We start from the raw sequence: 143,836 nt of genomic DNA on the forward strand, positions 1-143,836 counted from the left end.
GAGAGTGCAATCCGCATGGCGGATAATCCCGTTGAACATAGCCGCACTAAACACATAGCCATTCGGTATCATTTTCTTCGGGATCACCAACAAAAGGGGGATATCGAGATTTCATACATTAACACTAAAGATCAATTAGCCGATATCTTTACCAAGCCACTTGATGAACAAACTTTTACCAAACTTAGGCATGAGCTCAATATTCTTGATTCTAGGAATTTCTTTTGCTAATTTGCACACATAGCTTGTAAATATACCTTTGATCATGTCTCTTTTAGATACTATGACTAATGTGCTTTCAAGTATATGTCAAACCAAGTCATAGGTATATTGAAAGGGAATTGGAGTCTTCGGCGAAGACAAAGGCTTCCACTCCACTCTACTATTCATCCTTCACCGTCACTCCGCGCATCTCTCCAACTTTGGTATAATCTTCACTCATTTACTTTATGACCAAAGGAGAAGAAAGTACTTCGTTGGGCTCTAATGATTCCGTTTTTGGCGATTCATGCCAAAGGGGGAGAAAATATGAGCCCAAAGCAAAAGGACCGCACCACCACCTAATTTTTAAAATTTGGAGATTTTCAATTGGTCAATTTCAAATTGGTATCTTATTATGTTCTAAAGGGGGAGGAAGTAGTATTTCAAAAATGATAAATCAAAACCCTCTTGAACACTAAGAGGAGGATCTCATTTAGGGGGAGTTTTGTTTAGTCAAAGGAAAAGCATTTGGAACAAGGGGAGAAAATTTCAAATCTTGAAAATGCTTTGCAAACAAAATCTTATTCATTTACCTTTGACTTTCTTGCAAAAGGATTTTGAAAAAGAATTTACAAAAGGATTTGCAAAAACAAAACATGTGGTGCAAATGTGGTCCAATATGTTAAAAAAACAAAGAAACAATCCATGCACATCTTGTAAGTATTTACATTGGCTCAATTCCAAGCAACCTTTGCACTTACATTATGCAAACTAGTTCAATTATGCACTTCTATATTTGCTTTGGTTTGTGTTGGCATCAATCACCAAAAAGGAGGAGATTGAAAGGGAATTAGGCTTACACCTAGTTCCTAAATAATTTTGGTGGTTGAATTGCCCAACACAAATAATTGGACTAACTAGTTTGCTCTAGTGTTTAAGTTATACAGGTGTAAAAGGTTCTCACTTAGCCAATAAAAAGATCAAATATTGGATTCAACAAAGGAGCAAAGGAGCAACCGAAGGCACCTCTGGTCTGGGGCACCGGACTGTCCGGTGCACCAGAGGACTCCAACTCAAACTTGCCACCTTCGGGAATCTCCAGAGGCACTCGCGCTATAATTCACCGGACTGTCCGGTGTACACCGGACAGTGTCCGGTGCTCCAAGGAAGAGCCGCCTCCGGAACTCGCCAGCCTCGGGAATTCACTTCAGCCGCTCCGCTATAATTCACCGGACTGTCCGGTGTACACCGGACTGTCCGATGTAACAGCGGAGCAATGGCTATTTCGGCGCCAACGGCTACCTGCGACGCATTAAATGCGCGTGTTGCGTGCGCAGACGTCAGGCGTGCCCATACTGGCGCACCGGACAATGAACAGGACATGTCCGGTGTGCACCGGACATCCAGGCGGGCCCAGAAGTCAGAAGCTCCAACGGTCAGAATCCAACGGCATTGGTGACGTGGCTGGGGCACCGGACATGTCCGGTGTGCACCGGACATGTCCGGTGTGCACCGGACTGTCCGGTGCGCCATCAAACAGACAGCCTCCACCAACGGTCAAGTTTGGTGGTTGGGGCTATAAATACCCCAACCACCCCACCATTCATTGCATCCAAGTTTTCCACTTCCCAACTACTTACAAGAGCTCTAGCATTCAATTCTAGACACACCAAAGAGATCAAATCCTCTCCAAATTCCACACAACGCCCTAGTGATTAGAGAGAGAGATTTGCTTGTGTTCTTTCGAGCTCTTGCGCTTGGATTGCTTTCTTCTTTCTTGATTCTTTCATTGCGATCAAACTCACTTGTAATTGAGGCAAGAGACACCAAACTTGTGGTGGTCCTTGTGGGAACTTTGTGTTCCAAGTGATTGAGAAGAGAAAGCTCACTCGGTCCGAGGGACCGTTTGAGAGAGGGAAGGGTTGAAAGAGACCCGGCCTTTGTGGCCTCCTCAACGGGGAGTAGGTTTGCGAGAACCGAACCTCGGTAAAACAAATCCGCGTGTCACACTCCTTACTCTCTTGCGATTTGTTTTGCGCCCTCTCTCGCGGACTCGATTATATTTCTAACGCTAACCCGGCTTGTAGTTGTGATTATTTTTGAGAAATTCAGTTTCGCCCTATTCACCCCCCCCCCCCCTCTAGGCGACTTTCACCTACATCGACACGGTCCTTAATCGACTCAGACGGAGACACTACACCGAGACTCTCTTGTCGTGCAAGTCACCCGCCCGGTCTCAGCTTAATCATTAAACCCAAAAACTTGGTACCTGGCAGAGGTACATCTTTTCCGATGTTGAACCCATCACGGTCGTGATGGATTCACCATCAAGTTTTATTTTCAAAAACATCCCTCCCACTTTGCCAATCATCTTTTGTAAAACAAATCCTTTTGTTTTTCTAAAAGCAATACTAAGCATAGAAAAACCTTTTTGTAAAAACAGGGTTTCAAGGAAGGTAATCAAGTTCAAGGAAGGTAATGCAGGAATTGTTTAAGCATTCAACTCTTATCACCTAATGCAGCAATCAAGTGAGAAAGATTTTAAAAACATTAAGGAAGGTGGCAAATGCACCAGGGCTTGCCTTCGTTAATAGGTGAGTCAGGCTCGGACCCGCAGATATCGAAGTAGAAACAATTTCCGGCCTGAGATTCCGAAAGTGGTGGTGTCTTCTCTTCGGTCACTTCGATCTCTTCTTCGTTTTCTAAATATAACCATATAGGTATATATAAGAATGAATGCCATGTAATGCTCATGAGAGTGCAAAGATAATAAAGATTTATTATCTAAGTCTTGAATACAACTTTCCTTCACGGAACTCCGAGAACTTAGGGTTTCCGGAGTCAGTAAAGGAGTTCAAAGGGCAGGGGGGTTTTGGGTTCTAGTTATCAAACAAAGTCCAATTCAAACCATACCCTACCCAAGGCTTCTAAATAATGTGTAGAGCTCATATAAAAAGTTTGAGCAATTTTGGGATAACCATTTATTTTCTAAAAATCCAGAACTAATGTTTTAATCTACTTTAAATGCCTTAAAATTCCTTATTTTATCTAAAAATCAGTCAACTATTTTTATTAAATTCTATGGAAAATAAGAAGCCTAGGAAAATTGGTTTCACAATTTTAGGATTTTTCTACAATTTATAACAAATTTCCAAAGCTCTACTGAAAAAGAAAAAGAAAAAGATTGAAACAGTGATGGGCTGGTTTCAGCCCAGGCGGCCCAGGTCCAGGGAAAACGCGCCTGCGCCCGCGCGCGCTGGTGGCTTTGCAAAAACATCCTCGGGGTTCTAGCTAACTAGAAACGTGTTATTTTACTATTTCTATGTGTCGCTGACAGCTTGCAGAAATGTCCCCCGGTTTCTAATTCTTCACAGAGGAAGGTCCTCGACGGCGTTCGCGCACAGCCGAGCTCCGGCGAGCACGTAGACCGGCCAGAGGAGGCCAAGACGGGTGCTCAGCTTCGGCCTAACCCAAATTCACTACCTGGAGAACGTTTCCCCTAACTTAATTGCACGAATGGTGATCTATTCTCTTCTTCCCACGAGAACAGCGGAGACTACGGACATTTGATCGTGTTCCCGGCGATTGGTGGTCTCTCAGTTTGAATTGGTGACTCGGTAAGCATCACAGAGCTATAAGAATGCTCAAACGAGGGAGAGAAAGGGATGAACTGACCGGAAAGGGGGCTGGCCGCGATGAGGTTGGTTTCGGGTGGCGGAAGCTTGATTTGGGGCGAAACCAAAATTCTAGCTCTCGGATGCACGGTTGCTAGCGATTCTTGGTGGCGGGGTGGATGATGACCTTGCGGAGCTGGTGGGGGCTTCAATTTATAGGGAGAGCGAGCGGTGGCCGGGAATTTTAATGGCGACGCGCGGCGGTCGGAGGAAGAAGAAGGCACTGGCGCAGCGGCTTCGTGTCCTCAGTCGTGGCGAGCTCACCAGCGATGATTTAACGACTGTAAAGAGTCATGGTGACGCGACAGAGGTGCTCGGATACGTGGCGTAAGGCCGAGAGACGGCGATCACCGGCGTTCTTATCCAATTCCGTCGCGGTGAACGCTTGTACGGTGGCCGGAATATTTTATCGGTCGGAGTTATCCACGGCGATGATCTCCAAGCGTTATCCACTTACCCCGAGCACAAGTTGGGCCGGCGGCGGCACGAATCGCGGCGGAAATCGGTCGTCGGCGGTGGGTCTGTCGCGCTGTCGGTCTGATCTACAGAGAACACTGTACCATGGCGTTTCTTCAGTTAGTTGGCCTGACAGTCAACATTTGAACTCGATTTTTCTCTCAAATCTCTGTGGCATCTTGTCCAAAGATCTGCATCAAAGTTATAGAGCCACAATCCAGCTATAACTTTGCTACACAGGATTCCTACAAAAAGCCACTGGATCCTACATAGAATTAAGCTTGAAGTTAATGCCATCTATCTGTCAGTCTGAATTTCAGACTTAATCAGCCTGACACCCTGACTTTAGGCTTATTTATCTCCCATTTCTCCTTAACAACTATGCTTATGCTCTTAAGCAAAGTTGTTCTTCTATGTTAGGTCTATAACTTTGATGTGGTAGCCTAGGGCAAAAACCCTAGTATTTGAAAGTTACAAAGCTCAAAAGTTGAGCCCATAACACTGTTTTTCAGACTTAGAGTGGAATCACAATTGGGGTCCTTTTTGCAAATGAATCCAAAACTTAGGGTTTGGCTTGTAAATCTTCCGAAATGTGAACCAAAGGACTTAATATGCCTTAACATTGTAGTTTTTACACTTTAGTCCAAATGTGCACTATTTTTGCACATAGTCCCCTAGGGTTTGGATTTAGGGTTTTCCAGGGTTCCAATTAGGGTTTTTGGTATCTCAGGGGTATAAATGTAATTTAGATCTATCTTTAGTAATATTTTATGATTTTTTTACTTGAACCTTAGGGTTTTCTCAATTTGGGTTATGTTTTACCCCTTTAATCCCTATTTAGGGTTAAGTTCCCTATCTAGGGTTCTATCTGCAAAATGCTATAACAATACAACTTGTTTGAAATTTTTACCTAGTGAATGCACTCTAGGTGTGTCAAACATATGCAATGTCAATGTTATGATGCCATGCTCAAGTTTTAATTACAGTAACACCAGGGGTGTTACACAGAATTAGTCCAAAAATGCGAAGGCTGTCAAAAATGTGCAAGAGACCAGAAGCAACCTTCATCTCTCACTCAGTTAATACAGCCCACTTGGTCGTTGCAAAGGTGGGGCCTCGATTTGCTAGGCCCACTTCCACCAGCACAAGGAAATCTAAAATATGTTGTGGTGGTGGTAGAATACTTTTCCAAGTGGATTGAGGTGTAGCCTTTAGCCACAATAACTTCGGTCACTATCCAGAAATTTTTCTGGCAAAATATTGTTTGTCGCTTCGGAGTGCCGAAAGCTATTACTGTGGACAACGGGACACAATTCAATGCTGAAGCTTTCAAAGAATTCTGTGAACAAATTGGCACGAAGATTCATTTTGCATCAGTCAGACATCCGGAGTCAAATGGACTTGTTGAAAGAGCTAATGGCATTATAATGACGGGAATAATGAAGTTAATCTTCAATCAGCCCAGAGGAAAGTGGCCAGATGAATTGATCAAACTGGTGTGGAGCCACAATACAACAATATCAAGGTCAATAGGTTTTACACCGTTCAAACTATTATTTGGTGACGAAGCAATAACCCCAGAAGAAGCTAAGGCAGGATCAATAAGAATAGTGGCTTCGACAGAAAACGAAGCTGATTATTCTGTGGCAAAAGATGCTATAGAAGGCATCAAGCTTCAGGCCGTGGAGAATATCAATAAATACCAAGCCGAAACAATAAAATGGCGTGACAGAAAAGTTCGGCTAAAGAACATTAAGCCAGGGCACTTGGTACTTCGGAGAGTGGCCAACCCAGATACAGTAGGCAAGCTACAGCTGAAGTGGGAGGGACATTTTTTGGTAGTATCTTCGTCAAGACCTGGCTCTTGCAGACTAAAGGATATGGACGGCAATGACATTCCTAGATCTTGGAATGCGGATGAGCTTCGGCGATATTATGTTTAGCTTGATGTAATCTTTTTATTTTTCCTATGGCACCCTTTTCCTTTCCGAAGGGGGAGAAAGGTTTTTAATGGGGCCATAGCATGTAATTTCTCTTTTTCTTATTCATCTCTACGAGAGCAAAATCCCCCAAAAAATGTAAATGTAAAAACTAACCATGCACCATCGAGTGCAGGCAAAAAGGAAAAAAACAAGGAGAAGCTCGAAAGTCGTCCCTAAGGGGATGCAGTGCACGACAAAGCTACAAAAAGTCATTCCTAAGGGAGCGCAGCGTAAGTTTTCTGCTCAAAAGTCGTTCCCAAGGGAATGCAGAGCTTACAGCGAAAAGTCAACGCTGATACCGCCGAAATATAAGGCGAAGCGCGAAAAGTCAACGTGATACCGCCGAAATAGAAGGCGAAGAAGTTCAAAAGACGTTCCTAAGGGGATGCAGAACTTACAGCAAAAAGTCAGCGCTGATACACCAAAAAATAAGCGGTGAAGCCGAAAAATAAATGGCAAAGAGACTTCGGTCATTCCCTAGGGAATGAAGGCTATGGTTGTGGCTTCGTATGCGTATGTTTGGACATTCATTTGCACAACACATTACATGATACATTTGCATTCATAAACATTCATTTAGACATACATAGGGTCATCATCATAACATAGGCGGATGCTTCGGCTCTAAAGATAAGGCTTCGGCAAAAAGAAAAAGAAGCAGTTTCATGCTTCGTTGTGTACGAAAAGAAGGGAAGGTGTTTTTCGCCTTCGGCTCAAAAAATGCTAGTTTCGTTCACATCAAAGCACTTCATACATCGGTGCAAAGGTAAAAATATATTACAAGGTATGGACAAAATTTACAGAGTAAAATCTAATTCTTAAATTATAATATTCTTTACAAAAGTTATTACAAGAGTTCTTAGAGTTTTTTCCACAGCTATTTATTCAAGCTTCTATTGAGTTTCGGATCGTCTGTTAAGCTTCGGCTTTGTGCTCTTCAGCTTCGTCATCTTGCTCCTCAGCTTCGTCATCCTGTACATAATTAAGTATTGTAAGGAAAATTCAAGTTTAAAGGAAAAGGTAAGCACAAGGTATGATTTTGTTACTGGCTTAAGATGACTTCGAGCTTCGTCACCAGCTATGCTTCGTCCACCCTTCGTCCATACTAGTTTTATAAATCGGTTTCCTATGCTTCAGGCAAGACTGGGAATATCAACCAGATCTGCTGGTGATAAACTAAAGTTGGGTCTATTGACAACCTTTCCATGTGTGCAACCAGATTTTAGGAAGGCGACAGCTGTGCCCCGAGAAGCTACCAGGGCACAGAAATCACCATGTCCAGCTATAATTTCATCAAGGTCATCAATTTCACCCTCGATATGTTCGAAGGCCCCTGGCAAGTCTTCAGTCGAAGTACTACATTTTTTACAGCTGACTCCAACCGAATTGAAGATCTGCTTCAGTCGTTGTACACATCGGCTACTGAACTCTAGACATTTGTTTTGAAGCTCCGTCAATGATTTTTGCAAATTTGAACTTTTCTCGACCTCAGTCTTAAATTTGGCATTTAACTTCTGCTTTTCCTGTTCGAAGCTTTCTGACTTTGAGAGAAGCTCCGTATTTAACTTTGCAATTTTAGCTTCAGCTTCTGCCAATAAACCTTCTGTTGTCTGAAGCTCGAAATCCTTATTTTCAAGAGCAGCTGCTTGATCTTTTATTTTGCTTTCTAAACCCTCAATTATAACTTCATGTTTTTTATCTTCAAGATCTTGTTGCATTCTCAAAGCTTTACTCAATAGCATACTCTGTGCACAAGCAACCTTCGTTAGAAAACACCTTCGTTGTTAAAGACAATAAAAAGTTGAAGAAAAGTTTTTTACCTTGAAATTGGAATAGAATAAACTACCGATGATGTGCTGTTGTCGGTAGCGGCTAATGTCTATCTCAAGCTTCGGGAAACCAATACTCTTTGATAGAGTACCGATAACCTTCGCTCTGGTTTGATCTCGGACGCAGCCTAACTTTTCATCGTCAACACCACCGAAGAGAAGTGCCCCTGGTTGATATCCACAGGATATGGCATATTCTTTTAACTCTTCTTTCTCAGCCTTCGTCAACTCTTGTCCAACTAAGTTTTGAAAATTGAAAATTTCCTCTTCTGAAGCATCTTCAGCTATTTCCTTCTCCTTCTCAGGTACTGTAGCCATGGCTTCTTCAGCGGCTGCGGCAGCTTCTTCTGTGGTCATGTCCAGAAGTATCTTATCAATGTTAGAAAGTGTGCTTTCTAAGTGTACATCTTCGGTCGTGGCAGCTTCGGCAGCTGCAGCTTCAGTAAGTGCAGCTTCGGTAGCTGTTGCACTCTCAACAGCTGGTGCCTTTGAAGCCGAAGCTGACAGTGGTGTCCCTTCAATAACTTCTGTCACAGTAATAATTCTTCGTTTTTTCGGCCCAGCTGCCTTCTTCGTTATCGAGGGCTCCTTTTCCTTCTGAAAAAGCTTCGTCAGATGCGGCCCCAGTGGACTTAGCTTGATAGGCAAAGATTCAGTCATTACCTTTAAGATTTCCTCCACGTCGGTGGCAGAAGGTGTTGCAGCAGTTTCTTCTTCTATATCAGTTGCCTTCTGCTTCGGAGCTGCAACCTTTCTTTTCTTCGAAGCATCTGTCTTCAGCTCAGGCCTCAGCTTTCTCTTTTTCAGTTTTTCTTCATCATCTTTCACCAATTTAGCATCTTCTTTATTCAGGACGCTGGCAACTCTCTTTCTCTTCTATCCTTCGGCGCCTCGGTCTAGTCGCTCATAGTCAGGATACTCAAAGTTCAGAGCATCCATTACCCGGTTTAACCTTCACTTCGGACGAGTGCCGAAGGCTGCAGTCATTAGTTGATCTTCTTTTTTAGAATAATTGCCAAGAATGTCGTTGCACATAACTTCAATTGTGTCTAACCATTCTTGGCAAGGTACTTTGAAATGTTTCTTGAATTTATAATAGTAGGGCAACCGAACAAGTTCCCCTTTTTTCTTTTCTCCCTTGAGCTTCGGCATGTCCTACTCTTTCAAAGTTGGGAACACTCTAAAAGCCAAGAATTCTTGCACCAGATCCCTAGTGCCAATATGCTCCGCAATAACTCAAAATTCGCTCAATGCAATTTGGCTTGGACTCTTCGGTGTCATGTTGCACTGGCGCCTGGTTTCTCCGAAGATTAATTCTAGTGGACTTTGGACTAGCTTCTCCTTTTCTTCATCAACTTTGATGTAAAACCATTTAGTCTTCCAGCCAGCTGGCCACTTGGTACAATAGCTGATAACTGGAAACTTTGTATTTTTGCGATAAGCAAAATTGTAGCAGCCGAAGTTTTCATGCAGCCCATCTTCTCTAGCTTTTGTTTGATAATGAAGCTCATGTACTCAGTAGAAGCCTTCGACAAATGGTTCTACCCCCTGGCTTCGGAGGGCCCCAATGTAGACACTAAGCCTAACGATGGCATTAGGAGTTAGCTGATGAAGATAAATCCCAAACTTCTTCAAAACATCAGCAATCATCCCATTCAAAGGAAATCTTAATCCTGCTTTAAAGAAGCTTTTGAAGACTACCACCTCATCCTTTTCCGGCTTCGGATAATTTCCTCTCCGCCAAAACAAACCAGCTCCTTCTTTGCTTCACTGAAATAGCCTAACTTTGTCAGCTTAGACATATCACCTTCGGTAATGGTGGATTTCCCAAACTCCAAGTGGCTGGGTTTAGATGGCACGGTGTTGTAATCATCTTCAGATTCAATTTCCTCAGCATCAACCTGCTCAGCTTCACCGGTAGGTGCATCCTCTGATACTACCAGCCCTGACCGTTGCATCACTTTAGAGATTGGAGCGGTTTCGGCACCTTCGGCTTCCTCTCCGTCGCGAGTAACCCTAGCTGTTGAGCGTACCCTAGCCATCCGATGATTGAATTTCTTGTTTTTTGACTGTTGGGGACTTGTTCTCAAATGCTAAGAGTTAAGAACAAGGCAACATGAAAAGTGTTAAATGTTAAAGTCCTTCGTCCTTCGAAGCATTATCTCCCTTCGGATATAATGGATTCCGGACGAAGGTTATGAAGGATGAACCTTCATAAACACAATGAATGATGAAGAAGGATTCATACACAAGAAATGAAAAATAATATAAACACTTTAATCATTATTATTAACTCATTTTTATTTGCGTTACTTTATCAATAATAACAAATTACAAATGTACCTTCGGCTCGAAGGAAAGCAGGGGTACAAGCGTGACGCAAAAGTAAATGTCCAGTCCGCGTGAACAGTACGGGAATACTGTTCACCTATTTATAGGCACGGGTCGCAGCCCATGCAAAATTACATCCAGGCCCTTTGCTTTTGACAATAACTCTATAGTAATCTATCTGGGTCTAGATAGTCTTTTCCTCTTTAAGTCGGTTCCCTCTTTTCTGCCATCATGCCGAAGCTCCCTTGCGCACAGCTTCGGCTCTGCTCCATCCTTCGTATTGTTTCCGTGCTTCTTCATACCGTGGGCTCTTATTCGAAGATCCCTGTCCACACATTATACTCCAGAGGCATTGTTAAATCATGTTTTTGAGGACCTTCGGAGGCCGAAGGCCCCCAACAGTAGCCCTTCGCAATATTAATTTATTAGAATGATAAATTTAGATTGCGACATGGACGAAGGCCTTAAGTCGAAGGTCCAAAAAAACGCCTTCCCTTTGCTAGAATAGCAACAGTCATTGACAAGCGGGACCCTCCAGTTTTCAACGTACTAGGCGTATAAATAGGAGCTCACCGCGAGTTCACTTGGCACGTTTTCTTGCCATCTGCTCTTGCTTACTCAATTTTTAGCTCTTGCGCACCAACACCTGCTTGGCTTTTTTAAATTTTTAAGCTTCGGTTCTGAGAGAAGTTTCTCAGCATCTTCGAAGATGTCTGAAGACAAGAAATCTGTCGCTGAAACGAAGCTGAGCCTTTCTGAAGAGAAGAATCTTGGTTTTCTTGAATTAATGGCAAAAACAAATACAGAGAAGATTACCAGGGAGATTTTGGAAGGCTTGTCTGAAGATACTGGTGATAGCGACAGTTATGATGTGGAAAGTGGTGGAGAAGACTCCGAAGATCGACCCTGGCGACCAAGCCATACAGTTTTTGGAAAATCAACTATTAAACAGAGTCATCTTGATAATACGAGGGGAAGATATTTTCGGGACATGTCTATTGTAAGGGTTGATGACGGAGAGAGGACCGTGCCTACTCCCGAAGAGAATGAAGTTGTGATCTTCCGAAGCTTTTTTAAGGCTGAGCTTCGGTTTCCATTAAGCAAATTTGTGGTTGAGGTTTTGAAGATTTATCAAGTCTACCTACATCAAATTACACCCGAAGCAGTCATAAGAATGGGAATCTTTGTCTGGGCCGTGAGGAGCCAGGGCTTGGAGCCAAATGCAAAAAGCTTTTGTAATTTACATGAGCTAGTATATGAGACGAAACCCTGGGGTAAAGAGCAATATCATAACAATTTTGGCTGTTATAGCTTTGGGGCCCGCTCTGGGTCAAGCTGTCGCGTGCCAACTTTTCGGAAGAGATGGCCCGGGGACTGGATAAAGGAATGGTTCTATGTAAAAAACGATTTGAAGGTACGAGAAGATATTAAAGATATCATCATGCGTCCTATTTGGCAACGCTTCGGCCTCCAGAAGCCGAAGGTGGAAATGGATGAAGCAGCCGAAGAATGCCAGAGGGCCTTCGGCGTAGTTTGCTCTTTCATTGGGACGAGGGATTTGATCCAGGAACACATTGCCTTCAGAGTATGGCCACTTGTAGAAAAGTGGGAAATGCCAAAGGAAACCATCAGCAAACCTGACGAAGGTGGACTAGTTAGGTTAAAATACACCTTCAGATATGGAGATAAGTTTGTCGAGCCAGATGATGACTGGTTGAAATGTATTGAGGCCACAAGCGATGAACTGCTTGGACCATACTCGAAGGCAGAAGATAATGCACTGTCTGTGGCCTTCGGAGGCCGGAAGAAGAAAAGACTCAATCGAGTATTTGATGCCATTGGGTTCGTCTATCCTGACTATCGTTACCCAACACGGGGTCAAAAAAGGAAAGACACAGCTTCTGTGAAGGAAGCTGCTTCAGCCGCTCCTAGCGAGCCGTCGCCGAAGAGGAAAAGGATGAAGGTTCTTACACACCGACCATGCTATATTGAACCGGCCACAGTGCCTGAGTTTGTCGGTGAGACCTCTTCGGCCATCGAAGCCAAGGAGCCGACTCCCCTGCCGAGTATTGAAGAGCCGGCCATAGTGCCGGAGATGGAGAAAATAGAAGAACCGAGGGCTGAAGAAACAAAGACATCGGAAATTTTAAGTCCCTCAGCAAAAGTTGAGGTGCCAACACCAATGCCAAGGGCACAAAAAGACCTTTTAACAACTCCCAAGAGGAAAAGAATGGTTAACGTGCTAAATGTGTTGGAAACGATAAAATCTTCAAGCTCTACTTCGAAGATAGCTGCCGAAGCTCCAAAGACACAAATTGAGGCCGAAGCTGCCAAAAGTCAAGCGGAAACTGAAACTGGGCTTTCAGAGCCTACCAAGAGGGAATTCTTGGAAATTGAAAAGGAAACGGAAAAAGAATCTGCAGAAGAGACTTTATTTGAGAAAATCGCCACACCTATTCCCGAAGCATCTTCTGAAGCTTCTGACTATGTACTACGTCATGCTTCGGGTAAAAATCTGAGTGAAAAGGAAAAAAGAGAAGCTCAATTTTATGCGCAAAAATTGAAATATCCAAAAGGAGCGCTGATATTCAACGGCAGCGGAGAAGAAGACTTCTTGTATTGTCTCTCTGACAGCAAGGAGATTTCTGTCTGTCGGGAGATAAGCAGAAGCTTCGGATTCCCAACATTAGAAGACGGGCTCTCGGTATTGTCAAAGAACGAGCTGGCCGATAGCTTAGCGTACAATAGTTTAAAGTGAAAAAATGAGATCTTTAAATTATTCCTTGAAACCAAAAATTTTCATTTGCTTAAACTTATTAACGCATTTTTTCAGGGCCTTATACTTAGCAATGCCCTCAGGGCACAAAAAGATGCCGAAGACGAAGGGTGTACCATAGCCTTGAGCAACCTTCGTTCCGAAGTAATTGAACTAAGGAACGAAGGTCTCGAAAAAGATAAAATATTACATTCTTTGGTGAATAAAATAAAAGAAGACGAAGGTGCTTTCAAAGCTCAAGTTGAGGCTCAGAAGCGCGAAATTGAGGATCTTCGGAAACAACTAGCCAGAGCTAAGGAAGAATGCACAGTTGAAGAAACAAAACGAGAAATTAGTGAACAATGGGCAAATCATTTGGAAAAAAACGTTGAAGAGCTTCGTGCATCCAAGAAAAGGTGTTATGAAAAATCCATAGAATGTGTTAAAAAAATAAGAACCAGCTTCGCCAGCATTAGCGCGTTCTCAAGTGAAGAAAATTTCATGAGGGGCGACCCTGAAGGCCCAATTGGATGGATCAGCCACGAAGCTGAAGCTTTTGAAGAAGTTTTGAATAGCCGCGGAGACATATGTGCCTTCTCGGGTGCTAGGGGGATTGCCACTATTTTGGAGAAAAAAGGCTGCAATCATGTGACATCCTTGGCACAGACCGAAACCGATTTATCTTCTGAAGACATAAAAGACCCTTCGACCGAGGCAAGTTTGGTTGGTGGAAAAATTTTCACCAACATCTGGGAAAATGGTGGCCGGGAGATGGCTCAAGAAATTATACGAAGAAGCGAAAAAGGTATTCATGACGCTAGAAAAGTAGCAGAGGCTGCTGAGAAAAGTGCGGATCTCGAAGGGCGAATAGGTATTAACTACTAGTTTTTGGCTTTTTGTTGTAACTTTTTGATTTTGAACTTGTTTATACTTTGTAACATAGCCGCACCTTCTCCTCCCTCAGAGCCCGCCGAGCCATTAGCGGACTCCAACGTAAAGGGGGATGACGAGATTAGGAAAATGACTGAAGCTATCATGGACAAAGTTGTTGATCAACTACTAAACGAAGCTGCAGAAGTAGTTCTAAGGGAAGATTAGATGTTATTGTAAAAACATTTGGAATGTAATATTTGTTGAACAATATGTGTAATATTTTGTAACTTTGAATGTAATATATAAGCTATTTATGGTTCAATTCTTTACGATGCATGAAACTTGACATACATACCGTTTTTGAGCCTTCGGCGAAAAAACACCTTCCCTTCTTTTCATGCTTCGTAAATAATATCCGTATTTTCATAAAAACTTCCAATCTTCGTAAAATCAGTAACCAATAGATCTTTTCATTTCAGAGTTTGACGAAGGCATGTTTCTTCAATAATTTTTTTTGTGCCTTGGCACTGTTTCTTCGAAACAATCTCTGAATATCAACATTGAAACCCCCTTCTTGCGTCATTGATGCAATATGATGTATGATGTTATGCTATGCAAATGATGTGATGATGTGATGTTATGCAAAATGATATTTGCTGAAGATCAACGTTTATTTTTCACTGCAAGCCTCCCTTAGGAGTTTCTTCGCCTTTTACTTCAGCGGAATCAGCGTTTATTTTTCGCTGTAAGCCTCCCTTAGGAGCTTCTTCGCCTTTTACTTTCAGCGGAATCAGCGTTTATTTTTCGCTGTAAGCCTCCCTTAGGAGCTTCTTCGCCTTTTAATTTCAGCGGAATCAGCGTTTATTTTTCGCTGTAAGCTCTGCATTCCCTTCGGAACGACTTTTGAGCAGAAAACTTACACTGCGCTCCCTTAGGAACGACTTTTTGTTATTTCGGAGGTTCTCCCTATAACCATAAATTCTTATGCTTCGACAACTTTTTGGACTCCGTTATTCTGTGGAGAAAGTATATTTGTACTATGGCAAAGGCGAAGCTATTACAAGAAATTGAAAACGACAAAAAACACTTAGGCTTTTAATAATTGTTCCTTATTAAGAAAGAAAATGATACTGAATGGAAAAACTACTGCCGAGGTAGGATATTTGTTAGTAAATGTGCTTCGATTCTGACACAGTACTATTGACTGTGCGAGCTTCGGACTCTTCTTTGAAGTCTCGTTGGTGTTGAGTATGCTGACTCCCTTCTGGCTGCTGGCCTCGTTGCATTGGTGGTGGAGGTGGGGGCTGTTGCTAAGATGCCTGAGATTGACTTGCCGAAGCAACAGAAGCTGCAAGGTGGTTGCCCACATACTCTGGGATATAAGGCGAGTGGTACGAAGCAGTATGCATAACTTGCTTCGGCTGAGTCTGTTGGGCTGCAGCTTCTGCTATTTCCTTTTGTTTCTGGATGGTGACATGGCACATCCTGGTGGTGTGGCCCTTGTCCTCACCACAGAATAGGCAATACATCTTCCTGGGCTGATCCCCAAATCTTCCTCCGAAGCCCCTGGCACCTCTGCCCCTTGTAGCTGGAGGCCGAGGATAGCTCTGCTGCTGCCCCGAAGCCAGGAGGAATACTGCGGCCTCGGCTGCTGGCTTCCCCTGTCATCATTCTGAGTGTTATGAATCGATCTGACATGTCTAGGATGAATTCTCCCTCCGAAGCCCCTGGCTATTTCGGAGAACCTGTAAGCTTCCTCCCTTCTCTGTCGAAAGTCATTGTCAGCGTGGATATATTCATCCATCTTCTGAAGCAGTTTCTCCAGAGTCTGAGGGGGCTTCCTGGCAAAGTATTGGGCTGAAGGTCCCGGCCGGAGCCCCTTAATCATGGCCTCAATGACAATTTCATTGGGCACTGTTGGCGCTTGTGCCCTCAGGCGTAAGAACCTTCGGACATACGCTTGAAGATATTCTTCGTGATCTTGGGTGCACTGGAACAAAGCTTGAGCGGTGACCGGCTTCGTTTGAAACCCTTGGAAACTGGTGATCAGCATATCCTTCAGCTTCTGCCATGATGTGATTGTTCCTGGCCGAAGGGAGGAGTACCAGGTTTGTGCAACATTCTTGACGGCCATGACGAAAGACTTCGCCATGACTGCAGTATTGCCACCATAGGAAGATATCGTTGCTTCATAGCTCATCAGAAACTGCTTCGGATCTGAGTGTCCGTCGTACATGGGGAGTTGAGGTGGCTTGTAGGACGGAGGCCAAGGTGTAGCCTACAGTTCTGCTGACAGAGGAGAAGCATCATCAAAAGCAAAATTTCCATGATGGAAATCCTCATACCAGTCATCCTCGTTGAAGAAGCCCTCCTGATGAAGCTCTCTGTGCTGAGGCCTTCGGTTCTACTCATCTTGAGTAAGATGGCGAACTTCTTCAGAGGCTTCGTCTATCTGCCTCTGCAAGTCAGCTAGCCTAGCCATCTTTTCCTTCTTCCTTTGGACCTGCTGATGGGGCATCTCCATATTTCTGATCTCTTGATCCAAGTCGTCCTCCTGAGGTGTTGGACTGGTGGCCTTCCTCTTCTGGCTTCGGGTCTCCTGGTTGGGGTCCAGCGGCTGCAGAGCGGCAGCTCCTGTTGCTGAAGCTTTCTTCGGCGGCATGCCGAAGGTCTATGCTTGCCGAAGGTGTTCAAAACTCAAAAGGTGGAAGTGAGTTCACCAGAGGTGGGTGCCAATGTTGGGGACTTGTTCTCAAATGCTAAGAGTTAAGAACAAGGCAACATGAAAAGAGTTAAATGTTAAAGTCCTTCGTCCTTCGAAGCATTATCTCCCTTCGGATATAATGGATTCCGGACGAAGGTTATGAAGGATGAACCTTCATAAACACAATGAATGATGAAGAAGGATTCATACACAAGAAATGAAAAATAATATAACACTTTAATCATTATTATTAACTCATTTTTATTTGTGTTACTGTATCAATAATAACAAATCAAAAATGTACCTTCAGCTCGAAGGAAAGCAGGGGTACAAGCGTGACGCAAAAGTAAATGTCCAGTCCGTGTGAACAGTACGGGAATACTGTTCACCTATTTATAGGCACGGGTCGCAGCCCATGCAAAATTACATCCATGCCCTTTGCTTTTGACAATAACTCTATAGTAATCTATCTGGGTCTAGATAGTCTTTTCCTCTTTAAGTCGGTTCCCTCTTTTCTGCCATCATGTCGAAGCTCCCTTGCGCACAGCTTCAGCTCTGCTCCATCCTTCGTATTGTTTCTGTGCTTCTTCATACCGTGGGCTCTTATTCGAAGATCCCTGTCCACACATTATACTCCAGAGGCATTGTTAAATCATGTTTTTGAGGACCTTCGGAGGCCGAAGGCCCCCAACATTGACGAAGTTGAAATTTTTTAAACTTTGCCGAAGCTCTTTCTTGTTATGAAGCTTGAGCAAAATGAATAGCTTCGGTTGACGATGCAGTAAGCAAGCTTCGGCTATGGTCAAATTTTTGGCAGTGAAACAATGCAATAGCAATGAATGATGTGGTAACTTCACACCTACCCGTCTGTTTATATAGTGCCGCAGGTGGGAAGGTAAATCGTCAAGTCTTCCGCACCAGACAAATAGCCGCTCGCACCCACTAAACGGTGGGCCACAGAGCCCGAGAAGGTGAATCGCCAGGACGCACGTAACAGCTGTATGGCGGGGCCACCTTGCGCTCGGATTATTTTAATCGTTTCTCGACAACGAGCTCAGGGAAGGTGTTTTTCGGATCTTCGGCATCCCGAAGTCTAAGAGACTTTTTCACGGATCAAGCTCGTTATGAAAAATGATCTAACACCGCGAAGGGGCTACTGTTGGGGGTATGCTTCGTAGCCGAAGATCCTGAAGAAAGAAACACCTTCAGCAGATCCTCTCAAAAGCAATGTCGAAGCTATCACTTATAAAGCTTCGGCATAATGACATGTCTTAAGAAGAAGGAGTGAACCGACTTAAAGATGAAATGACCAATAAACCCATGATAGTTTGTGTCATGATTGTGATCGATTGTAAAGGGCATAAATGTAATTTCACACAGGTTGCGCCCTGTGCCTATAAATAGATGAACAGTACTCTCGTAATGTTCACGCAATCTTGTAATCACTTGCACACGATACTTGGATTATTGCCTTCTGTCAGGACGAAGGTATAAATGTGATTAAATGTTATGTTTTAATAGTTAAATTTGTATAATGAAATGCATGAATAAGTTTTTGCATTGTGATATATTATTCCTTCATGTTTTATATTTTATATTCCATCTTTCATTATTTCACAACTTTATTCACGAAGGTATGACCTTCGTGACTTTTGTTCATGACCTTCGTCCAAAGTTCATTATACCCTTGGGGAAATAGTGCTTCAATGGACGAAGGCATTAGCATTTAACATTTTATGTTGCCTTGTTCTTAATACGAAACATTTGAGAACAAGTCTCCAACAGCTGCTTACAATCTTCTCGATAGCACTCCGGCAGAGTAACAATGCGCTCAAGATTTTGCTCTAGCTCTCAGCAGCACTTCCCCTCTCTCTAAAGGCTTATAACTTCGCCTCTACACAAACTACAGAGATACACAAGAGTGGGAGAGAGAGAATTGATCCAAATGATGTATGCACTTGTTGGCTGCTCTTGTGTACTTGTTTGAGTCGCCTAGGGGTCCCTTTTATAGCCCCAAAGGGCCTAGGAGCCGTTGGAGCTTCATTTGGAAGCTCCCAGCCTTCCCTGGTTGCGGGTGCACCGGACTGTCCGGTGGCGCACCGGACAGTGAACAGTAACGGATCTGATTGACAATTTCCTTCTCTAGAACAGCTAGCCGTTGGTGCACCGGACATGTTACTATTCACTGGCCTGTGCACCGGACATGTCACTATTCACTGTTCTTTGCACCGGACACAACCCTATTCATTGTCCTGTGCACCGGACACAGCTACTATTCACTGTCCTGTGCACCGGACAGGTCACTATTCACTGTCTTGTGTACCGGACAGAGTTACTATTCACTGTCCTGTGCACCGGACAACTACTATTCACTGTCTTGTGCACCAGCCAACAGCACACTAAGTGATATTTCCTCTGTTCTTTCTTCGTTTGACTTCAACTTTTGGGAGGATTTTCCTGAGACTTAAACAAACACATTTAGAGTATAATCCAATTGATTTAATCCTAGAAACTTACATCTTTCTTGATCTTCTCCTAGCTTTTCTGTTTCTCCTCCAGCAGAGCTCAGAATGGTACTTTCTCTACAGAAAGAGTTAGAGAGCAAACCAAAGCACCAAACTTGTAGTAAGAGGTGTATGCAACATGGTTGAACACTCAAACCTTACATACTTAACCTTTTTCATCGTTTTACCCAATTTGGCATGTTTGAGGTCGATGTTGGACTCTAAACCATTAAGTCAACTTGACTTGATTTAGATTGACATATCTGAGCTCCAACTCCCTTGTTCATTTCTCGAGCTTGATCTTGAGCATTATGACTTACACCACATAACTGTAGATGTTGCCTCATTGGTTGTAAGTCATGTCCTTATGTTATGATCCTTGATGCACCATAACTCTTCTTAACTCAATCAACCTTGACTTTGCAAGTCTTCTTCTTCACCCCTGGCGTTGGGTTCCTGGTCTCCTTGACCTTCTCCCGTGCACTAGGTACCTCGAAGCTCTTCTTGCCTCCATCTTTGGCTTGATCGGTTGTCTCTGAGTTATGCACATCAAGTCTCACTTAAGCAATGTCCATCTTACTTGTGATGTCCATTATCTATAGATGATCTAGTCTTTGGACCATCACACTTGTTCACTTGTGTTGAACCCTGTTAGCTTTGCATTAAGCACCTGTTCAACACTTAGCACACTTGTTAGTCCTTTAATTGGGTTGTCATCTAAACACCAAAACCCACAAGAGAGCTTTCAATCTCCCCCTTTTTGGTGATTGATGGCAACACAATTAAAGCTTACACAAGAATAAGATTTAAAGCACAAATTTTGAATACTAAGTTTATAGAATGCTCCCCCTAAATATGTGCTTACATTAAAATCTCAACTTTGGCCTTATATGCCAAATTGAACATACTTAGGCTAATTCGAAGCATAACTACACCTTAGCACCTGTGGGATGCATTGTGTAAAGAATTAAACTGTGATGCATATAACACACAAATGCACAGGATAAGAGTTAAACACCAATTAAATGGATATACCATAGGAATATCAACCTACCACTATTCACCATCAAGATACCAATTTAAAGCACCAGAACCACATGAATATCTATTACAGGACAAACACAATAGATACCAATTGATTCATATCAACGGAAGCACTAATTATGCATTATCACCATATAATACAACAAGAAGCATATGATAAGTATTATCAACAAAACTAACACATTCTTCCTTAAGATCAAAGGAACTCAAGGAAACCCCTTTGAGTCCTTTAGCACACAAAAAATAAATCTTCACCCTCTTCACACTTAAGATAAGCTTTCCTCTCAGGTCGAGGTAAGCTTTAATGCACAAATTCTCCCCCTTTGACATCAAACACCAAAACCATATTCAAGCAAGAACATAGGATGATGTCAAGGGACAACATGGTATTAAGCAGGTAAAATGCAACACACTAACATTACTCCCTCTTACACATTAAACATATGCAACACAAGCATTGGAGGAAAATTAAGATACAAATACTCAAAAGGTCAATACCTCCTTTTGTACCTTTACCATGTTATGGTGTACTTTCCATCTAAGTTGGCGGAGTTCCTTTTGCCATCAATTTAAGATTTCCATCTTGAAAGTTTTATCACTAGGGAGCTCCTTCACACTTGTGCATGATCATTTATCCTGACCTTTTCTTGTTGCTAAGACACCAAACTTAGAACAAGTTATATTATTGTGGCATAAGATGAAGCTTCTATTCTAGTGATTACCAAAAGATACCAATTGAAGCACACTACCAAGGCTACTAATTGAAAGATCATCACTATCATAGCTCCATGATATTTAAAGATAAGCATCTAGGATCACCAACTATTATAGAGCATGAGCAATCTTTAAATACACAATTACTCACAACTTTAGATACCAATTACTCACAACTTTAGATACCAATTACTCGACTTGTGGAGATACCCAAGTCCTGATTGCTCCATTTCTTGCTCATCTTCCCTTTTCCACCTTGAGACTATATAGGATCACTCAAGAAACAATTAGTCTCAAAAGACACAAGCTATGTGTGCTCCCCCTAAAGTTGTGCATCAAGTATTTGAATGACTCGCACCTTGCACATTCTAGCATCCTCAGAACTAGAGGGGATCACAACATACCTTGATCTAGGCATAATATATCAATTGCATCACAAAAAGATACCAATTGGATAGATGACATAATACAACTTATGACTAGTGGAAACAATGCATGCCTCAAGATATATAACATTTTAAATGCAACCTAGGCACGCTTCACACATGATGATCATTGCAACACATATACCAATTGAAAAACGACAAGATCATGCATATAAAGCACAATGTCTAAGCATACCATGATTAAGAAGTATTTTCTTAGGTACACCAAAGGAAACAACATTTTAAAACATAAAGCACCTAAGCCAAGATACTACCAATTGAAAAGCAAGAGCATAGTTATGATCACAATCAACAGAACTTCAAGATATTCAATGAAATTGCATAGTTCCATTCTCCATACCTTTGCCTTTTACCTGAATGCCATGAGATTCATTCTTTTAGGTAGTGTGGAGTGAGAGCACCTTTTGTCACCAATTTAGGGCTCCTTTTGCTCATGCACCTCATAGCTCGAGAGGGTGCATTAGAGACACAACATGGATTTCTTGTTTTGGTATACACACAGTACCAAGACAAAGAATCTTGTGAACATGGACTAAACAAAACTATCATGCTTGCACATAGGTTAATCATTAAAAACCATATAGCATGACTTATAAAAAGATACATGTTTATCCACATACACCAAGAGAGTTAATCATGGTGGATATATCAAATGAAAAGCTACCCATTGAATGATTCAAGAGATATAACCTATAAAGCACACAGTCACGATTAAGCAATCATGATTATGATCTTGGAAATCATGGATCATTAATTGAAAGATATTCAACACAAGCAATCTCAAAAGCATAACTACTCCAAGGATAGGTATAGCACGACAATCCAACTTAAAAGCAATGCTGATTAGAAATAATGCACTTAAGATACACGGGTACCGTCCTTTGGAGAGAAAGTTGCAGATTCTCATCCAAGTCCTTTGCTTGATTCACCAATAATGATTAAGGACCTCTACAACTTATTTAACTCGAGATGAACATGGGATTAGTATTGCACAATAATTCAACCTTGGGTCAATAAATAGACAATAAAATTGACAGCTTAAGCATAGAGTTTGAATTAACCATCTTAAGCTCTCCCAGGGTCTCCAGTCCATCTCGAGGCACCTGCATGGTCTAGTTGGCACGGTTTGGTACCCATCTCGAGATGGGTCCATAACGTTCATCTAAAAGAGCCTTTGGTACCCAAATAGCAGTTGTGCTAGTTCTAGGTGATCTCATTACTGGTCTAGCACAAGTGTATGATTTGGGTCTCCTAAGCAAATAAGATTGAGATAAATTTACTTGTTTAGGAACCTTACCCTTCTTACATACCTTAGGTAGATGACCATGCTCACCACACATGTAGCAGAAACGTCGCTCAACCTGACATGACACTTGCTGTTTGTCTTTTTTCTTAGTGAGGGTCATCTTGGAGGGTGCACGACTTTGATTCTTCATGAGCGGACATGAAGTGATCATATGGTCCTTATCGTTGCATCCAAAACATCTCCTCATTCCTCCATCCTTGTCTTTGTGTGGACAAGACACAATAAAGTGACCTAATTCCTTGCACTTGAAGCACCTCCTTTTTCCTCTTCCCTTTTTGCTCTTGGATGACATAGAGAGATGATCAGTGCAAACAACATGACTAATTGAATTTTTACCTTTTTCCTTGTTCATGTTGATTTCTTCATTTATTGCTTTAGGAACATCCTTCTTATGGAGTTTAACACTTGTTGCGGTTTCTCCCATCTCAAGCTTCTTCACCACGCGTCTGTGGATATCTTGAGGAGGTTGAGCAATGCGTCTTCTCCTTAGTTGCTTTGCTTTCTTGTTCCTTTCTTTATTGATGAGCAACTTTTCTTTTGATCCTGCAGCTTGATGCTCATTCAAAAATTTGCTTTCTTTTGAGCAACAGGGGTTAGCACATGGTGATATATTATCTAAATGCGCACGTGTGCAAGAATGAGGTTCACATGAATTTAAGTTCGCAGTTACAACCTCATGAGCAACATCAAGCATGATATGGTCATCAACTAATTCATTATGAGAATAAGATAGCATATCATATTTTTCACTTAGAGCAAGTTTTTCTAAATTTATCATTTCTACTTGACTCTTAAGCATAGAATTCTCAGTTTTAAGTTGAGCAACTTCAGATAATACATCATGATTATTTCTTTGCTCAAATAAAACAGATTCATATTGTTGGACCAAATTATCATGAGAGCACTTTAGCTCCTCATGTTCTTTGGTCATCTTCTCCAGGTTGTCGTTGGTTTTGATGAGAGTCTCCTCTAGCCTGAGAAGCGTCTCGCCTTGTTCCTTGTTCCTCCTCAACAACTTAACCAAGAGCACTTTGTCTTCTTTATTGAGATGGGTGTAGAACCGGCGAATCTCCTCTTCTTCCACATCGCCGGTCTCATTTTCCCTGTCATTATTATCAGTGGAAGCAATACAGGAAAATGTACCTTGTGGTGATGAAGACTCATCCTCACTATCATTCTCATATTCCTCCTCATCATCGCTTTCGTCTCCACTATCATTGTTAGCAATAAGACATTTATAACTAGTGGAAGACAAACATGTCGGTGAGGTGGATTCATCGTTTGGTTGCCATCGATTTTCTTCTCCCTTTGAAAGGTTAGTACCACAAGCAACATAGGGAGTAGAAGTAGTACAATTGGACTCAGAATATTTTATTTTAATTCTAGTCCATAGATCATGAGCATCAACAAATAAATCACTATCACTACTCATGATGGCAAAATAAGCACCTCTAGAAAGAGAGTCAACTAAGATGTTGCAAGCATGGTGATTGAGAGATAGACATCTTAGTTAGAGATGGCAACGGGTACAAACCCGCCGGGTTTTGCTATCCCAAACACGTACCCGTGAAAAATATTTACACCCATTAAAAAACCCGTACCCATGACGGGTTTGAAATTTTGCCCAAACCCGTACCCATCGGGTTTGCGGGTACCCACGGGTTACCCGCGAGTTTTTATCTCCAATATGCTTATTCTTTTTATAATCAATAAGTATTGTAATGATTAATGAGATCATGGTCCAAAATTTATGTAATGAACAACGAGTTCATGATTTGGTATAACTAATATTAGTAGAGAGAATTAAATACAAATAATAAGTTGTATAATCAAGTTACCTTGCACTAAGTTATACATCATATATAACGCTAGTAATAACTATAATAGCAAGCAATCAACACTATCACCAACTACTTATACATTCACTATTTGATAAAAATTAGGAAGTAAATAGGTAGATAACAAGTTTGTTGTTCGTTTATAAAATAAAATGACAATATGCACTAGGTTTGGTCGGGTTTAAAAAACCCACGGGTTCACGAGTTTGGGTACTATAGGAACAAACCCGTACCCATGAACCCGTCGGGTATACATTTATGCCCATTAACAAACCCATGGGTATGAAAATTAACCCAAACTCGTACCCTAATGGGGTAAAGACCCATCGGGTTTCGGGTTTCGGGTACCCATTGCCATCTCTAATCTTAGTTCAGCATTAGAAGGTTTTTTTACTAATATTAGAGGGAAAAATACTTCTACTAAAGATCTGTCTCAAATTAGGATCAATATGTATGAAAGCATTATAAATAGAGACATACCAAGATTTATAATTAGAACCATCGCCAAGAAGTTCTAGAGTTACCTCTTGTGACGACATCGTCATTTTCGGACGGCTAAGCCCACACTAGAGAGGCCTAGCTCTGATACCAATTGAAAGTTCCCTATGCCCAGGAATAGGATCTGGACGTCGCCTAGAGGGGGGTGAATAGGCGAATAATAATTATCACTTTAAAACTGGAAATTCTTACTCTACTCGAAGGCTGTATGGCAGTGGAATGAAAGACCCTTCGAGTAGGTTGCAGAGGAATAGAAGTTCCTGTCTTAAAATACCACAGGGATTTATCGCAAGGTTCGGCCAATCCTGAAATGCTTGCCTAGTCCTCGTTGGAGTTAGCCACACCTTGGCTTGGAGTCTATTTCAACTCCTTCATCCGTTTGCTCAGATCTGTCAGTGCGACAGATAGAGCCTTCCACTATGTTGATGTCAGTTACAACGATGCCGTGGATGCTTACAATCTTCTCGACAGCACTCCGGCAGAGTAACAATGCGCTCAAGATTTTGCTCTATCTCTCAGCGGCACTTCCCCTCTCTCTAAAGGCTTATAACTTCGCCTTTACACAAACTAGAGAGATACACAAGAGAGGGAGAGAGAATTGATCCAAATGATGTATGCACTTGTTGGCTGCTCTTGTGTACTTGTTTGAGGCGCCTAGGGGTCCCTTTTATAGCCCTAAAGGGCCTAAGAGCCATTAGAGCTTCATTTGGAAGCTCCCAGCCTTCCCTGGTTGCGGGTGCACCGAACTGTCCGGTGGCGCACCGGACAGTGAACAGTAACAGATCTGATTGGCAGTTTCCTTCTCTAGAACAACTAGCCGTTGGTGCACCGGACAGGTTACTATTCACTAGCCTGTGCACCGGACAGGTCACTATTCATTGTCCTGTGCACCGGACACAACCACTCTTCACTGTCCTGTGCACCGGACACAGCTACTATTCACTGTCATATGCACCGGACAGGTCACTATTCACTGTCCTGTGCACCGGACAGCTACTATTCATTGTCCTGTGCACCAGCCAACAGCACACTAAGTGATATTTCCTCCGTTCTTTCTTCGTTTGACATCAACTTTTGGGAGGATTTTCCTGAGACTTAAACAAACACATTTAGAGTATAATCCAATTGATTTAGTCCTAGAAACTTACATATTTCTTGTTCTTCTCCTAGCTTTTCTGTTTCTCCTCCAGCAGAGCTCAGAATGGTACTTTCTCTACAGAAAGAGTTAGAGAGCAAACCAAAGCACCAAACTTGTAGTAAGAGGTGTATGCAACATGGTTGAACACTCAAACCTTACATACTTAACCTTTTTCATCGTTTTACCCAATTTGGCATGTTTGAGGTCGATGTTGGACTCTAAACCATTAAGTCAACTTGACTTGATCTAGATTGACATATCTGGGCTCCAACTCCCTTGTTCATTTCTCGAGCTTGATCTTGAGCATTATGACTTACACCACATAACTGTAGATGTTGCCTCATTGGTTGTAAGTCATGTCCTTATGTAGTGATCCTTGATGCACCATAACTCTTCTTAACTTGATCAACCTTGACTTTGCAAGTCTTCTTCTTCACCCCTGGCTTTGGGTTCCTAGTCTCCTTGACCTTCTCCCGTGCACTCGGTACCTCGAAGCTCTTCTTGCCTCCATCCTTGGCTTGATCGGTTGTCTCTGAGTTACGCACATCGAGTCTCACTTAAGCAATGTCCATCTTACTTGTGATGTCCATTATCTATAGATGATCTAGTCTTTGGACCATCACACTTGTTTACTTGTGTTGAACCCTGTTAGCTTTGCATTAAGCACCTGTTCAACACTTAGCACACTTGTTAGTCCTTTAATTGGGTTGTCATCTAAACACCAAAACCCACAAGAGAGCTTTCATAACTTGGATTGATCTATAGCATACATGTGTTTTATGCCTTTGATCATGTTACTTTATGCAATTTGTTGCTTATTTATGGTGCTCAAGTTGTACAAGGGATCCCCAGACCTCTCAAGTCCATGTGTGAATGATGCACATATTTAGGGGGAGATGTGCTACAACTTGACCCTTTGAGACTAATCTATTTGTTGAGTACACATGATGTAGTCTCAAAGGTGCATTGAAAGGGACAATGGACTTGGACGATGCAAAGACTTCCACTGCACTCCAGTATTAGTGTACTCACTTCCAAGTTCATATTTTTTTCTCTCATTGCCTTTGTGCTCTGAATTGACATTTTTGGTGAGGCAATGGGATTAAAGGGCCAATAATGATCCTGTTTTGGTGCTTAATGCCAAAGGGGGAAAATTAAGGCCAAAGCAAATGGATCAGCTATCACTTGTGAATTTCGAAAACAATAGAGTTAGAACTTTTGACTTGTCCAAAATACTCTTATTGCAAAATTTTGTCTCTTGTGGGGGAGAATTTTGATTATGGGAAAAAGGGGGAGTGTTTGGCACCTGATCAATTTTTCTCTTGGAATATCTCTCTATGTGCCCAAACAAGTATGTTTGACTTAGAGGTAGGAAAAATAATTTGATTTGCAAAAACAATTTGGTCCTCGTTTGCATTGATATTGCACTTATTTTGGTTGCCTTTTGAGGTGTTGGCATAAATCACCAAAAAGGGGGAGATTGAAAGGGAAATGTGCCTTTGGGCCATTTCTATAATGTTTTGGTGATTAAGTGCCCAACACATATTCTTGAAGTTCTAAATGTGCCAAAGATTGAAAAAGTGCAAATCAAGACATGAGGTATGTTTCTAGACTTAGTACATTTGTTTTTGAATACTAATGAAGTTATCTAAGTGCTAGAAACAGGAAAAGAAAGAATTACAAAAGACTTGGCTGTGTGAAGCCAAAGTCCAGCTCGGCCTGGCACACCGGATTGTCCGGTGGTGCACCGGACTGTCCGGTGCACCAGGCTGGTCTCCGGTGAAAAGGCTGCTCTAGGGAAAAGTTTGGCGGCGTATGGCTATAATTCACCGGACTGTCCGGTGGTGCACCGGACTATCCGGTGAGCCAACGGTCGCCAGCGCAACGATCGGCCGCGCAATCCGCGAGCGACACATGGCCCGCACCAACGGTCGGCAGGGGGCACCGGATTGTCCGGCGTGCACCGGACAGTGTCCGGTGCGCCAACTGGCCTGGAGGTGTAATGGTCGTCTACGCCAGAAAAGGAAGGAGATCAGCACCAGACCGTCTATAGTGACTGTTCGGTGCGCCACTCGACAGAAGACAAGAATGGCCTTCCTTGTTGGCCTCCAACGGCTCCTAGCTGCCTTGGGGCTATAAAAGGGACCCCTAGGCGCATGGAGGAGCTACCCAAGCTTACAAGCCACATTCTAAGACTCCAAGACTCCAACTTCACGTATTTGATTCTTTGAGATAGTGACTTGAGCTCCATTTGGGTTGTGAACTCCGTGCACTGTGTTTTGAGCTCAAGTTGTGACTTGTGTGCGTGATTGTGCTGTGGATTTGAGTCTTGTGTGTGTTGCTCTCCCCTCCCTTACTTCTGTGCTTCTTTTGTGATCATCATTGTAAGGGCGAGAGGCTCCAAGTTGTGGAGATTCCTCGCAAACAGGGGAAAGACTAAGAAAGAAAAAAATTGTGGTATTCAAGTTGATCATCGGATCACTTGAAAGGGGTTGAGTGCAACCCTCGTTGAAGCGTCCCGATCCTTTGGGACTCAAATATGATACAATTACTAGTCCCAGGAGGCTAGTAACCACATTCATTACTTCAAATAGTTACAGAGTCTGAGTAAGGTTATTACAATACCGGGGAATACAAGCTCGAGAGTGAGCCGAAATTCATAAAGCACAGTGGAAAATAAATTAGCCCAGGCCACAGGCAGAACTGGGTGAAGACACAGCCCCCTTCAATCAAGCATAGCAGAAAAGAAGTCTTTAGCTGCTGAAAAACATAAATAAATCTGGGTGAATACACTAGGTATTCCGCAAGCCCACCCGGCTCTCGTAAAGAGAAAGTGACCTATATTGTACATGCTTCATATGGTGGAGTTGAAGTCACTCATACTTTTTCAGAGAAAGGCAGTATTCGTTGTTTATGGTTTTCCCAAGACAATAGAAATGGCACTTGCTTGACCACCACTGAGCTTCCTGCTCCCGTGGCACTACTTTCTTTCCAGAAACACACACACATTTCCCTGTTCCCGGTTGTAGTAGAAACACTAATTGTCATACCATACCAGACTCGTCCATACCAGTGGACACATACTATTCGAATAGGTTTAGACTCTGCGCAGAGGGGTACACTTTACCCACTAGTCCGGCTCTGCGATATCATGGCCAATGAGATCCGAATCCGAAACTCTTTCCTTCCTTGAACATCCTAACCTTAATGGTTATACCAGAAGGAGTCAGGCCACCGCCATGTCCAAACCGGACAAATCATTCCCCCTCCTTATCCTCCCGGTGCTCCCCAGCCTTCATAACCCTGGGGTTGGACCGTACAAGTTCAGATCGAGTGGCTGCCCACACAGCCTCGAGTGGTTGTACTTTTTACGAGTACAGGTAATGAAAGATGACAAATTGGTCCTTATACGAGAGGACAATCTTTCTGCTCACGCCTAAACCAGCTGAGCCATCACCTTAGGCCCTCCCCTAAACCAGGGAGTCCCTGATCATCCTACTCACCAGGTGATGAGGGTGAATACCCTTCATCGCACACTTTTTGGAAAACATATTACTTGCACCCTTTTACTTATCCCATATCTTGTAATCAAAGGTGATTGTTAATGCGGGCTCTCTCATGCTCACCATGCAATTCGATTCCCATCCCATATTCCAGGCTTAGGCAGTGGTAGAGAGAAATAGGTAAATAATGCATCAAGGGAAGGACGGACTTGCCTTCGTCGAAGCTTTCCTAGCACAAGAGGTTTATCTCGGAGGGGTTGGGTTCTTGCCCTTCTTCCGGAGCTATAAATTCCGGGGGATCGGATCCCTCTTCCGCTAATCAAACACAGATAATAACAATACATCAATCATGGTGACTTTAGTGGGGGTGTGCCATTTCTTATATCTCATTATTTTGGTGCCCTATAATTTATTTGGACTATTTTTGGTACATAAAATATTAGCATACAGTTCTATATGAGAAAATGGGAAAAGAAAAGGGAAAAATAAAAAGAAAAGGAATTTCCTGCCTTGCTGGGCTGGGGGGGGGGGGTTCGGCCCACTTGGGCGCGGGCGCGCTTGCGGCCCGGTTGGCCCAGCAGCGAGGGGGAGACGGCGCCGTGGCGCGGGGCCCACACGCCAGTGAGGGGGGGTTAACGGCGTGGACGGCCACAGAAGGAGAAGGGGGGTTCGACCGGAGTCCGGCCGACGGTGAAATCCCGCGGCGGTTCTCTGTCGTTGGTCCGGTTCTACGGCGAGGAGGCGATGGTGAGGCACGGGCGGTTGCAGGGGATCACAGGGGTGGGGTTAATTTGACCGGCAGGGGCCTATGGCGGCCGGTCCGCCGCACGGTGGCGGATGTCCGCGGCGGTGATGCCGCCGGTGCGGTTGCTGGGCACAATAGGAGGGGGAAAGTGGTGCCTTGTGACCGTGAGAGTGTGGCGGAGCTTCGAGCACAGTTTAATTGGACCAAGGATCACTAGAAAGGGCGAAAGGAGCTCACCGGAGCGACGGGGGAAGCACGGCGACGCTAGCTCGATTGGCTCGGGGGAAGGCGGAGGAGATGGCCGGAGCTGGTGTGGTGAAGACGGGGCTCGGGCGGGTCCTTTTATAGGCGCCCGGGGGAGGGAGAGGGATGGAGGGGACGGCGAGCACTGACGAGCTCGCCATGATGGCGGGAATGGCGATAACGTCGATTGAGACGGCTCGGGTAGGCGGGGGTGAGGGGACAGCTCGGGTACAGTGGCGGGGTGGTCGCTGAGGTTGGGCGAGCCTTAATGGCGAGGCGACGGGGCGAGAGGGGCTCGGCGGCGGACGCGTCGGTGAGGCATGGGCGAGAACGACGAAGCTGACAGGTGGGCCTGAGCTGCCAGGGAGAGGGAGCGGCGCGAGAGGGAGGGAGGCGAGTCGCTGACGGGCGGGGCCAGGCTGTCAGCGAGGCGCGCGGAGCTGGGCCGCCTGGGCCGGGGAGGGGGATGGGAAGCGCGGGCGTGCGGAGCTGGTTGGGCCGGATTCGGCCCAGCCGAGGGGGGGATTTTCTCTTTTTCTTTTCTTTTTCTGATTTCTACTTCCTTTCTTTTCCTTTTTCTATTTTTGTTTCTTTTTGTTTCTTTTTCCTTTGAATCAAAAATTCTCTAAATGATCTAAATATAGTCTATGTGAGGTGCTCGAATTATATCAAGTGTATGCACATGATGAGGGGTTCTAAGGGTAGAGTTAAGGGAGAAAAATAAAATAAGGGGGGGGAATTAGAAGGTTAGGGTTTCAAACCTTGGTTGGGATTTTTGGGATGTTACAAACCTACCCCACTTAAAGGAATCTCGCCCTCGAGATTTAGACTGGATTTGAGAAAAGATAAGGGTATTCCCTCCTCAAGGAGTCCTCAATCTCCCATGTAGCTTCCTCTTCTCCTTCTCTGCTCCACTGAACTTTACAGAGCTTCACCTCTGAGGTGCGGGTCTTTCTGACTGCTGAATCAAGAATCTTCACTGGCTTCTCATGGTACTGAAGGTCTTTCTGAATCTGCACTGCCTCTTCTTCGATGTGACTTTCTGGTGCTTGCAGGCATTTGTGAAGCTGGGATACGTGAAACACATTGTGGATGTCGGACATGGATTCCGGTAATTCCAGACGGTATGCTGCGGGTCCTACCCTGCCAATGATGGGATAGGGACCGACGAATCGCGGTGCTAGTTTTCCTTTTACTTGGAACCTCCTGACACCACGCATTGGAGAAACCTTGAGGTAGACGAAGTCTCCTTCCTCAAATATGAGTTCCCTCCGCCTGTTGTCCGCATAACTCTTCTGCCGACTCTGAGCTTCAAGTAACCTTCTGCGGATCAGAGCAACTTTCTCTTCCGCCTCTTTGACAAAGGCAGGTCCTTCTAGTGCTTTTTCACCTACGTTGGACCACATGAGAGGGGTCTGGCATTTCCATCCATACAATGCTTCGAACGGTGACATCTTGATGCTGGCCTGATAGCTGTTGTTGTATGAGAACTCTGCGTAGGGTAGACTAGATTCCCAACTTCTATCAAATGCTAGCACACATGCTCTTAATAGATCTTCGAGGACTTTGTTAACTCTTTCTGTTTGTCCGTCTGTCTGAGGGTGATAAGCGATGCTGAAATCTAGCTTGGTGCCCATAGCCTTCTGAAGGCTTGTCCAGAACTTGGAGGTGAACTGGGTTCCCCTGTCTGACACTATCTTTCTTGGGGTGCCATGGAGTCTGACTATCTCCTTGAGATAAATCCGGGCAAGGGTGGCTCCTCCAAAGGTAGTTTTTACTGGGATGAAATGGGCTACCTTGGTGAGGCGATCTATTATTACCCAGATGGAATCATTCCCTTTTTGCGTCCGGGGTAGTCCGGTTACAAAGTCCATGCCTATTTCTTCCCACTTCCATTCAGGTATCGGGAGGGGTTGCAATAGGCCTGCAGGTTTTTGGTGCTCGGCCTTCGTTCGTTGGCAGATGTCACACCGGGCCACATACTGAGCTATTTCTTTCTTCATCCCTTTCCACCAATATCTGGTTTTGAGGTCTAGGTACATCTTGGTAGTCCCTGGGTGGATGGAGTAGGCTGAGTTGTGAGCTTCTTTGAGCAGGACTTCTCGGGCTTCCCTTTTCGGTACACACAGATGATTTTTGAACCAAAGGGCTCCTTGTTCATCTGTCCTGAGGTCCGGGAGTTGTTCCCTGCAGGCCCTTTCCGCAAGTTTTGTTGTCTTTGGGTCTAGGCATTGAGATTTGCATATGAGGTCTTCCAGCATTGGTTTGACTTCGAGACTGTCGCTGTTTCCCAGACATGTATTCAGTTGAGCCGATTCTTTCTTCCGATCTTCTAAAAAGTTGGTCCCCTTTATTCCGAATGGTTTTCGACTGAGGGCGTCCGCTACCACGTTGGCCTTCCCGGGGTGATAATGAATCTCCAGGTCATAATCCTTTATTAGCTCCAACCATCTTCGCTGACGGAGGTTGAGATCTGGTTGAGTGAAGATATACCTCAGACTCTTGTGATCGATGAAAATGTGACATTTGTTCCCGATTAGGTAATGCCTCCATATCTTTAAAGCGTGCACTATGGCCGCCAATTCCAAATCGTGAGTGGGGTAATTTTGCTCATGCGGCTTAAGTAGGCGTGATGCATAAGCAATGACTTTCTCGTTTTGCATCAGCACACACCCTAAGCCTTGCCTCGAGGCATCACAGAAGACGACAAAATCCTGATGGATATCTGGTAGTGTCAGAACGGGTGTTGTTGTGAGTTTCTCCTTTATGATCTGGAAACTTCCTTCACATTTTGGGGTCCACACAAATTTATGGTCTTTCTTGAGAAGCTCGGCCATAGGTCTTGCTATGCTGGAGAATCCTTTGAAGAAGCGGCGGTAATACCCTGCCATTCCCAGGAAGCTTCGAACTTCACTGACATTTGAGGGCTGCCTCCATTTGGATACTGCTTCTACCTTGGAAGGGTCCACTTCTATTCCTTCTGCGGTCAAGATATGCCCAAGGAAGGCTATCTTTTTCAACCAGAATTCACATTTACTGAGTTTGGCATAAAGTTGGTGTGCCCTGAGTTTTCCGAGGACAATCCGAAGGTGACGCTTATGGTCTTCGCGGTTCTTGGAGTAGATAAGGATGTCGTCAATGAAGACTACAACAAACTTATCCAGCTCTTCCATGAACACTTTGTTCATGAGGTTCATGAAAAAGGCGGGTGCGTTTGTCAGTCCGAACGACGTCACTGTGAATTCATATTGCCCGTACCGGGTGACAAATGCAGTCTTCTGGATGTCTGCTTCCTTGATCCTCAATTGGTGATAACCAGACCTTAGGTCTATCTTGCAGAAGTACTTGGCCCCTTGAAGCTGATCGAAGAGGTCGTCGATCCGAGGAAGTGGATACTTGTTCTTGATGGTGACTTCATTTAACGATCGGTAATCAATACACATTCTCATGCTTCCATCCTTCTTAGAGACGAACAGGACTGGTGCTCCCCAAGGGGATGAGCTGGGACGAATGTATCCCTTTTGCTGAAGATATGTGATTTGAAGCTTTAGTTCTGCCAACTCGGTAGGAGCCATGCGGTATGGTCTCTTCGCGATGGGTGTCGTCCTAGGGATCAGATCTATGTAGAACTCCACTTCTCTTTCTGGTGGCATTCCTGGTAACTCTTCTGGAAACACATCCATGGATTCCTCTACCACTGATACACTTCCTGTTGCTAGACTGAACATCATTGGATCATTGGCGGGTGGCTGGGCCTGACAAGAGACTGACTTTCCCTGATGGTCGGTGAGGAGGACTGTCTTGTCTGCGCAACTGATGATGCCTTTGTGTTTAGTTAACCAATACATCCCTAAGATCACATCAATTCCTTTGGATGGCAAGACGGTTAGGTCTGCCAAGAATACTACCCCACTTAAAAGGATTCTGACTTGGGAACATTTGAGCTGGCATAGAAGGTCTGACCCTGGGGTTCGGGTGACCAAGGGAATCTCCAGAGGAGTAGAGGGAATGCCATGCTTTTCCACAAAACTAGTGGCTATGAAAGAGTGGGATGCTCCAGAATTGAAAAGTACGGTAGCAGGAGTAAATTCAACAGGGAACTCACCGAGCACTACTCCCGGAGCTTGCTGAGCCTTCTGGGCATCGACGTGATTCACTCGTGCCCTTCCTTGATATTGGGTCTTGTTCTGCTGGCTGACGGAGGAGGGCGCCTTGGGGGCGGATGCCGAGGTATTCTTGGGGCCATTCACCGAGTTGGAGTAGGCGGGTCCTGGTGGCTTCAGCTGTGGACAGTTGTTCTTGAAGTGACTGGGATCACTGCAGTGCCAACATGCATTCGCCGGGGGTTGGTTGCTTGCCACTGAGGGGGCATGGAAAGAGCTCTGACTCTGCTGGCTGAACCGTGACGGGGTGGGTCCAGCTGGTCTACTGAAGTTTGGTCCCTTGGGTGGAAATCCAAATGATCGAGTCTTCTGGTGCCGGTCTTGCTGCTGAGCCCGGAGAACCTGGAACTTTCTTTTGAGATGCCCTTTTTCCTCCTCCTTTGCCCTTTCAACTTGCATGGCCTTGTTGGAAAGGTGAGAGAAACTGAGGAAGTCTTGGCTAGCCAGAATTGTCTTCAGTTCTGGCCTGAGTCCCTTCAGGAAGCGGGCCATCTTCTTGCCCTCGGTACTGACGTCATCTGGCGCGTAGCGGGCTAACTCTGTGAACTTGTGCACATATTCGCTGACAGATCTTCTGTCTTGAGTCAGTTCTCGGAACTCGTCCTCCTTAAGCTGAACGAGCCCTTAGGGCACATGGTGCTCCCGGAAAGCTGCTTCGAACTCCGCCCAGGTAGCATCTCTGATGGTGACGTTGAAGGTATCTGAAAGGGAATTAGGCTTACACCTATTTCCTAAATGATTTTGGTGGTTGAATTGCCCAACACAAATAATCGGACTAACTAGTTTGCTCTAGTCTATAAGTTATACAGGTGTCAAAGGTTCACAAAAAGCCAATAAAAAAACAAAGAAAAGGGTTCAACAAAAAGAGCGAGGGATAACCGAAGTGTGCCTTGGTCTAGCACACCGGACTGTCCGGTGTGCCACCGGATAGTGTCCGGTGCACCACCAGACAGTGTCCGGTGCACCAGGGGACTCCAAGCTCAACTTCGCACCTTCGGGAATTCTCAGAGGTGCTTCGCTATAATTCACCGGACTGTCCGGTGTACCACCGGACAGTGTCTGGTGCCCCAGGGGAGAGCGACTCTGAACTCGCCAGCTTCGGGAATCCGCTCCGCTAAAATTCACCGGACATGTCCGGTGCACACCGGACTGTCCGGTGAGCTAGCGGAGCAACGGCTACTTCGCGCGCAACGGTCGACTGCAACGCATTAAATGTGCGCCTGCGCGTGCAGAGGAGTAGTGCACGCGCGGGTGGCACACCGGATAGTCTACAGGACTTGTCCGGTGCACCACCGGACAGCCAGGTGGGCCCACAAGACAGAGCTCCAACAGTTGAACCCCAACGGTCTGCTGACGTGGCTGGCGCACCGGACTGTCCGGTGCGCCATGCGACTGCAGCCCTCCAACGGCCACTTTGTGGTGGTTGGGGCTATAAATACCCCAACCACCCCACATTCATTGGCATCCAAGTTTTCCACCTTCTAACTACTTACAAGAGCTAGGCATTCAATACAAGACACACCAAGTGATCAAATCCTCTCCTAATTCCACACAAGGCTTTAGTGATTAGTGAGAGAGATTTGTTGTGTTCTTTTGAGCTCTTGCACTTGGATTGCTTCTTTTTCTCATTCTTTTTTGTGATCATCTCAATTGTAATCAAGGCAAGAGACACCAATTGTGTGGTGGTCCTTGCGGGAAGTTTGGTTCCCAATTGATTGAGAAGAGAAGCTCACTCGGTTCGAGGGACCGTTTGAGAGAAGGAAAGGGTTGAAAGAGACCCGGTCTTCGTGACCACCTCAACGGGGAGTAGGTTTGCAAGAACCGAACCTCGGTAAAACAAATCATCGTGTCTCGCTCTTTATTAGCTCACGATTTGTTTTGCACCCTCTCTCTCGGACTTGCTTATATTTCTAACGCTAACCGGCCTTGTAGTTGTGATTAATTTTGTAAATTTCACTTTCGCCCTATTCACCCCCCTCTAGGCGACTTTCAATTGGTATCAAAGCCTGGTGCTTCATTAGAGCCTAACCGCTCGAAGTGATGTCGGGAGATCACGCCAAGAAGGAGATGGAGACCGGCGACAAGCCCACTACAAGCCACGGGAATGCTTCATCGGAAGAGTCCCACAACAAAAAGAAAGGGAAGGAGAAGAAATCCTCTTCCCACAAGTCGCATCGGAGTGGCAACAAGAAAAAGAAGATGACGAAGGTGGTCTACTACGAGACCGATACTTCATCACCTTCCACCTCCGGCTCCGATGCGTCGTCCGTTACTTCTAAGCGCCATGAGCGCAAGAAGTTTAGTAAGATCCCCCTACGCTATCCTCGCATTCCTAAACATACGTCTTTACTTTCCGTCCCATTAGGCAAACCACCAACATTTGATGGTGAAGATTATGCTAGGTGGAGTGATATGATGCGATATCACCTAACCTCACTCCACAAGAGTATATGGGATGCTGTTGAGTTTGGTGTACAGGTACCATCTGTAGGGGATGAAGACTATGATGAGAACGAAGTGGCCCAAATCCAACACTTCAACTCCCAAGCCACAACTATACTCCTCGCCTCTCTAAGTCGAGAGGAGTATAATAAGGTGCAAGGGTTGAAGAGTGCTAAGGAGATTTGGGACGTGCTAAAGACCGCGCACGAAGGAGACGAGGTGACCAAGATCACCAAGCGGAAAACGATCGAGGGGGAGCTCGGTCGCTTCCGTCTTCGCCAAGGAGAGGATCCACAAGACATGTACAACCGGCTCAAAACCTTGGTGAACCAAGTGCGCAACCTCGGGAGCAAAAAATGGGATGACCACGAAGTGGTTAAGGTTATTCTTAGATCACTTGTTTTCCTTAACCCTACTCAAGTTCAATTAATTCGTGGCAATCCTAGATATACACTAATGACTCCCGAGGAAGTAATCGGGAATTTTGTGAGCTTTGAATTGATGATCAAAGGCTCAAAGAAGATCAACGAGCTTGATGGCCCCTCCACGCCCAAAGCACAATCGGTAGCATTCAAGGCAACGGAGGAGAAGAAGGAGGAGTCTACATCAAGTAGACAACCCATCGACGCCTCCAAGCTCGACAACGAGGAAATGGCGCTCATCATCAAGAGTTTCCGCCAAATCCTCAAGCAAAGGAGGGGGAAGGATTACAAGCCCCGCTCCAAGAAGGTTTGCTACAAGTGTGGTAAGCCCGATCACTTTATTGCCAAATGTCCTATTTCTAGTGACAGTGACAGGGGCGACGACAAGAAGGGGAGAAGAAAGGAAAAGAAGAGGTACCACAAGAAGAAGGGCGGCGATGCCCATGTGTGCCGCGAGTGGGACTCCGATGAGAGCTCCACCGACTCCTCCTCCGACGAGGACGCCGCCAACATCGCCGTCACCAAGGGACTTCTCTTCCCCAACGTCGGCCACAAGTGCCTCATGGCAAAGGACGGCAAAAAGAAGAAGGTTAAATCCAAATCCTCCACTAAATATGAGTCCTCTAGTGATGATAATGCTAGTGATAAGGAGGATAATTTGCGTACCCTTTTTGCCAACCTAAACATGCAACAAAAAGAAAAATTAAATAAGTTAATTAGTGCCATCCATGAAAAGGATGAACTCTTGGACACCCAAGAGGACTTCCTAATCAAGGAAAACAAAAAGCATGTTAAGGTTAAAAATGCTTATGCACTAGAAGTAGAAAAATGTGAAAAATTATCTAGTGAACTAAGCACTTGCCATGAGACTATTGACAACCTTAGAAATGAGAATGCAAAATTAATTGCTAAGGTTGATTTAAATGCTTGTGATGTTTCAATTCCCAATCTTAGAAATGATAATGATGATTTGCTTGCTAAGATTGAAGAATTAAACCTTGCTCTTGCTAGCCTTAGGATTGAAAATGAAAAATTGCTTGCTAAGGCTAAAGATCTTGATGTCTGCAATGTTACTATTTCTAACCTTAGAAGTGAAAATGATATATTACATGCTAAGGTTGTAGAATTAAAATCTTGCAAACCCTCTACATCTACCGTTGAGCATGTTTCTATTTGCACTAGATGTAGAGATGTTGATATTGATGCTATTCATGATCATATGGTATTAATTAAGCAACAAAATGATCATATTGCAAAATTAGATGCTAAAATTGCCGAGCATGAACTTGAAAATGAAAAATTTAAATTTGCTCGTAGTATGCTTTATAGTGGGAGACGCCCTGGCATTAAGGATGGCATTGGCTTCCAAAGGGAAGACAATGTCAAACTTAATGCCCCTCCTAAGAAATTGTCCAACTTTGTTAAGGGCAAGGCTCCCATGCCTCAGGATAACGAGGGTTACATTTTTTACCCTGCCAGTTATCCCGAGAGCAAAATTAGGAGAATTCATTCTAGGAAGTCTCACTCTGGCTCTAACCATACTTTTATGTATAAGGGTGAGACATCTAGTTCTAGGCAACCAACCCGTGCTAAGTTGCCTAAGAAGAAAACTCCTAGTGCATCAAATGACGATAGCATTTCATTTAAAACTTTTGATGCTTCTTATGTGTTAACTAACAAATTCGACAAGGTAGTTGCCAAGTATGTTGGGGGCAAACACAAGGGATCAAAGACTTGTGTTTGGGTACCCAAAGTTCTTGTGTCTAATGTCAAAGGACCCAAAACCATTTGGGTACCTAAAGTCAAGAACTAAAATTGATTTGTAGGTTAATGCATCCGGGGGCTCAAGTTGGATCATCGATAGCGGGTGCACAAACCATATGACTGGGGAGAAGAAGATGTTCTCCTCCTATGAGAAAAACCAAGATCCTCAAAGAGCGATCACATTCGGGGATGGAAACCAAGGTTTGGTCAAAGGATTGGGTAAAATTGCTATATCTCCTGACCATTCCATTTCCAATGTTTTTCTTGTAGACTCTTTAGATTACAATTTGCTTTCCGTATCTCAATTATGTCAAATGGGCTACAACTGTCTTTTTACGGATATAGGTGTCACTGTCTTTAGAAGAAGTGATGATTCAATAGCATTTAAGGGAGTGTTAGAGGGTCAGCTATACTTGGTAGATTTTGATAGAGCTGAACTCGACACTTGCTTAATTGCTAAGACTAACATGGGTTGGCTCTAGCACCGCCGACTTGCCCATGTTGGGATGAAGAATCTTCATAAACTTCTAAAGGGAGAGCACATTTTAGGACTAACAAATGTTCATTTTGAGAAAGACAGGATTTGTAGTGCATGTCAGGCAGGGAAGCAAGTTGGTGCTCATCATCCACATAAGAACATTATGACGACTGACAGGCCACTGGAGCTCCTACACATGGACCTATTCGGCCCGATAGCTTACATAAGCATCGGCGGGAGTAAGTACTGTCTAGTTATTGTGGATGATTATTCTCGCTTCACTTGGGTGTTCTTTTGCAGGAAAAATCTCATACCCAAGAAACTTTAAAGGGATTCTTGAGACGGGCTCAAAATGAGTTCGGCTTAAGGATCAAGAAAATAAGAAGCGACAACGGGACGGAGTTCAAGAACTCACAAATCGAAGGCTTCCTTGAGGAGGAGGGCATCAAGCATGAGTTCTCTTCTCCCTACACGCCACAACAAAATGGTGTAGTGGAGAGGAAGAATAGAACTCTATTGGACATGGCAAGAACCATGCTTGATGAATACAAGACTTCGGATCGGTTTTGGGCCGAGGCGGTCAACACCGCCTGCTACGCCATCAACTGGTTGTATCTAGACCGAATCCTCAAGAAGACATCATACGAACTCCTAACCGGTAAAAAGCCCAATATTTCATATTTTAGAGTCTTTGGTAGCAAATGCTTTATTCTTGTTAAAAGAGGTAGAAAATCTAAATTTGCTCCTAAGACTGTAGAAGGCTTTTTACTAGGATATGATTCAAACACAAGGGCATATAGAGTCTTTAACAAGTCCTCAGGACTAGTTGAAGTGTCTTGTGACGTTGTGTTTGATGAAACTAACGGCTCTCAAGTAGAGCAAGTTGATCTTGATGAGATAGGTGATCGAGAGGCTCCATGCATCGCGCTAAGGAACATGTCCATTGGGGATGTGTGTCCTAAGGAATCCGAAGAGCCTCCAAATGTACAAGATCAACCATCCTCCTCAACGCAAGCATCTCCACCAACTCAAAATGAGGATGAGACTCAAGTTGATGAAGGAGAAGATCAACAAGATGATCCACCTCAAGATGACGGCAATGATCAAGGGGGAGATGCAAAGGATCAAGACAAGGAGGATGAAGAACCAAGGCCGCCACACCCAAGAGTCCACCAAGCAATCCAACGAGATCACCCCGTCGACACCATCCTCGGCGACATTCATAAGGGAGTAACCACTAGATCTCATGTTGCACATTTTTGTGAGCATTACTCGTTTGTTTCCTCTATTGAGCCACACAGGGTAGAGGAAACACTTCAAGATTCAGATTGGGTGGTGGCGATGCAAGAGGAGCTCAACAACTTCACTAGGAATGATGTATGGCATTTAGTTCCACGTCCTAATCAAAATGTTGTAGGAACCAAATGGGTCTTCCGCAACAAGCAAGATGAGCATGGTGTGGTGACAAGGAACAAAGCTCGACTTGTGGCCAAGGGATACTCCCAAGTCGAAGGTTTGGATTTTGATGAAACCTATGCACCCGTAGCTAGGCTTGAGTCAATTCGTATATTATTAGCCTATGCTACTTACCATGGCTTTAAGCTTTATCAAATGGACGTGAAAAGTGCCTTCTTCAATGGACCAATCAAGTAAGAGGTCTATGTTGAGCAACCTCTCGGCTTTGAAGATAGTGAGTATCCTAACCATGTCTATAGGCTCTCTAAGGCGCTTTATGGGCTCAAGCAAGCCCCAAGAGCATGGTATGAATGCCTAAGAGATTTCCTTATTGCTAATGGCTTCAAAGTCGGAAAAGCCGATCCTACTTTATTTACTAAAACTCTTGACAATGATTTGTTTGTATGCCAAATTTATGTTGATGATATCATATTTGGGTCTACTAACGAATCTACATGTGAGGAATTTAGTAGGATCATGACACAAAAATTCGAGATGTCAATGATGGGGGAGTTGAAGTACTTCTTAGGATTTCAAGTGAAGCAACTCCAAGAGGACACCTTCATCAGCCAAACGAAGTATACTCAAGACATTCTAAACAAGTTTGGGATGAAGGATGCCAAGCCCATCAAGACACCCATGGGAACCAATGGGCATCTCGACCTCGACACGGGAGGTAAATCCGTCGATCAAAAGGTATACCGGTCGATGATAGGCTCTTTACTCTATTTATGTGCATCTCGACCGGATATTATGCTTTCAGTATGAATGTGTGCAAGATTCCAAGCCAACCCTAAGGAAGCTCACCTTACGGCCGTAAAACGAATCTTGAGATATTTGGCTTATACTCCTAAGTTTGGACTTTGGTATCCTAAGGGATCCACATTTGATTTAATTGGTTATTCCGATGCCGATTGGGCGGGGTGTAAGATTAATAGAAAGAGCACATCGGGGACTTGCCAGTTCTTGGGAAGATCCTTGGTGTCTTGGGCTTCAAAGAAGCAAAATTCCGTAGCTCTTTCTACCGTCGAGGCCGAGTACATTGCCGCAGGCCATTGTTGCGTGCAATTGCTTTGGATGAGGCAAACCCTTAGGGACTACGGTTACAAATTAACCAAAGTTCCTCTTCTTTGTGATAATGAGAGTGCAATCCGCATGGCGGATAATCCCGTTGAACATAGCCGCACTAAACACATAGTCATTCGGTATCATTTTCTAAGGGATCACCAACAAAAGGGAGATATCGAGATTGCTTATATTAACACTAAAATCAATTAGCCAATATCTTTACCAAGCCACTAGATGAACAAACCTTTAACAAACTTAGGCATGAGCTAAATATTCTTGATTCTAGGAATTTCTTTTGATGTCTTGCATACATAGCTCATAAATATACCTTTGATCATATCTCTTTTATATGCTATGACTAATGTGTATTCAAGTGAATTTCAAACTGAGTCATAGGTGTATTGAAAGGGAATTGAAGTCTTCGGCGAAGACAAAGGCTTCCACTCCACTCCATAACTCATCCTTCGCCATCGCTCCAAGCATCTCTCCATTTTTTGTATAATCTTCACTCGTATTTTATTTGCCAAAGGGGAGAAAGTATTTATAAGGGCTTATATTTCACTCAAAGTATCTGTTTTTGGCGATTCATGCCAAAGGGGGAGAAAGTATTAGCCCAAAGCAAAAGGACCGCACCACCACCTAATTTTAAACTAATGATTTTCACATTGGTATCTTATTGTGTATCTTCAAAAATTGATATCTTAAAACCCTCTTGAACACTAAGAGGAGAATTTCATTGAGGGGGAGTTTTGTTAAGTCAAAGGAAAAAGCATCTGAAACAAGGGGAGAAAATTTCAAATCTCGAAAATGCTTCTCAAACTTTTATTAATTTACCTTTGACTATTTGCAAAAAGAACTTTCAAAAGGATTTACAAAAGAATTTGCAAAAACAAAACAAGTGGTGCAAGCGTGGTCCAAAATGTTAAAATTAAAGAAACAATCCATGTGTATCTTATAAGTATTTATATTGGCTCAATTCTAAGTAATCTTTGCACTTACATTATGCAAACTAGTTCAATTATGCACTTCTATATTTGCTTTGGTTTGTGTTGGCATCAATCACCAAAAAGGGGGAGATTGAAAGGGAATTAGGCTTACACCTATTTCCTAAATGATTTTGGTGGTTGAATTGCCCAACACAAATAATCGGACTAACTAGTTTGCTCTAGTCTATAAGTTATACAGGTACCAAAGGTTCACAAAAAGCCAATAAAAAGACAAAGAAAAGGGTTCAACAAAAAGAGCAAGGGATAACCGAAGTGTGCCCTGGTCTGGCGCACCGGACTGTCCGGTGTGCCACCGGACAGTGTCGGGTGCACCAGGGGACTCCAAGCTCAACTTCGCACCTTCGGGAATTCTCAGAGGCGCTTTGCTATAATTCACCGGACTGTCTGGTGTACCACCGGACAGTGTCCGGTGCCACAGGGGAGAGCGACTCTGAACTTGCCAGCTTCGGGAATCCGCTCCGCTAAAATTCACCGGACATGTCCGGTGCACACCAGACTGTCCGGTGAGCCAGCGGAGCAACGGCTACTTCGCGTGCAACGGTCGACTGCAACGCATTAAATGCGCGCCTATGCGCGCAGAGGAGCAGTGCACGCGTGGGTGGCACACCGGGCAGTCTACAGGACTTGTCCGGTGCACCACCGGACAGTCAGGCGGGCCCACAAGACAGAGCTCCAACGGTCGAACCCCAACGGTCTGCTGACGTGGCTGGCGCACCGGACAGTGTCCGGTGGCGCACCGGACTGTCCGGTGCGCCATGCGACTGGAGCCCTCCAACGACCACTTTATGGTGGTTGGGGCTATAAATACCCCAACCACCCCACATTCATTGGCATCCAAGTTTTCCACCTTCCAACTACTTACAAGAGCTAGGCATTCAATACAAGACACACCAAGTGATCAAATCCTCTCCCAATTCCACACAAAGGCTTTAGTGATTAGTGAGAGAGATTTATTGTGTTCTTTTGAGCTCTTGCGCTTGGATTGCTTCTTTTTCTCATTCTTTCTTGTGATCATCTCAATTGTAATCAAGGCAAGATACACCAATTGTGTGGTGGTCCTTGCGGGAAGTTTGGTTCCCAATTGATTGAGAAGAGAAGCTCACTCGGTCCGAGGGACCGTTTGAGAGAGGGAAAGGGTTGAAACAGACCCGGTCTTCGTGACCACTTCAACGGAGAGTATGTTTGCAAGAACCGAACCTCGGTAAAACAAATCATTGTGTCTCGCTCTTTATTCGCTCACGATTTGTTTTGCACCCTCTCTCTCGGACTTGCTTATATTTCTAACGCTAACCCGCATTGTAGTTGTGATTAATTTTGTAAATTTCAGTTTCACCCTATTCACCCCCCCCTCTAGGCGACTTTCAGTATCCCACCAAGCTAAGGCCATCCCGGAAAGTTGGTGGGAAGCCAGTTGAACACGCTGATTTTCCGGGCAACCAATGGCTTCCAGCTTTCTTTTAATCGTGCGCATCCAATCGTCTGCATCGAGGGGGTTGCTAGACCCGGCGAACGTGGGAGGCTTGAGCCTCAGGAAATCCCCCATTCTGTCTTGCGGTCTTCCACCATTTGGTCGTTGATTCTCCAGACTTCGAGTGAGGACCTCGATGAGTCGGGTTTGATTGGCTAGAACTTGGGCTAGGTCTAAAGGTAGTTGCGGAGGTGCGGGGAGGTGGGTTTCACTTTCCTCTCTAATGGCTTCCCCTTCAGCTCTCAGGGGAAACCCTGCTCCAATCCCGGAGGTGGTAGGCGTGGTTTTATCCGAAGCCATCTACCAGGGAAGAGAGTCATTATCATGCACATGCAAATTGTTTTCAACCAAGTTATTTTATTCATTACACCAATTCATTACAAGCACATGACTACTACAGGCTGAACTACACGAGAGTGTTCCCTGAGGTACTACCGAACTCCTTCTCTAAAGTATCCCCAAATTCCTTGAGAAGATCATCAAGGCTTGCTAGGGATATATCCTCGGCGTCGGACCAATCATCTATCCTGGGGGAGGCGGGGCTGGAGGGGTCTTCTTCTTCTCCGTTTGGCATCCTCGGTTGGTGGTCTTCTTCTAGATTTTCTTCTTGGGAACGAGCTTCCTTAGCTTCTTGTCGTAGTCCATTTTTAAGGTTCGATAGGCCTCACGGGTGTTGGCCTCCTCGCCTTCTGCTATGTCGAGACACTCCTGGAGAGATGCCTTCTCTTGCTTAAGCTCTTTGACTTGCTGCTCTAGGCTTTCCACCCGGGAGTTTAGGTGGGTGCAGTGGGAGGAGAGATCATCGTAGTGGTTGTCGAGGGTGTGGAGGTATCCGGCCATGTAGACGATGGTGGGGTCATCTTCTGTGGGGTCTCCTCCTGACAGAGCCTGGAGTCTTTTCCTCCAGGTGGGGGTATTTTTGTTGCTGGGTGGAAAATATCGAAGAGGGGTCTCAGAGATCTCTCGGCTGTAGTTTTGGCACAGCTGTTTAAGGGCTTTTCGGGCAACACTCTGGCAAGTGTCTGGGAAGCGGTGCCCGATGAAGGTGACTTGGAAGGGAGGGTGGTTTGGGTAGTTTCGGCTTTCTCCCAGGTAGACTGCCATAGAGCACTTTTCTATTCCATTTTCGCGGTATTCCTTCCAGACATATTCGGGCTTCTTGCGGATCCCCATGCGTAGCGCGCAACTTCGTAGAAGGTGAGGAAAGCCTTCCTCCTCTGAGCAGTAGGATGTCCTAATAACCCAGGGGCCTTCCATCTCGTAGAAGAAAAGAAGGATCTGTTAATATCGGGGAAAGGAGGGAGAGTGTTTCTTGGGGGTAAGAGGTGTTTTCTTGTTAAGGCAACTTTTAAGGTCAGGGCTGCGGTCTACGGCCAGTCCTATAGGCTCTGATACCACCTGAAGCTTCTCGATCCTTTGGGACTCAAATGTGATACAATTACTAGTCCCAGGAGGCTAGTAACCACATTCATTACTTCAAATAGTTACAGAGTCTGAGTAAGGTTATTACAATACCGGGGAATACAAGCTCGAGAGTGAGCCGAAATTCATAAAGCGAAGTGGATAATAAATTAGCCCAGGCCACAGGCAGAACTGGGTGAAGACACAGCCCCCTTCAATCAAGCATAGCAGAAAAGAAGTCTTCAGCTGTTGAAAAACATAAATAAATCTGGGTGAATACACTAGGTATTCCGCAAGCCCACCCGACTCCCGTAAAGAGAAAGTGACCTATATTGTACATGCTTCATATGGTGGAGTTGAAGTCACTCATACTTTTTCAGAGAAAGGCAGTATTCGTTGTTTATGGTTTTCCCAAGACAATAGAAATGGCACTTGCTTGACCACCACTGAGCTTCCTGCTCCCGTGGCACTACTTTCTTTCCAGAAACACACACACATTTCCCTGTTCCCGGTTGTAGTAGAAACATTAATTGTCATACCATACCAGACTCGTCCATACCAGTGGACACGGACTATTCGAATAGGTTTAGACTCTGCGCAGAGGGGTACACTTTACCCACTAGTCCGGCTCTACGATCTCATGGCCAATGAGATCCAAATCCGAAACTCTTTCCTTCCTTGCACGTCCTAACCTTAATGGTTATACCGGAAGGAGTCAGGCCACTGCCATGTCCAAACCGGACAAATCATTCCCCCTCCTTATCCTCCCGGTGCTCCCCAGCCTTCATAACCCTGGGGTTGGATCGTACGAGTTCAGATCGAGTGGCTGCCCACACAGCCTCGAGTGGTTGTACTTTTTACGAGTACAGGTAATGAAAGATGACAAACCGGTCCTTATACGAGAGGACAATCCTTCTGCTCGCGCCTAAACCAGTTGAGCCATCACCTTAGGCCCTCCCCTAAACCAGGGAGTCCCTGATCATCCTACTCACCAGGTGATGAGGGTGAATACCCTTCATCGCACACTTTTTGGAAAACATATTACTTGCACCCTTTTACTTATCCCATATCTTGTAATCAAAGGTGATTGTTAATGCGGGCTCTCTCATGCTCACCATGCAATTCGATTCCCATCCCATATTCCAGGCTTAGGCAGTGGTAGAGAGAAATAGGTAAATAATGCATCAAGGGAAGGATGGACTTGCCTTCGTCGAAGCTTTCCTGGCACAAGGGGTTTATCTCGGAGAGGTCGGGTTCTTGCCCTTCTTCCGGAGCTATAAATTCCGGGGGATCGGATCCCTCTTCCGCTAATCAAACACAGATAATAACAATACATCAATCATGGTGACTTTAGTGGGGGTGTGCCATTTCTTATATCTCATTATGTTGGTGCCCTATAATTTATTTGGACTATTTTTGGTACATAAAATATTAGCATACAGTTCTATATGAGAAAATGGGAAAAGAAAAGGGAAAAATAAAAAGAAAAGGAATTTCCTGCCTTGCTGGGCCGGGGGGGATTTTCGGCCCGGTTGGCCCAGCAGCGAGGGGGAGATGGCGGGGGACGGCGCCGTGGCGCGGGGCCCACACGCCAGCGAGGGGGGGGGTTAACGGCGTGGACGGCCACAGAAGGAGAACGGGGGGGGGGGGGGGGTTCGACCGGAGTCCGGCCGACGGTGAAATCCCGCGGCGGTTCTCCGCCGTTGGTCCGGTTCTACGACGGGGAGGCGGTGGCGAGGCACGAGCGGTTGCAGGGGATCACGGGGGTGGGGTTAATTTGACTGGCATGGGCCTATGGCGGCCGGTCCGCGGCACGGTGGCGGATGTCCGCGGCGGTGATGGCGTCGGTGCGGTTGCCGGTCACAATAGGAGGGGGGGAAGTGGTGCCTTGTGACCGTGAGAGTGTGGCGGAGCTTCGAGCACGGTTTAATTGGACCGAGGATCACTAGAAAGGGGGAAAGGAGCTCACCGGAGCGACGGGGGAAGCACAGCGGCGCTAGCTCGATTGGCTCGGGGGAAGGCGGAGGAGATGGCCGGAGCTGGTGTGGTGAAGACGGGGCTCGGGCGGGTCCTTTTATAGGCGCCCGGGGGAGGGAGAGGGATGGAGGGGACGGCGAGCACCGACGAGCTCGCCATGATGGCGGGAATGGCGCTAACGTCGATTGAGACGGCTCGGGTAGGCGGGGGGGTGAGGGGACGGCTCGGGTACAGTGGCGGGGTGGTCGCTGAGGTTGGGCGAGCCTTAATGACGAGGCGACAGGGCGAGAGGGGCTCGGCGGCGGACGCGCCGGTGAGGCATGGGCGAGAACGACGAAGCTGACAGGTGGGCCCGAGCTGCCAGGGAGAGGGAGCGGCGCGAGAGGGAGGGAGGCGAGTCGCTGACGGGCGGGGCCAGGCTGTCAGCGAGGCGCGCGGCGCGCGGAGCTGGGCCGCCTGGGCCGGGGAGGGGGGGAAGGGAAGTGCGGGCGTGCGGAGGGGGGGATTTTCTCTTTTTCTTTTCTTTTTCTGATTTCTACTTCTTTTCTTTTCCTTTTTCTAATTTTGTTTCTTTTTGTTTCTTTTTCCTTTGAATCAAAAATTCTCTAAATGATCTGGAGTGATAAATATAGTCTATGTGAGGTGCTCAAATTATTTCAAGTGTATGCACATGATGAGGGGTTCTAAGGGTAGAGTTAAGGGAGAAAAATAAAATAAGGGGGGAATTAGAAGGTTAGGGTTTCAAACCTTGGTTGGGATTTTTGGGATGTTACACTCGTCCATTATGACGCCACAACGTGAAAGTAGGCAAGTTTTACTTGGCCGAACCACGGGATAAAATCGCGTGTCTCTTGTGTGCTTTCTCTTTGATTGTCTGTGTTCACAAGAGCTCGTTTCAAGCTACTTAGCCGTTCTAACTTTCATAACTAAGTTTTGTGGCTATTAGTGTTGAATTTTACAGTATCACCTATTCACTCCCCCTCTAGGTGCTCTTAAAATGTATTGAGAACAAGAATGGAGGAAGAAGAAAGCACGATTGCAAACACCAAGCAACAAGAGCGACAAATAACACACGGACCACTCTCTCTCTCAAGCCACTAATCACTAATGATCACTTGTCTCAATTGTGGAACTTGGAGAGATTGGAAGCTTTGATTGTGTCTTTGAATGGAGTGCTAGCTCTTGTATTGAATGTGAAGGATTGGAGTGCTTTGGTGACTTGAATGGAGGTGGTTGGGGTTGTATTTATAGCCCCCAACCACTTCCTAGCCGTTGCTCCTTTTCTATCGACTGCGGACGGTCCGCGCCCCTAGTCCGGACGGTCCGCCCCTGCACATCAACGGCTACAATCAGAACGATCAGCAGTAACGACTACTATGCATTAAATGCATCGTCAGATGTCAGATAAAGGTAGTCGCGGACGGTCCGGTCGTGCACCCCGGACGGTTCGCGAGGACGCTATAATTCATTTTACCGAACCCGTCACCTTCGGGTTTTTCAGTTCTGCGCTGACCGGACGGTCCGCGCCTGAGACCGGACGGTCCGCGCTTGGTCTCGGACGGTGCTTGCTTTTCCATCGGACGGTCCGTAGTGTAGACTTGTATTCTTGCATTGGTTCTGTCCGAGGCTCACCCTAGTGTCGCGGACGGTCCGCCGCAAGGGCCCGGACGGTCCGCGCTTAGGTGATTTTCCAAAAAGCTTCTCCTGTCCGGAATATAGAATAGTTGTAGATGAACTTATGCACCTGTGGAATGATCAACTAGACAAACTGGTTAGTCCACAAGGTTTGTGATGGTCGTCAAACACCAAATCGATTATAGGAAATGTTGAGACTATTTCCCTTTCATTCCATATGGCGTTTGGGTGCCTGCCACGATCATTAGGCCCAGCCACGTGCAAGATGTTCCGGTCGTATGATGAGGCTTTAACCGTAGTGGTTCGGAGCCTGCTCGGTGTGGATAAAGCGGGATTTCTAGAGGCCATTGGATCTTTGTGCCACCAAGGTACGGATCCGATGCGAGCCCAGGGAGAACGATCAACTCTTTATGGCCGATATGACCTGGGTAGCCAAACACGGCTCGGACTGATATTTACGTGTGTTTGTCCATGTAGAGAACCACTCGGAGCACCTCGACACCTTCCTGATTAGGTATAGGTCAGGTGGCACACCAGACGAACCTTGGAGCTTGACCGTACGCTAGGATCTAGGCCGTTGATCGAGGGACCGGGGCCCACCAGAAGTCCCAGGAGGGAAACCATGTGTAGACGTTGCTGATTTTAAAGAATTTTTGGCCAATTTTGATTAATTTTTAAGGTTTTAGTGCACACTTTTATTTCTAGGGTCTGGCTTTTGATGTGAATCGTGCATGAAAATCTTGCTATGCTAAGGCTATCTCCAGCAGATCTCATATCATATCTCTCGTATCATCCTCTATTTTCAAATAGTGTCATCTACAGTCCCACGTCCCTATTTTTACCATATCTACGGGAGACAGTATAGCTGGCACGAATTATTTTCATGTAATTTTAAATTCTATTTAATAATTTTCAGTCAACTTTGATAAAATTTTAAGCCGTGAATTTGAGCTTTTATTTATAGGGTCCAACTTTAATATGTGGCTCACATACTGATCTAACAGTGCCGATTGATATGAAGTAACTTTTTGTTACATTACATCATTTATAGTAAATCCTCCATAAAATTTATAATGTGAATGGAATATTTTAAATACAGAGAGTTCGACTTTTAATACAAACCTATATATATCATGCAAAACCTATGTATACAGTTTATGCAAATTCATGGATTTTTATAACCATTTACGGATTTTATTAGTTTATGAATTAAAATAAATTAGGTTTAAACTATAAAAATAATAGGAGACAGAGTGGGTTGAAGAAGAAAGTTAATCCCATTAGCAGTCTCATGAGCCTGTGGGAAGGGGGAAGGCGGCGGAAAGGCAAGGGACTCCTGATATGTGGGCCAATGAGAAGGGGGAAAGCAGCCCATTCCGTCGCATCCATACGAAAGCCCAGGAAAATGCTTGTCCTCCACTTTAGATCGACGTCCTTCCACCCGATCCATGGGAAAACCCTAGAGCTAGAGCTTGACGCGCACCTAATTTTGCGCGCCAAATGCTCGAACACCTTCGCGCCATAGCTACCCGCTGGCATTGGCAATATCCGAAGCGAACAGGGCTCCCGCACCCCAACACCTAATTTGTGCGCGCGCCCGTGTCACAAAGAGAGTGAAGAGAGAGCATGGAAGGCTCACCCGCCGATGCCGCCGGCTCCGGCCGCCGCACGCGCACCCGGGGCGCGGAGGCGTCGGGGCGTGCCGCCGTGCTCCAACAACTCCGCGCCGTTCGCAGTGGTCAAATTCGTGCCTCCGACGCCATCCAGGTGAAGGTTGACGCCCCGATTTACGACACCGTCCCGGAGGAGGAGTACAACGTGCTCGTCGCTCGCCGCCGCAAGGAAGCAGGCGAGTTCATCATCGACGACGACGGGCTCGGTTACGTCGAGGACGGCCGCGAGGAGGACTGGAGCCACCGCGCTCTCCCTTCCTCCTCCGACGAGGGATCTGAAGGCGAGGACGGCGCCCCCCGCAAGCGGAAGCAGACGCGCCCTCCCCAGGCGAAGCGCCAGCCGCAGCAGTCCGCCAAGGTGGCCTCTCTCTCCGCCGCTGCCGCAAAGACGGGCCAGCAGATCTCCTCTATGTTCACATCCTCGGTATTTAAGGGACGCGGCAGCGACCGCGCCAAGAACTTGGCACTGGCCGCCGACAGCATCGTGGACGACGTCATCGCCGAGTTTGCACCTGACGAGAACGACCGTGAGGAGAGGCGGCGACGGGTTGCTAGGGTTTGTGCGCCGCAGCCTGTCCCAACAGTTTCCTACATCAAGCCTCAAAAGGTAATTCTCGATGCTGAAATGGTCAGATCGGAGAATGAAAATGATATGGTGGTGGAATTGAAGAACGATACTGAGATGGAAACCAATTTGGAAGAAATTCCTGGTTCTAGTGCTGAATTGGTGGTTAATAAGAGTTTGGAGGAGCCGAAGCAGGAGGATAATGGGGAAGTAAAGATAGAAAAGGCACACCGCCTCAATGCAAAGATTAAGGCGGAGGAGTGCAGAAATAATGATGTGACGAGTGCAACAGAAGGATGGATGAAGATATGTGGGAATGGGGAGAATGCAGTAGGTGAAGAAGGGGTGGCTGTTGATGGTAACACCAATGTGGATGAAAGTTCAGAGTTTGAGCTGAAAGATGGAGCACTGCCCTTCTACATACTGGATGCATACGAGGAACCATTTGGTGCTAATTCAGGCACAGTGTATTTGTTTGGGAAGGTAAATATCACTTCTACACTGAAATTTCAAGTACAATTCTGGTAAATTATCCCTAAGGACACAGTTATACTTTCTGATGTCTGACATACACCTTTTTCTTTAATTGATTATTAGACATTGTAAAACCTGGGGCCAATTCATAGCACCACTGTATGTATTATTTAACTATGTAGGATAATTCGTACACCATATATGTTATGGTCCTTGACATGTTTAAGTATTAATTGCATAACCCTGATAGTATCCAATAATGATATCGAGCATTACAGTGATACTCCCTCAGTCCACAAATGTTTGTCGCTATGGTATTCGTGCCATAAGTTTGACTAGATTTATAGAATATATTAGCAACATTTGTATATTCAAATAAATTTACTACAAAATAGATTCAAAGATCTATCTAATGATACTAATTATGAACTATAAATATCATTTTTTTCTTATATAAATGTGGCCAAAGTTAAAAATGGTTGACTCCTCGAAAAATGAGAATGACCAACATTTGTGGATAGAGGGAGTAATTGCTATCATAAACTAACCAGTAATCAATGTCTCAAAGAAAGTTTATGTGGGTTTTTCCAAAGGATTCTAAATCGAAATAAAAACTTCCTGTGCTTGAAAGATGTTTCACTAAGTACTAGGGATTCAGTGGATTGGTGTGTAAATCCTAGGTTGTGCCTAATTTGTTGGTGATGGATCTCTGTAGATAGTGTGTCCGAGTCATACTTTTATCACTAGACACATTCATTTTCCTGACAAGCTGCTTTCCTGTTATAGGTTGAAGTTGGCAAGCAATTCCATAGTTGTTGCGTCATTGTAAAAAATATTCAAAGATGCATATATGCTATTCCAAACCGGTCAGTGTTTCCAATGGACTCCATATCAGGGATAGAAAGAAACCCCACTGCTGACCTTTTGCCATCACTTCGAGCAACTCTACATGTGAGAATGATTTTGTTTTTATGCTTAGCACATAGCACTGCAATGAAATATGCATAACACATTCTCTATTACCAGGAGTTGGCATCAGGATTAAAGAGTGAAATAGCTGACAAATTGTCAGACCTCAATGTGTCAAATTTCATAATGACTCCAGTCAAGGTTAGTAGTTGCACATGCACACAAATACAAATATGCTCCCCCATCTACTGGGCTAAATGGTTTATTTGTCATGCTTTAGAGGAATTATGCATTTGAGAGGACTGATCTACCAAATGGAGAGCAGTATGTCCTAAAAATCAATTATCCTTACAAGGTATTTGTCTTGTCAATACATTTTTATCGCTATTTTACCTTCGTAGTTTATAACAGCCTTTGAGGGGTGTAGGTACTTTTTTTGTCTAAATGTTATTGTGGTTGCATATTTGGTTGCCATGGACATGGAATACAATTTAATGTAATGATAAGATTTGAGAAACTGAAGTGTGTCTAGTATCTAGCATATCTGGTTTATCAGTCCCTTATTATTTGGGAACTGATGCTATATGTTGAATTGATAACTAATGGCATAAATGATTTAATATGTTACCTAGTATAAAAGGCACTGGATATTTCTATCCTAGAAGTTTTTGAAGTATAAAAAACAATATTTTCTAATTTGTATTGAACTCGATCCAAGTCATCTTTATATTTCATCTTGTACGCTCAACGGAGGAACCTAGGAAATTAAAAATAAGAACCCACAACCCACAAGGTATTATGAGTCATTTCTTAAGTGTGCCTGCTAATCTGGGAATTCTAGAGTTGTATGCCGATTTGATATTTGTCAGCTATACTCATCATCTAACTTGAACTGTGAGAATTCTTGATGTTTGTAGGCTTGTAGCACAGAAAAAGCAACCTCATAATCATTGGCTTATTCTCTACCATTAGCTTTTGAATATTCATTTTCATGTCATGATCACTTTGTTTAAATACCATAATCATTTTAAACGAAAATAGTTTGTGTGCTAATATACTCAAGTCTTACTTGGGTTGGGAGCTGCTGAAGGGTAGGATTGATCTTGGAATATTCATGATTTAATTATGAAGGAAATACCCCATGTAGTTGTTGAAGTGTATAAGTGAATTGACTGCCTTCTTCTATTAGTTTAAGCTTTTGGGTTGAACTGGTTAGTGCGTCCACTCTAACATGGTATCAAAGTCAGAGGTCTTGATTTTGAATCATGATAGAGGCTTTATTTGTGTCTCCACCCATTTATTTCCACGTTTGCGCCTTTCTCTCTGGCTGTGTTTGCGCCTTTCTCTCTGGCTGTGTTTGCGCCTTTCTCTCTGGCTGCACGTAAGTGGGTGTGTTGAAGTGTATAAGTGGATTAGCTACCTTCTCCCATCAGCTTAAGCTCGGGTTGAACTGGTTAGTGTGTCCACTCTAACAGTAGTAACGAAGCTCATGGGTTTAGGACTAAACTATGTTCTTTCTTGATGGTTTCTTTCAGTGTATAAACCAAAAAAATGCATCAGTCTCACTCAATCTTTCAAATTTGCAACTGTATTACTTATGTTATACATATTTTCTTAGGATCCTGCTCTACCAGCAGACCTCAGGGGTGAACATTTTCATGCATTGCTTGGGACAAACAATAGGTACAATGCATACACCTTGCATTATATGGCATGTGCTATACAATATAGTCCAGATGTTTTTCCTGATGGATGTTAATCTTTTTACCTTTCCAGTGCTCTTGAATTGTTTCTTATCAAAAGGAAGGTCAAGGGACCTTCATGGCTGTCGGTTTCCAAGTTTGTGACACGGCCATCCACTCAGCGGGTATATCCTTGACTTCAGCCTGTGATGTTACTATGGGTGTTTTTTCATAGCAAGCTAGTTAATGTTTTGATAGCTCTTTCCTGATTCTTTTGTTGTACTATATTGTTGGTGGTGTCCTTTTGACTCCACGACAGGTCAGCTGGTGTAAATTTGAAGTTACAGTTGATTGCCCAAAGGATATATCTGTTTTGACAACAAGTACAAATCTAGAAGTTCCTACTGTTGTAGTTGGAGCAGTTAATCTCAAAACTATCATAAATGAGAAACACAATGTGCATGAGATTGTGTCGGCATCTCTCATATGTTGTCATCGGGTGAAGGTATGCTGTTTATTTGGTGTTGAAATATATTTTCTAGCATTTGATTTACTATTTTATGTACTATGACAATGAGGTGGCAAAAATGGTTCATATCTATGTGAAACAATCGTTTTCAGACAAATTGACACATTTCCATGTTGCATAGCAACTGTTTACATTTTTCAAAGGCTCACACAAGAAGGGAACCCTCATGTTCTGCAAACTAAACCTTCCCTTTTTGGGCAATTTACAGATTGATAGTCCAATGCGTCCAGAAGATTGGCAGAAACGGGGAATGCTCAGCCATTTTACTGTTGTGCGCAAACTTGAAGGTAGCATATTTCCTATAGGTCTTGCTAAGGAAGCTTCTGATAGGAACCAGAAGGCTGGTAGCAACGTGCTAGCACTAGAAAGCAGGTGGGTGCTTCCTTTGACCATGGAAATTTGTTGTTTAGGACCAGGTTTGGTCAAATCTTAGAAACTAAAACACCAATAACTACTATATTATTTCGTTTGAAAACAAGTTATATGTGAAGATTTGCATTCAAGGTTTTGACAAAATCTCTAAATTCAAAGGATTTTAAAAATATATTCTAGATAAATATAATGGTCAAAGATACCCATTCAAGACCACGCAAAATCAAATGGCTTGACTATTTTTGACCAGAGGTAGTGCCCATTTATTTTGATGAGTTCCATTGTTGAAGAATGCATTGATTAATTGGTCTACTCCTTTTTCCAGTGAACGTGCATTATTAAATCGCTTGATGATTGAGCTGAGCAAACTTGATTGTGATGTACTTGTGGGACACAATATTTCAGGGTTCGACTTGGATGTGCTTCTACACCGTGCTCAGGTCTTTTTAATCATTATGTGCTTTGTTGCTTCCTATGTTTAACCTGTAGCACACTACTCTTCTTGAGTTCATAAATTTGTGAGTTTTGTTTATAAATTATTTAGGTTTTTTGTTCTAGGTAGGTTCAAGGGAACTTGCATTACAAATTTCTGACTATCATTTTCTTATTTAATCATCTGCTAGACATGCAAAGTGCCAAGCAGCATGTGGTCCAAGATTGGTCGTCTCAGGCGATCATTAATGCCCAGGCTTACCAAAGGAAGCACACTCTATGGTTCTGGAGCAAGTCCAGGAATTATGTCCTGTGTTGCTGGCCGTCTTCTCTGTGACACCTATTTATGCTCTCGTGACCTTCTGAAGGAGGTAACCTGCAGTGCGATTATTTTTTTAATAATGGAAGGCAACTAACCATACAATTTTTAAATATAATTTCAGTTACCAAATTCAGCGTTTAATTCTGTTCCATGCAGGTGAGTTATTCCTTGACACAACTTGCAGAAACACAGTTAAAAAAGGTCAGGAAGGAGGTTTCTCCACACGATATACCTATGATGTTCCAGTCTTCAGGCGAACTGCTCAAACTGGTAATTTCATTCAAACAAAATATTGTGCTGCTTTTCTCTAACAGAATGTCTTCTATTTTTCTCATAAGTTATGAAACTAATTGCAAAATTGTGGCACTCACCTAGGTTGAATATGGTGAGACAGATGCATGGCTTTCTTTGGAGCTCATGTTTCATTTGAGTGTTCTCCCACTGACACGACAATTAACCAACATTAGTGGTAACCTGTGGGGGAAAACACTCCAGGTAACAGTCACTATTATCATGCATATTGTGTAGTTAACTAGGAAGTCGTGCATCTTGACGTCATATCTCAAATGAAATTTCCTGTAGGGTGCTAGGGCTCAGAGGGTAGAATATCTACTACTGCATTCATTCCATGCAAGAAAATTTATTGCACCAGATAAATTTGCACGCAACAAAGAGCTGAACTCCACAAAAAGAAAAATGAATCCTGATACTGGGGGTGCAAATGCTGATGATGGTGCTGCTGATCCTTCCGTTGATGATGAAGTGCATAATGGTGATCAAAGTAAAGCTAGAAAAGGACCTTCATATGCTGGTGGATTAGTTTTGGAGCCTAAGAAGGGTCTATATGACAAGTATGTTCTACTTCTCGACTTCAACAGCCTTTACCCTTCAATAATTCAGGTAAATGGCCAGTACTCAGCTTCTATAATTTTTTGCTTGCTCCCTGTAAAGTTTAAGATAAACAAATTATAGATGTTCTATCTTCAATGTGGGAAACTCTAACCCTAGATTAGGGTTGGGCATTGTATTAGTAGACCAGGTTAACTGGGCCAGACCCATTACAAGGTGTGCAAGGGTAAATACACGGGGAAAACCCCCAAACCCTAGACAGTATCTAACACCCCTCGCAGTCACAACTCTATCTTGTACAGATGTTGAGACTGGACCGAAAGTCTAGGAATACACGAATGTCACTTGCAGCGACACGCTCGCGGACGAAGTGCAGGTCGATCTCCACATGCTTCGTGCGCTGATGCTGCACGGGATTGGTGGAGAGGTAGACGGCGTCGACGTTGTCGCAGTAGACGAGGGTGGCGCGTTGAAGGGGGCTGTGGAGCTTGTGGAGGAGCTGGCGCATCCAGGAGGCCTCTGCCACGCCGTTGGCCACAACGCGGTACTCGACCTTTGCGCTGGAGCGGGAGACGACGGGCTGCCGCTTGGCGGCCTAGGAGATGAGGTTGGCGCGCAGGAATACGACATAGCCGGAAGTGGACCTGTGCGTGTCGGGGCAGCCGGTCCAGTTAGCGTCGGTGTAGACCACGAGCTCCGACGTTGGGGATGGTCGGAGGAGCAGGCCGTAGTCGAGGGAGCCGCGGAGGTAGCGCATGATCCGTTTGAGAGCGGTAAGATGGGGCTCCCGTGGGATGTGCATATGTAGGCACCCCTGCTTAACGGCGTAGGCGATGTTGGGTCGGGAGAAGGTGAGGTACTGAAGCGCGCTGGTCAAGCTCTGGTAAGACGTCGCGTCGGTGTGATATCCTGGCCCTTGGGATGGTGATATCCTGGCCCAAGGCTTAATAGAATTAATAGAGTATTCATACCAACAAGGCGCATCTTTTTTTTCGGAAGCCTATCTCGAAAGAACCTCCAAGTTAAGTGTGCTTGGCTTGGAGCAATTTGGGATGGGTGATCGACCGGGAAGTTTTTCTCGGGTGCGCATGAGTGAGGACAAAGTGTGCACAAAAGACCCGTGTTGGTTTGTGGGGACAATATATGATCCTAGAGAGCTGCCAGGAGTAAGTACCGTCGGTCCAGGGATTGGACGGGGTGTTACAGTCGGCGATCGGGGGCCTGTCGTCCTCAGAGAGCTTCGTATGAGTGTCGAAAGACGTGGAGCAGGGCTTGCAGTCGGACATGTCAGCCCGCTCCAGGATGTCGATGGTGCAGGAAGAGACCCTGGGGCCGGCGTTCGACGGTAATGCCGAGGAAGTGATGGAGGGGCGCCAGGTCCATCGCAAACTCCCGCTGGAGGGCGATGATCGTGCGCTGTAGGAGATCGACGTAGAGGAGGAGGTGGACAATGTCCTTGCCACGTCGGTAGATGAAGAGTGACGTATCCGACCTGGCCTTGACCAAGTCGATGGAGGCTAAGTAGGAGGCGAAGCAACAGTATCAAGCCTGCGACGCCTGCTTGAGGCCGTAGAGGGAGCGGTTCAGCCGACAAACTAGAACCGGGTGAGCAGCGTTGACGAAGCCAGTGGGCTGGCTGCAGTAGACAATCTCCATCAGAGTGCCATGGAGGAAGGCGTTCATGACGTCGAGATGATGAATCCTCCAGTTCTGGGAGAGGGCGAGGGAGAGGATGGCACAGACGGTGGCGAACTTGACGACGAGTCTGAAGGTCTCGTCGTAGTCCACTCCGGGGCGCTGGGTGAAGCCCCGAAGGACCCAACAGACCTTGTAGCGGTCGAGGGAGCCGTCCGAAGTTAGCTTGTGGCGAAAGAGCCACTTGCCGGTGACCACATTGGTGTCAGGAGGACGTGGCACCAGGTCCTAGGTGTGGTTGGCCAGCAGGGCCGCGTACTCCTCCATAGCCCGACGCCAGTGTGGGTCAGCGAGGGTGGTGCGTACGGAGGAGGGGACCAGGGAGGCGTCCGGTGGAGTAGTGGCCGTATCGGCGACCAGAATAAGCCGGTCGACATTCCGAAGGACACCGGTGGCGTGTCGGGTCACCATCGGGTGAACGTGTTTGGGGTCGCGGTGAATGGGACCGGGTGGTATACCGACGACTCAGAGCGGACCATCGGGGGTCCTTCGGAATCAGCAGTGATAGACGACGACAGAGTCGGTGAATCGGGTCGCGCCCGTCGAGCGGCCTAGGTTCGTGGGCGCCGAGGGAGGGGCGCTCCCGCGACGGTGGTAGACGAGGGCGGGATCGGTGAAGCGAGTCACACTCGTCGACGGGGCCGAGGTCGACGGGGCCGCGCGTGGTGCAGGCGCGGTCGCCGGGGCCACACGTGGCACGGGTAGAAGTGCGGGCGGAGGTGTCGGAGCTGCGCGTGGCGCGGGCAACGGTGCGAGGCGAGCGCCTGGTGTAGTGGGGTAATCGGGTCGGACTCAAGGAGGGAGTCGAGATCGATGGGTGGGGAGTACCCAACAAGAGGAAATACATCTTGGTCGAAGACGACGTGACAAGAGATGATGATGCGGTGGGAGACGAGGTCAAGACAACGATACCCCTTGTGGTCAGGGGAGTAGCCAAGAAAGAGGCAGCGGGTGGAGCGGGGAGACAACTTATGAGGAGCAGTAGCGGAATTGTTGGGATAGCAGGCACATCCGAACACGTGGAGGTTGTAGGAGGGGCTATGTCGTACAGGGCGAAGTGGGGAGTGGGGTGGCTCACCGCCTTCGATGGGAGGTGGTTGAGGTGGGTGGCGGTGTGCAGGGCCTCTGCCCAGTAGCTGGCAGGGATAGACGTCTGGAAGAGAAGGCAATAAATCATATTGGAGATGGTGCGAATCATGCACTCGGCGTGACCGTTCTGGGCAGAGGTGTAGGGTCACGAGAGACGCAACTGAGCGCCACTGGTGAGAAAGAACGATCGTGAGGCGTGGTTGTTGAACTCGCGGCCATTATCGCACTGCATGGTGCGGATCGGGCGACAGAACTGGGTGGAGACCCAGGCGAAGAAGTGTGTGAGAGTGGTGAATGTGTCGGACTTCAACCGAAGAGGAAAAGTTCAGAGAAAATGGGAAAAGTCATCCAAAATCACCAAGTAGTATTTATTTCCAGAAAAACTGAGTACAGGGGAGGTCCAGAGATCACAACGAACCATGCTAAAAGCCTGCTCAGGCCGAGGAGGTAGTAAATGGGAGACGAGCCTTCAGGTGGCTGTAGCGGGGGCTGAGGCCACGCATGAGGTTCAACACCAAGGTACGGTCCGCCATTGGCTTGCCGAGGTCTTGGAGGGAGTCCGCCAGGCCTTTCATCTGGCGACAGTACTCCCCAATGGAGAGGTCCCCCTGAGAGAACTGGTGGAACTGGGCGTCGAGGTGTAGGGCCTGAGCGTCCCGGTTCCTGAGGAACTATTCCTCGAGAGCGAGCCACACCCGACGGCCCGTGTCCGACTGGTCGAGGATGATTTCCTGGAGCTTGACGGTGATGGTGCCGTGGAGACGCGAGAGCAGCACGCTGTCCATTAGGGACCAGGACGGAGACGGCAGGGCGACGATGTTGTCGAGGACGTGGTCGGCGAGAGTATAACACCGAAGAGTGAGGAGGATCTGCCCTCGCCAACGAGGGTAGTGGGAGGACGCTGGGTCCAGCACGAGGGACCGGTTGTTGTGGAGCCTGGCAGCCTGTGTGTGGAGGGCGGCGATGTGGTCGGCGTCGAGTCGAGAGGTGAGGGGGGCCTCGGGAGTGGGCGGAGGGGTCTCATGGGCGATCAGAGGAGACTCTGTGCGGTGGCCATCTGGGCAGTCAGAGCGGCACTCATGGCGCGCTCTTGCTCCAGGACGAGTGTTGCGGCGCGCTCGCGGTCGCGGGAAGCAGCAACAGCCGCCTGGATGGTGGCGATGGTCGTGACGAGCGCCGAGGAAGCAGGCGAGGAGGTAGTGACGCCGGGCCACGTAGGGGCCGCAAGGGCGGGGAAGCTCGGAGGGGAACCGTGGTGCGGCTGGGCAACGATGGTCGCGTCGGGGAGGGGCCCGAGGTCGGTGATGTATGGGGCCCCTCCAACAGCGAGCTCGCTGTGGGAGTCGAAGCCGGCGTCGACGCTCTGGGGGGCGAGGCCGGCAACAGCGAGGGCGACGGTGAGAGCAGTGGTGTCCGCTGCCCGTGAGGGGACCAAGCTAGCGACGACACAAGTGGTGGCCACGCCGTGGCGGGTTGGGCTACTGCTGCGGCGACCGTGCTGAGGGCGGCGCACGCCTGTTGGGCAGTGGCAGCCGCGGCGACACTGGTACTGGACAGGGAGGTGTCAGTGGTGGAGGGAGAAGGTGGAGTAGCCGCCATGGAGTAGGGGTGCGGTCGAGCCGGGTGGTTGCGCGGCTGGAGCAGGCGGCCGGGCGCGGCGAGACCGAGGCGCGGCCGGAGAAGGGGAGGACGGGGCCGACGGCGCCCGGCGAGGGGAGGGCGGGCCGGCAGCCACCGGCGCGCAGCGGGGAGGGTGGAGGGGAAGGGCAGCGGCGATCGGACCAGGGAGGGAGGGAGAGAGGGTGGCGGCTGGGAGGGGAAAGAAAATTTGGCTCTATACCATGTGGGAAACCCTAACCCTGGATTAGGGTTGGATATTGTATCAATATACCAGGTTAACTGGGTCAGGCCCATTACAAGGGGTGCAAGGGTAAATACACTGGGAAAACCCATAAACCCTAACCAAACCCTAGACGGTATCTAACATTCAGTAGTGCCTTTATTATTATCTGTCCACAGGAATTCAACATATGCTTTACCACTGTCGAGCGTTCTTCTGATGGCAGTGTACCTAATTTGCCAGCATCAAAAGTTACTGGTGTTTTACCTGAGGTAATTGCTTATGGATGTGACATTGAGATTTAGAGCTGTCAATAGTTTTTGGTGATCAAGATTTTGTATGGACATGTATTTTCCTCTTGTGTTTACAATCGTGGTTCACAAATCAGTTGCTGAGGAGTTTGGTGGAGAGGAGAAGGATGGTTAAATCATGGTTGAAGACTGCTTCTGGTCTTAAAAAGCAGCAGTTCGATATTCAGCAACAAGCATTGAAACTTACTGCAAATAGGTCAGAATTTCTATAACAAAGATAAGTATGTCTGCTAGTATTCCACCAGTATGAGTAATAAGTTTCTGACTCAGTCTTTAATGCTCGTGCTCCAGCATGTATGGTTGCTTGGGCTTTTCCAACTCCAGGTTTTATGCAAAGCCACTTGCTGAGCTGATTACACTCCAAGTGAGAACAAGTTTCACTCACAGAATTTTATTAGCAAACCTGTACTTTGTTGTGTTGTGGTTAATATGATTCATCTTTCAGGGTAGAGAGATATTGCAAAACACTGTAGATCTGGTTCAGAACAATTTAAATTTGGAGGTATGTAGAATCCCTATGTCTATGGGTTTCTCTGTAGTAATAAAGCATTCAGAATAATTGAAATTGCTTCAAAGGGACATGGCGAGAACAATTTGGTAGATGCTAGAGATTAGAAGTTAATACTGTATTACATCTTAAGTTCATTGCAGTGGAGATTAAACTGAAGGGGGTGAATATGCCTCCTGAAAATTCAGTCCATTGAAGATTCAACACCTTTTTTTTATTAATTAGCTGCTTGTATTGATATTTGTTTTCCTTGTACTGGACAGGTTATCTATGGTGATACAGATTCTATCATGATACATACTGGACTTGATGACATCTCCAGGGCAAAAGCAATTGCAGGAAAGGTTATTCAGGAGGTAAGACTCAGGATGTAACATCTTAATGCGCAAGGTGCAGATGTTCATTTTAATGCTTCAGAAAGAATACCATTTAATACAGTAAGTTTATTTTGTTTGACAACGGTAATCCCAAATTTAATTACCAATGGAACAAAATTAGCCACTGTTCAAGTTGAAACAGCCACCTGCCAGACACTCAGGGCTAGTTTGGGAGTCTAAAAACCGGAGGGGGTTAGAGGGGCTAAAATCCCCTTCTTATTCAAAATCCCCTTTGGTTTTGTGGCTCCCAAACTAGCCCTCATATTTCTAATCACCCAGGGATCAGACAATATGAGCTATCCTTACCCCACAAAAAACGCTAGTAGTTTCCCCAGAGGAGGCAAGCCATAAAACCTTAAGGCTTCTGATATGGCCCTTGGCCTATACCACAGTACACAGACTGGATCTTGCTTAAACTTAATATTACTGCCATCTCCTGGAATCATCAGTTGCTGCCCACCCCTTTCAGGCTCCTTCGCCTGGCCATGGAAATACAAGGCCGTCCTCTTCTGACTTCCCGCCCTACTTTCCATCTAAGTTCATTTTTGGCCGTCAAACTATCTCTTGACAATTTGATTTTTGCAACCAAACTACCTTTTGAGTTTGATTTTGACCATCTAAATATCAAAACCGGACGACCTTGGCCCTTGACTGGTTTCAGAGGTGGTTTTGACTATATATATTATAAAAATAACAAAAATATGGTTAGATCTCTAAAAATCATATCCAATTCACTTTAAATAAAAATGTTCAATGTCCAAAAATAGACTTCATTTATAAGATGTGCAAACTGAAGAAAGATGGTCTTACCAAGAATGCTTCAATTCAGGTGAACAAAAAGTACCGTTGTCTGGAGATTGATCTTGATGGCATATACAAGAGAATGTTACTTCTTAAAAAGAAGAAATATGCTGCTATTAAAGTAGCACTGGATGGCAGCTTACGAGAGGTTTGTGCTTATTATGAATTTATGCATCATCTTGTGAAAGTAGAACAGTTGTTTAACATGTTTGATGCAGAACATTGAACGCAAGGGGCTCGATATGGTCAGACGTGATTGGAGTTTGCTGTCAAAAGACATTGGAGATTTTTGTCTTAAACAAATTCTGTCTGGAGGGTGAGCATTTACATTTCTATTGTAATTTCGCTCATGTTTTTTTTCTAGTCTGACCTTTGTGAAAACTGCCTCTACAGGACATGTGATGATGTTGTTGAGTCAATACATAGTTCACTTGTCCAGGTTAGGAGTCGGCCACCTTTTCTTAATATTAATATCAATACTCAAGAAACATTGGTTTCACAACATACTGTTGCTCTGCAATGAATCCTTGGCTTAAAACATATTATTTGTTATATATTTCTAATACTGTATACTATAATATACTGAATGAGGCTATGTTCAGGTGCAAGAGCAAATGAGAAGTGGTCAAATAGAACTCGAAAAATATGTTATCACAAAGAGCTTAACAAAAGCACCAGAAGATTATCCAGATGCTAAAAATCAGCCTCATGTTCAGGCAAGAGTTGCATACCCTTGTTTTGTTTACTCCTGATTTCTTTGGCAAGGCAGAAAACTGATGAGCTAATAAATGTGTAAATGGGTTCCTCAGGTTGCTTTGAGACTCAAGCAAAATGGTTACTCTGGTTGCTCAGCTGGTGACACAGTACCTTATATAATTTGCTCTCAGCAGGTATTAATAAATGTTGTCTTTTATGTTTTGCATGCTTACTAAACCATCAATTGCTAATCCACATCGCAATTTTTTAGATTGTCAACCTGTTATATGACACTGATTGGTACTCCTGTTTCACAATCTGTACAAGCCTTCTAGGCACCAAGTTCATCATGTATACAGACCCAGGAAGCACCTCATCAAAATTATAAAAAGAGACCAACACATCCCTAATGATATTCACATTTTACACCACTCACAAGTCACAATCTTGATTTTCTTGCTGAACCAACATTTTGAAACATTTCTTCATAGAGAAAATTCTTCATAAGATAAGAATATGGATAAACGCGGTGTCTTCAATAGAAAGAACCTTTTGTTTACCTGCAGTGTAATTTCAGGAAAAATAAAATATATAATCTTTTGCCTGGAAAATATCTCTATTTAGCTATGTTTGAAGCTTGATTTATCTGACCTTAAACTGTATTTGCCCGTACCGTACAGGACTCAGATAATGCACATTCTGTGGGAATAGCTCAGAGAGCTAGACATCCCGAGGAGTTAAAAAGAGACCCTGACAAGTGGATGATTGACATTGACTATTATTTATCACAACAGGTTCTTCCCCATTGCAATACATTATCCCTTTTCGGAAGATACAGTTGTCTTTCCATATGCTATAATATGTGCAGTCTTTCTGATTCTAAATGCCTTTGCAGATTCATCCTGTCGTTTCTCGTCTGTGTGCTTCCATTCAGGGCACTAGTCCAGCTCGTCTGGCTGAATGTCTGGGCCTTGATTCGGCTAAGGTGCATATTTTCTATTGAGTCTTGAATATCTTAAATGATTGGCATCATTTCTTTCAATATAGTGTTTGCTGATTCTTATTACCTGGATCAGTTCCAACCAAGATTGACTGAGTCGAGCAACCAAGATACATCTATGATGCTGTTATCTGTAATCGATGACGAAGATGAGAGGTAAACCTCTAACATATCAATTTCAATTAATGTAGCAGTATTATGTTCAAAAAATTAATGTTGCAATATTTCAGTAAATTCAAATATTATTGTTTTAATGACAGATATCGTGGTTGTGAACCACTGCGTTTGTCATGCCCAAGCTGTTCTGGTACCTTCGACTGCCCCCCTGTATCTAGTCTGATTACTAGTGCTAGTGCTACAAGTGTATCAGATCCAATTGAAGGAAAGGATGCTACTGCTAATTTCTGGCGCCATATGCGGTGCCCAAGATGCCTAGATAATACTGTTGAGTCCAAATTTTCCCCTTCTATGCTCGCCAACCAGGTGAAAATCAATTTAATATGCATGGCCTAGAATTTAAGTTGATTGAAACTGAACTTTATGTTGTCCTCCATGTGTAGATGAAAAGACAGGCTGATAATTTCATTAGTCTATATTATAAAGGTTTGCAGATGGTAAGTGTTTCAGTTTGAGCCTTAATATATTATACGAAGCCTGTTTATGACTACCCTTGATCTTTTGGGCTGTTCTTTTCTTCCAGTGTGACGATGAGGGTTGCAAATACTCGACTCACAGCGTAAACCTTAGAGTTATGGGGGATTCTGAGAGAGGAACTGTCTGTCCTAACTACCCACGCTGCAACGGTCGCCTAGTAAGACAGGTTTGTCGGCAGTTCGCTCCGCCTGAGCTTACAATTTGCCCATTTGGGGAAAGTGGCAACTGGTGTCTAATCTAAACCTTTTGCGTTTAACAGTACAAGGAGTCAGATCTGTACAGGCAACTATCATACTTTTGTTATGTACTTGATGCAACCCGGTGTCTTGAAAAGGTTACGCATCAATCTGACCATGTACTTTTTTACCTTTTCTTATAATCCAACTTATGTCATAGCTGACAGTTAACTGCTTTTGTATGTAGCTGGACCAGAAGGCAAGGCTCCCCTTCGAGAGAGAGTTTGTAGCAGTAGGCCAAACAATTAAATTGGCACTGCTAGAGATCCAGAAAATCCGAGACAGATGTGCATTTGGATGGGTTCAGCTAAAGGACCTTGCCGTATCAATATGATGTTTTTCTTGTGTGAAAGGGCTCAATTAGATAAGTTTGAATTAACCGTGCAAGAAATTCATCTCTCTGTAGGTTATTCTAGATCTCGTTGGTAAAAGGAACAGGACACGGCAAACGGTGTATCGAAACACCAGCCGTCTTTGGTATTTCCCTGCGTGACAGACCTTGTATCATCTATACATGTGTTTTAGCCAGTGGCTGTATTGTACAACTTTATGTTGTGTCCGTCTCCATAGGCCTCGGTGCATGTGCCAATGTAGTCTTGTTAATATAATTATACGCAGCGTGTGATGAGAAAAAAAAAACAAGACACTAGATTACTAATGTCGCGAGTTGCGGTAGATGGGAAAAATATGGGAGGGACAACAAGCACTTCACATGCATTCTGGAATTGGTCCTCTTTCCGTGCCATTTTTTACCTCATAACTGCGCTGTTTATGCTTAGGAGTGGATATCGAGCCAGCTCGGCTCGTTATACTAATGAGCTAAATATCTGGCTCGGCTCGTTAGCAAGCTCGAGCCAGCTTGTTAGGCTCGCGAGCCACACAACTAAATACAAAGATATATATATATATATACTAGTCGGTTGCCCGTGCGTTGCGACGGCTTACAACAATAACCACGTAAACTATCCATAAAAAAAAATCAAGATTTTTTATTGATTGTCTCCGCTCTTTGTATAATATATATTTTTTGATTTGGTTAACTGATGTTATTGTTTACTCCATGCAAATATGTCTTGGTACAACACGGCCAATGAAGTGAGCGATTTGAAGAGAGTTCACAACGATTGACTCAATGAACAGAGATTATAAAATGACATAATTTCATCATACAGAGACCAAATAAGAGCAAGTTTGTGACATCAAGTTTCTAAAATAAGTCCCATAAAGTCAAACTTATAAAAAAATAGATCAAAATATGGAGTGATTGCTAAAGTCAAGCATCAATAAAAACTGGATGTGCTCCATATAAATTATGCTACTTCGTAGCAATTACTAACGTTTAAAACCAACAAATAACCTTTCATTTTGCTGTTAGTGTGACAAATCATTGTTGCTCCATCCAATTCAGCAACCTCAAACACCATGTAGTCCATTTGCGCTAATGTGGTCTCAGAAACGACCTAATGATTGTAAGAGCAAAGAATGTCGTGTCGTGCTTGGGCTGTAGCCTCGGCCCGTAATGCTGGTCCGGTCCAACATGATTATTTTTTTATTTTACAAAAAACGTATATACCTATATACAATTTATATTGAATATTTAAAACATCTTAGCGTGATGTTCTACTGGTTAGACAGTTTCACCCAGTGTCTCCCGCCCTTCTTCCATCAGGGCATGAGTTCGAACCCCACCTCCTGCATGATTTTTTAACATCGTTACGCTGATTTAATTAAATGGATCGACGGGCTAATGGGCTGGTCCGACACAGTTAGCAAGCCGGTATGACGTGTCTATGCCATAGTTGTGGCCCGTGTCGGGCGTCGTTTGGCATCTATAGACGTGCAGCATATTAATTTTAAATAGCTGTGAGGGGTTGTTTGTAAAAAAAATGACGCATGACGACCGTTGAAACTGGTGCTTTAAGTATATATATATATATATATATAACTGAAAAATCATATTTTAAGTGTTTAACACTACAAACACAAAACCTTTATAATATTATTATCATATCATCGTCCTAGCTTCTAACTTTTAATATTAAATTAAATAACCAAATATGTATTAACTTACATATTTACAAACTCTTATTATAATAAGATAGCAATAAACATCATTATAAAGCAATTAATCATCCATTCCACAAACATGTAACATTTGATTGCACAACACTAACATCATATGCTGCTAGAAACAAAGTTCACAAAACCAACCAATAATCAAATATTAAATATGCAATGTAGGTATGTAGCCATGCAATAATGCAAATATTTAAGCACATGTCACATCCACACATGTCCATATCACAGATTATAACTACGAGAAAACAAGACTATAAGAGATGAGACGACAACAATGATTAGACAAACTTGTGTCGTGGCTTGGCTCGTTTGTCTCGCGAGCTAGCTCACGAGCTAACCCAAGCTGGCTCATTAGAGAACCGAACTAGAATGCTAGCTTGACTTGTTATAAAATTAAAACAAACCGAGTCGAGCCGAGCTACTAACGAGTCGATTCGAGCGAGTTATCGATCCACGAGTATTTCGTCCAGCCCTATTTATGCGTTAGACAATGGGCTTGAATGAGGTAGAGTTGAGCATTTTAAAACCCAAGACCTGAATTAGACTGAATTGTAAGTCTATTCGGGTTTTCAGGTTTGAGTTTGGTTCATGTCACTATATTTCAGGTTAGGGTTTGGTTTTTGGACTTTCAAACCCGAATAGACTGGATAACCTAAAATATAGAAAAAGCTTTTAGTATGTCTGATATTATTGTGTGATCTATGAACTTATTAGCTAAAAATATGATATCATCTTAATGATAGTATAAATATATGTCTATATAATCTTTATAGTCATTTATTGTAATAATAGTCCTTCTATTTAATTATTCATTACATATATTTCAACAAAAGACACTAGTCTCTTTATTATTTGGTCTATTTGGTGGACTGAATAGATTGAAATGAAATTGTCGGTCTATTCAGGTTCACTTCCTTAAATTATTTGGGTCTGATTCGATCCTCATTTTTTAAACTTGAAATTTTAAAAACCCGAATATACCGAACTGAATTATTGTAATAGACCGAATGCCCACACCTAAATGAGGGTATGCATAACTCCATTAATTGAGGAGTCTCTTGAGGAATCTCTAAAGAGTTAAGTGTAAAACAGGCTGTTCGTGAAAAGTCTGTCTCTTCACGGTTTTTTACGTATTGTGTCTTAATTGTATTAATGATCTAGATGCTTAGTGTTGTATTATATAGTCTTTTAATTGTCTCTTATATAAAAAACCGATCCAATGACTCTAGGTTATGCCGTGATGGTAGGATGCCAATACGCCATACACCGTTCTTTCCAAAGCACCGCTTCAAGGTTATTGTGGCATGCCAAGGCGTTTACAGTTCACTACAATGAAGCATTAAATTTTTGCAGCAATTTATGTCGACAATAAAATGTTCCAAACTATCAAATAGCAAAATAGACACGTCATGCTCTCAAATGACATTTGTTGGCAATGCATAGTAGCTGGTGAAAAATGTCAACAGGGCCCTTGCAATTTCCATCCTTCAATTCATCCGTATCCTCAGGGCTCCGGGGACGGTCCATAATTCGCGTTGCACGACAGGGTTGACCAAATTTGAGTTTTCGTGAGGGCGTGGACGGAGTGAGTAAACATGTCCCCACGCTGTCATGCTCCCAAATTACGGCGCCTACTCTGTTTTCTGATTCACTGAACCGAGCGAGTTCTCGTCGCATCGTATGCGCCTCCTTCTCTGATTCCCCAAAAATATTCCCTGTTTTGCTGTTCTTTTCTTCCTCGTAATCCGCTCGGCTTCCATTGTTGCCGCCGCTACCGACGGCGACGGCAGACATCAAGTGTCAGTCCTCCTTCCGCCGAAGTCTTCTTTTGGTTGGACTCCGACTCTCCGACAGGAGTTGCGCTCCTCCTCCCCCTCTACTCTACTGGATTACACTAGCGTGGAGATCCATCTCTATTTGTTTTTGGTCTCTTCTTTGCTTGTAAGTAACCCTAGCTCGTTCGGACGGATCCCCCCATAAAATTCTTATGTTCCCGCCACAGTTTTTTCCTGCAGCAACTATAATAAGCAATCAAATCCGTGTCGTTTTCTCCCTATGGCCGTATCCATACTGTTTGTTGCGAATTTTTATACTGCGTGGACCTTTCACTAAACTGGTTTATCTTGGTTCTTGCCGTTTATCCAGGGGGCAAGGTCAATCACAGTTGATAAGATACCACTTGTACTCTAATCTGTCAGTCTCCACGTGCGGCTGCATATATACTGTTTCAAAATTTCGGAGTAAGGTCTGAAGTCTGAACCCTCATGCTGCTTCAGAGGGATTGAGGCTGGTTGTTGGTCGCACTTGCACATGGCGCAGCCACAGCAGCGGGTGTACCAAGCTTGGAAGGGGGATAACGTGAGAAATATTCTAAACTTCTGTATTTACTTCGTTTAGAGTCCGGCACATCCTTTTGTTTTCTTCTGTTGTTAATTTTTAATTTACCAATTCTTTTATATCTGTAGTATATTAATCTTATTAGGTGCAGCCACATCTTTTCAAATGTATCACAGGTCTAAACAGAATGCTAGCCAACAAGTTTGTAACTTTGCCAATAGTGGAATTGAGCTAAACCTCCATAGGCCAGCTTCTTGGCCATGTCAGTTTCCTTTTCTTCTTTAATTATCTCAGCAGTCATAAAGCCAGTGTTTGTCTCATTTACTGAGATTTGTATGATGATAATTGTACGAGATCGTTATTGGGATGTGCTACATGATCAGCCTGGCTTGTTTTTGAGATATGATGTGCTATATATATATATATATATATATATATATATATATATATATATATATATATATATATATATATATATATATATATATATATATATATATATATATATATATATATATATATATATATATATATATATATATACGGCGTTGCTAAAATGCACCTGGGTGCATTCTCTATATTGAATGCACCCAGGCGTAAGTCCTGTTTCGCGCGCCTCCCCGCCCCCGCCCCCGCCGCGCGCATCCCTATCCCCGCGCCGCCGCCGTCTCCTCCTTCTTCCTCCGATCCTCTAAACCTAGATCCCACCGCCGCCGAGCACCTCCCTGTCCTCGCGCCGCCGCGCGCCTCCCTGTCCCCGCGCCGCCGCGCGCCTCTCTGTCTGCGTGCCTCCCTGTCCCCCGCATTAGGTGGGATTGCAAGCCCGCATTATGTGTGATTGCAACTGTTGTATAATTTTACTCAAATATCTGTTAAAAAATGTAAACAAAATGATTGCAACCGATGGTGTGTTGTAATTGCAACTGCTGGTGTAGTGTGGATGCAACTGCTGAGTTGCTCTTATGTGATTGCAAGTACTGAATAACTCTGAGAAATTTTGTTAAAAAATATGATTGCAACTGCTGGTCTGGTGTAATTGCAACTGCTGGTCTGGTGTGATTGCAACTTCTATATAACTATGTCCAAAAATCTGTTAAACAAACAAGATTGCAACTACTGGTCTGATGTAATTACAACTGTGGGTCTGTTGTGATTGAAACTTCTATATAACTATGTCCAAAAATATGTTAAACAAACAATAATTGCAACTGCTGTCTGGTGTAATTGCAACTTCTGATCTGGTGTGATTGCAACTTCTATATAACTATGTCCAAAAATCTGTTAAACAAACAATGATTGCAACTGCTGCCTGGTGTAATTGCAACTGCTGGTCTGGTGTGATTGCAACTCCTATATAACTATGTCCAAAAATCTGTTAAACAAAACAATGATTGCAACTGTGTCTGGTGTAATTGCAACTGCTGGTCTGGTGTGATTGCAACTTCTATATAACTATGTCCAAAAATCTGTTAAACAAAATAATGATTGCAACTGCTGTCTGGTATAATTGCAACTGCAAGTCTGGTGTGATTGCAACTTATGTGAAGAGGTTGAGCCGTTCGCGGAGGAGCCGTTCACGGAGAAAGAGGGGCGGGGGCGGGAAAATGAAAATGTTTTGTCCGGAGCGTGCGGGAGGGACGAAACCGGCCTGAGTGGGACGGTTGGCTCGGACCTGGCACATAGGTTCGGCCTGGGTGCATTCTCTATATTAAATGCACCCAGGTGTAATATATAAATACAGTATATATATATATACTTTTGACATATATTCTATCTTTGATATTGTTATTTTTTTGGCTTTCATGCTGTTTCATATTATTGATTCAGTATCCTCTAACTGACTCGTGTGTCTTGTTTTCTACCCATTAATACAATGACAAGCAGCTCTCCTACATGTTTGAGAGAAAGAAAATGATTCGTGCCTCATTTGCAGAGGTTCTTCTTTGGTGGGCGGTTGATATTTGGACCAAATGTTAAATCTCTAGGTGTTTCTGTTGCCCTCATTGTTATCCCAGTTGCTGTTTTTTGTGTGTTTGTCGCACACCATCTCCGTCATCAGTTTCATGCATATGATGCAGGATATGCAATTCTTGTCATAGCAATAGTGCTCACAATTAGGGATGAAAACGGTTTCGGAATTTTTCGGAATTCCGGAAACCGATTTCGAAATTTTTCGATCGGATTCATCGGTAACGGTATTTTTCGAAAACGGAATCGGTTTTCGGAATTTTCTATCGGAATCGGTATCGGAATCGGCGTGGTGTTTTACCGACCGTTTCCATCGGTTACCGGTTTTTGTCGGAAATTACCGGATTTATGTCTCGGAAATTTCCGGAATTGTGTTTCGGAATTTTTTCGGAATTTTCCAGCATGTGATTTTTTCGCATCGCCTGTACATCTCTGGATAAGGATTACTTATTTTGTATTTTTTGGACGCTTTAAGATTTTTTTGGGTTAGATGGTGTTGGAAGGCAGTTGAGATTAACGATTTGGTCTCTCGAACGAATCCACCATTTTCTATGCACATGTTATGTATTAGTAATATATAACGATAGAGAGCCGACAGTCTGTCTTTTCCACACACTAGATTTTAGGGTTTTCCTGTGAGGCTGTGAAAAAACCTTTTATGTAAGGAAAAAATATTTCATGAGTAAGTATGTCACGTCAACTAAATCGAGTGGATATTGTGAATTGTGAACTTTGAATATGTTAACTTGTGATCTTTATGAACTTGTTATACTGTGAACTTGTTATATTGTGAACTTATGATCTTTGTAAACTTTTTATATTATAAATTTGTGATCCTTGTGAACTTGTTATATCATGAATTGTGAACTTGTGGTATTTGTGATGTTTTGTCAATTTTGTTTTATTGTGAAGTTTGATATGTTTACCAATCATATTTTAGATTTCGACCGTTACCGGTGTATTTTCCGCACCGAACTTTCGTTTCCGATGTTTCCGAAATACCGATATCGTTTCCGTTTCCGGAGTTACCGTTTTCGATTTTGTTTCCGATAAAAAATATGAAAACGGTAATGGTTTTAGTGTTTACCGACCGTTTACGACCGTTTTCATCCCTACTCACAATCTATGTAAGTATGCTGATGTTTTTCTTTCTGGTGAGGATTTCAAAAATTAATAACTCCTAAATTTGCCTGTTCTTGCCTGCACTTTTGCCTTTTGGTGTAGGTGCTTCTATTACTCTTAACCACTGCCGCTCGGGATCCGGGAATTGTACCTCGTGCTTCACATCCACCTGAGGATATTCACTATGATAATTTGTCTCTTACTGACACACCTGGAATACTACAGTTCCCCTGTGTAAAAGAAGTTATAGTAAATGGGATGCCTGTGAAAGTAAAATATTGTGAAACTTGTATGGTTTTTCGCCCACCTCGGTGTTCACACTGTTCCATTTGCAACAATTGTGTGGAACGCTTTGATCACCACTGTCCATGGGTAGGACAGTGCATTGGAAAGGTAAGCTATTGTATTGGAATCAAATCATGAATTTTGCATTCTATGGATACACTAAGAAGTAAGAACAGTGCATTGGAATCAAATCATATATAAAAACATTGACTGCACTAAGAACAAATTTGCCATCTCTCTAGCAAAAGGGAAAACTGATAATTTCTTAAATAACATGTGCAGTTTATAATTTGCATGTTTGATCTGACATAGTAACTTCACCAAACTAGAATGAAGGCATGTTTGGAAGTAAAGTGTTTTTATAGTTTATACTTTATAGGCAATACCATGATTTATAGGTAGGGGTGGGCAAAATAAAATTGATACCGAAAAACCAAACCGAACCAAATAAACTGAAAAATTCATTTTTTTTAATTTCGGTTTTCGGTTCGTTTTTTAATTCTCGATAATCCGGTTACTCGGTTTTGGTTCGGTTTTCAATCCATAGAAACTGGATACACCGAATAAACCGAGCACTTGGAGCTTTCCTGCTTGTGTGCGTCAGCCTTCAGTGCTCATGTCATGCGTTGTCTAGGCCCAGGAGCAAGTAGCCCAAGCCAAGGCATCCAGGCCCAGCGACCAAAATCAGATTCTAATTTTCACGTGAACATGCAGGAGGCAGCCTAGCTCGGCAGCTCCCACAGCCGAGAGCTGACCACGCGGATCTAGAATTTCGGTTTAAAACCGAAAAAACCGAACCGAAATAATCCGGTTAATACGGTCCGGTTTCTATTTTTTCAACATGTATTTCAGTTCTTGCTTTTTTAAAACCGAACTTTTTCAAAACCGTATTAACCGAACTGGACCTAATAAACCAAATGCCCACCCTTATTTATAGGAATACCATGGTATTTTATATCATGAGGTATTTGGTTGCATCCCTGAAAATTGTGTTCGCGAAACTGTGGTATTCTATATACCGTGGTATCATCGGAGTATTGGAAACTCAACTCTAGCCTAAAGTTTTCATGGCATGACTATCTTTTGCCTAAATACTGTATCCAAACAATAGCTTATATTCTTGGAGTTGGCCAAAACTATGGTATTGGTATTGACAATTACAAAGTATAGTAAAACCATGGTTTTGAGAGAAACATTGTTACTAAACAAGCCCTGAGAGAAGTTCCTCGCATCCATGTGATGATCTCTTATGATAAGGTTTTATTTCGCTAATCTTCTCATTTTGAACAACTTATGCATCTGATATTGAGGAAATGTGATTCCCATGAACATTTCTTGGAATTATTTTCTTCATTCTAAATTGATTAAGTCATTCCGTATATTTATCTCTTTACTTGCTGATTTCTACTTATCCTACTTGTCCATTGTGCAGCGCAATTGCCGTTATTTTTTCCTATTTGTTGTCTCTTCAAGTCTCCTCTGCATTTATTTGTTTGTTATATCGGCCTTGTACATCAAGTTTCTCATGGATGGAGACTATCCTACAGTTTGGAAGGCATTGAAACATTCCCCTGCTTCTCTAGCACTAATGATATACTGTTTTATCTCTCTCTGGTTTGTTGGTGGGCTCACAGGATTTCATACATATCTCATCAGCACTAATCAGGTTGGTTTGTTGATATTAATTCTCTATCTTTGTTTGTTCGTTCCTAGTGGTTTATCTGTTTGTCTACATTTATCTATGATTGCAAGTTCTATTTGGATTATGCACAACATTTGTTTGCTTTGTAACAATAAATTTTGGGAACTGTTAATTTTTTGTTGTGGGAATTGGGAAGGCAATTCTTATATCAGCTAAAATTTTAAGGCCTCCTTATTCATCTTTCCCAATATGTTTTTATTGTTGTGCGTTGATGTGGGATAAAGCTATTTTACTCTTGCAGAAAAGCACATCTCTTAGATAGTTTTGGAACTCACTCCCTTTTGTCCTTGCAAGGTAGTTGCATCATAGAGAGTTTTAAGGCAACCACACAGGCTTCTGCTGTGGTGCTAAATTGCATTGTTTCCATCTGAGATTGTAATTGCACGAGAAGCTAAACTGTTTATCTTGCATGATTATATATGCATATTTTTTGTGCCATTTATGTACAGAAAAATCTTGTTTGGGTTCTCGATGTAACCTTCAGATGGCTAGACATTCCAACTGGAAACCAATGTTTCTGTTGTAGCAATGCTACAGTAGCCTCCCAAAATATAGTCGCATCTCCCTTAGGTTTAGGGTTAGTTAGAGATAAAATGTGATTTGTTAGTAGTATAGATTGGATCTCGTCCTTGGGAGTCAATAGACCTCTATAAAAATAGAGATGTGACAAGCAGGAAATAACCAATCTAGCTGTTATAGTTCACGAGGCCACTGCAGCACTGCTACCCGTAGCAGTTTCCTTTACAGTACACCAGCCCTAACATATGTATTGGTATTTGTTTTTTTCAGACCACATACGAAAATTTTCGGTACAGGTCGGATGGCAGGCTTAATGTCTATGATCAAGGGTGTCTGAGTAACTTTCAAGAAGTAGTGTGTGCCAAGATAGAGCCTTCTAAACATAAGTTCCGGGCGCACATACAAGAGGAAGTGCGAGGTCCACTAGCTAACCGTGCTGGAGAGACTGAAGAAGAACAAGTTGGTGGTCCTCGAGCGTAAGCGGGGGATGGCCTCGATATTGATGGTGATCTGATGAAGATTTCACATAGGCATAACCATGAGGACATCGATATTGAAATAGGATGTGGGGATGCTAATGAGGTGGAATGCTCAGTTTCAGATTCCAAAGTTAAAGACAATATGGATGCACATATGTGATATGTAGAGTTAGAAATAAGGTAAATGGAGAACAGTCGAGTTGGGTTCCAGCGGTTTAATGAATGTGTTTGTTTAGTTCATAAGTAGGCAAAATGCCGTCTCCTCCGGTGGTTTCAGCATTATTCTTTTTGTAAATGGCTAGTGCAGGATACTTAGGATGCTACCCTGCAGGTTCTCTTGTGCATTCCGACCAGCGTGTGTGTTGAATTCTTACCCTCGGATCCTTCAGAAGACGTTTGTGTATAGTGTCTTGGTTGAGAAATCCCAAGATGGTGTATGAATTCAGATTGGTAGTTCTAAACTTGTTGTCTTTCAGTTCCACACAGGCAGAAGTCATTGCTTTTCAGCTCAGGCTGTCTACTTTAGCATCAGTTTGCTCTGTCCAGAAAGAAAATAAAAAAAAAGAACTGCAGCAAGATTGGCATGGTGCTATGACCACCAGAGTCACATCTGTCTTTGAACGCTAATCTGGTTGGTTCATGCCAAACATTCCTTTGTTGCCTTGTGGATTTAAAAGACTTGGACGCTTGGCTGGGCTTTGGTCGGCGCTGGCAGTATCATGCCGAACTCTGAAGACACCAAAACTGTCAGCTCCTCCTCTTGTCAATTCAACAAAATGTCTGCTTCAAAATGGTTCTGCGATGCCGAAGAAAAGTCCGGGAGTTGATAAAATAATACCATGGGACGTGGCCCCATCAGTCATCAATCTATGTGACCTAGTATGCAGAAGTTCAGTCAGGACGCTGGCGTTTTTGTTTCCGTGCAACGGTGCAAGACATTGACGTCAACTAGTGTATCAAATAGCCCCGGATTATTTCGATTTGATGAGCAGTGAGCAATTAGAAATGCTGCAGGTTCTCAAGCCACTGTCAGTCTGTGTCTGTCACGCATGGCGACATGAGGTCTTGGAGAGTGCGCTGCAGCCACAAAACTGTTTTGGAGTGGGACAGGGCTAGTGGCTGCTCGCTGTGACGGACACCGACTGGCCCTTGACCGGGGTCGTGTGAACCAGTGGACTTGGCCACTTGGCCTTCATTACAATCTGTGTGACGACGGATAGATAGACACTCCTACTACAGTACGCGTATTACCATCTGTTAGCTGGCGGTGGCCTCGAATTCGGATGGGACGACGACGCCATCGTGGGTGACGGTGAACCGGCCGCTGGTCGGTTTCCATTTATGGCAATCTTCCCTCCGGCCTGCCGACTCTGGTCCTTGCTGCTGCAACCATCTAGAGTACTACCCTAGTCAAAGTTTTAGTAAACTAACCGTTTCCTCTATAAAAGAAGTGCAATTCTCATTTTTTAGAGAAGTCAAACAGTTTAAACCTAATATATATACGATACAAAAAAATGTCATTAGTTTAATTACGAAATATATTTTATACTAAATTTTATCAAAGACACATATGTCAATTAATTAATTATAAGATCTCGGTCAAGACTAAACTACTTTGACCGGTACCAATCCTGTGGTTGTGTTCTTCTGTGTATATAGAGAGAACGCCAATGACGTGCAGTTGTGGGGCTGGTACGGTCCTCAGTGACCATTCTCGACGATACTGTTCGGTGCCTTGGTTAGCATGCCTACTACGTACTTATGATGCGAATGCGACGCTGTACCATTTGTTCTAGAAGAAGCACTTGATTTCTGACTAGTGACCACTGGACCGGTACCGACGTACGGCATATTTACTTTAATCTAATCTATATATGTTAAAGTTGATTGTAGAACTTAAATTATTTTTTACTCCAGTTCACTATAATATATGTGGATTAAGGTAAATATATGTAAATAACAAGGTTTCTCCTTTTGCCACTTATTGGAACCCCATAACCTTATCTGTCCTCCAAAACTCTTCCGGCAGTACATATTACTGTTTTGTCCTCACTATCTGGTCAACATGAAGGCTCATAATCATCATGCAAAGAGAGAGAGAAAAGATTTTCCAAAAAGGGCAAGGTTTTTTATATGATTTTTATATGGAAAAGTATCCCTGGAAAAGTAGTGAAGGAAATTAGGAGAAATTAAATGAACGTTTTTTTTTGTACATATATATGGCAGAGAAGAGAGAAGGGGGTTCAAGTGGCAAAGGAAAAAAAAATGTCTCTCTTGCATTGCATGCTTGGCACGCCGTAGGCCGTACCGTAAGCTTCCACAAACATGTGGCTCCAAGGCCACACGTGTCGGTGGTGGCGAAACCTACGTGCTGAATGTTTCGCAGATCCGCTGAACGTAGCCTCGTCGTCTGATCCATCCATTCATTCCATTGCCGTGCGTTGACCAACCATAGGATAGGCGTTCAAGTACGACCTTGCATCGCATGCAGCGGCCGGCGGCGCTGAAGAAGGCCGGATTGACCTCGCCGTCGGGCCTCCATCTATCGGATTAGTAGTTGCTTCGGTTTGGTCGTCACTTGGTTTGGTCGTCAGAGTATGCTTTTGTACATAAACGATGATGGTTTACTATCTGTCACAGTCAATGCCGATATGGTAGGATCGTTGGCGTTGGCGAGGAGGCCGCTGCTTCCTCTATGTATCTATTTTTCTTAGAGTTATACTAAATCTATGCCCGTGCGTTGCTACGGGTGCATTAAAATGCATAACAATATTAGTGCTAATGTGCTATTATATAGGAATTAATCCTTAGTTCAACGCACACTCTGTGTGCTAGAGTTGTTGATGACCATAATTTCCATCTCCCAACAAATTTCATGGAACAACAATATTGGATTTGTCATCACTAATAATTTCTGGAAATCTCAAGTGCAAGAAAACTAACATATAATATATATATATAGTACAATGCATATACATTGTGACGATACACAAATAAAAACGAATAATATATATTCTTTGCCAACCACCAATACAGAACCAAACTCAAAACTATCACTTCCATCTGCTTCTCTGTCAACCATGTTCATGATATCATCAACAACTTGTTCACCCTATGATAATATGAAAAGGAATTTGAACATGTATTCCTAAAACAAGAAAATAAGCATTTAGCCAAGTGACAAAAGAAGAAAGTCTACAAAGCCTGCAAGATTGGTTGATCCAATGGAAACATTAGGTCCAAGCACAGATATACAGAGAAACTCTACCTGATGATACCCACTGGCCCAGTTGTTCCCGGCACCACCACCATGCTCAGCGACAAATATGTTCTCGTGGTTGTACAGGTTCCTGTACTCGCTGTTATGGATTCCATTGACCACTCTCGGCTCCAGGTCAATAGGCAGAGACCTGGGTATGAAGCAGATCATCAGCCTGGTAAAAGAAGACGTCCTTCTTGTCGCCCCCTGTAGCTGTAGTTAACTATTTAGAGCTTGCTCTCATCGATGCTGTCCATAAGGGTTTCTTTCCCTGGTTCCTGAGAATAGCCAGCGTGGTGTTTCTGGTGAATGTGAGCTGGGGCCGATGCTCAGTTTGAGGTCAAGATCACTCTCTACAGCGACGCTCCAGCTTTCATCTTCAGCTGATTTATGGTTCTCCCCGTGAAACCTTTCTTTGGCTGCTGAGTTTTCTTCACCGAAGAGGCTGAGGCAGTTAACTGGCTTGCATTCATGGAGACTCAAATCTTCATGTACTTGCTGCGGAGCTGGGTATTGTGCATTACCAAGGAGAGCAGATTGGTTTGTCCCTGAGGTAGAAGGACTGCACTTGAGGTTCGACCTTGATCCCTGCACCACTTCATGAGTTCCTTATGCTCTCGGTTGATACCTGTGGCTATCGCATTCAGCCATCAATGTTTTTTGTACATGGTACAAACGATGCAGCTCATGCACCTGATGCAAAGAAGCAGTATCAGATGCAAAAGTTCTTGTTGCATGGATGACAAGACAACTTAGGTCTGACTAACAACTGGTCGTCAACTTATTACAGAACTGGAGCAGTCTGTTAACTTCTCGTCGTCTAGTGTGCAAATATACCTCACAAATTATGGTGCTGCTTGCTACGTACCTGCTGCCTGAAGACCTTATCATGCTCCACGATTGTTCTCCGAATCGAGTCCTTGTTGTCCTGTTTGCACTGCTCGTCCATTGGGTCTTCCCAGGTGCGTAAAAGCTCTTGCTCACCAGCTTCCAGCAACAATTCGGTTGTTTTCTGGGTATTACCTCTACCTTCTATACAATCGTCACGACTTTCTTTTTCAATATATACTATCTCTCGAATGTTTATCATCATCTAGTTTATTTTTAAACTAAAATATGATAAAAAAACAGAAGAAGTAAAAAATAATAGAAAATTAAAAAAAACTTAATCCCACAAGTCGAGAAGCAGTTTAAAGCGGATTAATAGTCAATCAGTCTTGCACATCCCAAAACGCAAAACACAAGCGAACACCCAAAAAAATCCCAATATCCTCAATGGCAATGTCTCCGCTGCCCCGCATCGTGCTCCTCCTCACCGTCGTCGCCGCCGCCACCGCAGTGGTCACGCGCGTCAGCCCGCGTCGCTCAGCGGCGCGGCGAACGACCTGCTCCCCAAGTACGGCCTCCCGAGAAGGGGCTCATCCCGAACTCCGTCGCCTCCTACAGCTTCGACGAGGCCACGGGCGCCTTCGAGATCCACCTCGCCGGCACCTGCTACGTCCACTTCGGCTCCCACCTCGTCTACTACGAGAGGACCATAACCGGCAAGCTCTCCAAGGGCGCCATCTCGGACCTCTCCGGCGTCCAGGCCCAGAAGCTCTTCCTCTGGGTCTACGTCACGGGGATGGTCGCGCTCCCCGACCAGGGCACCATCGAGTTCCAGTCCGGCTTCATCTCGGAGTCGCTATCGGCCTCGATGTTTGACGAGGTGCCCACCTGCGGTTCCAGCGTTGGCGCGCAGCTGCGCGGCGCGACTGGGGTGATCGGCGAGCTTGGGCTGCTCCCAGTTGCACAGGTAGGGGGGTTGGGGCGCTTCGCGGTGGATGGGCGTGCGGGTCCCGCCGTGATTCGCAGAAGGGGAGTGCCGCGCGCGGGCGGCGTGCGTGTGGTAGACCAGGCGTGCATCGCGGCGAGCGTGCGGGAGAAGCGGCTGGAGGCGAGCTGGATTCGCGGCGGGTGTTACGCGCTGGCGGGGGCAGTCTACAAACCAGGCTTAATAGTTAGTACAGATACAGTTCTATAAAAAAACCGCTAAACCATATTTAGAAGTGTTTTCAATTTTACACCGCTCGAAAACCAGTTTTTAAAAAATAAATCTACTTTTTAGTGGCTTTTAGAGATCAAAAGCTAAAGCTAAAACCAAACCAAACACTGAAACACACCCTTAATTTTATTCTTTCTTTTCATCCGCATGCACAGAAGTTGCTGAAAAGATTCAGGGGATCCGTTATGCGCGTGGAGTATGGTGCATAGGCATAATAATATACATACCCTAGCTATATTTATATTGAAGATAAACAAAAAAAAAACATAGTACTCTATCGTCACCGATGACAAACACAGAAACACTTGATCTGCCAAAAAGAGGCTTACCTTATTTTCTTCCTGCCTTTTTACCGGCACACATCCAATAAAAGAAGCGACACGCCCACGTGCTGTTTGGAGTTCTTAAGAGCATCTCCAATAGTTATGTAAATTTAGCACCCTAAATTACAGATTTAAGAAGTTGCTAAATCACTTTAAGGAGTAGAAAAATGTGTGTGCTCCAACAGTTCTCTATTTACTGGTTGCTAATTTTTAAAATTATCCATATCAACAAAAAAGTGAGTGAGCATTCTTTCTATTTTTAGTTGAGCTAGCACATCAACAACCTTCCATAATGTCTTGAAAGGTCGAAGTTATCGATGAAAAACTAGAAGGTCGCGGCGACGGCATGAAGACAACACATGACATTGAAGATAGATTTATGGTCAATGGGACGGTGGGGACGACACAAAACGGTAGCCGAAATATGGTTTTCGCGATGGATTTAGAACCAACATTGATTTAGGGAGTCCCAACGAGGTTCGTAAATGTAGGGATGAAATTGGGTTTTGTAGGGAGTCTGTAAATTTAAGGACCTGCTTTACATAACCATTGGAGAAGAGTTTCCCCGAAAACTTCTTAAATTCATATTTAAGGAGTTATTTACATAACTATTGGAGATGCTCTAAGTAAGTATAATCATAAATTTTGTTTTTACCTAATTACTCTCTCCATCTCAACATAAAGCTATATTTGGATCACCTAAAACTAAAGTTTAGATGGAACACCTTCGAGATATTAGTCAAATTTACTAATTTAGCTAGTCACTAAAATAGATTTCACAAAAAAGGTGTACACTAGCCCAATAGACTATGTAAATTCAAAGCTTTGCACGGCGAGTGAAGCAGGGTATCAAAAAAGAGAGCGAACGATGTAGTGATGGAGAGCTATTAAATATAAAGAACCATTTAATGTATTAGACACATTTTTGTTCTAATAATAGCTAAATTCACCTTTACAAAACAATCTGGCTAGTATATTGGAGTTGCTCTAAGTTTAGGGTTTTGTTTGGATACCTAGACCAAAAGCAAACATATTTTGTGGACAAAGACTTATCACTTATGTGTATATTTTAGTCTATATTAGTCCACATTTTTTTTGAAATAAACGACAAGAGGGTCGTCAAAACATTTTTTAGGAGAGGTGCAAAGCAAAAACAAAATACAGTCACGAGTTACCTTCATTAAAAAAAGCAGGTCACCCAAACATAGAAACAAACTCGCTAAACAAAAACTTAGAAAAACAACTAAACACCACTTGACGCCTTAAGAGCTCAAAGCCAACTTGAACTGATATACATTCTCTTTAACTATTAACATAATTAGGAGGGGCTGATAAATTATGCGTTGAAAAGTTTTAATATTTTTCTTTCAAATACTCCACAAAAAACAACACACTAGGCCATCAAAATCTCTTATGTCAATTCTTGGGATTTTTAGCATGTACCTCCTCCATCATCTAATAATAAACTCATCCTGCTGAATAACTGGTAAGTGATTAAGGTCGAACCATTTGGCTAACTAGTTCCAAACTTGTCCTAAAAACACAATCTTTACATAGATGAGTAGGTGTTTCCGACGCATTATCCAACTAATGAATTGTACTAATGGATAGTTGGATTGGAAACTAAGAATGGGGGTCACTTTTAGTTCATCAAATTGATTCCTAAAATTTTGACTAAATTATAGTTCACGTTTTTCAAACAAGCCCTAAATTCGCTTCTATAGTTCTAGAAATTTAATTTTGTTTTGGAGCCAAGGTAGTAGTACATAGTTTGGCTTGACTGTACTCTTCAATTATAGTGTTTACATAATACTCCCTCCGTTATAATTTATAATTCATTTTACTTTTTTTGTCAAGTTTGACCGGCTCATCTTATTCATTTTTTTTTGCGAAAAATGAAAAAAAAGTCAAAGTCATACTTAATAATTATGAATTTTTTGAATAAGACGAGCCGATCAAACTTAGGGTAAGAAAGTCAAATGAATTATAAATTGGAACGGAGGGAGTAGTATTATTTTATCCATTTTCCATTCCTTCACTTAGGACTTATTTGTTTTGTTTTTTTTGCTTGCCAGAAGCTATAAGTTGAAATGGACAATCTAATTATTGTGCAGACTTAAAAAACGAAAAATAGCCTTTGGGGAAGTGAACTAAAAGCTAAGTGGGTGAGTTTCCGCATTGCTGCTTCCAACAAAAATCATTCTCACTTAGTGAAACGGTAAAAAATTGACCTGCTCCATGGTAGGAGCAGAGTAAGTCGCCTTCGTTTCTACTAGAGAGTAGGATCGAAAAAACTTGCTCCATGCTACTTCAACCTACTCCCCGCACTTTAATCCCTTGTAAATCAATTTATAGACTATTTGCCAATTTTTTTTGTCAAATATATTTAGAATGTGTTTGGTTTGGCTTTTGACTTCGGCTTTTGTCCTCTAAAAATCAAAAGCCAGATCAAAGAGCCTGAACCAAGAAGCAGCTTTTTTCAAAAGCTGACTTTCTTACAATGTAAAATTGAAAGCACATATAGACCTGTTTTAGCGGCTTTTGGATGAAACTGTGTAAATGTATATGAGAGAACTTTTAGCGTCTTCTACCAAACAGTTTTTTGCTTTTTATATCTCAGAGCTCATAACAATTTTTTTTCACAGCTCAACCAAACGTACCCTTACTCCCGCTAAATAATCATTCAAAATTACTCTACTGAGGAATCAACTTTCGAGTTAGAGAATTAGAAAGTGGAGCTATGCCAATAAAGGAAAGTCGAGATGAACTTGAAAATAAAGCAGTTAGAAGCTCAAAGCTTGAAAATTAATTTTTGAACGAAAAACCTAAAAGGTACCACTCGAACAAACAAATCATTATTAAAATATAAAGGAAGCTAACCCAGTTACCCTTACTGCTAATTTAGGTACAGTCGCCCTTAAGGAGAAGCTCATCATGAACACGCTTCACCAAAGTCTGCTCGTCACTCTTCACACAGCAGCAGGTCTTTGGACCGTGGCCGTGGCGTGCCTGTGACAGACTGTGTTGCAAATTTTCCTGCCGTACCCGTACGGGTGCGGCAAGCATGTGCCCGTGTCAGTGATAACGCGATCCTGCCATGCACGCTCAGATTACAGGACAAGCGTGCCACTGCCATGCAAGTAGCAGTGGTGTCCAAATGTCAAAAGGTCCACGTGAACAGGGCAAAAGGAGACGACGATGAAAGACCTCTCCGGACATGGCATCTGAACACTCTCTCTCTCTCTTGGCACCACCAACTTGGAACGTTGAATTTTGAGGCCTGCATCTGCATGCCTCGTAATGCCTTCTTGAATTCTCATGATGCATTCGGATCAAACGACAAACGGTTTTTTGTAATGTGTGTGTTTGGCAGACGCGCTTTAACATCGTTTCCGAGGAAAACGCATCGAACCTCGCTTCGTGTTTTGACGACCAAAAGCAAAAGGTTCACAAGCCCGAGATCTGAACTCTGCCGGAGTAGGAATCATCAGATAGCCAAGATGCCTTTCCTCCTTCAGCTTTGCCTTAGGATCCAAGTTTCTGTTTCTTTGTTTTTTTTGGGGGGTAATGCGTTTGGCCAAAACTCTGCAGTTCCTTTCTGGGACAGCTCCATTTGTTTACGAGACAACAGCTCTTTGAATTATTCTCTGTCTTCGTTTTTTTTTGAATATCTAATAGTAATATTGTACATTTGGTCTCCTTTTCCCTGGAGCGAAGATTCTCTGCACGCTTATTGATGTAGCAGAGCCAGCAATGTCAAACGGTTTGACAAAAGTGGCTACTTTGCATGCCTCCTCGGCAAAAGGCCAAAGGATATTTGACCTTGGCAAACTGAATTTTCAGTCAGAGGCGTGCGCATGCCCGCGCCTTGACCGCTAACTATTGGCATTTGGCAGCAGATGGTGTACAGATTATTGTTTTAAATTGAAGACTGTGCTGTTTTAGAGTGGAGTTTGAAATGATAGAAAATGAATAAGCTGTTGGAGATAAGGCGCTAAGGATATCCACACACTTGCAGCTGTTTATACATCTTCAAAGCTCAAGCTCTCTAACTCTACGTTTAATTTTAACTAAGATTTCATTTCTTTTTTTAATTATGTAGCATCTTAGAAACAGAAATATAAAAATCTATCACTGTGAATGGCCTTAGGGCATATGCAACCTCTCATTTAATATAGGGTTTCTTGATGGTCTCTAGTAGTTAATAAAGATAAACATCGTGTTCACTTGACTTTAATCCTATCGGCTTCTATTGTTTCTATAGTATTTTTGTCTCTATAAATTACAGTTACAACAGTCCGAACAACTGACTTTAATCCGAAACGAATAGAGGTAGGCTCCTCACGAAGAGGTTGTCTCTACACAACTCTCCATACATGTTGTCTCTTAACTGTATTTATGATCTAAAGGCTTAAGGTTGTATATGCAGTCTCGTATACTTAAACAACCGATCTAGAGTCTCATGGTTGTACATACCCTTAGGCTATTCCTAATGTGTGGTATCATACTCATTAATTAGATGTCACATAGAACTTTTCCTTACGTGTAAGGTATTTAATAGGAGAAAGAAAAAGGTTATATCATAAGTAAGATAATGTTTTGGCACGATATCTTAGGTTATGTCACAAAAAATAATATTTAGGGTTTATTCTCATAGGCACAACATCATAACAAATAAATAATTAATACATATAAATATGATAGTATACACTGTGGAGAGTGTATCTTATAGCAATATCATACTTTTCATTCTATGTGATATTTTGGATATTGGACTATGATACTTTGGACGGAAAATAGTCTTAGAACATCTCCAACAGGGTGTCTCAAAAAACGCCCTCAAAAATAAAAACTACTACCTTCGTTCTCAAGTATTTGTCGACCGCTAGTTCATTTTTGAACTAAAATACGACAAATAAAATAGAACGAATGAAGTACATCATTTTCAGTTCTAGGTCACTAAAAAGAAATTGAGCTTCAACCGTTAAGTTCTAAATCATTTATTTTCAGAAAATAAATTATATTATTAAAAAATAAAATGTTAAAGATAATGTAGAAGTTAAGAATAAATACTAATCTGGGTGTAGTATATTTGAGTTACTTCATGATCCGTCCATATTTTTAATAAAAAATATAAATAGAGTATTGTTTGACTTATTTTTCATGAGTTGAACTCTATATTTTAAGATAAAACATTAATTTAAGGCATTTGTTGTTAGAGATGCCTTTAGACCATTCCTAACCTAAAACCAACGATAGTTTTTCAGTATGCCACTAATAAATTTTGCTGACGTGGCAAATGAGTTGGGGGCAGTAGAAACCGTTTCTCATAGTGATGGCAATTAGCATATCTAAAATTTGACGGGTATCTGATTCGATGGGTGTGGGTACAGGTGTAGATTTTGACCCGTGGGTGCAACCCGCATCCAACCCGAAGTTTCACTGGTGTGGGTGCATGTTTTCATTTCAACCCGCATGTGACACGAAATTTAATTTATTCTTTATTAAGCGCGAAAATGATTAAGATATAACAATGGTTATTTTGAACAAGTAACTTGGCTAATGATTGGTCAATGTTTTGTTGCTTCTCAATATGAGAAGACTTAAATTTGTAGATATAACTCAATTATTTTTTGTTTATAGCCGAATTATTGTTTAAAATTGCACATTGAATAAAACCCCGCGGTGACCCGAAACCCACCCAAAACTGATGGGTTCAAGCGCGGGTTTGAAATTGCACCAACAGGTGTGATTATGGGCGGGTTTAATTAGACTTTACGGGTGCGATCTGGGTAAGTTTTTGTTCCACACGACTCGAACCCGACCCATGGTCATCCCTAGTTTTTCATATGAGAAACGAAAGGTCTATTTTGGTTCGTGGCTAATTACGTCATACTTTATCTAAGGTTAATTTTAGACAGAAAAGTTAGACAAAGTGTGACAAATTAAACAACGAACCAAACATGCGGAAGTCTTCTCATGTTCCAACCGTCCGACTTCCTTCCCAGCTGCCATGCTCTCACTACTGCTTTTTTTTTTTGCCGATGCTAGGCGCCCTCCCGTGCAAAATTTCCTCACGCATGATGTTTCTTTACCACACCAGTGCTGTACACGTAAATGAAACGGAACTAGACAGAAGAACAAATGTGTTCTATACACTCTTTGCAAGTACTTGTATCTATAAAAATAATATCTAAAAGTGTTAAACCCTGAGGCAATTTCAGTAGCAATTTATTTTAGAAAAAAAACATATTTATGATATCAGATATGTGTACGTGTGGTCTAAGCATGATAATCATGTAGATCATACTAATAAACATAAATTTAATCGAAAATCTATTGGATAGTGAGCAATAGTAACATACTTAGGCTATCTCCAACAAGGTCCGCTAAATGGGTTTGTCCGCTATATTTAGCGCTCTATACGTCCGCTATGGCGTCCAGCAACGTCCGGTAAATGATTCGGTATAATAGAGGACCACGACCGTACACGATAAATCTGGAGACTTCTCGTGCGTCCGCTATCTGCCTTGGCCCCTCTTTCGGGCAGCTTCTTGTTGCTGTTGGCGAGGCCACCGACTCCACTGTCCTAGCTCCTACGGTGCCCCTTCCTCCACACCGGCGGCTGCAAACAGGAAGTCGACTCCACACCGACGACTGCAAACAGGAAGTCGATTCCATGGTGGTAGTGAGGCGCCCAAGCGGCTATTGCTGGCGGATGATTTTATTCTATTTCCTCCCTCGTCCTCGTTTATTTGCTTGACTGAAATCTGATGACCGCCTTGTTAGAGTTAACGTTGCACTTAGCTAATATAATATACAATATTTAAAGTTAATAATTTGTCTTAGTATAGTTGATAAAATATAGAGGATAAGATATAGGGGATGTTGCTGGAGACTGAGAAAATATAGAGGACAAAATCTTTTAGAGTGTGCTATAAAGAACAGAGAATATTCTTTTAGAGGATTAAATTAAGGAGACGTTGCTGGAGACAGTCTTAGTGACTGAGTCGGGTTGAGTCAGACATAATGCATGTCTTTGTAGTCGTTTCGCTTGGAATGATTCAGAGAAGTAGTCGTACTAATCATCATCATTTTATGGAAAAAATAAAGTGAACAGTTATACCGCTTGCGGACACTCTCAAAAAATATAATTATCGGTCTCCATCCGAGCAAGTGAACTCTTGAACGACACTCGTTTCAGAGGCTCGCTCTGCTAGTACTTGTGTGCGCCAGAACTGAAATAAGGGCACTTAGCTAACAGCTAAAGCATAGGTGAACCTAGAATGATAATATGATGGAGCTTAAGCGTGCGTTTGGTTGCGGGACAGACAGGACATGAACGTCCTCTGTCATTCTCTCCCGTCCCTCCAATTTTGAGGTACAATTGGGGACAACATTGGGATAGTCCTGTCTCAGCCATTGACCCTGAATCATACAACCTTATTTAAAGGATCATCCCATCATGTTTTGTCCTGTCATTGAAACCAAACGCACCCTAAATCTCGAAGATAGAAAAATCGAGCAGATGCGAGGAGAATCGAGCGGGCGTGAGAAACAAGAGAAACAACTCATGTAACTCTAAGAGTTACAATATTGGGAGATTAAGAGATAGAAAACCGGTGTAACCTTCCCTTTCTTCACATGCAATAATTTTTCAGTGTGGCAAAACATCGCCGCATCGCATCATGATTATGTCACGCCTAGGCTTGGCTTAAGGACTAGAGATCCACACTATGAGCATCTTCAAAGGACTAGCTAAATGGCTCGTTAAACTAAATTTTAGCTACTTAACAGTAAAATAACTTTCCGACAGACTAGTCATCTAACTCGCCAAGCTATCGGACTCTCCAAATTGGCTCTTTCACTAGCCAAACTTAGCTACCCACTCTGACTAGCCAAACTAGATAAATAATATATTGGAGTAAGATACTATATAGAGAGTGTAATATTATGAAAATGTAAATAGAGAGTCAAAAATAAGAGTCCCTTAGAGATACTCTAATAAAATAATGATTCATCTAATGATACTCGAATTCTAATCTTTGTCCAAATATAAAAAGTGGTACAACATTGGACAACACCATAGTTGGCATCATCTGTAAACTAGAATAATTAATTGTTTGATCAGAAGGGGGTCTATGATTGTCCCTGTCTTCTATTTCAGGTTCCTGACATTCCGTAAGGTGCTAGTCCATTTTGTTTCCAGCTTTGCCATGTGCTTTTCTTGTGCAGGCACAGTGCAAGATCCATGCGTGACAGCGACCTTTTGATATGCCAACGAGCACAAGAAGTCTCAGCACGCGTGCACGCTGTCGCAAGTTTCTATTAAGATACTATTGTTCCTTTTTAATTTTATAGTACAACACATATATTCACAATTCAGGGGCGGCACTATATAGGCTCGAGTGAGGGTCTAGATCCCGCTCAGGCTTTGTTTGGGTAAGGAGGGATTGAAGTGAATTGAGGTGTATTGAAGGGATTGAAAGAGAAATTAGTTCATATTACACTTCGATACGTCTCATATCACCTCAATCCACTTCAATCCGAGATTGTCCAAACAAGTCCTCATTGATCTGCTACAATTAGTAAAGTCTAAATTTTCATTATAAAGTATTCAGCTCTGTTCAATCTAAATGCTCTTGCTGATATTTTGATACCCGTCTTTACAAATATGTCCTAACTCCCATTTTCTTCTAGGTCGCCTCTGTTTGAGTGCACATTCAAAGGCTAGTCCTAGAGACGTCTCGTTGCTCGCCTACCACTAAAAACACAATATCATTAAATTCTAAAATATACATATCATATATGAAGCCAAGTATAAGATCACAAGTAGGCAGTTTTGCAAGATACTATACTATTCGAGGTGCATGTGCGTTGTATCCATCTAGAAATGGTTTCTGCTGACCGTACGTGACCACTGAACAATGGCCTTTCCTTTTTGTGATAGTAACTGTACTAAGGCCCTGTTTGGTTAGATGGACTAATCTTTAGTCCTTGATTTTTAGTCCCGTTTAGTCTCTATTTTGCCAAACGAAATGATTAAAGTAGGGACTAATTGGCTTTAGTCTCTAGTCCCTCATATGGGTGATAAAAGGGACTAAATGATAACATTTACTCCAATTACCCTTGCTATAAGACTGGTGTCAAACAAAAAAAAGGGGCATTTTGGTCTTTATGTGTTGTATTTAATGTATTTAGAATCCGTTTAGTCCCTACAACCAAAGTAAGGACTAAAATTTAGTCCCTGGACTAAACTTTAGTCCTATAACTAATGGAACCAAACGGGGTCTAATACTTACAGTTACAAATCAGGGGAAAAAAGAAGACGATTGAAGGGGAATCTTTCACATATTGGCGAGTAGGGACCACGCTACTGTTGCATTGGCGTGCCCCCTTGTACTCGCATTGGATCACAATCCTTAGCCTCCTCGTTGATATGAAAGTAATTAGATAAGCATAAGGTGGGGTGTCACATTCTGTGGTTCTAACACCACACAATTTTAGTGAGGTTCTTCCTCAGCATTTCGCAGTCATCGGCTCGCTCATCGTGGTCGTTGTACTTGGAGTAACATAAAGCTTGGCACATAGGAGAATAGTATTCCATTTTCTTGATCCGCCTCAAATCATAATACCTTTTGAATCAAAATGCATGCTTACAGTTTTGGACTAGACTCACAACTAGTTTCCGGTGAAAATCTGCCCGCTCAGCTTCAAAAGGGTGCTCGTATTTCTTAGATTTATTCTAAGAAGAAAAAAAATATATGGTGGTGTTCATTTAGCAGTAGATGATGTGCACTTAGCGAGAAGTTTGTGGTGACTTCGTCAAGATAGTATATACCTTGTTTGATAAAGGAAGAAAATTAATGTGTGCACTAATCTTTCTTAAGAAATGAGTCTCAAAATTAAAGGTGTTAACTAGTTAGATGCTAGTACGTTGCTACAATAGTGTAGAGTATAAAACCTGGACATGTATGTTCTAGTGGTTTGGTGCCAACAAACACTGTTTGAATATCTACTTATATATTATTTTTAGTTTTTCTTACTATTTAAACGTGGAGGAGAGGTGTAGGGAAACTATGTAGTAGTAGTAGAGAAGTCAGTGGGATATGGAAGGATCGATGGGCACAGTTATAGGTGGCGGGAGGAGATTGAGGCGATCCACCGTTGGAGGGCGGGGCCCATTCCAAGACTGATCGCGCACATGAGAAACGCCAAGAAACGGTCCAAAAGTAGCTAAAACTAAGGCGCACAAAGCTGCCGGCCCCTCGCTCCATTTGCTATACTATCTTTATCCAACCCAGGCCAAATCTTGAAATCTAGGCAGGGAGAGTAGTGACGCGCACACTCAACACCCGTCGTGTTCGTGTACGCTCTCATTCTCGTGGTCGTGGTCGTGGGGCAGGGCAGGTACCCGGTGTGAGTGATCCGCGTCATGTGAGGGCGCATCGGCTCACCACACCAGCTGCGATCTTCCGTTCCGTCTTCGGATAAGCAAGCGCTGTCCTTGGGGGGCGCGATGATTGGGGAGATCAGATCGGTCATCCGATCCAGCCCCCTGATATATATGCGTATGGATGGTTGGCTGGCGTAAACCAAAGCTGCATGCGCGCTCTGATTCCTCGATCTGCCCCCGTCCCCGTCCCCGTCCCCGTCCGTCCTTGGCCTGTGTGTCACGTCCGTGTCACCTCGCGGGGGCAGCGCAGCGCAGATGCATCCACACCAAATCTTCCATGGGATCGTCGCCCTTTATGGCCCCGTTTGTCGTGTTTCTCCTCCTCCAACGCACCATATCGCATCAGTGCCTGCGCTGCGCCTGCGCGTCGCCCAGCATAGGCCAGTAGCCCGCAGCCGCTGGGCCCCCGTGTACGTATTGAACAGGGGAGGAAGGAAGAAGAGCGGTTGCCATGCCACGCGCGGAACTCATGGAACACGTAAGGAGACGCCACCCTGCGTACGTTACATCTGTCAGCGCTCAGTGTCCTCGATCGGCTCCTGTTGCACAGTTGCAGGATGGGACGAGGGCAGTGGCCCTCGCGCCGCCGCCGCCGCCGCACGGATCGAGCGCGCGCGTGCGAGACACACGTACCCCGCCCCGCATCCCCCCCTAGGCCTACCCCTGGTTTATAGTGGCCGTGTCAAGGGCCGCGCACGGAAAAAGCGTTCGGTTCGTGATGAAAGCTGGCCGTCGCCAAACTTTGCCAATCACAAGTCGCCATCACATCCCAATAATACTGACACAACACAACACAACACAGACCCGGTCCTCAGCTCCTGACCGCTGAGCACGCCAACTGATGAGCATCTGGTTTTCTGCCAGAACTGGTGGTACAGAGAATGCAATACGCGTCAACCACCGGCGCTGATTGATGTGACGAGGGGCACTACACTACCACCGGCGCTCACCCCCCCCCCCCCCACCCCAACCCCGTCGGAATCAGTAATCACGGGCTCGCCCACCTCGTGGTCGCCTCCCAGACTCAGTCCCAGCGAGGGAGTGGGAAAAACACGGCGGCCAGTCGGGCACCGCACGAACGCAAAAGCGCGTGCCGCCGACTTCCTCGCATCGCCTGTCGCCGGTGGGGGACCAACGGCCACGGTGGCTCCACGTCATCACCAGCGACCAAACGGTGGCTCCACAGGGGCACGCGACGAGATCGATCAGGCCCAGCACCAAGTTGCCCTGACCGGAACCCGCGCAACTCCGGCGCCAAAGGACGGCGAGGGCGACCGGAATCACGAAGCGTCCGCGGATCTCTGCCGCTAGATAGATTCTCTTTCTCTGCGTGTATCCCGGTCACTGCCACGGGCCACCAGTCGTACGACGTACGTGCTCTGAAGTAGCATGTCCTATATATGAGCTGTGTGGTCCATGTGGTACCAACAACGCTTTGTTTTAGCAAACCGCACGCTGAAGCTCAAGAACCAACTTGCAATGGCATCAGATCAGTGTGGCGTGTGTGGAAAGTGAAAAGAGAAACGAGCGTACTGCATGCTTCGATCCAGTGCTAGAGCAACACCGAATCCAAACTCTACGAGCTCCCATTCCCAACGGCAAAACTCGTCTTAGCTACGTACGGTTTTCACATCGAAAACTAGCTCTAAGTCTTTTATCAAAGCTTGGCTACACAAAGATTACAAACAGGTATACCTTATAACTATGAAATGTTCATCCGCCGAAACTTATATATACCATGTTTAGATTAACTAGAATAAGGGCCAGTTTAAATTCGTTATTAGTACTAAAATTAGCTAGCTTTTCTCTCAAAAGATAGCTAAAACTTTTCTAAAACCTACTCTTTGAATTGTCATCTGGAGAGTCGTTTGCGTAAAAATCGGTTTCTCAATCATTCTACTTTCTAATATTTTTTCTGTATCTTGTGTGCATTATCATTCTTATATTTGTTTTTTATCTTTGGCTAGCGAGAAATCAAGAATAGGAGAGGGCTAAATTTCGATTACCAAATAAAGAAACCGTTGTAGTTTTTTTTTGATCGAAATCTCCGTTCTTTCCTAGAAAAACAGAAACAATATGCCAAGTCTCTTTGGAGTTACTATAATAGCTGCATTTAGCATGAGGTTGGTTGAATTTACCTACTAATAGATTATTAGGTAGCAAGTCCAACTGTCCAAGGTGTATATAAAATAGTACAATATTTATTATCAGCTACAAGCCTGCTAATGAAACTAATAGTTAGCAGCACTCAACAAATAATTACCAAATTTATCAGAAGGCCTATTTGCATTGACTAGTACCAATTTTAGCTAGTACGAAAAAGTGTTGTTTAGTTGGATAATGAGTTGAAGATGTATATAAATTATTAGCATTAAAGATTAATAAAAAACACCTTGCATTGTTTCAGCAACTAACCTTGAAGCAAGTTTGGATTCTATTAGCTAATTATTAATAGGTCCATTTGATCTATCGGCTGATTTTAGTGCTAATAGATTTAAATATATCTTAAGTTGTTGCATGCTAGAAAAAAGACTAGCTAAACCAAATAGCCTAAATTATAGTTATTTCAAACTATACAAATACCTAGCGTATAAAAAATAGTTGTTCTAAATAGGGTCATAGTTTTGTGAGGCTAACAAAAGTTTTATGTTGCTTGTCTATTTCATCACAAATTGAACAATGACAATTAAAGGTTAGGTTTCATTGTTGTTGATCAGTTTTTGCAGACGCATAAAACTATTTATCGAGACGAGCAACATGTCCACCTCAAATCCTTCACCTTTGTTAATAACAATTTTCGAAGACCAACACTATGCAAGTCTTTAAAAATAAAACACAAAAAATAAAAAAAAAACATTTGTGAGCCCAAACCTACTAGTGACATCGCTAATGAACCCATCGGATCCATTGCTGCCCTCACCAAATATATTGACAACATCGCTTGATTCATTATCGCCGGTGCCCTCCATGAACACCACAACGTGGAGGATCCCACTACCATCTTCACCCTCTAGGATCCCAAATAGCTGCCATAAGGGAGGCCATGACCCATGGCAAGGATACTGTCGTACTATCGCTTGGAAGGAGTTGCGAGGCTACCCTATCGTTGTCTCCATGTGAGAATAAGGGATGCAAGTTACTAGAGTGGAAACCCAATAAGGTATGATGGACCACGATTTCCATGGATCTGACTAGTCCAGGACTTATTAACAGATACACGTTTCTTAAGAGGTTCATATATGTTCTATTTTTATAGACAAACATTTTAAGAGGCATGTTTTTCTAATTCGATTCAACAATATGGCATCTTTTTGGTGCATTCGTAAAAAATGATCGCCTCCTTAAATCATCTGATATTTTGGCAAACACAATTCTCTCCTTCTGTAATTTAATTCCGCAAGATAGGCATCTTTTTGTCTATATCAGAAAAAATAGGTCATCTCCTAAAATGATTCTTTGGTAGTGTTTGACAATATCTCTTGAATCATGTACCAAAATTACAATCAGTTTGTATTATAATATTTTTCCAACAAAACATGATTTAGGTTAGATATATTTCGTAGGAATTGCTAAACTTCAGGCGTCTAAATTTTAGTTTTCTTTAAGCAATGATTATTGCATATGTTTGTATTGAAATTGTAGAATTAATTTGTTTTGGTATGCCAATCTATAACGTTCACTTTCAAGAACAAAAAACTCATTAAAAACCACAAAACTTATAAAATATGATTTATGTTGACACAAAGATAATATAAATTTATAATTGTTTATATGGTCAGATAAGGATAAAAAATGGGTAATAAATTACACATGATAATATACTTACCCTAATTAATGATATAATGGCGTTGTCTAGAATATACAAAAAGTGACATTTTATTGAGAAAAAAACTAACATATGGACCTCACACGCATATCATACGCATAATCAGGAACGGTGGCAGCGGTGGGGCGAGTGGAGCTCGAGCCCCTCCTACCGATGCCGAGTCCATGAAGCCCCATTAAAGTCTCTACTAAGATTTTTAGCGTACATATACAATGTAGAAGGGGCTTCTATACTATAGTATTTAGTTCAGCCCCTTCTAAAAAATTTTCTGGCTCTGTCCCTGCGCATAATATTTGGCAAAATATCTCAGGGTAGGAAACCTAAATACCATTTCGTTCTCTTGATTTTGGTGCTGGCCAATTCGGTTTGGCCAAGATCTAAACACCTTAATTTTTTTGCCACGTTTTAGAAGCCTTTCCCCAACTTGTCACTGCCAAAGTTTAGTTTCGCTTGCTCAAGGCACAAACCCATAGTTTTAATTTGCTTAACTCGTTGCGTAGGATTTTAATGCGATCCATTCATCAATAACGTGAGAACGATGTGCCCATCAATGTGAGGCGGACTTTGATTTGAAGATATTAATGCGAGTTCTGGTTCTGGTTTGAATTTTTAAAGTAACCAATAGGTGTTCGAATTACTTAAGATTTTTCTTTACTATGGCAATATTTACTTTAAGGTACGATTCTGGTGTAGCTCAAACTCTGAAATTTAAGCAATATTTGGAGTTTGTAGAATAAAATGAAGTGGCTTGGACATATATGTTTTTAGTTTATAAACAAACACAAAGGCACGTTAAAAAAAATTACGGCTAGAGGTGGGCCAGACAAGCCTTAATGGACGAGGACTACTTTCTGTTTTTTATAACTACTGAGATGTTTTTATTACGTTAAAAATCTGTTTTTAATAACTTCAAACTGTCGATAAACAGTTTCCTACTCCGCAATTAACTAGAGAGCCTGTTGGGACAGCAAGAAAATAATTTTGGTCAAATGCCACAAGATTAAAGTTTCAGGTCAGCTCTCATCCTAGAAACACGTGGCAGGGTAAGTATTGTTCAGATATTCATACCAATTGTATTGATCTGTGTTCAAAAAAATTAGGCTAAAAATTAATTTAACTTTTATTTTGAAGTATATAGATTAGGATAGATATATATGTATTAAATAACGCTCGGAAAAAGGTTTACACTCCGAAAACATCTGCCCACATTGGCCTAACGAGATGTGGAAAGTGTCAAAGACAAGACCAACATGCTTTTCTTTGAATATAGACAGTGTAAGACAGTCTTCGTAAGAGCACGGTAAAGGGCCCCCCTATTCTTTGTTTAAAGTAAATTTCCTCATATATAGTCTCCAGAATATCTTCTAAATATAGATGGAGAACGGGATAATACTTTGTAGTTTGAAAAGGGATTGTCCAAACAACCTATACATGGTACAAAACGGTCGTTCCGCTGGTGGTGAGGATCGAGGAGAGAGCCGACCCATGGGTTTACTTCTTAGGGCCGCACTTGAAACCTCTCATAAAGTTATTAGTCACATTAGTAAAATTGCTATGAAAATCCCATCAGATTGATCACACCAAGTTGTTTCTGAGATATTGGAAATGACTCTATTTTTAGTGTTAATTGTATTGACAACCGCGTGAGGTAAAACGATAATAGCACATCCAATTTGGATTTGTTGTCTTTCTCAACCTAAGGCTGTCTCCAGCAGCGTCCCCTAAATTTGGTCCCCTAAAGGAATATTCTCTGTCCTTTACAGCACACTCTAAAAGATTTTGTCCTCTATATCTTCTGTGTCTCCAACAACGTACCCTAAATTCGGTCCCCTAAAGCTACAGTGTTAACAGAATTCCTTTTTCTATTTCTTTTTCTGTTTTCTTTGTTTTGTACCCATTTTATGGTATTCAAAGGATGCTAAAAAAATTGTATTATATAATTTTAGAAATAGTAATCTAAAAACAATGGTTGAATAAAAAATGTCGTGTATACACAAGGGGAAATCGATGTCGTTAACCAAGCATTTTGTTTCGTAATTAGTGTAGAAAAAAGGTAAAAACAAGTTGCAAAACTATGTTTTTCAAATACCGTTGCTGGCCTTGGAGGCAAAATGCACGCGAGAACTCCCCACATGCAAGCAGGTCGCAGGATAGCGGATGAACCAGACTTCTCCACATTTAGCGTGTAGACAACAAACTCTAAATTTTAGAGTATGCTATAGCGTTTATTGTTGGGCGCATAGAGGAGTACTATGTACTCTAAATTTACCGGAGAGGATGTTTTAGCGGTCCTTGTTGGACACAGTCTAAAAGATACACACTGTTAACCTAGATTTCAACCGATAAAGGCAAGTTGTGTGAGTGGTCAAGAGGCAAAATGAACTAATCTTAAGCCCGAAAGGTGATTCTAGCTAGTAGAAGCAAATAAGTTGTACAACTATATCGACAAATATCCCCGTCCATTCCAATCTATGCTACAACTAAAGTAAAAAAAAGAGGCAATCTACTAGGCATATCACCCATATACATACCATCCAGATCGAAAAACATGCATGAACTAGCTTTGATATCATTGGTGGAAAATGTGTATGCTACACGCTAGTATATCTACCACGTTCAGTTAAGTTAATATATGAGTGTAGGATAAGGAATCCTTATCACTAGACATGCAACGCAACAGAAGAACATGTTGATGTAGTGGAAATAGTCGAACGACCTTATGTATAGGGATGAATATTGAGCCGGCTCGGCTCGACTCGTTCGAGTTCAAGCTTGTTCGTTAACCTAACGAGTTAGCTCGGCTCAGCTCGTTAAATTAACGGGTCAAAGAGTCAGCTCGGCTCAGCTCGTTTAGCTCACGAGCTAGACCAGAAAAAACAATATGCATATAATAATTAGTTTCTAGTTAATTCCAAACTAATTTAACAATAGACAATAGTAATTATATTCATATTTTCACAGACCATATCAATGTAACACCAAATTAGCAACCTCATCACTCATTAATTAACAATTCACACACATGTTCATTAGTTTTATCCAATGTTATATTCGCATAGACCAATTTAACACATATACACAGTTCATCAATCATTAGTTTAACTCATATGCCATAGACACCACACATATATAACATGCTCATCAATTGTTACGTAAGTGATATGTATATAGTTTCGTTTTACTGCAATATGATAGCTTGTTTAGCTCGCCAGCTGGCTCGTTAACGAACCGAGCTAGGATGTCAGCTCACCTCGTGAAATAATTCAAATGAGTCGACCCGAGCCGGCTCGAGATGATCACGAATCGAGCGAGCCGACGAACCATAAGCATTTCATCAGGTCCTAGTTGCGTATCAGCAACAACAACACATTCACTCGTCATCTTCAAGTCTGTTGTTGATCAACATAACAGTAACAACATCGTCTTTGCGGTATTCAGACATGCGTTGGTAAAACGTCACGACCGTCTTGATCGCCCACAACTCTAGAAAGACAGACAACAACAACAACAACAACAACTAAGGGGGTGTTTGGTTTATGTGGACTAATTTTGTAGCTCCTCCATTTTATTCCATTTAGTTTCCTAAATTGCCGGATATTAAAATAGAGTTTTAGTTTTCGCATTTAGTAATTTAGGAACTAAAATGGAATAAAATGAAGAAACTAAAAATTAGTCCCTATAAACCAAACACTCTCTAAGATTATTCTGTCAAGCATGCTACCTCCTTCGTATATATAGATCCTTACTAATGGGTTTTTACTCTATATGTCCATTAACACTGTCATAGATCGTAATCGGCTCTGGGACATATATATTCAACATGAGTATTTTTCTACTCGCTCAATCCTTAAATAAATCAATTTGTAGAATATGTTCAAGTTAAATTATTTTAAAATCTAACCAATTTTATAGAAAACCAACAATATATATTATAAAAATATACTCTAAGATATATCTAATAATAGAAATTAATAATACAATTTTTGTTATTTTTTCTTAAAAATCTGTTAAAAATTTAAAAGATTTACTCGAAACTGCTCTATAAATCTATTCAGTTTAAAAAACTGGATAACAGGGAACGCGTGCCATACGAAAGGAAGAGAATACGGCGGCTGGCCGCCGGCAACCCTGCTACTAGCTACATCTACTAGACTACTACTAGGAATACGCAGCTGTACGTCGCATCAGTCATCACCAAGAGGATGGACGCTGACCGCGTCAAACCAGGCTCCGAGTGCGAGTGCGTGAACCACGCACCACAGACACATGTCCGGCCCGACGACGTTCGGTCTCAGCCGCTCGCTTGCTTCATCCGGACCTCGCCACCATGTCGGCACAGCGTAATCCAAATGCATTTACGGGTTAATCTCTGGCTAATCTAATTATCAGAACCACGTCCACGAGAATTCATCTGTCATCTGTATCCACATGTACTAATCCATCCAGTACGGCAGCCCGTAGACCTACTTGCCGACTTGGTAATTAGTAAACAGGGGTGCTGCTGTGCTGCATAGCCGTAAAAGTTCGGCAAGATTAACAGCCATTGCTGCTGGCATCCATCGATTGGGCTTGGGCCCGTATTAAACCGGCAGCTTCTTTTTTTTTACCGTGCGGTGGCCGGTGGCACGTATCGCCCCAGTTTGAACTCAACTTTTGAAGACGGCTATTCTGTCACGTTGCCTCCACGGGGCCTTTCTTTTCATTTTTTTTTGAGGGGGTGGGAGGGAGACAGAGAGAGGAAGGAATAAATATAAAATAAATCCAGTAAGCATTGCAAGCGCCGCCGCTGCTATATATGCACAGGTCATCATCTGAGATATTCGGGGCGGAGGTTGCAGTTGCACTTGCACGGTCTGATGCGATAGATAGACAGACAGACAGACAGACAGACAGACCCTCGCGACGACTCTGCTCTGTTTAATTTGCGTGGCCGACGTTGATGTGCTTCGAGCTGGCGGACCAGCGCGGACCGCAGGGCGGCGGCGGAGCGGGGTGGCCGGCGAAGCGGCGCGCGGGAGGCGTGCAGGACGAGGGCGCGGCCGCGGCCGCGGGGATGGCAATGGCGGCCGCCGGCCCCGGGGAGGTGATGTCCGAGTACTACCAGGCGCAGGAGCTGTCGACGATGGTGTCGGCGCTGACCCACGTCGTGGCCGGCGCGCCGATGGGGAGCGCCCCTGCGCAGCGGCCAATGCACGGCGCCTCCGGCTACTACGCGCACGAGATGGGGAGCTACCGCGGCGCGCCATCGCCGGAGCTCGCAGGTACGCAAGCATTAACCAACCAGCCTGGCCAAACACGTTTACTTCCCACCACAAGCTTTCCGCGCGCGCGCGCTCGCTCGCTCGCTCGCTCTTGCCGTGTTTCGCTACTCTACCGCCAAGCGTTTGCCCGGTTTCCATTTTTCTGTGCTTTGTTATTACTACCTACTAGATTCTGAGAGCCCGCTTTTGCCCTTTTTTTTTTTGCTTGTGAGACGTGGCACGGTGGCAGTCCTATGCTACACAATACTCGGCTGCTCTCTTTTCTAGTCTCGTCCTGACAAAAGAAACACAGTTCTATACATGCATCCGCAGCAGGAGATGGCGCCATGCCCATGTTTGCGAAACCTCTTCGCGAAAGCAACCAAAACAAACCACGATGTGCATATGGGGCGGGTTTTAGCATATTCGTTCCCAATCATTTCTCGCCTCCACCTCGGTTGTTCATCGCATTTGCACACCGTATCTCCACCGCGTGTTCAATGCTTTTAGCATTTTGGCCTGGTCGTCGTCGAGTCGTAGCCAGAAGAATGCCTTCTTCAGAGCATGTAGCCCATCTGGCATCTCTTTCTAATCAGGAACAGGCGCGGGTGGTTATTAACAGTATAGGAGAGACAACCAATCAAATCGATACGAGAAGAAATGCGTGAATGAGGCACAATTTAGTTGCAAAAGGCACGATGAGCATGGCGTCTCGACCCACCGCAACATGTGCGTGGCACGCAGTATGCGGTACTAGCACAGTACTTGGCTGGTACCAAAACGTTGGACGGAACCGAGTCACATGAAGGAGCAGCAGGGGGGGGGGGGGGGGGCACGCGTGCATCCCACGGTCAGCAGTCTCCGCCATGTCTGTTATCTGTAGCGCCCGATGACATCAGAAGCGGAACGAACCATATCTGCACTGCACTGGACTGCACTGCAACCAAACGGCTCGCACAGTTGTATCATGTACGTACGCCCTTCACCACCCCCCTGACATGATGCCCAACAACTTCTTCTTTGCAAATTCATTCACTGCACCCTCCGCAACGCAACAAAACAAGGGGATACAGGCGTACAGCTAGCGAGACAGCCATACATCTCCCATGTGGGGGGCCGTTGGCCGTACGCTGCCATCGTTTACGTACGTGCGTGCGCGCGTGCTCTGCTTGCGTTACGCGTAGACTTCAAACATGCACGCTCTTCTTCACCCTTTGTTTGTTGTTTGGGGGAAACAATAAAAAGGTAAAGTGGTTAATTATATATACCATGTTGCCAATAAGGATACCACACTTCACAGTGGACGTAATAATAAATTTCTTTACTGTTAACTGATGAGGAAACCAGGCGATAGCTGTAAAAGTTCCAGGATCACGCTGTCGCGTCGCGTGGCAACCTTTCTTTTTGCTGCCTTTTTTTTTACCTTTCTTTCTACTGGTTTCTACTTCGTTCCGCGAATAAAACTCGTCGGCGTCGACAGAGATCGATCGACGCATTCGTTCTACATGTACGCTTGCAAAGTTAGTGATGATCCTGCGTGCTGCGTAGTGCGACGTCGCATTCAAATGCAACAAAATATACTCCCTACCCGTCACCAAGTGTTCAAAGCCGATCGCGCTAGTCGCTCGATCGTCTCCGCTTTTGCCTTTTCTTTTTATCTTTTTTTCCCTGGCTTTATTACATATACACACACATCTCAGTCTCTCACCTCGTGTGTGTGCGTGCGCGTGCGTGCGTGCGGGTATATATATATCGCGCAGGGTCGGAGCTGAGTTCGGACACCCAGAGCGCGGGCGCGGCGGCCATGGAGGAGCACCAGTCGGCAGCTGCGCTGTCCAGCCAGGAGGGTCCCGAGACGCCGCGGAGGCGCTACCGCGGGGTGCGCCAGCGGCCGTGGGGCAAGTGGGCCGCCGAGATCCGGGACCCGCACAAGGCGGCGCGCGTCTGGCTCGGCACGTTCGAGACCGCCGAGGCCGCGGCGCGCGCCTACGACGAGGCCGCGCTCCGCTTCCGCGGCAGCCGCGCCAAGCTCAACTTCCCCGAGGACGCGCGCCTCTACCCGGCGTCCACGGCGGGCGCGGCGGCGCCTCTCGCCGCGGCGGCCTCGACCTCCCCACCTGTCTACTCCGGTGGCGTCCAGGGCTCGTCGGACTACCTGAGGTACCACCAGATGCTTCTGCAAGCGTCCACGGGCAGCCAGGGCACCCTGCTCCCGTTCTATGGCGGCGGCATGAGCAATCCCTACGGCGGCGGTGCCGCCATGACCGGTTCCTACGGTGGAGCCGGCGGCGGCAACACGAGTGGTTCCTTGGGCTCCTACTACTCGTTCCCGGCCTCCTCTGTTTCTGTCGCCACCGTGCCGTCCTCTACTTCCTCTGCTTCGGGGTACTACTACTCGTCGCCGCACGACTCGCAACACAGCGAGGCGTCCGCGGCGGCGGACTGGAACTGGGAGAGCGCGCTGGCCTGGCCCGACTCGAGCCAGTACCCGCCGCCACCTCACACTCAGTAGCAGCAGCCAGTAGCGGTCTTCTTCTTTTCTCTGTAACAATAAGTAAGGTGAGTACGGTTGCGCGGAGGGAGACGCGCGGCAACGCAAAGCAAAACAAAGCAGATCAACAAGAGGAGGATGCTTTCATTTCTTTCGTGTTATGATGATGACACCCGAGTGGTCTTTGTTTGTTGATTTTTAGTTTTGGTCGACGATGTGGCTGGCGGCTATCCCCATTGTTTCCATTTAATCTTGGCTGCGAATTTAAGAGATGAAAGCTCCACCCCGTTCTCCAAGACTCCATCGGTGTATATATTTCTCCGAATTCTTTCCAGGAATTTCTGATTTAGCTGATCTCTCAAAAACAAATCTAAACCTGTCACATCATCTAGCCTTTTTCGGATCATCACGCAGCCTTCCTCTGCTGCCGAGCGTTCTGTTGCTTTCCGTGTTCGTCTTCCTTCTATAGCCGTTAAGCTGAGCCCGATCTCACACCAAATCCACGCAGGAGTAGAGATGGCAACGGGTACAAACCCGCTGGGTTTTGCCATCCCAAACTCGTACCCGTGAAAAATATTCATGCCCACTAAAAAACCCGTACCCATGACGGGTTTGAGATTTTGCCCAAACCCGTACCCATCGGGTTAGCGGGTACCCATGGGTTACCCGCGGGTTTCATCTCCAATATACTTGTTCTTCTCATAATCAATAAGTATCGTAATGATTAATGAGATCATGATCCAAAATCTATGTAATGAACAACGAGTTCATGATTTGGTATAAAAATTATTAGTAGAGAGAATGAAATACAAATAATAAGTTGTATAATTAAGTGACCTTGCACTAAGTTATCCATCCACCACATATAATGCTAGTAAAAACTATAATAGCAAGCAAGCAACACTCTCACCGACTACTGATACATTCACCAATTGATAAAAATTATGAAGTAAATAAGGAATAACAAGTTTGTTGGTCGTTTATAAAATAAAATGATAATATGCACTTGGTTTGGTCGGGTTTAAAAAACCCACGGGTTCACGGGTTTGGGTACTATAGGAACAAACCCGTACCCATAAACCCGCCGGGTATAGATTTATGCCCATTAATAAACCCATGGGTATGAAAATTGACCCAAACCCGTACCCTAATGGGGTAAAAACCCATCGGGTTTAGTTTCGGGTACCCATTGCCATCTCTACGCAGGAGGCCGCTTGCCAGGCAAGACTACCGTCGCAGCCACTGTTCCCTGCTGCAGCTGGGTGTGTGCAACCAATGGACGATAGAAGCTAGTAGCGGTACAGTAGTGTAGAACTCCACAGAAATCGGGGCCTGGCAGTGTGTGCAGAACAGATCAGAGTGAGTATACGCGGCGGAGGGTCATGGTCTCATGGACATGCACGCTGAGGGTTGCAGATGCACCAGAACGGGGTTTCGCATGCAGAAGGGGACCACCGGGCGCGCGCCAATGGTAGCCATATTTTGGTTCGCTACCTCCACAGTTTGTCATGTTTAAAATTAGACATATTCAACCAAGTTAGACGTGTGTTTGACCTGTAGTCACAGTTATAGTATACTTCTTGTTATATTGTATAGGTCTCACTCATCAACGAATATAAAAGTGTGGCAATATTCTCTTACACATGCTAAGTGTACTGCACAATTTAAGCATATAACTTTCGGCAAGCGTGGTAAAAATTATGGTAATTTTTGGCACCTAGTCATACAGCCAAACATGGCCTTGCTTTGCGAAGATATTTTAGCTCTTTCATCGGAGTTACTCCAACATGTCCAAAGTTTGCTAGCTAGCAATGTTCTGGTTAGAGTTTTTTTTTCTGAAGGAAAATAATCTTCTTCCGATTACAGAACGGGACTACAGGAATTTCTGGGTACCCGAGGTCGTGGGTTACTAGAGCAGACAAAGACAATACAGCCTAAGTGTTGATCTGTGGATTAGCTGGACTACATTGTGTACGGGGGATTTTGGAGTTTAGTAGCACATGGAGTTTCCAGAGCGTGCAGGTTTTCATTTCCGGGGATTTTTTTATGTCGTGCTGGCATGCATCATCATAACACAAACGTTGGACCTTAACAGGGTATCCTCGTCGAATTTTGATTTCTACATGTATCGGCATCGAACGAAATTGATTACACGGTGCAGATGAAAACGGAACGGTTCGACGATCCACACTGATCAAGCCCAAGTATCACGGCGTTGTTTGATGACGACGATTCTGATTTGAACCGTGATGTTTATGTGGCCCATTGGGCCTCAAATACTACCAGAGAGTTGAAAGATGAGCCGAGCTACTCTGAAAGTCTGAATCTAGTCTATATATTGCTGTTCCTTCTCCCTTGTTTTGTTCCATGTAAGATTATCTTCAGCAAACTTTCTATCATTCTTCTATTTCACTATGTATATCTACAGTGCAAAAAGTGTACATGCACGATCTGAGCATGGCCTAAGAGGCAAACCAACAAAGAACCTCGAATCCGGTCCATATTTCCTTGTATGTATAGCCCAATGGTACTATGCACACTGGGTAGTAGGCCTGGGCACTCGCCTAGATTGGTGAAACCGGCTCGATTAAAATTGAAAAGAAGAATTTCAGTTTTGGTGTAATGTTCATTCAAATTGCTTAAAGAAAGTCTCAAATCTAAGCAAAACCAGTTCCAGACTAAAAGGTGTTATAAATTGCGGCCCATACGAGGATGGGTAGGGCTGCTTGATCTAAGACAAATATGATCCAGAAGTGTTTTATCAGCTTGGTGCACAAGACTTGGGATCTGTATGATATGGTTGAAAATCTAGATTTCTGCAGAAGCGGACCGAATAGAGAATCTATTGGCTGGAGAAGCTAAATGGAGAATCTGAGTGTTTGGCAATCCTGATTTTCTATATGTCGATTGTGTGTACTGAGTACGAAATATCGAGAATGCTCCTAGGCTGATGTACTCGTAGTTAGCTGTTATTGTAATGTAAATCACATACGTATTGGTTGATCGATGTATCATAGGCTTGAATCGGCAAGAGATGAAAGGAATGTGTCCCTTTCAGAGGATAGGTTACGACATCATTTAAAGCAACATTATCTAGCTTTAGCTTCTCTAGAAAAAATTTATAGCTCGCCTTAGGAGTGGTCTACATTGGATGAAGGAAGGGGATGCCAACACTTCCTATTCCCATCATCGTGCCAAATATATGAAGAGGAAAACTTTATTGGGAAACTAAAGGTGGGGGACAAAATTATCCTTGAGCAGAAAGAAAAGAAAGTGTTCGCATGGGATTTTTACAATAATTTGATGGGGCATATTCCTAATAGGGAGTTCACTGCCTTTGGCAAAGAGAGGAGACCCTTTATCATCTTTTCCTCAGATGCAACTTCGCGAAAGCCTGCTGGAACTCAATTGGAATTACCCCACCCAGAATTTCCAACACTGAAGAGGCATCTGTGAACCTCAAACACCAGCTCAACGTTCCCTTCTCTATGGAGATCACTATTCTTATGACTTGGAGCATCTGGAAAAGCCGAAACGAGTGGCTGTTTTCAAACAGAGATCCCTCCGTGCTCCGCTGTACTCAGGAATTTAGTAGAGAATTGCGACTAATCATTCACAGAGCACGGGGAGAATTCGACACCTCAATCCCGAACTGGCTAAATTTGTGGCAAATATAGAAATAGCTCTTCCTTTTTCTTTCTTTTTCTCTTCTTTTTATTGATTGTAAAAGGACAAGGGCCTAACCTTTACTTTTCGCTTTCTAATAAAATGCGCAGTAGGGGTTTCCCCCTCCTGATCCTTCAAAAAAAAAAATAGGGAGTTCACTCTAAATTTGGAAGGTTTCCATTGACTTACTTTGATTCAGTTGGATTTGGATCAAAGTTACTCAGATGAGGAGGTGTAATACTATTAAATCCCTTCCTTCTGATAAAGTCTCTGGGCCAAATGGGTACACTAGCAGATTTTATAAGATAACATGGTCAATCATTAAAAAAGATTTCGTGGTAGTAGTTATTAGAGTTTTGCAAGGGGACACCTCAAAGCTTCATTTTCTCAACTTGGCTCTTGTGACACTATTGCCAAAAAAGTGCATGCCTTAGAAGTAAAAGATTTCCGGCCAATAAATTTGATATATACAGATTTGCTAAAACTGTTACCAAACTTTTGGCCAATAGGATGGCTCTAAAACTCGTAGATGCAATGTCATTAAATCAAAGTGCATTTGTGAAAGGGCGAAGCATTCATGACAATTTCATAATGGTGCAGCAAACAACCAAGGCTATTTAAGATAGAAGGTATCTTGAATTATCTTGAAGTTAGATATTGGTAAAGCTTTTGACTCTGTCTCATGGCCTTTTCTGTTAGAAGTACTTTAATATTTGGTTTTTGGATTGGGTTGGTGTAGTATCTTGTCAAAGTTGCTATACTCCTTCATAAGAGTCTTAGTGAATACCAATATTATAGTTTTGGCCAGCTATAAAATACCATGATTTTGAGAAAACATTGTTTGTATATAACATTGTAAACTATGATATTTAGCTAAAAACTAGCTATACCGTAAACACTTTAGGTTAGAGTAGTAGAGTTTTCAATATAAAAATACTATAATATATAAAATACCGTGGTTTTGAAACAAAATTTTAATAATGCACCACAGCTCGTTCCATGTTCCATGTGCACCAAACCGGCCGTTACGACTTACGACGAGGCATCCGCGTCTCGGGTGTTGCCCGCCGTCCAACCGATACGCTGAGTCGCTGACCGTCGCGTTGAGTTCGGCTCCCAAACGGGGAGACACGCTGACAGGTAGGAACAAAACGTCAGAGGTGGATCTCGATTTCTCGAAGAGCAACTTGGTCACTCCGTCACTGCCAGGGTTAACGTCGTCGTCTCTTTCTCGGCGGCCGTCCGTCTGGCCCCGTCTGTCCCTTGCGGCCTTGCGTACTCGGCCACCAACCGCTTTTGCTTGCTGCTACTCGCCGCCAGCCAAAAGCAGCCGCCCCCCAGCCCGAAGCGACGCCACACCCGCATCTGCTTCATTCCACCCGCCCCGCGAGGAGCTTCTAGAAGAGGGAGACCCCGGAGGAGCCATGGCGGAGGAAAAGGAGTCGACGTCGATCCCGCTCAGCCAGGCGGCAGAGGCTGTCGACCCCGAGGACCCGGCCAAGTCGCCGCCGCGGCCCAGCTCGCCCACCACCTCCACACGCAAGGTCCGGATCTAGTCTCTACGCTCCTTCGTTTGCTTCGTGAGTTGCGGCGGCATTGGACTAGTTGCGCGCCTGTGCTGCCCTTTTAGGGTCTTGCTGACCGTTCGACTATTAGACTTGTGCCTCCCAGTGGTCGGATCCTTTCGGGCTTTCGGAATGTTTGTCAATTCGATGCAAGCCTCGAATTCATTGATTTTGCTGTGGGCAGGTTTAGATTTAGGAATTTTGCCTTAGTTTTAATGTTTGATCGAACTACTTATCTGACATTAGCGCAAACATGACGTTATCAGCAAACGGGCATGCGATGGATTACATGTTTTCTGGAGTCCACCTGTAGTCTGAAGATGATTGTTGTTGCGTGGTTGCTGCATAGTCTTATGTATGTGTGATTGAACTTAAGGAGAGGGGGGCGGTTGGAACTGCTCTAGTTTCTAGCTGTAGCGTAGAGCTGTAGTTTATAGTATACATTAAAATAGTTATAAAAATATTTTCAATCTAAACAATACAAAATGACTCATCTAAATGTATTCTAAAGGTCCACAACTTCAGCTTCACGATTTTCTGAAGCACCTAATAACCTGCTCCACCAACTCCATCAATTTTTTTAGAGCTGGAGTGGTCCCAAACATCCCCTAAGTTGGTGTAATTACTTATTACTGCGGTAGTGTGGTGCATTCTTGTACTGTAGTCTAAAATTTTTAAATACAAGATAGTTCATGAAATTATACATTGTTTTACTGTTTAATCTATTATGAGGTGGTATAACATGATCCATATTTAAATCTATAATGACCTAAGGAACTCATACAAAGAAACGTGGATGTTGTAGAAGTGAAGTATGTTTTCCATGTTTCTTCATATTATTTTGAATCGTACATCTGAGGTTACAGCACTCAAATATTTGTTTGCTCTATATACCTGTCCTGGAAATAAATCTGTCATGCATGAATGAGAAAAACAAACGGTTCTTCATCTCTGGAGGTTAAACTTGTTTTTTTTTTGCTTTGCTCAATGTTTTGTTTGCCTTTGTTGCTTGCTATTTACATTGTCAGTTGAACTATGACAACACACATGTTGCACCTCTGCATCTCCAGGACACATTGACAAAACTTTTAACTATTGCAAACATAACTGAGAGCACCTAGAGGGGGGTGAATAGGTGATCCTGTAAAACTTGAACTTTAATGCCACAAAACTTGATTAGCAGTTAGCACAAGAATGCCAAGTGGCTAGAGAAGAGTCTTTGTAAGACACGATAACCACAAGAAGATCAATCACAGATAGACACAGTGGTTTATCCCGTGGTTCGGCCAAGTTCAACACTTGCCTAGTCCACGTTGTGGCGTCCCAACGGACGAGGGTTGCAATCAACCCCTCTCAAGCGGTCCAAAGACCCACTTGAATACCACGGTGTTTTGCTTTGCTTTACTATATCCCGTTTGCGAGGAATCTCCACAACTTGGAGCCTCTCGCCCTTACACTTTGAAGTTCACAAAGAAGCACGGAGTAAGGGAGGGATGAGCAACGCACACAAGACACAAAAATCACAGTACCAACACGCACACAAGTCGCAACAAGAGCTCACAACAAAACTTAACGAGTTCACAACTCAAACGGAGCTCTAATTGCTATCACAAAAAATCAAATGCGCGGAATCGAAGTCTTGGTGCTTATGAATGCTTAGAGAATGCTTAGAGAATGCTTGGTGTACTCCTCCATGCGCCTAGGGGTTCCTTTTATAGCCCCAAGGCAGCTAGGAGCCGTTGAGTGCATTCCAGGAAGGCAATTCTTGCCTTCTGTCGCCTGGCGCACCGGACAGTCCGGTGCACCATCGGACACTGTCCGGTGCGGATTTCTTTCCTTATTTGGCGAAGCCGACCGTTGGCGCTTTGGAGCCGTTGGCGCACCGGACAGTCCGGTGCCCCCTTCCGACCGTTGGCTCGGCCACGTGTCTCGCGCGGATCGTGCGGCCGACCGTTGGCTCACCGGACAGTCCGGTGCACACCGGACAGTCCGGTGAATTATAGCCGTACGGCGTTAATTACTTCCCGAGAGCAGCAAGTTCGCCTGAGCCAGCCTGGCGCACCGGACTGTCCGGTGCACCACCGGACAGTCCGGTGCACCCAGACTGAGCTGACTTCGGCAGAACAAAGCCATCTTTAATTTCAACTTGATTTTTCCTGTTTCCAGCACTTATACACAATACATTAGTCTCTAAAACAATGTACTAAGTCTGAGAAACATACCTTTATACTTGATTTGTACTTTGTCCACCATTATTCTGTGCAGGCATGCTGTGCTGTTCTTCAAAGTTGGGTCTCAAGAAAGTTTATGACTGGATGGTACACCCTTCACAAGAATTGAGCTAAACCTGTTGCCATATCTATGTATACCTTTTATTTATGCCTGATCTATTTCTTGTGTTTTATGTATGCAGTGTAGTCCTTTTTCCTGTTGCAGTCACGTTCTTCATCACATGGTGGTTTATTCAATTTGTTGATGGGTTTTTCAGTCCCCTATATGCAAAAATTGGAATCGACATATTTGGTAATCATTGTACATTTAGTTTAAACTTTCTGTATATGGTGGTTGTAAACTAAGGGAAATGCTATACTTTTTCTTTTCTTTTGTCCTTGATGATTTTTGTTGACATGTCACCCATGTAGTGGTGCCATGAATGCAATAATCTGTTGTCCTACGAAATATAAGCCCTTCAACAAAATTAAAGGAACAGTTTGCACTATATTCTGGTTGTGGACCCCACATTATGATGCTGAGAATAGTATTGAAACTTTGACTCTTTGGAAAATTGATTGATGGAATACAATCTTGTCTTATAATCCTCTTCTACATAATTAATTTGATGAAACTTCATCTATTCTTGCTACAGTGTCCAGAAGAATTATACCTATGGTCTCAAATGCTTATTTGTTTTCATGATATGATTGCAGGTCTTGGTTTTTTGACTTCTATGGTATTCATATTTCTGGTTGGAATATTTGTTTCTTCATGGGTTGGTTCAACCATCTTCTGGGTGGGCGAGTGGTTTATAAAGAAAATGCCATTTGTAAGACATATATATTCAGCATCAAAGCAAGTCAGCACTGCAATTTCACCAGGTCAGGCAGCTTCTTTTGCATGCATTTCTTTTTTTATAAGTTTAATTTAAATATATTTTGCAGAAGAATATTTCTTATGTAATTATTCTGTTGTCAGATCAAAATACGACTGCTTTCAAAGAAGTTGCAATAATTCGTCATCCACGAATTGGTGAATATGCATTTGGATTCATAACATCAACTGTGGTCCTTCAGGTACTTGATATATATAGAAATGTTGCTGAAGAAAAATTCATATTCTATATATAGGAAAGTTGCTGAGGCAAAATTCATACTTTTAGTGAACATATGAGCCAAAGGTGGTGAGAAGCCTTCCCACCGAGCAAAGATTTTGGGTTCAATGCAGCCTCCCTGCGAAATGCAGGGTAATGCTTGCCTTGGTTATTCCTTCCTCATATCTTACTCATGTGGGAGCCACCAGCATTGGGTCCGTCATTTAGCGACCATATGTTTTGCTTTATAAAAAATAAACTGCTACATGCTATTAGCTTTTGATTTTGTCATGCCCTACATGCACGCTCCCTTTTGATGTGGATGTACCTTTCTTTTTGCAGACTGACAAAGGCGATGAAGAACTGTGTAGTGTGTATGTGCCAACAAATCATCTATACATCGGTGACATATTTCTGGTGAACTCTGAGGAGATCATAAGACCTAATTTATCCATTCGAGAAGGAATTGGTACGGTAGTTGATGCCTATCCTCTATTATTATGCCACGTGGCAACTTTCCTTGAAATCATTGTTGTTTTTCTCATCTAGTCAATTTTGCATTACAAAAAACTTGCAAATCCATTGAATATTTTTCTCGAATACGTAGGAGAGCTGCATAGCATTATCTATTCCATATATAATCCATCAGTTTTAACTTTGCAAAACCCACCCAACCAAATTACCCCACGCCCACGACCTTCACTAAATCCACCAAAAAATTGCACCCAAATTTAACACAACCTAAACCAAGGATTTAGGTCGGTGGATAACCCCCACTTTTACTCATTAAAATTCAATGGACAATATTATTTGGATCATCCTTCATCCCCCAGCCTCCCCCTCCCCTAGCATCCCCCACTGCCGCCGCCGTCGACCCCTCCCCTCTCCGCAATCGTAGCGTTAGCATGTGCTATATGCTTTTATTTATTAATAGAAGAGTGTACAATATACACAAGGCCAATAGGCCACTACAGAGCTACATGAGGGGAACTGAAGAAGAGACAACAGCAGAAACGACCAACATAAAACACCCTATGACCTTTAACCATGAACACTAGGCAACGGCAGACCCTTGGTCCCAGCCCCCAGCCATCTCCCAAATTGTAATTTCATTTCCTGACATAATCATAATTGTAGAGATGTCTGGCTTAACTCCATTGAACACGCAGTCGTTGCGATGTCGCCACAGAGTCCATGCTCCTAGGATCACCAAGGAGTTCAGCCCATCCTTGAAGGAGCTACTAATAAAATTTCTTGTATCCCTCGACCAACCAAGGAACTCAACATTAGAAGGTTGTGGCGCTAAACCAGCTAGGCCAATCTGTTGCAAGAGCATAAACCAGAATTTTTCTGGAGAAAACACAGGACAATAGCAGATGATTAATGGTCTCCATTTCTTGGGCACAAAAAAAAAGCTTCTGGGTGATTAAGGTTTCGCCTAGCCAACCGGTCTGCTGTCCAACAGCGGCTACTAACCACAGGAAAAGAAACGACATTTGGGAGGTGCCCAACTCTTCCAGATACGTTTCCAATGCTCAAAACCAGTAGCTCCATATAGCAGCGAATCATAAGCCAATTTAGCAGATCAGCAGCCCGAACTAGAAAACCTCCAGATGTGTCTATCTGGAGTATCTGTCAGCAGTATCACCTCTGAAATAACTTCCCACAAACTTATGAATTCAGCAATAACTTCCAGAGTAGCCACCCCATGAATATCCTGGACCCAAGACATGTCCGCAGTGCCTTCAACAACTGTCCTCTTACAAGTAATTCGCTTAGGCACTAAGGCCCGACAACCCATCAGCCACCTGTCACGCCAAAAGAGGGTGCTATTTCCATCCCCAACTTCTGTAGACATGGCCAAATAACAAATCCATTTAATTATTGCTTGCTAGGATTGATAAACCAATATATTATTCATTCTTTTGGTTTCTGCAGAAATAATTGTGTCAGGAGGAATGACCATGCCTCAGGTGATTGCATCACTGGAGCCCATGCCACGGAAAAGCCAGAACATTCGTCTAAATAGAATGACGTGATGTAAAACATGTCACATATGCAACAAGGTAAAAGTTTCCAACTTATGTAACCCCAGGTGTTGTGTTTTGCATCTTCACTGATTTTTTTTTCTGATAATGCATGTTTACTGATATTAGGTCGTGCATCAAGCAGATAGCATGACCTGTGGGGCACGATTAGGGTGCCTTGGCTATATGCGTAGCCATGTGATTTGGATAGAGGAGCAACTTTGTGCTGAGCCATTGTGGCATTTCCATACTGCAGGGAAGCATCGTGTTGATGCCCTGGGATAATTTATTGTCTTAGGCTAGTTTGGCAACCCCATTTTTACAGGGGATTCCTATTTTTTCAAGAAAATATAGTTTATTTTCCCTTAAAAAATAGAAATCTCTTTAAAAAATGGAGTTGCCAAACTAATCAGTAAATTGAAGGGGATCATGGGCTTCAATTCACTGGTCACCAAACCAGCCCTCAAACTTGTGCTACTCTTTGTGCACTTACTAGTACTGGTTCAAAATGTTAGCGTCTACGCGTGAGGTGTATAATTGATTAAATTCGTTTGTAACTACGTGCTGTATAACATCTTACGTTACAAAGAGATCACACAACGCTCTGACCAGATTTCTTCTTTCAGATTTACAGACTTGTTTCTTGATTTTATTCTATCGTGTAACGTGGCTAAAGAGATCACACAACGCTCCGACGCTTTCCAACAGGGCAACGAGTGCTATGCAAGCAGTCATTCTGTGCAAGCGTGCAAGTAAACCATCTGATCCATTAGATTACGATCTAATCATAGATACGACCATGGTTTGCTAGGGTTTTTTTATAAAGATTATTGAGCTGGTGGTGGAAGGGTTTAAGTGTTAAATGTGACCTACGGTTGGACCACGATCTAATGGATCAGATGTTTTGCTTGCATGCTTGCACAGAAGGACGGCTTGCATAACAGTCGTTGCCTTCCAAAGAGACGCACGAACCCGCATTATGCATGGGTTAAACGTGGATGGTGCCAAACAACTAGATCCAACCTTGACCTGACCCAATTGAAAGGGAAATGGTCTTTACAACCTTTTAAAGTTCAACAAAAGGTAAACTCTAAGCATGAGCCCAATTTCACCCAAATTACTAGCAATAAGTAAATACTACTAGATAGACAATAACCATAAGTTATTGCTACAAATACTAACTAACCAATTGCACAAAATAAAATGTTCAAAGTAAATGCGGAATGTAAAGTAAGGGCAAGAAGACTTCTCTATTTTTTTCCCTAGTTATCGAAGAGTCGACACTCTTCCCTAGTCCTTGCTGGAGCACCCACGCAAGGGTATAACTCCCCCTTGGTCCTTGCAAGAACCAAGTGTTCTCTATGAGATGATCCTTTGCCTCTCCGGCGTCGTGGATACCTCACAACCGCGTACAATCTTGAGATCGGTCACCAACAAGTCCTCCGGGGTGATCACCGAACTCCAATGGCCACCAAACCGTCTAGGTGATGCCGATCACCAAGAGTAATAAACTATATACTTTAACTTGATCACTAGAAGCCTAATATATATGGTGTGTGCTCTATGTGGCTCTCATGCGCACTAATGAGGTCCTAACATGAGATTATGATTTTTCTAATCACCTCACTATACTTTGTGGGCTTACAATGCACTAGAAATTAATACAAGTGTATGTGGGTAGCAAGATACTCAATGTGGGCTGATAGAGAGGGTATAACTACCCACATCAACCAAAACTAGTCGTTACTGTAGGCTACTGCGCATATAGTCTGGTGTGCCAACGGTGCGCACCAATGGCTAGTTCTAACAGCTAGCCGTTGCTCTGACGGCGCACCGAACAGTCCGGTGCACGGCTAAAATTCGAGCCAACGAACAACTTGCTCTCGGGTTTTCCTGGGAGCAGAGGGTTGCTCCCGGGGGCTAACAGGGCCCACTGTCAGCAACCCTAGTTTGTTTTCCTTAGATTTTCTATCCTGATTTCGTTCTAACTCGTGAGTGTGTTATAGAGTGACACCTAGCACTAGTTGTGGGTATGAATATACACCAACACTACACTAGAATTCTCTTGGTCAAACTACTCATCCACAACCTCTCTTTATAGTACGGCTAAAACAAAAAATAGAAGACCTAACTCTATACTAAGTGTCCACAACTCATACGACACCTGGAATATGAAGACCATCTTTTGATTCACCTTTTTCAGCCGTCGCTTTAAGTTCTCATCTGAGGGATTGTTTTCACTGTTACAACACAACCTCCTGTAATGCGACCTAACTTAACATTTGCTCTGCAAAACACACGTTAGTCATATATAATATTATATTGTCATTCATCACTAAAACCAACCAGGGGTCTAGATGCTTTCAGGTGATCGATCTCGACTCGCCCATTGCACGAGCTTAGGGATGAGGCTCGGCTCACGAGCCACACCTTGGTAAATATAATTGCATTATTTATTAAACTAATAGTATTTAAATATAAAATATAAAATCATTATTTAATATTTTGAGCGATTTAAATTTTGAATTGTCATATATCCATTATTAAAGACTAAGAAATAAATCGATAATCCATTATGATTCTACAAATTGATCAAGTCAATAAAGTTGGCACAGTTCACGAGCTAGAATGGCTCGGCTCGCTTCACCAACGAGCCCAAAAACCAGGCTCGGCTCCCGAGCCGAGCCAAGCCAAGTTATTTCCTCAATCTATTAAGCCAATGGTCAACCATCTCATGAAAGTCTCTTGTCAAACTCCAAAGGGATTAAGTCCCTCTAGTTTCTTTGTCTTGGAACATAGGATATCCTAGGACATCTTGAATCTAGAGTATCCTAAGATTTGATACAAGTTATAGGGTAAAAATGACACATATAACCCTCTGTGAATCATGGAGGCCTTGATCCTCGTAGTTGGTGGATGAAAAGGACAAATACTCATGCGATTGGGGCTTAGGTAGAATCCCTTGATAATTTAAAAAAATTAAATGTTTCTATGCTTTATAATTGTAGACAGAAGTTCATCAAATTAGAATCCCTGTTCTATTTGATTTTATTTATAGGATACCCCTATCTAAGAACATGCATTGGAATTTGTTCGCTACTGCAATTCTGGCTAGATTATAGCACTTATCTACCTAGCTGGCACTATTTTCCTTTTTTAACCTTAAGTTTATTTAGAAAATGACCTTTCTGCCCCTATTGTGGCGCACCTACCATGTTTAAATTAAACGGCATATAATGGACATCATGTTATTTTGCTTTGTATGGTCGGCATGAGAACATGTTATTTGAATTATTGTGGTGAAGGTGATGCTAATGTTTGACATATTTTAATTATTTTTAAACTTGCTTCAAAACTATTGCTATTAGAATTCGTCATACAAAAAACCACTGTAAGATATATGTATGGAAAAAACTGGTTTGGTTCAACGTTCTTGGACTGATTCAAGGGTAGTATTAATTCTGACGTTTGGTTGCAGTAAAGGTAAGAAGGTTATTTTCTTAGATAATTTGAGATTTTAAAAAGAAAGAAAAACAAGAACGGCTAGATAAGGTGGATGTTTTACCGGCGAGGGGCATTTCCTAGGGAAAGGGAAAGAATGGTATTGGTTAGTTTGAGAGCCACAAAACTGGAGGGGATTGGAGAGGCTAAAATCCTCCCCTTATTCAATTTCGAATAAGAAGAAGATTTTAGCCTCTCCAATTCTCTTCGGTATTTGAACTCCCAAACTAGCCCTGAACGAATTTTCCTCTTTTGCCAATGCAGCAGAACTCAAGGAGCGTGTCTCACAGCCTCATCCAAAGATTTGATCACTAAGCTCCAGCCGTCCAGATAATCCTAGTCGGCTTATTAAGTACTAACACATGATGCACCTTCGAAAGAGTATTCAAGGAATAATCGAATATTTGAATAGTTGACTTTTGAACAGCATACATTGCAGTATACGAAAGCTTGACAGCCATTTCAGTGGTCCAAAGTCCATGCCCTTTACAACAGATACAGATTTTCGACTAATTTTACAACCTTATGCCTCAAGATCATGTAAAAACCAAAATTCCTACGAGGCAATTCACAAAGACTCCACGAGGGTACAAGGATAGAAGCATTGTCTACTCAAACTTGTATGTATTCTGGTGGTTCAACCATCCAAGGAAACTCTCAACTCTTCAGATGTTACTACAAAGCTCAACCCCGTTAATCAATGGCAATTATGAGGAAACCAACTGAGATATACATGAGGAAGACAGGATATAGGGCCAGAGCTTTTCTCCTTGGGTTAACAGCAGCGCTCATGAATGGATACGCAGCCCAGGAGCTCCAAGCCAATGTGATTGTCACCACGACAATCTTAAGTATGACATTGTCCTTCAGCATGCAAACTAGAGCACCAACATCCAATGGAAATAGGCAATAGCCAAGAAGACTCAGGCTTTGGAAGAAGATGATGTGCCCCCCCTGAAAAGTGCTTGAGTAAATAATTGTAGAACTTCTAAGAAGGTACTTTGATTAGCACAGAGGCAATTGACCTCCAACAGTCATGTGCATGTGTGACCGTGCTTATGTGTAGAAGAAAAAAGGTCTTACCAGAAGCAGAACATTCAAGGTCAGAATTATAGCACCAGCTGCCAGGACCGCGAATGCAACAGCAAATACTTCAGACTACAAGGACAAACAAAACAGGATTATTACTTTGCACATTAGGAGCTATAAAATTCAAATATTCGATTAATGAATAATGATAGATTTGATAGAGCGCAACAGAAACACACATTTTGTGTGTTTAAAGTAAAGTAAAAAGCACTAGCGCACTAACTGAAAGATTGAAGTACAAGCTTACATGTAAATTGTTTGTTCAGCTTGCAACTATGATGGCTCAATGTAATACAGACATAATTGATAATTCTCTCCCTGGATGTTTTCTTCTATATGATGTGCCATGCAGATGTGACCAACCAGAGCCTCGGTGATATGTCTTATATTTAAAAACAGTACAAGAAGCAACAAAAGGAAATGGTACTTTTGGAATATTTATGTTCATTCAGGATACCTTGTGTTCTATAAGAACGAGGGGGAAATACCTACCAAGTATCTAACAAGCTATACTACCAACACAACTATTTCTTTTCAGTAAATAGTAGAAAAACACTCTTATGCAAGAGAATGCAAACAAATTTGGTTTCCTTCAGGCAACCATAAAACTTTCTACATAATACGAGGGGGACGCTACTAACACCAAAAAATAATTGTATAACTAACATATAAGAACTAGTGAAGCCTTTCATGTAACGACCAAGATTGTAGTTTCTGCATGAAATATTTCTTTAGGAAATTTCTCATTACTAATGCAGAATCGCTCGGCGATGCTATATGGTGCTGAATGTTGGCCAACAAAAAGGCGACATGTCCGACAACTGAGTGTGGCAGAGATGTGCATGTTACGTTGGTTTTGTGGGTACACAAGAAGGGATAGAGTTCGAAACAAAGATACTCGAGATAGGGTTGGGGTGGCACCAATTGAGGATAAATTGATTCAACATCGGTTGAGATGGTTTGAACATGTCCAAAGGAGACCTCCTGAGGTGCCGGTGTGTAGAGGGATTTAAGAGCAGGTCGATAATGTAAAAAGAGGTAGGGACGAGGCGGTTAAGAGAGATCTTAAGGAGTGGAATATCTCCAAGGAATTAGCTAAGGATACGTGCCCTTGGAGACTAGCAATCAATGTGCCCAAACCATGATCTTTTTTTACTTAAGTACTTAACTCTACCGTCTTTCTTTTACCCTTTCGGTGTTTTTTCTTTTTATCTTTGTTTCTTGTGGGTTTCATCTCTAGCCTGCCCCAACTTGCTTGGGACAAAAGGCTATGGTGTTGTTGTACTAATGCAGAATCATCAAACAAGTTCCAGCCTCTCTTTTTTTGTTAGGTATGAAGGCACAGTTTGGCTAGAACACTACATTCAATTAAACTTAATCATTGTGATGTGATGCTTCCCAGTTCCTTATCCATTTGGAACTAACAGCATAACACATTCTGAAAACTCAACCCAAGAAGAATAAATGACATCAGATTGACACTTTAATTTGCATGGATGCAAGGAAGAAATGGATTATCAGTATAAGAAACTAATTAAGAGGGTAGAGTATAAAAAGTGATTCACATGCAACATTCAGCATGCGTCCACTTGCAAAAACCACATGATAAGTAGCCTCCTTGCTTTGAACCATACGAACGCCGCAATAGAAACAGAAACAATGACCTTGCAGATGGTAATTGTCCACCCCTAAAAAAACTTCACATGGTGGCATATACCCAGTTTAATTTATGTACAGTCCAACCTGCTTTCCGGTATATTTGAGGAAAATGAGAGCTGCAGTGTGAACTAGTGGTATATCATGAATCCCTGACAAATTTCTCCTTCAGAACATATACTACCAAAGCAGTAGCTACTACAATCCGTATAAAATAGAACACCAGATCTAGTTGCGGTAAGAAGTGGGTACCTTCTTCACGGAAGCCGACCAGGAGAGCGTGAGGCCTAGGAAGACGATGAAGAAGAAGGGACCCCACAGGTCCCAGTCCCTAAGCGCCTTGCCGGGGTCCTCGCGGTAGGGATTGGGGAAGACGACGAGCTTGAGATTGCTGACGATGCGTGCTAAGTCTCGCTTGATGGTGTCCCATACCGGCTCCGTGAGCGTGTTGGGCGGAGACCCAAACCCGTCGGCGCCGATGGGGACGGAGACGGACGCGGGAACGGGAACGGGGGAGACGGAGACGGAGATTGGGATGGAAGCGGCGGGGAAAGGCGGCTTCGTGGGGACGGGCGACGGGGCCGGAGAGGAAGAAACGGGGATGGAGGCCCGCGTCGGAGACGGTGGCCGCGCGGGGAGCACGGTGGCCGGGGATGGCGCGGCGTGGATGAGGCTCTCGATCTCGTCCATGTCGGACTGCGCCGACGAGGGGTGGAGCGGGATCGTGTCGCCGTGGTTGTGCGACATGGCGGCGGGCGTGCGGAAAGCGCGCGAGCGCGCCGGCGGCGAGGGGAGGCGGATCTGAGGGGGCTGTGAGAGATCTCGCGGGACCTGGCGGGCGGGAGGGATGGGCTTGGGGGCGGGTTTGCGAATTGCGGGTGTGTGTCACTGCCGACCAGCCTAGCGAGGACCGAGGAGGGAGATGCGTCAGCCGTCAGGTCACGTGAGTGGGTTCGGCTGCTCAGCAGTGAAAGGCCCGCGAGCGGCCGTAGAATCGAAAAGTCGGTGATTCCTGAGTCCTGACTCAGTGGTCTTTTGATTTTTAAGTAACGTTATTTTAGTGAAAATTTGTGGAACAGAGGGTGGATTTTGAAAAATACGGTTGCAGCAGCATGTCATTTTTGCGTCCTCCCTCCGTCTTAAGAAAATATAATTCTCATTTTTGTTAAGCCAAACAATAAGTTTAACCAAAATTTGCAAACTAATATTGCACCACCTAAATTTCCGTGATATTTGACAAGATAGATCTCGTACTCACACTCTTGCAGGAGGCCTTTAAGTAAATCCAGATCTATTATTTTTATATATTTTCTAATGACACCCTACCACTCTAAGAGGGGTAATCCTAACTTAATACCTAAGCAATGCTAGCAAACCCTATCTGACCGGTATTGTTACCCGCGCGTGCAACTCTAACAAACTCTATCTGATCGGTATTGTTCACACGTGTGAATAAAAAAATACTCACGAGTGACCGGACACTGCACTGTGGGCTCGGTGCCCATAACACGTCAACAATTTTGGAACCGGAGGGATTAACTGCTAAAATTAGTTACGAAGGTTTCAAACACCTTCAGCTAATATTTTAGCTAATTGTTAATTAACTTACAAATAACAATTAGTTCATTAGCAGGCCCAATCCAAGTAGATTTTTGTTAGCTAGCTAATTATTAGCTCTAGATAATTCCAATCAGGACATAAATTTATGAGTGTTTGTATTTGTATTATAGTTCGTCAAAACATTTGTATATAAAATCTAACGTTTTAAACGAAGTATGTATGAAGTTCGTGAGTCTTATAAAATGTTTGCTATTTCTTTTGGGATGTTAAATGTGCTCAAATGATCTTCAACAACTATGACCTGTGCATGTTGAGAAAACACAAACCATCTTAAAATGGTAATGTATAGAATCAGGCATCAGCTGATGACCGTGTACACAAAAATGGCACATACAGATCTTTCAATGAGGATAAATGATCTCGACAATGAAATATTATGGTGTGTTTGGTTTGTGAAGTCACTCTATGCTTCATGAGGTGATGCATCATAAGTTCATTCCATCAATTTTGGTGGAATCAATTCACTCCTCATTTATATACTAATTATTAGCTTACGAGGAATGAGGTGACGATGGATCAATCCATTTTATTCCACAAACCAAATAAAAAGTGAGAAGTGAGAAGAAGATGAATCACTTCACTCCTCAAACCAAACACATTATTAATGTCTCAAGCTGGACCAATAGGCCATTAGAATTTTCTTCTACAATAAAATTATTTCACGAAGATTCAAGATATAGGCATTGATATGGACAGTCACGTTGGTTCCATTTCTTCTGCTCCAGCCTCTAGCGATCAAATTGTGATAGTCTGACACTTTGGTGCTTGGGCACCGATATTTGCTACTCCACCATATTTGGGAGTAGTTTTGAAAATCAAAGACTAGTTTGGGAAATCAAGGATTAGATAGAATTGAGGGAAATTAATTATTAATTCTTCTCAATTCTCTCCAATCCGAAGAGGATTTCGAATTTCTAAACTAGCCCTGTGTGTCCCTAATTACCGTCTAATATTCTTGCAACAATGTTGTTAAACTGAACTTTCGATGCTCCTATTTGTCGCTTCGGAACACTTGTGTGCGAATACGTTTTCACAAGTAGATATTGCATAAAAGAAATGATCGCATGCAAAATATGAATTCACTTTGTATATTCTATAGTTCTTTGGAAAAAACGAGCAAATTAAACACATTTTTGCAGTCGTGATCGCTCAGTTCTGTAGCTACTACACTCATACTGGAAGGCACATCGGGGCACAAATTTCAGGCCTACCAGCAAATTCTGAATACAATTGTAGCTGCCCAAACATTTACAATTGCGTCGATCTTTTTTATTGCATCCTCACCATTGGCTTATACCAGCATTTATTCCAATTTTAGAAAATTACTGTGATATACCTTTTCAACTCATAAATGAATAAATCATACATATACCTAGCGTACGGACTGCCGTACCTAAAAACTGAATGGGAAACAACACTTCTCCAGGCCTCGAGAAAACCATTGGAAGAAGTCTGTGCGTTCTTCCTCCACATGTGCGGGCGGCGACAGCGGCAATTCTGAAGGCAGGTGACGATGAAATGCATCTACAGCTGCTGCCACACCATCCTCATTGCCTATTGCTATCGCCAGTTCCATTGTTCGTGATTTTACCTTCAGCAAAGGATCATAAATGGATTAGTTATTAGCACAATGGGGCCTTACCAAAGCAGAGTTCTGCATCAAAAACATTGTTGGCATGACCAGATGCATATAGTGAAAGCATAAGAAATAGTACTACCTCTGGATCAAGCATGAATATTATTGCATTTGATAGTGCTTCTACAGTAAGTTCTGCGATAGATATAGGTGCAGGACCCACTCCTCGTGCATGAACTCTCTCGCCCCAGAAGAACTGGTCTCCAAAAAACGGCACTACAGTAGTAGGACACTGTCAAGGGTACAAAGAGTTGTCAGGGGCACTTACAAAGGATTGATGGTAGTCAATAGTATAGAAGCTAATAGCCGATTGCTTGCTATTCATTGCAGATTATAGTCAGCTGGAACTCTGTTATACGATTTTTGCTTTACAAACAATGTAAATTATATAGCCATCTGGACCTTTATATGGGCACCCTCAAGTGCTCTATTTTTCTTTCATTAAGCATTCAGACCCTAAGACACTCAAACCTCTGTAGCACAGAGAATTTCATTCAGCAAAGAGATAAGCAGCTTACCCCAGCTATCAGCCCTGCTGCTGTAGTACCTGCTCCACCATGATGCACCTAATAATCGCACATATAATATGATTAGTAAGTTGTATTCATATACATAAAATATATTGGATAGAACAAGGTTCAAATGGCTAAGTATCTTCTGTGTTTTTCAGTGAAATCTTAAAAGTCATGTTTGTTCACATGCTGTGGCCTTAGTGATGCATCAAAAACATATAATATATATGCTCCCTCCATTCCCCCACTCATGTGGGACCAGAAAGAGGCGCAAACATGAAAATAAAAGCCTCTGTCATGATTTGAACTCGAGACCTCTGACTTTAATACCATGTTAGAGTAAACGTACTAACCAATTCAACCCAAACACTTAAGTTGTTAGGAGAGGGTAGACAATACACTTATACATTTCAACAACAATCAATGCAGATTTGGTACCCCTCCCTAGGGTGTGAGCATCCTCATTAGCCAAAACATCATCAGAGAAACCATGAATATAGTACAGATAAAGTTAAGTACGGTTCAGTTCGAAATTCATCTTAGAAGTCAAGAAACAAAATAGACAAAGAGTCAAACTGATACTCCCTCAGTCCCAATATATAAGCTGTAACCACCTCCGGTTCAAAGACCAAGAAATATATTTAATTCTCCATATCAACACTGCATCGATGTACGAATATCAAGAGAAAACATGCCTTATATTATGGAACTAGAATAAAAAATGGTTACGCCTTATATTCTAGGACAGAGAGTATTGTTCATCATGTGCTAACAGTGAAGCTTTTGTTTGTTGAATCTCAACATCAAAGATGAATTTCAAACTGAATTGTGTCATCTATACTTTACTTTTTGTAATGCATATATGATTTCTTTGATGATTTTTTGAAACATTGCAATGTGATATTTGGCAGAGCCTGCACCCCAGGACGCCAAAACATTAGTGATTTCGACATTTCTGAATTTTGTGGACTTCAAGACAAGTCTGGCAATCACTATACATTCGTTCCAATATATAATAACAGAACTGTATTATGTGAAGGTATTAAATACATTGATAAATATTTTGGTATACTAATACATACTCCGTTACAAATTGTAGGTCATTTTAGCTTTGTCCTAAGTCATATTTCTCTACCTTTGACCAAGTTTATAAAAATGCATAAACGTGTATGACAGCAAACAATATTAGTTAAATATAGCATTAATATATTTTCTTTTCTCGAATATGCAAGAGAATTGTGTATTATCGAATTAAGAATAACTTATAGAAATACAATGCACGCAAGACACACCCTCACAATTTGACATAGTTACATTCTCACCTTAGAAGAAACTACAAATACCCGACCAAGCAGAGAACTAACACCTATCTAGCAACAACATCTAGATGAGCCAAGCCTAGCACCAGCTAGGCACCAGAGATTAGCCCTCCCTCGCTGCTCCTCCTAGGAAACAAAGCAAGTATTCTCATCCACTAGTCACAGAAGATACTGTCATCTGGGAAAGGTGAGAAGTCACGAAGCCCATAATGACGAAAGATGAGAGACCACACTTGTCTCGCAAACACACAGCCACAAAGGATGTGTTCGATGATCTCATTATCCTGCTCATATGAGGGGCAAATTTTAATAGTGTAAATTCTAATGTATGTTTTGAATTTTCCAATCAAATTGATCAAATTTAGATAAGTTTGATTTAGGACAAAACAAAAACGACTTACAATTTGAATCGAAGAGAGTAAATTATATTTTATAACTTTTCATACAATCCGATCACGTCAATATAACCAATAGAAAGCTTCATGTCATGTACCAGACACAGATGCATGTCTGACACATGGCAAAGCACCTCCCTGACATGTCTGAAATAGTAAACTCACCACTGCAGCACACCGAGGGAAGAGCCAATCGTGAGGGCAATCCTCCAAGATGAAGACATCAACTGGAACTTCTGAAACTGCAGTTGCAGGTTGTGTATATGAAATATAAAGAAGTTAGGCTATTCATGCTATTCTACATACATCAGATAGTAATAGTAACATAACTACATGATCTGTATATGAAATAAAGGACTGAGTTGCAATGTAACAAATACTAAACCGGGTAACTTACAACTTCCAAGAGCTCCCCAACCACGGCTAATGATTCCCCTTTGTCCTGTTTCTCTAAGTGCATCTAAAATGATAGCAGTGACTTTTTTCTCATCATCAAGAGGCTTCGAACATAACATAAACCAAGTTAGCAGAAATAATATGATAGCTGTGCCAGCACAAACAGAAGGGAGAGCATTTTGTGGAACATTATATTAACGGATTGCAACAGGATGGTAATAGAAAAAAAAATGAAAGAACATAAATCCTCACAGCAGTACACTCCTGTCGAGCAGGCAACAAGTGGTGCTTGACATGATCTTTAGTACTTTAAACTTTAAAGTCTACAAAGGTCTGTTATCATTATTACCTTTTAAAAAGACTCATAGCTATCATGACTCATGAGTAAAAGCTAAAAAGCAGGATGACCGTCCATTGAACACTATTGAAAATAGCAAAAACAAAATGAAAGAAATTACACTTCCAGGCAACAAAGAAACTGAGATTTAACATACATGGCCTTAATGACCTACTTAAGATACTCCCTCCGTTCCAAATTATAGGACGTCCTGTATTTTATAGATGCATTGCTTTTATTATGCATTTAGACATAATGTATATGTAAGTGCATAGCAAAATCCATGTATCTATAATAGCCAAAATGTCTTATAATTTGAAATGGAGGGAGTAGATGACATCATATATACATCATTCAGAAGTTGAGGGCTCCATGTATGCAGTAAGAGCATCTCCGGTAGACATTCCAAATTCCACCCTCCATATCTTCGGTTGGCTATCTAATCCATAAGACTTCCACTCCATTTTTCAGCATACTCCAGCAAACAAGCCAAATCTCGCTCTCCATATCCTATTACGAAACTCGGCCGGGGAGGGAAAGACCGCCCTCCCGGTATTATATTAAGAAGAGATCGAAACATGGTCCCGACCGAGAAAATCCCCGAACCCTGGCCCCCATCACTAGCGGGCCGTCACCGCCCACTCTGCAACGGCCCAGCCGAAGGGTGGCGCGCAGGACGTAACTCGGGAGCGGGCGGGGCACAACGAGGGGATTTTTTTAACCAAGCCAGAAATTTGCTCCCGAGGGGGATCGAACCTAGGACCTGGAGGTGCTACTCGGAAGCCTTAACCATTACGCTAGAGACCCTTTCGCTCTCCATATCCTATTGATCTATATATTTTATGGTAGTCAAATTAACATGAATTGATACATTTTTCCTATATTTTTTTATGAACAAAATGATTCCCTAAGGTTCAAATATTTTTAGAAAAGCAGATAACTTTGAGGAATTTTATTTTAAAATTGATAAGAGACTTTAAATCCAAAATGGGTTCTCTGTTATTTATTTATTCTATCAGTTAGAAATAGAGGTGATTTTAGGACCTTGATATAGTCACCTTTTGAATTTATGAAGGGGGGGGGGTGAAGTTTTGAAGCAAAATAACATAAACAGGCACCAGCCGTAGCTGTCAGATTCATGTAATGGAGGATAGCAAGGCATGCTGACCAGCAAAATTTGGCTGCCCACACTCGCACGACAGTATGTCAACAGGGATGGTGACGCCATTGGCTACTCTGCTGGAGGCTCAGTTTCTTGCAAGATGGATAAAAATAGCATGGCAAGTCCAATGTCATGTACTCATGTGTGCTGGAGATGGTCTAAGTGTGCTATAGATCCATGGTATGTGCTGAAGTAAGCAATAGGGGACATCTTTTCTAAATAAAAATCTTGCATTCTCAATGAATTCTTCGTTTTGTATGTAGTCATACATGCGGTGGTACATGTAAACACTAGGTCGTTTTTGTGAACTGCTAGTTCGGTTGTGTTTTAGACTGTAATAAGTTTGTTCTGTTAGGTAGTGTTTGGTTCCAGAATTTGCTAGAAGGGAGCCGTTCTGTTCCAGTGTTGGAGGGTGTTTGGTTCGATTCTAATTTCTAGGTGGAATAGAACCGCCCCAATTTAGGAATATTCCTTGTAAAGTTTGTTCTGTTAGGTAGTGTTTGGTTTCAGAGTATGCTAGGAGGGAGTTGTTCTATTCCAGTTGTCGGTACCCTGAAACAGGGGTACCCCTTACTACAGCATGGAGACGTGGTGCCCACGCAGCTATCTCTAGTCGCGTGGTGAACAGCACCTGACCCCACCACGTGGACAGGCTCCGGAGCCGCCACGTGGACAGAGAAGACGATATACTCCAAGGTATCAACAGTGGGTCCGGACCCCATGGGAAAGTGTTGGTGTTATGGGCCTTAGCCCATTAGCTATGTCATTATGGCTAGGTTAGCTGCGGCCACTGTAGCGCGTGAACAGTGCCGGCCAGATAGGGTTTGTTATGTTGCTTAGCTATTAAGTTAGGGTTACCTCTCTATATAAGGAGGGGCAGGGTGTTAGTAGAGGGAGGAAGAAGAATAGATCTGGTTTACTCCTAGGGCCTCCTACGGGAGGGCTGAGTACCGGGACTATCTTGCGAGTGCATCGCTGTTCACAACAGTTGGACCCCTGCATATACAGACCGGACCTCCGGGTAAGGTCCAGGACCTACACGGGCGCGAACCGGATCCCTAGGACGGGTCCCGGACCCCTCTGTGTGGGGTCCGGGCCACTCACAACAGGGTCCCGGGATTCTGGGGCAAAGAATACCCAGGCCTTAATCAAAGCCAGGCGGGGGTCCGGAGCCTACCCGTGACGTAAGGCCTCTGGGCCGCAGCGGCCTCTGCATTTATTGCGGATAAGGCACGCCGCCTGCCCATTCCACTGGCAGGTGATGTGCCGCCTCAGCATTTAATGAGCTCTGTCCGCTCCACTCGCAGGCGATGTGCCGCCTCAGCATTTAATGAGCCATGTCCACTCCACTGACGGGCGGCGACCAGGCCATCCTGCAGGCGGCGTGCCTGTCCATTCCGTTGGCAGGCAGTACGCCCGTGCTGCGGCGTACACTATGCTCATCATCATTCGCGCGTTACCGAGGGAGCAGCCGTGAGATATCAATATTGTATGCACTACGGACATTATGGCGCTCGGAGATCGCACTGGTGTCACAAGCATTAGTTACTCCCTTCCATTTTGCCCCTGGGCCCACATGTCGGGGCTCAGTATCCTTGCATGTGCCCCCCTTGAGCTATAAAAGGGAGGGCACGCAACGTTACAAGGCAAGCGGACAAGCTCACTTAGACTCTCGGACTCACAAGTTCATACAAGCTCTCAAGCTCAATACAACGCACAATAGAGTAGGGTATTATGCTCCGGCGGCCTGAACCACTATAAACCCTTGTGTGTTCTTGTGTTCTTCCCGATTCCATCTAGCAGACAAAACGCTTAGGCCCCTCCTCATCTTAGGATTTAGGGCGGGTGCGTTCCTCCACCCGGACGAAGAATTTCCTCTCCGACACCAGTGTTGAGGGTGTTTGGTTCGATTCTGGGTGGAACAGAACCGCTCCAATTTAGGAATATTCCTTGTAGATGTTGCATTTGATGGCTCGCGAGCAATGCATTCCTCCCACCACCTCCTCGCTCCCCAGCCGTCACGCGCACGCCTCTTCCTGGTACCACAACCGTGACGCGTTGTCGTAAATGCACTCCCATTGCCCGAAGTCACACCCCGCTGGCGTCGTGCCCACCGCGAACAGCAGCTGCTCCGCTACCAAGCGGCGCTCGGACTAGCTTACGTCTGAGGCAGCATGGTGGCGGGAGCAGTGGATGAAGGGTCGGTGCAGCGTGGAGAAGTTCTTTAAGTAGAGCACGGAGACAAAGATGATGAAAACGAGCATGAGCACGTAGGACGGCAGGAAGGGGCTCCTGCTCCTTCGCCTGTTGGCTTGTTGCGACTTACCGAGGGGACGTCTGCTCCGGTCACTCCTTGCTTCCTTCGTCCACCACCTGCTTGCTTGGGGCGAGGAGAAGCTCCTCACCATGTACCTGCTGCTAGAGCCTGAAGGCGAAGCTTGCTTTGCTCTCGCGTTTGTTTTGGGGCCCTGCACTTTTGGTGGATCAGTGGATGGAGTAGGCTGTCCTCCCGAGCTGCAGAGTGGGTACGGGAGCAGATTTATTGGACAGCTGCGATGTCAATTGACACAAACAAGCTCGACTACATGCATTGACCGGCAATTGTTATGTTCACCTGTCTCCACTCCCTAGCCTCCACTCCACATCTGGTTTGTTTCAAGTTGTGAACTTTCACTTTTGTCATGGCTGTATAGATGTGTCATGTTTAACATTATGGAGTAATTATTATATATCTCATTGTCTATATTTACGTGTCATTTTAAGACATAACAAATAGTTGTATGAATATGTTATGGTTAGGAAATTATATATTCGCACTCATCAATCAAACATAGGATAGAGCCACTCTGTTTTGCTTCGCTCTTGAACCAAACACGATATGAAGCTGTTCCGTTCTGATTCACTCTGGAACCAAATAAAAAATAGAGCGGCTCTGTTCTGACTGTCTGTTATAGTTGCTACATCGGTGAGGGATTGGAGTTGCTGGTGGAGGCGGCGCGGTAAACAGTAACCTGCAATGAACTATAGATGCGTATAGGGGATTGGAGAGGGGGATCGACGGGCAGGAACGCTGGGCCCACGGCCAAGCAAAGAGGAGCGTTTCTCCCGTCTAATTCTTGCCTTCTTTATTTCTCATCCATTGATTACATAAATAGGCCGGCTATCCGCCCCTATCTAGCTAGAGATCCTTATCTCCTTAAAACTCTTCTAAAAACTCTCAACAAGCTATTAACTGATAACTTTTCTAGATAATCTCAACTAATCTCGTAGATACTCTCAACTAATCTTCTTATTCTTTGATCTGCGCTCCTTATTGTTGCTTCTTGTCATAGCCCTTTTGGGCCCTGACAGGTCTTGGCCATAGCCCCCTTGGGCCCTGACGAGTCCTGACACTACATCCCTCCTAGACAAGCAGCTCATCCTTGAGCTGCAGCATGGCGGGTGCCCAAAGACCGACTTTACTTGACCCAAAACCAAACACCTAGAAGACAAGCATTTTACATCTCGACTTATTATTATTTTCCGAATCTGAATTTTTTTACTCCATAAGATAAGGCAGACACCCTCCACGCATTGGATTGGTATGTGTGCAGCCACCTGGATCCCATGGACGTTCTGGACGAAAGGGGAGCACATGGATGGCCATTTAGAGTAGGTCGCAACAATGATCAGCGGAGGCACCCTCATGGCGGACGGTAGCGGAATGTAGTGGCGCTAAGTAGTGCGCCCTTGCCGATGACCAGGGGAGCCCCTTCCCTACCGCTGCTGCCGTAGAGTTGGAATTCGTCGCCCGCGGGACAAGCACCATGCTCGCACTTGAGGACAGGCACGACGCCACTGTTGATGGTCGTCCAACAGGGCAAGGTCATGCCTCGTGTGCCGAGGTCAACCGTCACCAAGGCTGCCTCGAGCATCTGTCGGCGCATCTCCCTCACTCTCCGTCGTGCAAGGAAGCCACGAGCAGTAGCCTGTAGGCCCATAGCCGCCGACGTCTGGAGCCGTGCAGACAACGCCAACTGTTGCTCATGTTGCACAACTGCCTTGATTTGCAGCAGCCCCTACTCAACCATCTGGAGCGAGGCTTGCATCTTTGCGAGATCAGCCCTTATGTTGGCCCACAAGTCCCCCATCGATGGAGCTGGTGATTGTTGAGCCATGGTTGTCCCTAGTGGCGCCGCCCATGGGGACAGAGATACTGTCAGCGAAGATGATGTGACGAAATTTGGCACTGCCCCTGGAGATGGGCACGCTGGGGTACAAGATGTGGTGACAAAATTGGCAGGCGGCATTGTCCATGGGGATGGTGATGTCGGTTGCCAGGATGACGTAACGAAGGTGGCATGCAACGCAGCCCATGGAGATGGGGATGCTGGTTGCCAGGACGGCGTGACGAAGGTGGCATGCGGCGCAGCCCATGGAGATGGGGACGCTGGTTGCCAAGACGATGACACGAAATTGGCAGCAAAAGCCATGGGATCGGATCGAAACCCAAGCTAGCCGATACCAGATGTTATAGGGTTTAGGGTTGAGAGGTTGGAGCTGCTGGTGGAGGCGGCGCGATAAACAGTACCTGCCAATGAACTGTAGATCCGTAGAGGGGATTGGAGAGGGGGGTCAACGGGGAGGAACGCCGGCCGCGGGCCTCTGCCCATGGCCGAGCAAGAGGAGGGTTTATCCCTTATAATTCTTGCCTACTTTATTTGGCATCCATTGATTACATAAATAGGCCGGTCAACCGCTCCTATCTAGCTAGAGATATGTATCTCCTTAAAACTCTCCTAAAAACTCTCAACAAACTACTAACCGATAACCTTCCTAGATAATCTCAACTAATCTTCTAGATACTCTCAACTAATCTTCTTATCCTTTGACCTGCGCTCCTTGTCGTTGCTTCTTGTCGTAGTCCTTTTGGGCCCTGACAGGTCCTGACATTGTCAAACATAGAACGGAGCCATTCCATCCTAATCTGGAATAGAGCCGTTCCATCCAAATAGGCTCTGGAACCAAACACTACATTAGGGTATGTCCTGTCTTCTCCTAGTAACAGCAAACTCTTAGGCAGAGTTGTTGGTTTGGAGGAAGTAAAATCTTCCGCTTAGCTTGTGCTGTTCTAATCTTTCCCCATTTTCTGTGTCTAACCTTTTGTATTTCCATTTTTATAAGTGAAATGGGGAACAACCTCGATTCAAAACAATATATAGAATTACTGAAATTATTCTTTGCTCAAAGGGTACATACCATGCTACCAAAACCAATGTATATTGGCTTGGGCCCCTGTTGAAGCCACTGTGACAGTTGTGGTGGCGGTTGATACTTTGTTCCAAGATTTAAGAAGCAATATCCCACAACATCCACTAGAGGACCCCAATCTGAAGAGAACAAAACATCATTAAAAAGGCTTAATGTAAGCATGATTATGCTAGCACAGGGACACAGTTTGCTAATTATGAAATTCATAAATTAATTTGAATGCCACCAAGGTATATTCATCTAACAAAATTGATAAACGCAGAAAACTGTATAATTATGATAACAGAGAACTACGGTACATGACTTCCCTTTTGTTCAATGTAAAGTATATCCCTCTAGCTTTGCATATGCACAAGAAATATTTTATGCCCTGAAATCATGTAAAGTTTCCGCTCAATGTTGTTTGCCAGGGGCACATCAGCAAGGCTACACATGTATAAAATTTGGGCATTGGCTAGCCTGTGTAACTTAACTCACAAGCACATCATTATCAAAATCATCAGACAGTATTGTTTGTAAGATACAATTCTGGGGGATGTGTTACATTCAGTGCTAAGCATGTACATTCAGGGGGTGCATTGCATTCACACTTTGGAAAAACATCAAGCAATTTCAATAGAATTAATTTATAAGAGCTCACACCATGAAGCTAAATAAAATAAAATTACCTTTTGGCTTTGGCATAAGTTGCGGGCTCCACATGTATCCAGTAGGTAAGTGTGATATAGATCCATGGTATGTGCTGAAGTAAGCAATAGGGGGCAAATTTAATTTCTTCCTGAAATCATTTATGAATCCCCTGGAGCCCCACCAAACTATTAAATCCAGAATAAGATACGATAGCTGAACGTGAGAGGTGCGAAGATGTCAGAATTTTTTTCTGAAAAAAAATAGAACAATTGCACCTTCCTATGCAAAAGACACAGAAAATCACACATTCAAATTGCATATTTAGAATAGTGAAAAGGTGGAGGTGGTAATACCCTATAAGTTGCACTTTGAGGCATTCGTGCCAATGGATGTGGGAATTCATTAGTTGGCCTGTCAACAAAATGCTAGCAGTTAGAAAAACATACATAGCAGAACCGTCCAGAAATAAAGAACAGGCTCAGTGCTGGCAGCTCCCACAAGAGTAGGGTATGAGGAAGGAATAACCGAGACAAGTCTGACCCTGTTATTTCTTTATTTTGTGTTTCTTTATTTTGTTACAATGTATTCTCTCTTTGTGTGCGCGTGCTCGGGTGCACGACTGTGTGTGTTACAATGTAACTCAGGAATCTATGTAGCATTAATTTCTATCCTGAGGTAGCCACATTACCATGCAAAAGTGAGGGAAATTAGCCTTCATGAAGCAGTCATACTGATAGTCATAGGAATATTCTAAAGCAGCACGAAGAATTACACGATGGGAAATTTAACTTATGTTGTTTACTTGGCAAGCTTTAATCTATGGTGCTCAGGAAATTTGTTAGCAGTTCCACAGTGATGTAAAATAATGTAGAAATCACAAAGGGATAAAAACTTAAATTTGCTATAAATATTTCATTCTGGAAAATTCATCAGTACAGACTTACGTCCATGGAAAAGTGAAGAAGATATGCAGAGGTGCTCCAAGTGCTTCTGCTATGTGTAGATGACCTGAAAGTCACATGATTTGTTAGGAGCATGGAACAATACAATCCAGAAATGAAATTGATCAGCAATAACTTTCTGGCCAACTTCAGACACTGATGATTGCAGTACAAATTTAGAATTTAGAATGTGAGCAAGCACTAAAAGAAGGGATATTATCATATTATGCTTGGAGATGTTATGAACACGAGATTGATTCTCCAGTAATTTCATGGGTTCCACAAGTACTGACTGCAAATGGATTGATTCTTGAGTAGTTTCATGGGCTGACAAAACAAGAATTGCTAAACCAAAAGGCAGTTATATGCCACGATCTTATATGGATTAGTAAATCTAATTAAAGATGGCTAGTTGAAGCACTATGTTTGGTTGGTAAATTAGAAATCTCCACATTAATCAGAAGAAAGAAAAGTCCCAACTTCAGGTACAGGAGAAAAGGAGGTCATATACATAAGGAATTATAGTTTTACTAGATGAGAGAATATATCAAAGTGTTGGAATATAATATAAGTGAATTGTCCACCTCTTCCTATCTTCCTATCAACTTAAACTTTTGGGTTGGACTGGTTAATGCATGCAACTTAATATGATATCAGAACCAGAGATCATGAGTTTGAATCCTGGTTAGCGCAATTAAATTAAATAATTGTTGCTCGCTCCTATTCCACGTCTGAGACCCAAGAGAGGCTCGACGTGAGGGGAGTGTTGAAATATAAAATAAGTGAATTGTCCGTCTCTTCCTATCAGCTTAAGTTTTTGGGTTGGACTAGTTGGTGCATGGAACTTAATACAAAGTTTAAAACAAGAATAAGATAAACTAACAGTAGCTGCAAGGGAAAAAAACACTGGAATTATAATCAAAGTTGACTAAACCCATTACTTTTCCTGATGGTCGATAACTTTTTTTTTCTCGAACACGCAGGAGAGCTGCGCATCAATATATTAAGAAGAAAAGGGGAAAAAGAACCCCGAACAGACAGTACAACCCACACAAAAACACAGACACACACACACAAACACACACACACCTATACACACACACACACAGAGCCCCACCTGGAGCAGGGCAGGGACAGAGCGTCTGTCAGCTGACAGCCACCCCAAGACTAAAACAGAGAAAAACTAAACCACCCGACTTTGAGCTAGGAGGTAAGAAAAACCTTTAGCCCCAGCCAAAGACCACAAGAGAGCTTCCTCCCTAGCCAGCCGAATGGCCACCACCAAGTTTGGGTGGGAGCCATTGAAGACAACACCATTTCTATGCTTCCATAACATCCAAGCGCCTAAAGCGACCAAAGAGTCAAAGCCCTTCTTACTCAGACCCCCCAACCGAGCACTATTGGAACACCACCAATGATCAAAATCTTCTATGTCCTGTCCTGGAGAAAAGTCCTGTAAACCAAAAGACCTTAGCAACTCAAACCAGAAATGTCGCGCAAAGGAGCAGCCCACCAGCAGATGGTTACATATCGTCCGACTAATCGCGATTAGTCGGTCTGATCGGTTGTTAGAACTCGATAAGGTGTAACGATTCGATCAGGGTAGCTGGTCGTCCTTATCGTCCGCCTAATCGCGATTTATAGCGATTAATCGCCGTGTTGGGCGATCAGCCGATAGGCCTGGTAGTCCAAAAGCCATTTTAGGCTTAAATGTTGTCTTGGGGAGGCAAAAGGACGCCCAATCCCTTCAGATACAACCTGGGTAGACGTGAGCAGTCAGCAGTCCTTTAAATGCTGTCTGGGAGGCCAAAAGCCATTTTAGACGTGAGCAGTCAGCAGCACCAGCCTTCTCCCCCATTTTAGACGTGAGCAGTCAGCAGCAGCAGCCTTCTCCGCCATTTTAGTCACGAAAAACAGCAGCTGAGCAGTGCAACTGAAGATGAGCAGCTCTTCTGAAGGTATGGATGTTGTGCTGCTTTTGCCTTTTCTTTACTCTTTGTTCTCTGCTATCTCCCCCCTCTGTTCTTCATTCCTCTTTCTTCAGCAAGGTCTGGACTCTGGAGGCAGAGCTGCTATTAAGATGTTTGACGTCGCAGATATGCATGGAAATCATGGTGATGGACGTCGTGCTGCTGCTGTTCAAGTCATCTTCCCACAGTCCTCTATACTATATAATTATTTATACTGCTGCAAACTATGCCAGGGATAAGGACGTTTGACCTGCATAAGTATTTATACTGCTGCAAGCCTCTATACTATATAATTATATATCTATATATAGTGTTATATATGACTATATGTCTATATATATATCATATATGTCCTGGAATACACAGGACGATCAGGGGGACGATTAGGGTCGATCAGGGGCGACTAATCGACCTGATCGACGCCTAATCGCGACTAATCGCCTGATCGCCCAGTGGCTTCGATCAGGCGATCAGACGATCTGAAAACTATGGTCGATAAGCACATTTTTTATCAACACAGCATTTCAGAAACCCCACCCTTCTGAAATTCCAAGTGTGCCAAGTGCTGACAAGATGGACAAACACATAATGACACAATGCCACATTGTCTTCTGTGCACACCACCAGTACAGCCATCAGCTCAGATGCTAGTTCCTAACGGTGGGGGTTCAAGAAAGATTAGGATGAAAGACTTGGGGATAATTGACAAATATTACCATAAATCTAAGTTTTTATTTTCGAAATTTTTTAAAGAATGTTGTAATTTGGTGTAAAATAGCAGTGCCATGATGGACAGACCCACCATAAGCAGGAGGATTCGCGATTATTGCCTGAGCTCTGAAAGGTGTTCCAGTATCCAAATCAGGTTCTGTGCATGCAGGTAGAAGTGAGAAGATGATTTCCTTAAGCTGCTTTCTTTGAATGGCAATCTCTGTCGGTGCCGCCAGGAAAAACCCTTTGTTTTTTGTCATATCTGCAGTTGAAATGCACCCCTTTATCAAAATTGAGTATGAAGGACATGAGCATCCATATATCAGTTGAATTGGCTAAATAATCGATGTCTTGTTCCTTAAACAACAAGGTGTCCGCATTAATATTTTATTCATTAATAAACCACAATAAGATTTGTTTTCTCACTTTTCTTCAACAATTTCGATCTTTTTATCTCGAACGCAGGCGATATGTGTATCATAATATTGAGAAGAAAAAACAAGTACATTTAGATGGATAATAAATTGAAGAGAAAAAAATAGTGTGCCACTTTACAGTTGGTTGCATCTTTTTTAATAGAGTAAGGAACCAAGGTGATGATAATAAAATCTCAGCACATTAGACAGCAGTGAATGCTCTTTATCTGAGTAGAAAAGACAATATTCATGGTAAAAGAGAACTTAAGCCATACACTGAGCCATAACCCGAGGATCACCACCCAATGGGTAAAAATCAATGCCAGCTGACTTCACAAAAGTACGAAAATTGACATGAGTTGCCAATCTAACATAATGACCGAATTCCTGCAGAAAAATTCCAATCTTCAATTCAATACTTCAAGTTACAAAATAATGAATTTGAAACAGAAGTTACAGTTTCTTATTTTCAAGAGAGAAAAGGAAATGTAACAATATTATAAAGACATCGTTCTGTTTCTTGACGGTGAGTCAAATTAGAGGATACTGTATCATGAATGTTTGATATTCTGATATTTTTCAAATATTTTAAATTTTGTGAACAACTACTGGGGGTTGAACAGAGCGTCTACACAGTGGAAGATGCCAGATAATCTCCCATATGTCGGAATCCAGTCAAATACAAAAGGAGGTCGCGAAAGGGCCTCTAGCTAAGTTGGTTAGGTGGTCTGAGTACCACTCCTCAGGTCCTGGGTTCGACTCCCCGTGGGAGCGAATTTCAGGTTGTGGTTAAAAAAATCCCTTCGCCACACCAAAGCACAGGTCTAAGGCTCGGCCTCGGTCGCGGTCGTTCTCACATGGGCTTCGATGCCACTGTGTATGGGTGGGGCAGAGGTTTGAGGGTTTTCTCGACATGTGTGAGAAGGTCTTATTGTTAATACAATACTCGAGGGCTGTCTTACCCCCCGCAGGTCGAGTTTTACAAAAGGAGGCGATGTTCAATCCATGAAAAATATGGGCACTGCCATAGATTTGCTCTTAACTTAGGGCAACAAACAAGGTTAATCACAAATTCTAAACAAATCGGAAAAGCTAATGGTAATTTTACCATGCTTGGCTGCATGCTCAAAAAAGTGAATTAAAAATCTGCATTTTATCCCCATTATAGATCTGTATGCTGCACAATGTATTTATTTTCTGGGGAGCCTCTTGGTCTCTCTAGCAGATGCTTGCAGGTTCACCTACCTGCAGTCGTTTAGCTAATGCTATAAAAGGCTGTACATCCCCTCGGGTTCCAACTACAAGTATAGCAATCTTCAGCTTTGGGACTGATTTGGTGATTCCAGGTGTAACTTCTTCAATATCGTGTGGTACACAACCAAAAGCATCAATCTCCGAGAGTTCTGAGGCAACAAGAGCACTGCGCGTCACATCTACCTCCACTGTACCATCATTCTGGATCTTTACCAATCTCTCGGTTATCTTTATCTGGAGCACCAAACAGCAATAAAAAGCTATAAGTATAACATAAGTCTGAATAAATACCAAAAAAGGAGAAATATAGAAGTTTCAAGACAATATTTATACGAACAGATGGAGTATACTGGTAGTAATACAGTGACGACTGCAATTAGATATCACACTGGTTGTGAAGACTAGTAGTCATAAGAGGCCAATTCTCAACATCAGAAATCAACAGGACCACTGCAGTGCTGAGATGAACAAATAAAAGGGCAGTATCCATGCACATTCAGTTTTTTTGGGGGTAAATGGACAGACTGTTTTTTATCAACCATGCAACAATGATAAAATAATAAATAAATAAAGTGTGCGTTAATATGCCTACCTTCTCATTTTCTGATAGCATATCCAAAGTGAGGTCACACTTCAGCAACCTATCAGAGTATGACCTTACAAAAACGTTATCTTGCCCTTTAATGGTACCAGAAGTAGTAGCTGTCGATTTACTATGGCCAAATACTGTAGAAGAACAAACGGATAATGTTTTAGAGCAGAAAAAATAAGCATGTTTAGATAAAATTCTGATGTTACTGTTCTGATGCACTGTTGTTCCCGTTACAATTTATTTATTATATTCTAGTATTCTATTAGATAAAATTCCTCTACACAACAGCAATTCCATCTAGAAATATGGCACCCTACCTTTACAATGCTACTTAACCATCTGATCGATTCAGCTAGAGGGCCTTTTGTGCACCCTACCTTTACCATTTTATATACAACTTACAACATGATGCAATCGCATAGCTGATTGAAAGATTAACCGTACCAGATGGCATAGTGTTCATTAACTTGCTTTTTCAAATGAAGGAGCACACTTCTAGCTCTGTTGAAACCATAGTAACTTTGAGACAGATGCTTGGCAATTACAACACACGACATGACTAGCATGAACAAAACAAAGACAAGACAATATTGTGATTTGCGACTGCCATTGTGACAGCAGCCATAATACAGCAACCCTCATCACAAATAAGTTTGCTATGGTTCATTCTTACATGTTACATCTACAGTCTAATAGTCGTGATTTTTTAGTCCCAAGAAGTAGAGGTAATTCAAACATGACTAAACCTTAAATCATTCCAATTCTATATCAGTCATTTCATGGCACTTAACCTGGCGATCTCACGGTTTCCCTTCACGAAATTTACGACACATAAAACATGTCAGTCTTTCGGCGCATGCTATGCTACTACTGAAATCCTCAAAAATCACAAGCCCACCGAAACGGAGGAACCAAGCACAAACAGTCCGGGGACGTACCTGGCTGCCGAGACGAGACATATTCATCGTCGTCGACCGATCCGGAGAACCTGGCGTCCATAGACCTCAGCACGAATTCCCCCATCCCCTCAGCAAAGGAGGAGGATGCGACCAAACCGGAAGCCTCAGCACCACCCTTCCGCCTCCCAACGCCGTCGCCCAGTACCGTCTCCTCCCACTCCTCGCCGTTGATCCCCATAATCTGCGATGGCGAGGTGGCAACAAGCCGCCGCGATATGCGAAACTACCAGTGCTCCCGGCCCCGCGCCGCCATTGCTTGCGCCGCCGAGAGTTTGGAACCCTTGGAAGCGTGGACCCGCACCCGCTAGTGCCTGGTGGGCAGAAGACAGAGCGGGGACGTGCCAGTACGAGCCTACGAGGAGTGTCGCCGAGAAGGGTCGGAGCGGGCGGGGCCAGGCCGTGCGATGCGAGCCTGGAATGCTGGAACGGGAGCCCGGGAGGCAGCACCGCGAGCGCGGCGTGAGGCCGGAGGGGAGACTGACGGAGTGGAGTTATTTTCTATTATGGTAAACGTTTAAATTGGCTTTTATACAATGAATCAACGATACTAAAATATTAGACTTTTCTAAAATAGTACTACTTATAAGTGAGCAATTCTCTAAAATAGTATTTTTATCCTTATTTCAAATATTTCTACCTTTTTATTTTCTACTGCTCTCCGAATGCTGGAACTGTACACATAAACATTCCTTTTCGATTTCTACATAATAGTAAGAAGGGGAAGGTCAGCTTCTTTGCCTGTCTGTGCACCCGCCTCCGACTTGTAGAGGCTTAGAGGTGCCTTTGGTTGGCTGCGGCCTGCGGCTGGTGATGATTTCATCAAAAAGCTGTAAATTAAAGACTCATGCTCATATAATTACATGGAGTCTCATAGTTCCGGTTCTTCTTGTGATTATTAACCATTTGGCTTCAGAGACTGAAGTGCTGGCATAGTAGTTGTGTTCATGGGATCAAGATTTGCTTATGTTGTGTCGCCTATAATTCTTCAAGCATTAACATGTTGTGATGATGAACAAATGCAACTGAGATGTTGTGCAACTGTAGCATTCAAGCGTAAAAAGAATCTGGATTCTGGATCATTACCATTGGGAGCACTTTGCACATGTTTTGAACTTCTGATGAACAGATGCAACAAGAAATTAACGGCGCATCTATAAGGTTACAGTGAGCTAGTAAAATCAACCTCACCAAGCAGGCGGGTGCGCTTCCGATGGAGCACGACTTTGGTCAATGGAGTGGTATCATTTTAAGCAGTAGAAAATAAAAAGGAAACTAGAAATAAGTGAAATAAGGATGAAATACTATTTTAGAGAAGTTGCTCATTTATAAGTACTGTTCTATTTTATTAATACTGTTATAGAATAGCCACTTTAAACGAGTACTATAATACCAAATAATTTGTGGAGTGACGGATTGAAATAGGGTGTGGGGTGCCGTTCCACGGGATAAGGGATGGGGTTCAGGGTTTGGAACCTCGGAGCTATCCTTGAAGTAGGTTGTTCAACAAACGGTCGATTAGGGGACGTCGGTGCATGGACCCGGAGCATATAGAGTGGTTCAGTGGAAAATCGAAGGGTCAGCTTGAACCCTTTCCTAAATTGCTTAGCAAGAAATAGTGCCGGAAAAAAGCTCATAATCGATGAGCCAGCTCGGGCTCGGCGTAGCTCAGCTCGGCTCGCGAGCCACTAGCGAGCCAAACCGAGTCCCTTTCTCAGCT

General features: G+C 43.5%; 6 protein-coding genes and 2 pseudogenes across 11 annotated transcripts; 5 read left to right on the plus strand and 3 right to left on the minus strand.

The window, feature by feature from the left end:
• Window positions 1-51,593: 51,593 nt before the first annotated feature.
• On the plus strand, window positions 51,594-67,621 carry LOC100194009 (uncharacterized). The gene is made up of 31 exons (NM_001359369.1): window positions 51,594-52,785; window positions 53,563-53,727; window positions 53,803-53,886; window positions 53,966-54,040; window positions 55,304-55,368; window positions 55,462-55,552; window positions 55,687-55,872; window positions 56,105-56,268; window positions 56,594-56,708; window positions 56,892-57,071; window positions 57,179-57,292; window positions 57,398-57,517; window positions 57,605-57,922; window positions 62,675-62,767; window positions 62,884-63,002; window positions 63,098-63,170; window positions 63,252-63,308; window positions 63,578-63,670; window positions 64,521-64,640; window positions 64,711-64,808; window positions 64,886-64,931; window positions 65,095-65,208; window positions 65,302-65,382; window positions 65,869-65,982; window positions 66,084-66,173; window positions 66,265-66,344; window positions 66,449-66,671; window positions 66,749-66,802; window positions 66,889-67,008; window positions 67,102-67,176; window positions 67,266-67,621. Exons 1-31 carry the CDS (start codon window positions 51,691-51,693, stop codon window positions 67,410-67,412), a joined length of 4,569 nt encoding a protein of 1,522 aa, NP_001346298.1. The 5' UTR covers window positions 51,594-51,690; the 3' UTR covers window positions 67,413-67,621.
• Window positions 67,622-70,663: 3,042 nt separating this feature from the next.
• On the plus strand, window positions 70,664-78,065 carry LOC103650958 (protein S-acyltransferase 8). Of its 4 annotated transcripts, XM_035966377.1 has the most exons (6): window positions 70,683-71,098; window positions 71,303-71,515; window positions 73,379-74,589; window positions 74,687-74,977; window positions 76,302-76,535; window positions 77,361-78,065. In XM_035966377.1, the coding sequence occupies exons 3-6, from the start codon at window positions 74,521-74,523 to the stop codon at window positions 77,568-77,570; spliced, it is 804 nt and encodes a 267-aa protein (XP_035822270.1). In that variant the 5' UTR covers window positions 70,683-71,098; window positions 71,303-71,515; window positions 73,379-74,520; the 3' UTR covers window positions 77,571-78,065. The 4 variants fall into 4 exon arrangements, 3 of the variants coding, with proteins under 3 accessions (XP_035822270.1, XP_020406002.1, XP_035822271.1); XR_004857306.1 differs by having other exon boundaries at window positions 70,664-71,098; window positions 73,428-74,589; window positions 74,687-76,535; XM_020550413.3 differs by lacking the exon at window positions 73,379-74,589.
• A 3,003-nt stretch (window positions 78,066-81,068) lies between these two features.
• On the minus strand, window positions 81,069-81,859 carry LOC103650959 (uncharacterized; annotated as a pseudogene).
• Window positions 81,860-82,109: 250 nt separating this feature from the next.
• On the plus strand, window positions 82,110-82,851 carry LOC103652390 (uncharacterized; annotated as a pseudogene).
• A 19,444-nt stretch (window positions 82,852-102,295) lies between these two features.
• Window positions 102,296-105,504, plus strand: LOC103650960 (ethylene-responsive transcription factor ERF115). The gene is made up of 2 exons (XM_008676558.4): window positions 102,296-102,738; window positions 104,478-105,504. Exons 1-2 carry the CDS (start codon window positions 102,417-102,419, stop codon window positions 105,227-105,229), a joined length of 1,074 nt encoding a protein of 357 aa, XP_008674780.3. The 5' UTR covers window positions 102,296-102,416; the 3' UTR covers window positions 105,230-105,504.
• A 4,562-nt stretch (window positions 105,505-110,066) lies between these two features.
• On the plus strand, window positions 110,067-116,423 carry LOC100193368 (COV1-like protein). 2 transcript variants are annotated; one of them, XM_020549479.1, is made up of 8 exons: window positions 110,067-110,418; window positions 112,705-112,757; window positions 112,853-112,962; window positions 113,367-113,534; window positions 113,632-113,729; window positions 114,089-114,215; window positions 115,685-115,812; window positions 115,919-116,423. In XM_020549479.1, the coding sequence occupies exons 1-7, from the start codon at window positions 110,299-110,301 to the stop codon at window positions 115,783-115,785; spliced, it is 777 nt and encodes a 258-aa protein (XP_020405068.1). In that variant the 5' UTR covers window positions 110,067-110,298; the 3' UTR covers window positions 115,786-115,812; window positions 115,919-116,423. The 2 variants fall into 2 exon arrangements, with proteins under 2 accessions (XP_020405068.1, NP_001131970.1); NM_001138498.1 differs by having other exon boundaries at window positions 110,188-110,418; window positions 115,903-116,394.
• Window positions 116,424-119,652: 3,229 nt separating this feature from the next.
• LOC100284081 (uncharacterized) lies at window positions 119,653-122,910 on the minus strand. Its single transcript, NM_001156979.2, has 3 exons — window positions 122,272-122,910; window positions 120,358-120,432; window positions 119,653-120,228 (listed from the first exon to the last, which is right to left on the minus strand). Exons 1-3 carry the CDS (start codon window positions 122,764-122,766, stop codon window positions 119,968-119,970), a joined length of 831 nt encoding a protein of 276 aa, NP_001150451.2. The 5' UTR covers window positions 122,767-122,910; the 3' UTR covers window positions 119,653-119,967.
• A 1,794-nt stretch (window positions 122,911-124,704) lies between these two features.
• LOC100193516 (uncharacterized) lies at window positions 124,705-142,570 on the minus strand. Of its 2 annotated transcripts, XM_020549481.3 has the most exons (15): window positions 142,099-142,308; window positions 141,605-141,661; window positions 141,161-141,294; window positions 140,560-140,802; window positions 139,590-139,701; window positions 138,990-139,160; window positions 136,221-136,284; window positions 135,630-135,687; window positions 135,315-135,489; window positions 134,635-134,765; window positions 127,899-128,001; window positions 127,667-127,743; window positions 125,794-125,841; window positions 125,358-125,507; window positions 124,705-125,230 (listed from the first exon to the last, which is right to left on the minus strand). In XM_020549481.3, the coding sequence occupies exons 2-15, from the start codon at window positions 141,621-141,623 to the stop codon at window positions 125,033-125,035; spliced, it is 1,683 nt and encodes a 560-aa protein (XP_020405070.1). In that variant the 5' UTR covers window positions 141,624-141,661; window positions 142,099-142,308; the 3' UTR covers window positions 124,705-125,032.
• Between the last annotated feature and the right edge of the window lie 1,266 nt (window positions 142,571-143,836).

Source organism: Zea mays, chromosome 3 (assembly GCF_902167145.1).
Source record: "Zea mays cultivar B73 chromosome 3, Zm-B73-REFERENCE-NAM-5.0, whole genome shotgun sequence".
NCBI lineage: Eukaryota > Viridiplantae > Streptophyta > Magnoliopsida > Poales > Poaceae > Zea > Zea mays.

Coding starts and splice junctions, on each gene's coding strand:
- LOC100194009 (NM_001359369.1), top strand. CDS start 51,691: ATGGAAGGCTCACCCGCCGATGCCGCCGGCTCCGGCCGCCGCACGCGC. Junction 62,768..62,883: donor TTACTGGTGTTTTACCTGAG/GTAATTGCTTAT, acceptor TTCACAAATCAG/TTGCTGAGGAGTTTGGTGGA. Junction 65,983..66,083: donor ACTATTATTTATCACAACAG/GTTCTTCCCCAT, acceptor ATGCCTTTGCAG/ATTCATCCTGTCGTTTCTCG.
- LOC103650958 (XM_035966377.1), top strand. CDS start 74,521: ATGAAAACGGTAATGGTTTTAGTGTTTACCGACCGTTTACGACCGTTT. Junction 74,978..76,301: donor TAGGACAGTGCATTGGAAAG/GTAAGCTATTGT, acceptor TCCATTGTGCAG/CGCAATTGCCGTTATTTTTT. Junction 76,536..77,360: donor ATCTCATCAGCACTAATCAG/GTTGGTTTGTTG, acceptor TGTTTTTTTCAG/ACCACATACGAAAATTTTCG.
- LOC103650960 (XM_008676558.4), top strand. CDS start 102,417: ATGTGCTTCGAGCTGGCGGACCAGCGCGGACCGCAGGGCGGCGGCGGA. Junction 102,739..104,477: donor GCCATCGCCGGAGCTCGCAG/GTACGCAAGCAT, acceptor TATATCGCGCAG/GGTCGGAGCTGAGTTCGGAC.
- LOC100193368 (XM_020549479.1), top strand. CDS start 110,299: ATGGCGGAGGAAAAGGAGTCGACGTCGATCCCGCTCAGCCAGGCGGCA. Junction 112,963..113,366: donor AATTGGAATCGACATATTTG/GTAATCATTGTA, acceptor ATATGATTGCAG/GTCTTGGTTTTTTGACTTCT. Junction 113,730..114,088: donor CATCAACTGTGGTCCTTCAG/GTACTTGATATA, acceptor TTCTTTTTGCAG/ACTGACAAAGGCGATGAAGA.
- LOC100284081 (NM_001156979.2), bottom strand. CDS start 122,766: ATGTCGCACAACCACGGCGACACGATCCCGCTCCACCCCTCGTCGGCG. Junction 120,433..122,271: donor GGTCGGCTTCCGTGAAGAAG/GTACCCACTTCT, acceptor TTGTCCTTGTAG/TCTGAAGTATTTGCTGTTGC. Junction 120,229..120,357: donor CCTTGAATGTTCTGCTTCTG/GTAAGACCTTTT, acceptor AGCACTTTTCAG/GGGGGGCACATCATCTTCTT.
- LOC100193516 (XM_020549481.3), bottom strand. Junction 139,161..139,589: donor TCCTCGGGTTATGGCTCAGT/GTATGGCTTAAG, acceptor TTTCAACTGCAG/ATATGACAAAAAACAAAGGG. Junction 134,766..135,314: donor ACTTATGCCAAAGCCAAAAG/GTAATTTTATTT, acceptor TGTTCTCTTCAG/ATTGGGGTCCTCTAGTGGAT.